The 144,179-nt window shown below is 39.3% G+C and overlaps 2 protein-coding genes across 11 annotated transcripts in view; one reads left to right on the forward strand and one right to left on the reverse strand.

Moving 5' to 3' along the window:
* Positions 1-3,764: 3,764 nt before the first annotated feature.
* LOC124184938 (visual system homeobox 1-like) lies at positions 3,765-79,758 on the reverse strand. Of its 4 annotated transcripts, none has more exons than XM_046575191.1 (7): positions 78,099-79,758; positions 64,219-64,260; positions 40,451-40,541; positions 36,258-36,381; positions 8,399-8,573; positions 7,546-7,737; positions 3,765-6,654 (listed from the first exon to the last, which is right to left on the reverse strand). In XM_046575191.1, exons 1-7 carry the CDS (start codon positions 78,559-78,561, stop codon positions 6,500-6,502), a joined length of 1,242 nt encoding a protein of 413 aa, XP_046431147.1. In that variant the 5' UTR covers positions 78,562-79,758; the 3' UTR covers positions 3,765-6,499. The 4 variants fall into 4 exon arrangements, with proteins under 4 accessions (XP_046431147.1, XP_046431144.1, XP_046431146.1 ...); XM_046575188.1 differs by having other exon boundaries at positions 7,546-7,812; XM_046575190.1 differs by having other exon boundaries at positions 36,258-36,387.
* Positions 79,759-133,930: 54,172 nt separating this feature from the next.
* The window catches only part of LOC124184901 (centrosomal protein of 164 kDa), a 19,981-nt gene continuing 9,732 nt past the window's right edge, over positions 133,931-144,179 (forward strand). For 4 of the 7 annotated variants that reach the window (XM_046575082.1, XM_046575083.1, XM_046575081.1 and 1 more), the window contains exons 1-2: positions 133,932-134,155; positions 141,486-141,731. In XM_046575082.1, the coding sequence (XP_046431038.1) occupies positions 134,077-134,155; positions 141,486-141,731 (325 nt within the window). In that variant the 5' untranslated portion in view covers positions 133,932-134,076. Of the gene's footprint in view, positions 134,156-141,485; positions 141,732-144,179 lie in introns of all 7 variants that reach the window. The other 3 variants (XR_006871274.1, XM_046575080.1, XM_046575085.1) reach the window with 1 other exon arrangement.

The following is a 144,179-nucleotide window of genomic DNA, read 5'->3' on the forward strand; positions in this document are numbered from 1 at the left end:
ACAAGTTCGAAAGATTTTAGATACCACATAATTACAATTGCCATTAAATATTATAAGAATATTAATTAATTAATTAATAATATAATAAATTGTATAAGATTATTCATAGCTACTGAATATGTTCTTGCACGAAAAATGAATTGAAATAATTTATTGTAAACGTGACAAGTTTGTAATATTTCAGATGAAATATAATTACAATTGCTGTTAAATATTATAAGAATATCAATTAATTAATTAATAATATGATAAATTGTATAAGATTATTTATAGCTACTGAATATGTGCTTGCACGAAAAATGAATTGAAATAATTTATTGTCAACGTGACAAGTTTGTAATATTTCAGATGAAATGTAATTACAATTGCCATTAAATATTATAAAAATGTTAAACTCACCGAGCAGAAATCCTCGTCTTCCTCGTCCTTCTCCTCGTCCACGTCCGACTACGTTCAACCACCTCGAACAACCACCGATAACCACCTCAGGTTGTTCCTCGAATAGTATTAAATATTTTCAGCATAAGAACACGTTGAAAATATTGTGTAATGATTTATATAATTTATTAATTAATCAATAGTAGAAAAAATTTCAGTAGCGCATTTATAGCTGCTGAATTTGTGCTTGCGCGAAGAATGAATTGAAATGATATTTTGTAAACATGAACCAGGAACCACGGAGCGCTTATCCTGGAAGTCGAGCTTCACCACGTCGCGGACCCGAAGCGCGGGATCCGGGAGGTTGAGAACCTGGTACTCGAAATTTGCGGAGCGCGACTCTCATCCGTCCGCTCTACTGCGTGGTTGTTTCCCGACTGAGGAATTCGGCTAGCTGATTTGAGATTGGTGACGTCACTTTCTGAACATCCGACATCCAAACTATGGTTTCGACCTTTAATACTATGTATGATGATGTATGATGTACGATGTTTGATGATATTATACGATGTATAATGATTTTGGTTTCCACATTTCGTACAAGAAATACACACTTTATCTCTCCTGCTGATTCCAGACTCAAGCTGCTAAACCTTTCTATGGTCAGCCGTTGACTAAAGATACATTCTTCAGTTGACGGGTCAGCTAATAACCTATATAATGTTACAAATCCCGTTCACATATGCATGTAAGTATAACGTATTATTATTTTATGATGATAAATTTCGTCAAAAAGTACCACAGACAATCAGCTAAGTGCTAATAGATTTGAAACATGACGCACAGCAATTTTAGCTCTAATTGAATTACGTTTCTGTCATGTATTCCTATGTATACTATGCCAACTACTCACCAATTGCAATTTGTTGATCCTGGTCGTTCCGTTTTTTTTCGGATGCAAAATGTTATCTGAAGCATGCATATTGGTTTTATAGTACAAAACATGACGGTCTCAATAATCAAACTTGTAAACTTGAAAATTAGTCCTCAAAGTCAAAAGTCACCAGGTCAAGGACCTGGAGAGCCAGAACTACAGAGCGCTTATCCTGAAGTCGAGTTTCATCAGGTAGCGTACCTGGAACGCAGGAACCATGGAACGCTTGTCCTGGAATTCAAGTTTCACCAGGTAGTGAACACGGAACGTAGGAACCACAGAGCGCTTGTCCTGGAAGTCGAGTTCTACCAGGTAGCGTACCTGGAGCGCAAGAACCGTGGAACGCTTTTCCTGGAATTCAAGTTTCACCAGGTAGCGGACCTGGAGCTCAGGATCCAGGAGGCTGAGAACCCGGTACTCGAAATACGTAGCGGACCCGAAGCGCGGGATCCGGGAGGTTGAGAACCCGGTACTCGAAATTTGCGGAGCGCGACTCTCAACCGTCCGCTCTACTGCGCGGTTGTTACCCGACTGAGGAACTCGGCTAGCCGATTTTAGATTGGTGACGTCACTTTCCGAACATCCAAAAATTCAAACTTTGGTTTCGAACTGTGATACTAGGTATCATGATGTATGATGTATGATGTATGATGTATGATGTATGATGTATGATGTACGATGTATGATGTACGATGTATGATATGACGTATAATAATTTTAGTTTTCACGTTTCAGACAAGAAAGACACAATTTATCTCTCCTGTCGATTTCAGACTCAAGCTGCTAAACCCTTCCATGGTCAGCCGTTGACTAAAGATATATTCTTCAGTTAACGCGTCAGCTAATAATGCTACCGTTCTGTGATAGTTGAATGATAAAAATTTTTGCTGGTACCTTCCAAATGTGTGTTCAAATACACTCGAAGTTTCAAGAACCTTTGTTCTATCTCTTCCTACAAAAAAAAACCGCTGGCAATCATCTTTTCAGGTCTTTAAATCAGGTCACTGCGTTAAATTCTGTCTCATATAGGGAGCATCTATTTCATCTCGATCAAAATTAGCGCATCCGTGAAGTATTACACTTACTCTGAATTTTATTCCATACGAACACATTTCGAAAAAGAATTCCACTTCGCTACCCAACGTAGATACTTGCGACTAGCTCAAACAGTGTTTCGATTCTATGTCTACGAAAATTCAAGACCGGGAGCGCAAATGAAATGTTGTTTGAATAATTATGAATATTAATGTTATTGGATACGTCGAGCGCTTATAATCGTATAGATTCCCATTGCGAAACGAATAATTCTTCTATTCACATATTGTACCTTATTATTGTATATAATCCAGTTTGCCTTCTGGAAAATTATAAAATTTATAGTATGCATCACATATCAATCGTAAATGGATCATATTTATCAATATCGTACATGGACCGCATATACATACCTATATCCTTTTATTTATCATATACTTTTTGGTCTCTGCATCACTATTACATCTGATCTATTATTATTCGTGATCTGTGTATACATTATTTTCTCGGGAACCTATACTTTTATTAAATCACTGTTTTGCTACGAATTTTTGAAGAAATTTGTTCTCATTATCAATTTCTTGTATCGCCGACAAGCCGGTAAGTACACACAGGCTAAGTACTGGCTTTGGCTTACCATTGCGAAGACTGTGTTACTGGGAACGTGAATGTATCTCTCTGATGTTCTGTAATAAGTTCTTAATTCTACCGTTGGAACATAATATCAGGGGGCGCAAGCGCACAACAATTTTCGGTTGTCACACCAAAGGCCATTAGGGCAACTGTCTTTATATACTTCAGTCAACGCTTTAAGTAGCTCAGCTATATCCGAACCACGAGTTCGAGTAGCTTGATATTCTCTTTACCGGAAGTAACTTCGTGACTGGATAGCTGTCCTTATTTTCATCATGATTTTTGTTATCTTCGGACGTCAGGTGCAGTTGATTCTCGAATAATCTAAGTAAGAATTGGTACCCTAACTCTCCTGTCTTCTCTCTGCATTTTAGCTCTTGATCGTGTGATTTCTCCAATCAAATCTCTATTGTCTTATCTATATCGCATTTCTGGTGTCTAATTTGCGAATCTTTTTCTATTTAATATCGCAATTCTCTACTTATCGTAGTATCTGGTCTAGTATCGTAACTTCTCTTACCGTCGCTCATGCTTACAAATTTCTTGCTTACGCTCACGTACTATTTCGTCCTATATCTGATAATTATCTTCATCATACCTTGATTTTTCTTCAATATCTTGTTTGTAATAAGTGAGTTGGTTCACCGCTAAACATCGGTAATATCGGTATCAAAATCGTAGAGTCACTTTAACATCGTTTATTCTCGTAAACATTGTTAACTCGTTTTTCTACATCGAATTCTTTAACTATTGCAACCGATCCCCCACCACTAAAGTCTGGGAATTTTTATAAAATGACCGGGAAAATGCAAGAATTATACGGGAATTTTCAAATCCCGTGCCGTTATACACCCTGTATAATACACATAATACACAGATTTTGTTCAGAAATTTTATTTTTTTTTTACGTACACTAGCTGACTACTTTTGCATGCGTTTGGGAATTAGGGTGAATAGACTTAAAATGATGTTTCACATTTCAATTCGAACCACCTGAAATATTTCACAATAACAGTGGTTTTTATTATTTTCTGGCGAACATATGAGGTTACTTCTTTATTTTTATTTGTTTATTTAATTATTTTCTTCTGCGCATTTATTCTTTAAAATACTGCGTACATTACGTGTACATAGCTTATTATTATATAGAGTCTGTTCGCGTTAAGACGGCCGAATTTCGATCACTTGTGATTATAATCTAACAATATAATAGTATATGTATTAAAATTTTTTTGTCAGTCGATCATTCCGACATGATCCAGTTTTATTTTTTTCTTCGTTATCTTCTTGACAATTATAATCTTATCGCAAAATTTTTTTTACTTGCAAATCTCTTGAAGTTATGCAATAAACTTCATGTGAATCTCTCGTCCCTCAAATTGTTCACACGTTGTATAATAATGAGTGAATTGCTAACAACTGAATGGTTTAATGCGCATGCGCTAAATTATGACAGCAAAAGCAGTTTTTCTGCCAGAGTGACCAACATTCACAAATTCAGATGACAGGTCGTCGCGATGTACGTAACTTCAAAAATATTGATCGCCCTGACCAAACAACTGCTCCTGCTGTTATATTTTAGCGCACGTGCATTAAACAATTTAGGCGTTAGTAATTCACTCTGTATAATACATATTTATTTTTTTTATGTGTATATATAATCGCTTTGAAATATCATTTTGAAATATTACAATAATTTATTTATATAATAGTTATAATATATAAGTACTCCGATTAAATAATTTACACAAATTCGCCCTACTTAACGCATAACGACTGAATATTCATCATTATTAAACTGTATAATATATGTATCATACCTGCTATAACTTATATCAATATATTGCACATTTGACAACAATTACGTCTTAAGACCCTTAAGTACTTAGGTATAGGAATTAGTGTTCGCTTGCGTTGTTTTATTTTTTCAAATCTATTGTTTCGTCTTTTCGTCATTTTATCCCCCCCCCCCATTTGTGTGACCGTGTATGATTATGCGTATGTTTACGTGCACATGTATATGGATTGGATTATGTTCTCTTCTGGAGACACTCGCAGATAAAGAAAACCAACAGAAAAAGAAGTCAAGAGAAGATCACCCAACTTCTTTGAAATTCGTTCGATGTATTTCATCTATTATAGATGCATAATAGCTTTCGTTGCGGTTTGTTAACGGTACAATATAGCGTATGTGAAGGCGAAATATATTCGATATACATTTTTTTTTCTTCTATATATATATACCAAAGCAACTATTATAATATTATAGATAATAATATTTGCAATTCATTTTATTTTTCATTATTTAACGCTTTGTATTATTTGTTTATTTATTCTTAAAACTTTTTTCGTTTTCCTTTCCATTATCTCTGCCGTAACCACCCTTCTTTACCGTATGAGTAAGTACTATCTTTCGTAAGTCTATGTTTGCTTCATTGTATTTGTATTTACGGATGGACAGTGTTCTTTCCGAATAGGGCCCCTCTGGATAAGAGGGCTGCCTCTCCTAATGATTACTCGAACGCTTCCCCCACTAAATATTTCTGTTTACGACTGTTTACGCAATTAGCTTTGTACGAGGACACCCGGCCCCATTCCAAAGTTAAACCGGCGGCCGAATCGAGTCCTGCTCTCGCTATTCGTGGGAAGAAGTAATTACCAAGAATCATATTTCTCTCAGCGCCTTTGAACGGCCCTATTCGAAAGTAATACTGTATGTATAAGCCAGGTATAATAGCTTTACAACCAATAGTTTATTATTCGAGATCCATTATCATTGCGTTATACTCTCTTCGTCGAATCGATATATTTGTTACTTGTCTCTTTATTGGAGATATAAAATACCCGATGTGTTATAGGCCCTCTATCGTAGGCCTCGTAATTATTCAAGCCATTATAATCGCATTACAAGTTTTTCTCATCACAAAATCATTTTAAATCTCGCGCGTGCAACTCCGTTCCATTTAGAACGCACGTTGAAAGATTTCAAACTTTCCAATCGATTACCGCGACTCCCTTGTAGAAGATGTCTCGACCGGCATAGTCTGGAGCTAACGCCTCTGTCGGAAAACATGATAAGCGTTACATGGACGCCACTCGGTAAGGGTAGATTCCGGAAATACCAGTCGGACACTCATTAACCTCAATTATTTTTCACAGTCAAAATAACGGAACGTCGCTGGATGATATCGTTACAGATTTAACCGAGATATCTAATTGTACCCATCTCTTTGCTCCTCGCTCCTTGTTTTTCACAGCACGTCGCAAGAATCGAGGTTAGGCTATCAAGAGGCTCGGCAAAGTCTCGCGCCGAACGTTGCGTCGTGCTCAAATGGCGCTAAAATAGTCATGCGCAAGCGCGATAGCATTCTTGCAGTTTCAGATGCTCCTCTCATTGAACAGCATTGCAGTCCAGGAATTATTTTCACGTTTTTACAGCAATTCGACCACCACGCTGATCGGAAATCTTCACAATATTATTGCGGAGGATTCGAACACACCGTGGGTCAAGTCCTCAGCTCAGGCGTGAAGGGTGCTCGTTTGTGGAGGAGCCGAATACGGTGTCGTTCCAGGCGCTGTTGACGGCTGAAGACTCAGTTGCAGCTGATGCTGTTGCGCCTTGGCCCTCAAACAAGCGATGCTCTCGTTCCTGAGCTGCTCGGTGTCTTGAACGCCTAGAAAATATTCAGGGAAATTAATCTCTTTGTGTACGTGTCGCATCTTCTAGTCTCGACTATAAGGGTTTCGTCAGGGTTTTGGCATTTTTGTTTCATTTTAGAGTATTGTTCCGGTAGAATTTTTTTAACAATCTGGGCGTTGAACAACACACGCTGTGTTAATGTGAGTGAGAAAATATTGGATTTCGGATAATAGTTAAACTCTAATTATAGTAGAACCGAATTTTATCCCATTCGAATATCGTACAACAAGATAAAAAGAATAAAGGAGTCCGATTCTAAATCAATTTTCACAGAACTGAAAAAAGTCGATTACTCGAAATTCAAAAAAATTTCTGCCAAATAATTGCAAACCTTATTACCTATGGATGTTTGTAACTTAGAATGGGTTCAGACTTCTTCTCAATCAATGTACAGTAGTAATTTTTCTGAAAACGGAAAGCTTCGATTATGGGCAAAGTATAAGGTCCTATGCCGAAATTTTTGTATTGCTTTAGTTCAAAGCTCTCGAGTCCATGAAGCGGCGAAAGAAAAGGACGAAACGAAAACGTGAAAGTACTGTGTGGTAACGTAAATAGAGAAAAATATCGTTATAAATTCTTGGATTTTTCAAAATCGGCTAACAATGAAATTTTGGGAATTTAACTACAGTATTAAAAGTTTTATTAGATCCTTTTTTTGCGTAGAATAATTCAGTCAACTCTTCGCTTTCATGCACAACATTTTTAATCGAACAAATTCGCGTGCACTCATCTCTGCCATGAGCCAATATCTTTTCTCTCTGTTGCGAATTTTGGAAACCAAGCATTCTATTTTGAGCTATCGTGTCTACAGTATGATTATGTCCTCTGCATCTACGTAATGAGACGAAGACTTGCGGAGACTCACCTTTGAAGTCACCTCCGGAGGATGAGGAGGGCCCCATGCCATCCTGGCTCTCTTGACCGCTCTCGGAGCTCGTCGGTCCGCCTTGAAGGTGGTTATGATGGGGGCTACTTCCGCTTCCGGCATGATCGTTTCCGCTGTCTTCGCCGCCACCCTTGAGGTGTTCCGCTGCCTCTATGGACTTCCGGTGCATCCCTACAGACCCACAGTCAATCAGATCTTGATTATTTTCGAAATCTTGATTAAAGCTGCTCGACTTAGACGATTGCGCTGATAGAGACGGACAGAAAAATTTTGCGTCGTATGAATCTCGATTTTCGTCTTCCTATCCGTGAGCTCTGTCTGAATATTATACAGCAATCTTATCTTCATTATTACAATGCCTATATGACTTTCGTTTACTAGATTTTTTTTCATTTTATTTTCTTCTTGTGTCGGACGCGGGAGATTTTCATATTTAAATCGCTTAGTACAAAATTTGAAAACTAATTGTTCTCTGAATTGCGGATTAAGATTTATCCAATTTGATAACATCGATCATCGTCCGTTTGATTGTGTATCAAAAGACTGATCTTTCGGAATTTGCGATTGATATTTTCATTAGTTAATTTGAGACACGGTATAATCGCGTTGCATAACTTACGAAAATAACTTTTCGCAGGAGTCGAAGTACTTAAACAGCGTCATAATGAAATTCAAATGCTGTAATATTAAACAAATGGCTATTTGCGACGACTAACTGTAATTTCCTACACTCGGATCAAAGAAAAAATTAAATACCAAGGCTATACAACTTAAAGGAAAAGAAATAAAACAACGAATCGTTAGTGAAAATCGATGTGTTAATTAGGCTTACCGAGTAGCCAAGGTGCGACGGCCTCGTTCTCCTTCGCACTTTTCAATATAGTTTCTGGAAGAGGGAGCGAGTGACGCACCATGGCTCCGTAAAGACCGTATTCCGCCATTATGGTACTCCGGCCCCAGCATTTCTCAGTCTTACGCCACTTGGCCCTTCTGTTTTGGAACCAGACCTGAAACAAGGAATGGAAACAATAATCAAAACCCTATAAATTTTTTATACGCGCATAATAAGCGCGAGTTATTACGTACAAGTGAATCGTCCGAAAAATATCCATTATGGTATCGGAAAGAGGTTCAAAGAACCACCGAGTAATCATCAAGTGCAAAGTTTCCACATATATTCGCTTGCGATAAATTTCTTTTTCAAGGAAGGATAAGACAGCGCGATGGGTGAAATTCTCTAGAAAATAGGTAACGTTTCGATGAGGAATTAAAAAATATCGACCACCACGGGATTTCGCCTTCTTCTGGTCTGGCATTCGAATTTTTCAAATTCTCTTCTCCTTTTCCCCAATTAAATCGACTTCGTGAATCGTTGAATCGGCAAGCGCAAGCTTCTCGTACCTTTAACGCACATTCTAACGATATCGGTATACACACGATGAGCACGTATAGATGCACGCGGGTGGGTCATTTCAATCTCACTGTATCCCAATTACGCAGACACACGCTTCGGGCGGCTGCTACTGAGCGTGGCTTTATTACGCTCGAATGGCCTTGTTAGACACACGATCCATCATTATCTCGCTCCTCTATACTCGATACGCGTAATTTGCGGATAAATTTTCGTTACTGTAGTCTTATTTATTTTTCTTCTCCTGCTATTGGCTCGGAATACAGATAAAAAGTGGAGAAAAGTAATCAGAATATACATTTTTACGCATTCATTAATCAGCTATTTATAGTGCTCGATTTTATGTCTCCTTTTTTCTCCCATCACATATTCTTGAGTATTAGTCATCATTGATAAATTGTGTTTCTTTTTTCTGTCATCCCTATATAACAATGAATTTTCCCCTTTGACACATGTTCCGTTTTATTATCAGTATGATGAATTTAAACAGGAAAAAATATTGCTGTCAAATTGTTTGCTTGTTGTTGACTGTTAGTGACAGACCTCACAGCCGGGTACTACAAGTATCCAAACTTCCTTTTTTATTAGCTATAGGTCTCACAGTCACCCTTCTCCATAGACTCAAAACAATAATAGTGGGTTCGGGGTCGATTTAACGATTAATAATATGGCCACCAGATATGAAACTGTACTTCAGGGTTTATCGGACAAGCTTTACATTCATTTAATCAGTAATTATTCAACGCTCGTGTCAACTTGGGTAACTTTCTAACTGTTATTCGTTCAACACGGGTCTCGTCGCGAGCAGAACCGGAGTAGGCCCCAGGATGACGTGTGCAGGTACCATCTCACCCGAAATCGTCGGTCAGTACCTGTACTATTTTAGTCGGGGGCTGCAAGCCGCGCCGGTTTCTCGACACAGAAACCACCCCAGGATAGCTCAGCTACCCCGGCAAGGCCTGCCCATGCGGCTACACCAATTTTGTGTGATTTGTTATTTATTTTCAAGTCTTCTTGATCCGCGGACTGCAATAACCACGCTGGTTCTCCAATGTGTCAACCACCCCTGGTCAAAACCTCAACCATGAGGTCCCGGAAAGGCCAGCGCGAGAATCACCAACCGGCTTCACCCAGTTCTGCTCTCGCATCTAATTACTCGATCACAAGTACATCAGAAACGCGATCCAACGTCATTTAATGATCAAATCGATCATTATGAGCCTCGATTCGCCGAGTTGATAGCCCCACCTTCACACGGTTCACTGACTCACTCTCGCACACGTAACGAGCTACTGTCAACAAGACGCACGTGTTATCTCTTCCGAGTTTCGACTGATACTGATCTGGTTTTGGATTCTTCTCCGTATTCTCCTCTCGCTTGCTCTCGCGGGGATTTTCAGAACTTTGGACCGTGTTGTCTTGTTGACCACTCGCTGTAGTTTGCGTGAGATGAGCGTACTTGGATTCATTCGCACACACATCGTAGTATTATGATACATTCTGTCCCTTTACTAACCTCTAGCTGATCTATAGCGGTCTTTCACCCCCCTAGCCTTACCACACCTCTCTGTTATTACATATGGTTTCGAGTAATGCTCGTCCAAACTGTAGTGCTATTGAGTACACTTCTTAATTTTTTACACATTCTCAGGTTGAGATCACGTTAAACATCGGATTATAACTTAATAATCACATGGGGCAATATTGGTCTGTGGTAATGAGCGATTACGATATTATAGGTCATAAAGCACCAATTACAGCTGTTATTTTCTGTTTATGTATTGGTGTACGTCGCCAACAATTGACATCTTCTATCTATCATGATAGTACAGTAGAATAATAGTTTTGCGAAGAATCAGTTTAAACTGATCACATATTATATTAAGACGAGTGGAGTTCAGTGTTTTTAATTCCATGCAATAGTAACAAGTGAGAAGTTATGAAGATTTTAGATGCGTGAATATTTTGTCAAATTTCATGAAAAGCTAAAAAAATACTTTCAGACAATCTAAGGCGACGAACCTTAAACTGCACATTTAGTACATTTGGCTGCCAACTTTGGCGGCACCAGCATCAGCTTCATGTCAGTTCCAACATATTATTTCCGACTGGCTATCTTGTATTGTTCAGCCATATATGCGATTCATATTAAATCCGCTTTTTCAAATATCTATTTAGGTGTGTACCTATATTCGAAAAACGTGTTCAATAAAATCGATTGCAAAATTTCTACCAAAAAGACAAACAAATAATACTGCATTGTCGTCCAGTTCTGAGCTATGCTTAAAGTGTCAAGTCTCTAGCTCATCGAGAAGTTTGTTTAAAATCGATTGTAACATCTGTACCGAATAGACAAACAAACGAGCAGACACACAAAAAAAAAACGAGCTAATGAAAACGTGGTATTAACAAGCGATAAAAGCTTAACTTTATCGATCGTTCGTGTCGTGCCCTCGTTATCGTAACAACTGAAACTTGTCCATTTCAATTCCTTTGATCAAATAATTTTTCGACACTGTACGATCATCTTCGCGTACTAAATGTGTACTACAGTTCCAGCTGTGAATAACACTTGTTACTTTTTTATATATCATTCTGAGTCACATCCCTGATCCGTGAGGCTGGATAATTGATGATGCTGCAGCGACGGAAAAGTTATAGTGCTAATAAGTGCAGGACCACCCGTCGGGCAGACGCGTGTCAAAATCTAGTTTCGGTTCTAACGAAGTAGGCGTGCGAGATATTTCTTTCTGCACGCATGAATTGTGTTTCTTGTTTTTTTTTTTATTTTTATTTTTTTTTTATTTTTTAGCCTTTTACAAGCGACGCGTCTCTTCTTTTCCTAAATTTCGATCATTCGATCTTCTTCTGTCTTTAATACATTTTCTACAAGCGCAACCCTGCGTTGAATAACAAGTTCGTTCTGCCTGGAATCGTCGGGAACGATGATAAACGCAGTGTCCAAAACGATCCGACTGCGGGCCATCGCTATTACTTTTCCCTGCCCGAAATACGAATTGGAAATTAGATTTCAAGAGGCGCGTATAAATTATACCTTATACTCTCGAGTTTCGTTTGTCTTCTCTAACGTTGGGTTGGTACTTTCCCCCGATTATCCCCAACGAGCCTTTGAACGTACTTTATGAAATCAGGATCGATAAGCCCTCCAGTCGATACAAGGACTTTCGAGAGGAAAACGGGCTTCTTGATTAATCAAATATCTCCGGGAATTATACACCCCTGCCAGAGGTTTATAGACTCCAGTTTTCAGGTTCAGACCTCATCCAACGTATGGTGTTTACCCTCACGAATCGGGAATATTGTTTTCGCGTATAAGATAATGTTGTGACGAAATTGCATTTTTTTAAAATCTTTCCAGCGTAGATAGCATGGAATAATTCAAGGGACTGGGATCATGTCCCCAAACGGAGCGAGAAGATTTAATTAGAAAAAATAAGCATCCGTACTTATAGTCGTAGCTAACGTCACGTTTCATACTTTTATATTAACTACTTATGATTTATTGCGCAAACGTTGCAAAAACAAAATTTCAAAATTTATCTCAAGCTTTTCGGAAGCCTTAGGATGAGACCATTGATGGAGAAAATCAGCACGAAAATAACCGTCAAGCATCGATCTTGCATTTTAAGAAATTTTGTCATCCAAATTACACAACATCTTTCAGAGTAATAAGAATCCGTAACATTAAAGCAGAGAGTACGAGGAATTATCGTAAAGCTTGATTCCATTCGTTGTTTTTTATTTTTTTTTTTTTATACAACACTTTCACTAAAAATGACTATACAATATAGTAAAATTCACCTGCCCGAATTTAAATATCATCCTGTGAATTAGAGAAATAATTCAGTTTTTCTCTAAATAATTTTCTTGCCTATTCATTCGTTATTTTTATTATCCGTATTAAATTTAATCGACAGAATGCAAATAAGGTTGATATCAAACATCAGTTATTTGTACAAAAAAAAAAATTAAACTCAGGCTTCTATCTTCAGCCAGCAATAGTTAAAAAAAACTCTAGTACGAATGACCGTAACCGAAAAGAATGGCATACCAGACTTTCTGGTCACAGGAACAAAGCTCATTTTCATTTTATACCCAGAACCGTATTTTCGGTTCTGTTCAGAAATGAAAACAGTTAATAAGATAATAACTGTATCTACTAACCATAAATGTAATGCAGATTTTTTTTCGTGCCAAATAGCGATGCTGCTATAGATATTTTCGAAACGAGGTATCTGTATAACTTTGTATACTGAGAAAAATTTCATTTCTAATAGTAACTAGAAGAATTCAGTAAAACATGTATCGTTGAAAAAACTGTTCAGATATTTTTGGAATTAGGAAAAACGAGGTACACGTAACCATTTTGAGCTATCGTCGATCGTTTTTTGGTAATTGTAACGCAAAATCAGTTTGTTCGGTTTACTGTATTTTTATAGTTAAATAAGGCTTTAACGTCAATTCATTGTTGCACAAGAATTAAATTTTCTCAACAGTTGCAAGAAAATATAGCAACAGTGATCGTAATGAGAAAGAATAGCAACGGATACCAGACTTTCCGGTAACGGCTAGAAAACTAATTTTCATTTTTTACCTAGAACTATATTCATCGATTGTGGTAAAAAATGAAAATAGTTAAGGACCGAGCGGTAACCGTTGCTAAAAATTCCTCTCAGTGTACCTACTTATAAGGTAACTAATTTTTTCTCGCTATATATCTCTCAGCCTCGTTTTTTCCGAGTCGAAAATTATCACGGTAGCAAGTCGTAGGTTTTTGCAAAATTTGCGTCGAGGAAGAGTTTGCGACTCGGAGACGGTCGACTTCCTGCTAACATTTCACCCTTACGCCAGAGGCTGAATTCGCGTAAGCGGCGCAGCGTTGCGGAGAACACGCAGTTATGGGCGGGTACCAATTTGTGCCAACAATACCGAAGTCACCGGCAGAATTGAAACGTAATTTGAATGAATGGAAATGGCGCCTGTTCCCGTGTCAATTTAGCTCCACACCCTGAAATTATCATCCTACCCGTTAAATCCCCTCGTAGAAACTTCTCTCTCATGCCCTCGCTCCAACTTTTCCAGATTCAAACTTTCACTTTCGCCATGTTTGCGAATTGGAACAACCACTCGAGGCATTGTTTGCCACGTCACACGTCACTGTTTGTATCTATTCAAGTATCCAAATGTGCCAAAAATCACATGAGAATTTGAATTGTCGCAGGAAACTCGAGCCTTGTAAACATTGTTAGAAACTCAATTTGCGTAAAATTAATTTTTTTTTTTTTTCATGCTTCAAGATTGTATGAATTTGAGTCATAGACGAATTTATCTGTGATTTCTGTGCTTTGAGACATTTAAAATGCTGAGAAATTTTCCTAGATTTGGAAATTAATACGCAAACCCTTCAAGTTGCCTTTGTTTGATGAAAATAAGGCAGCAAAGTATTACTTACATTTAAATTTATAGCGAGACAAGATTTTTTCATTGAAATAAAATCTAAATATCAGTTTATTATTACCTACTGAAAATCTTCCTAGAGGATAAGGTTCTTAGCTTACAGGTATGTGATTAATTTTTTCCGTTTAAATAACACGTAAAAAACATACACTGAGAGAAAAGAGTTAAATCGAACTAAACAACCGATGTTTTTTACTTCCAGTTTAATTGGTTCGAACAATTTCTCACTCAGAACGACCACTTTTTAGTCGGAACAAAAACATTAATGCATTGATTTGAATGCTATATGCTTTCGGGTTTAAGGTATTTCAAACAAGTATAATACATATTTATTACATCGGATTAAATTTCGGAACGAAAACTTCGCTTAAATCAACAAAATTTAGTTAATTCGTGAAAGAATAGTACTTTAACCGCTAAACACATCGGCTCAAAAGCACCGAGAGATTCGAAATAATAATCCCGCGCTTTCTGAAATATTAACGTTATTGTCAGATAGTATATATGGCTCAGTGTGATGTTTGCCCGACATAATCAATGATAACTATGATCAAAGAAATGTGTAATATGTTGAAACAAGAATTTGTTTCACATGACAGGTTTTGATATTCATTTAAGAAAATTATTTTGTTCATCAGATTACCTAGCGAGTTCGAATAAAAAAAATTCCACTGAAGTAAATGAAGATGTGTGTGAGTGGAACCAAGAAAGAGTTCTTGATTTCCTATAATATGTACCACATTTAATTCAAGTTACTGACGGATAAAAATATCAAACCAGAAGAGCAACTCGGTGAGTTATGCCGCTCAATCTCTATTTAATTCGTTTAAATTATTATTTATTGGTCCTAAATACGGATTTCCTTTTTATTGAAAACTACATAAATGGTCACTTTGAAAAAACGTGCTCTCTGGACTATACAAACGCATGGATTATTTGAACCAATTAATATTTATTAAATCCAATAACTTCTTTTCTCAGTGTACTCATCTCAGTGTCGTTGAAAATTTTTTCCAAAATAATCACGAATGTGATTTTGTATGTATATAATCGTGTAAACAGTGAATTATTCTCGTAAGCCATATCGGTCTTTTATACGTTTGAGCAACGAGAAACCAGATAGAAGCAAAATCAGGACTTCTCGTACCTTTTGTTCAAAATGGCGTGCTATAGAGGATCTTCCAAGGTCCACGAAGACAAATGTGTTATTATTCACATTGAAATAACAGTCAAATCATAGTACATGATTAGATCTAGAAAATTCTCCGTAGAAACTGAAACGAGTGTGCTAGTTAGATGAAAAGAGTCGCACTGCAACAAAGACTTGGACTAAACATCCCAATCATAATGAGAATTTTCATCACAGTTATAAACCCAACGCTCAGACCTTGTACCAGTGAAAAAAAAGTACCTGAAACAGTCTACTAGGTGTGTATCGTAACGTTCATCGAAATGAGAAGGAGATGGATGAAGGATACCGATACTCAAATTCGAATAAACTGAGTTCATTACCGGGTAGGTACTTTTCTTGCCGCTAATTATCCTGATAAACGGGTTATTAAGTTCAAAGGTTTCTTCACTGCGCTAAGTGTATGCGTGGAATGCCGGATAATTAATACTTGAAATCCCTTTCGAATATCAGGGAGTTTCGTTGGTATACGTATAATAACCAGAAGCAGTGTCGCGTGACATCTTCGGTGTATCTGTTACCCTGACAAGCAAAGGGAAAAAGGTAAAGAAGTACAATCGTTTATTTGCACGGGATGAAGGTGGAAGGTAAGAAAATCCGAGGCGACACCGGGACGCTGCTGCACGGGAGCAGCTCGAATGGCTGGCTTATTTGTCGCGATGTGCTTTCACGGCTGTGTGTGCATAGCTTGCATACACGTATATCTGCCGGATCGCTGTATACATCTATAATAAGTCTGGCATGCGCAGTAGCCTGTTGGCGTATCATTGATCAGTGCGGCGACAGACTATTGGGCGAGAACAACAGAACGAGGCTGGCCGGGCATAAAGAGATGAAGGAACGATCCTGCACATCCGAATCCCCCTATACGTGCAGGTATCGTGAGTTTTTCTAACAGCGAAAGGATCCGTGCGCCTGATACAGGCAACCGGAGTTACACCTGCTGTTCAGGTTGAGCACTGCGTCCCGCCAAAGCAGTCGCTAATGTCAAGATGTTGTTTGTCGAAGTAACCTGAATTTTGGGAAATGTGGAAAATTATGAAAAATTGAAACCGGACAATCACCGAAGGCAATAATGAGGCAACTGAGAGCAGGATTGTCGTCAAATTTGATTTGACGGTTGGGATGCCTATGGCGGAACGCGGTGCTCAACTTGAGCTTTAGGTGTAACTCCGGTTGCATGCATCAGGCGCACAGATCGTTTTGCCGTTAGAAAAACTCACGGGATAATGCACATTTTAATAGAAGCGATACGTTGATAGGTACGAGTTGCGTTTGAACGTGTGACAGTTTTTAGTCTACGACGCGTGCGATATTTTGCCAATAGACATGATTATTGCGCAATTACGCAATGTATTGCACAAAATATGAAAATTTATTTGCCGTGAGAGAAAAGCTTTTGTTTCATGGAATCAAAATATAGGTTTTTTTTTTTATGCAAGGTGATTTACGACTGAAAAGAAACAAAGCTGCAGCTTGCAGTTTGCGAAAATCCGATGATGTTTTGATTATAATTATTCCAATCAAATTGTGGAGGTTCATAAATTTATGGGGGGGAGGAAATTTAATCGAAGTTATCGAGCAGAGGCGAACAATGTTTCAATACTTTTTGGCAGCATGCATCAAATTTGAGTCGAAATTTTCTAGAATAAAAGATAAATATAAACCGATGACCAAAGTCATTCAATTTTTGTCATTTATTCAAATAATTACATGTTTGTATTGAAAGAATTTGTAATCTGATTGAATAGATCTTTTCTATTAATTTCAGTACAAACAAATTGTAACACACGTCAAATTGCTTTGTAAAATTGATTGATTGATATTCGTACAAAATTTTGAAAATGGTTACTGAGTATCTGGATGATTTAACCTCGTGCATCTTTAAAAGAAAGCATAAAAATTCAATTTTTTTACATCATAAAACGATATAACATCGAATCATTCTTTGTACATGGGCTCAACCGATTTTGAACGTTCGATTTAATAATCCAGTTAGATTTTCTTCACGTATATCGATGAGTGGTGGAAAATCAATATTTACAGAAGATGTCGATTATAAAAACAGAATTTAACAAAATTTTTTTCCGAGAACGGGAACAAAAATGCACGAAGATCAAAAAACAGAAGGACCCGCAGCATCTAGTTCTCCAAGATCAGAATTTCGCCTTTCCGCATTTCGAGAATACTCCAAATAAAAATTTCACGTTTTCAAAAACCCAATACTGTGACCTCTGCTTTCAACTATTCCACATTTCGATCTCCACCCTTTTTACAGAACCAAACCGAAGTGAGGGCGAATCTATATTCCCACTCGAAGGTCGACGTGCAGTTTCACCGTGATCGGCAAACAGGGCGACCCTTTTCTGGTGCTCATCGCGCGTTGCAGTCAGACCGTATCAGCGTTTCAATCAGTATAATTCGAACCCCTATGTACACCCAGACACGAACCGTTGTGCGTGTGATATGGAATGAATTCGAAAGAAGATTCCCACCGAACGGTACGAGCGCACTAAGCCAATTAATGACTCGTTCGGAAATAATAAGTGTTGGTAACTGCGGCGCGGTGTGCGAACGAGACGCATCAACCCCCGACAACCCCGCAAGCCTTCTCCTCCGCGTTACTTATTCACCGCATAATGCACCCGGACCCCAAACGTCTCACGGGCCCTTCGGGATCTGGTTGTTACCGGTAAATAGCTGGCCCATCCGACCCGCGACGCCCCGCAGAGTCCGCGTGCGGCACGCGTCGCGACGCGTCATTATCGCAAGGGACACTTGCTGGACCGGGGTGGTGGTCAGGTTCTGCCCGATTTGTCTAGCGGAGGTGGAGGTGTGAGAGAGTGCGAATCGGCCACGGAACATTTAGCGAAACATTCGATTTTCTCCGCCCTTCTCCGCTTCCTCTCCGTCCTCAAAAAAAAATCCTTGAGGCGATATCGTAAAGATTTTATCAAAAAAACACATCGATTTTTGATACTTTTTTCACGCAGAAATTATAAGGACAACGTTGGGTTTTTACGCACAGTTTGTACAAGGTTTTGTAAGGTTTCGGTTTCTTTTTGTTTTTTGCTTTTTTTTTTTTTTGAAGAGTAACAATTGACAACGGACTTATTGTTAATGCAAAAGAGATATTCGTCCGGTTGACTTCAAATTTCTACAGTTCCGTGATTGTGATATGTTATATCGATCGACTGGATACTGTATTCAAATTTCAACAATCGAGAAAATGGCAATCCGGTGAAAAATGAGTTAGATTTTCACCGGAAATACGAACTTAATCGTTTGTTATTAACAAATGAAGGGACATTCTTAAATAATCTGGCCATTCGACAAAAAATATTGCGATCAAAGAGCTGTCCAAATTTCAAGTCAATTGGTCAAATAGATTTTCAGAATTGATGCCCACCGTTTTTTCAAATATAGTTTTGAATAAAACGCAAAAGAAGAAAGGGTGTGGAAATTGACGCTTTTCATATTCATATTCAGCTGGTAAATTTTGGAGTCGGGTCAATATTGCTGGTGGTTTCTTATATTTTTACGCACGGAGAAAACAATTATACTACAAGTTATTTTACTATAAATTTTTCCTCTATTATTATATAAACAATTCGTTTGCTCAAAATGTTCTCCATTGAAATCGACGTAACTCAGTGAATTTTTCAAATTTTTGTAAAATCTTGACCTTAAATCAAACTTATCGTTTCAGGCTATAAGAATGTGACAAAAAACGAAAATCGATGCTTCGAAAATTCGTTCTCCATGATAATGCCTTTAGGTGTAAATGATTATTGTAGGGTTTAGGATGAAACTTATCTACTCGAGTTTGAAAAATCTCACACCGTGAAAAATTGCTACTAGAAACTATACATTTTAATAATAATTTTATCAGTGCTCTAAAATTGGGTCCGAATAATCGGATGAAAGATTTTATCACAACAGAATGATTAATCTTGAAATCTCTTCGGTAACAACGTTTAGTTTACAATATTTTAAATTGCCTTCGATTAAAAAACTCCGTTCGAATAATACTTTGAAGATTTTTTTTCCGTCCTAGAAGACACACGGGTTCTTGGTTACTAATTTAAAAGTTTGGTTCGAGTTTCATATTTTTTTATTTTCGTATAAAACTAACGAAGCGCAAATTCAAAAAGTGCAATCGACAGAAATTACTTTACCAAACGCCAATCTGGAAGGATGGAACCCAACGCCAGAAAGAGCAAAGTTGGTCTTGATAAATGTTTCATTTTGATTTTTACATCGAATGAGATTTATTGGCAAAATTCAGAAATATGATTATGAGGACCTTTTACCCTGAATCTCCTCTGATACTTTTGCAAAATGCGAGTGAAAATCGACGTTCCCTGATGAAAAACGTAATGTTTGGATTAATTTAATCATATGATATTCATCCTGAGGTATTATGCTAAAGTGAATGGGGATTTTCATGGTTTACTGTTCGGATCTAATGTATAAATAACCCGATCGTGAGTCGGTGCAAATTCAAAATTATTCTTTTTCTGAAATTTTAATCAACATGCTCACTGTGATCAATTAAATCAAAATGTCGACCGGTAATTATTTTTGTTCATTGGAGAAATTTCGGCATTCACGTAAAGAGATTACGGAAAATCGACTGATCTTTTCAGATTACAAATTGAAAAGAAAAAATTTTCGAATTCGTTAATCGAAATACTTATTTGAGTCGAAAGTATTTTAGTCGAATAAGGTGAATTTTTTTCATCAATCCAAAACAATCGTCATTTATGAGATTTTGCCTTTCATTGATTTCAACTAAGGAATAAAACGCGGAGATCCAACATCAAGTGTTAAGTTGATCATCGTGTACCTACAATTATATAATAATACAATCGATTACACTGCGTTAAATACCGTATTTCCGAATGCCTCAATACATACAGAGAATTGGCACGATCGCGCGATGAGTAAGAAACTTTTCGACCCTCGTCAAAGCAGGTCTTGGAAGTTGAGAAACTTCTTCGAGGACTGATTAAAAAAAGCTCGACGCGGATGTCCCGCAATTCTGATTCCCAGGGATGAAAGCGTCGCATCCCGATTCCAGGCATGGTTTCGTCCTCGTACGCGGGAGCTTTCCCCGAAGGGCGTGGCAGATTTGATCTCGTACTTGGTAAAGCGGCATCGGGTAATTCGTTTAGGTCAAATTTATCTTCTAGCTGTTGGTCGTTAACTTCGGTTAGTTTACCGGGCAAACGGGACAAACAGGGATAGCGGAGAGTTTTATTAGAATTTATAAGCAGTTTCGTTGACAGTATCTCGTAACGCCCAAATTGGTCGATAATCCCCGAACACACAAGTGGATATAAAACGAGACCACACGCGCGTTGTGTTGGCGCGTACAAAGCGTGTATTCGACAATCCGTGAGCCACCCTCCCAACCCTCTATATATGACATACACGCACGTTTACATACACGGATACGTACCTACGTGTGCCCACCCTTATTTATTCGCCATTCTGTCGCACAGGGCCGAGTCCGACCGCCTGCAGCAGGTCGCGGTATATAAGAAATTCGATGTGCATTATTGGTCAATTTTTGGGGTGAAACGCGCCCATCTGGAATTCATCGCTTTGTTTGTCGACTCGGTTCGAGGGTTGTAATGTTTTTTCCACCCCCCTCCTCTCTCTCTCTCTCTCGCTCTTCTTTTTCAATTTTCTCTCTTTTTTTTTTTTATCGACGAAAACTGAACGGAAAATAATTCCCTTTGAATCGGATGAACTGACAAACGTGCTTTTCCCTACATCGTGTGTACGTACTCTACATAGTTATGGATATATGCGAACGGATGTAGATGTTGTTTTATTTTTATTTTTTTTTTTTTTCCTTTCAAGTGCCATTCGTGTTTCAATACGATTTTTTGTCTGGATAATGTCAAACGCGTAATCGGTAAAACGTATTTCTAATCTGTTATACTGACGTTAATTAGGAAAAACGTTCGGATCTTAACATTTGTTATTACTTTGCACACGCGTGTGCGTTTGTTTCACGATTGAACTATGATTGCCCATGTTATGCTTGTAGGTGTTTGTGTTTTCAAAATCTTGACGAAAGGTTACGTATGTTCACGAGAGACTGAAAAAAGTAGTATTTGAGTGATTTTAACGGTGTGTGACGGAATTTAACCGAGATTTGCTGTAAATAATTCTTTACAACACCGATTCCGACGAGAACTCCAATAATTTTGCAGGAAATTTGAAACTTTATGAAAGAATTTACTCGAGCGTAGGTTTCGCGTGTTCTTAACGCTTCGTTCAACTTGTCTGACATATCTCTTCGAAATCCTTCGAGAATCTCTAACCGATGTATCTCGATGTCATTATAGAAATTCGTAGAAACCGCCGATTTCATTATTCATTCTTTACACGGATTTCTTCACCAGGATGCCTTGCAGTTAGTGGAGATGAATGTAATTTTTACACAAACATGACATCCTTACCATACATACGTAGTGGCAAAAATTTGTTTTGAGATATTGGACAGCGAACTTTTGAACGAATACAATAAACCGTTGTTTGACTGTACGAATAGCACAGGTGGTAGTTACTTTCCTAAAGAAATACACGAAGTGAAGTTTTTGATTGTTCAAAAGGTATTTGAAATACGAAATGCAAAAAATATCCGGCGAAGAATTTTCCGCGCCAATTTTTACCGCACTTGTTGTTAGTCGTTCGATTGTTTCTTAAAAAATTTGCTACCAACTCTTCTCAATTCACGTTTTCTCTTCATAATAACGAAGCGCAAAAAATGGATGTTGGATCACTATCATTCATCTCACCGCCTGAAAACAATTAAGTCCTCCGAGCCGAGCCTTTGAGGAATTTATTTTCCCGCGTAACGTGGGCGAAGCCGGTTTCCCTTTTATCAATTTCGCCTCGGTTGTACGTATAAAAGAAGGAACGTATTTTTCGCCGAGTCCTGCGCGAATAACAACACGAGTGGGTAAGTACGCAAGCATCGGGACGCTCCGTAAGCCGCGGGGTCCTGTTAATGTGAATAATTGAACGTATAACAGTGCGTTACGAGTATAAGTCTAGCGGGATAGGAACGATTCTTCCCCTCATAAACGTGCCGCGTAGAAGTCAAAAGCCGTCGGTGGCGCGCCGAGCCCGAACCCTCGGCGTCGAATCATTTAATCATTTCGACAAGTGATATAAAATTCATGAGCCCTGCAGCATCCCCCGATGTATTTGGCCGAGCCGTTGACTCCTCGACGTCAACGGCAGCAACTGCTGTTCCCGATGCACCGACTTAGTCCTGCGAAAGTGGGGCTGTCGAAAGGGAAATTCCGAGGGGGGAAAACCGACTGCGGCTGAATCACTCGTCCTGGATATATTTTAATTCGATTTTAATTTGATCCTCGGTTTAACTGGCCCCCGTTCCGCTCTGACATTTTACGACGCGCTCTTCGGCTGCGCGACTCGTGTTATGCACTGAGGAATTTTTGGTTCGAGTCACGTACCGACCGAAAAAGCATTTCATTTTTACCTTAACTTGTGAGGATTAAATCATTCCTCTCAACGGTTGTTCACTGAGAAAATTTTCATTTGTTACGGTAGCTAGAAAAATTCGGTACGACAGGTATCGTTGGAAAAAACTGTTTGAATGTTGTCGGAATAACGAAAAACGAGGTACGCGTTACCGTTTCGCGCTATCGTTGATCCTTTCTTTGGTAATTGCAACGCAAAATCAGTTTCTGAGGTTTACTCTACTTTTTTGGTTAAACAAGGCTTTGACGTCAATTTATTCTTGCACGAGCATTAAATTTTCGCAACAGTTGCAAGAAAATATAGTACCAGTGAAAGAATAGTAACGGATACGAGACTTTCCGGTAACGGCTAGAAAACTAATTTTCATTTTGTACCTGGAACTATATTTTTCGATTGTGGTAAAAAATGAAAATAGTCAAGGACTGAGCGGTAACCGGAACTAAAAATTTCTCTCAGTGTTTGGACATTTTTTCAACATTGCGTAACGCCTGATTTTAGTGGAATTAGATCTTGGCACGAATTAATTTCACAACATGCCTGTAGATGCATTACAAAGAGAGATATAAAAAATAATTAGGTTACGTAAGAGAGGTTAATCACTCCTGAAATCTTGTGTACACCTTTCCGTGAATCTTGTCAAGTCTTTTGAAATCTTTGAAATACTCCGAAATATTTTGCGTATTCTGAAATTTTTTGAAATCATTGAAATCCCTGAAATTGTTTGTAATTTTTTAAATTTTCTGAAATCTCCTGAAGTCATTAGGAATCTCTCTAAATTAATTGCCATCCTTTGAGATCCTTACAAATCTCCCGAAATTATCTGAAATCATTTGCAATCTCTTCAAATCTCTTCAAGTCTTTGGAATCTTTGATATTCTTGAAATCTTCGTAATAGTTGAAATTTTTTGAAACATTTGTAATCTTCAAATCAGGTGTACATTAAATTCGCGAGTGAATAAACCCTCGTTTACGTATTTTATTTTTTCGATTAGACTAGAATTAGAAAAACAAAATAACCTGCAACAAAATCAGTAAAATGCAATCGGTTGTAAAATCCACAGGCGTATGTTTTCACGAAAGACAAGGAAACGCGTGTTTTCCACTTTCAACCCATCAGAAATTTGATACTTTTCTCACACCTATGCCAAGTACCTTTTTGTACTGAGAAAATCTTACTTAAAATATGTAAAATAATTTCTCTTGTAAAAAATATTTTCCCTCTAAAGTGAAAATGATGCGGTGATTCGTTTTTAAAACAAAAAAATTCAGCATATTAATAATAATCAGTACACTATTGCATGTGCATAAATTTTCGCAAATCGATCTACCTACAGGTTTTCGTCTACTCGAATTGACTTATTTGAAAGCGGATTTGAAGGGAAAAACATAATTAATACAGTACGAGTTGGCTGGTTGAGTTCCACAAACTGCTCAAGCGTAAGTCTGAAGATGCAGATTCTGTATAATCCGTCCAACAACGCAGTGGACAGGAAGTAGTCCGTTGATGGGCCTGCACTGCTATATTCCGAGGACAAAATCGATAAATTCCCAGTGACTAAGACCTGTCTATTACCCTGCAGAACTATTATTCCGAACCACGAACTAATAAAGTGCGCACGTGAATGGATTCGGGTTACAAAAGTTATTGAAATGCGTAACAATGCGCGCAGTTTTCTCCACCGCAATGAATTTTTTCCGCACATCCTAATGGCTTGGACTCGAAAATTTATCGAGAAATATTCCGGTTAAATTACGATTACGAATGTAACCAGATTTAAAAAAAAAAAAACGAGTCTATCAATCCGTTAGAGAATCGTATACGGAACGGTGTATACCTAAGAAAAATGAATATTTTTTTGATAGAAAACAACGAAAATTAAATTTGTAGACGTGGAGAAATTTGATGGTTGTAAAATGTTTTTTATTTAAAATTTGAACGAGACGAGGTGCGTTTTTTTGTTCTAGAAGTAATCTCGAAATAACGTGACGGAAATTTATACTTTTGTTGTATATTGTGCTCGTGTCGAGCAATTAATCGGGCGAAATCCTTTTTTCCTTGATAAAAAGAGGATGCAACATCCCTGTTGAAACAAAGGTACGTATACATACCTACTTCCACTTGGCATAATGAGTGCGAGGGTCGAGGGTCGAGGGCTGGAGCGTTATTCCGAAGATTCGTTTCTTGAGAAATCAAAAAGCAGCGACTCATCGTATTTAACAAAGCCAATGCAGCGTTTGCCGGATCGTTATACCGCGGCGGGTAGAAAATTTCTATAATCTGTTGACGGTGGTCAAATGTGAAAATATTTATTTTACAGCTCTCCAAGGCTGCGGCTAATTTGTAAGCTACGACAGTTTACACAGCGTTAGCCCGAGATTTGTGTACGAATACACAACGCAGCTACACGTGTTTTCCCGACGACCCTTTTGAGCCCAAAATTAGACGGACCAAGAGGAAAGAAGTTAAAAAAAAAATCCAACATTGCAGAGGGGAAAAAGAGGGTAAAATGAAATCTCGAGATGCACTTGGGAGCTGGTCAAATCCTTTACTCAAACTCTGTTATTCTTTCATCGCGACCCACGCACTCGAGACCTGAAAGACTCAGCATTAACATAATCGAGTTTACCATTTTCTTTGGTATGCAGATGCTGTGTATAACTGGTACCCGCATACCTTCGAGCCTCGAGTGCCTACGTTATTAATTAATTTCAACCTCAAGCACCGAAATAATTTGCTTCGCCGTATTATACACGTAACTTATAGCTGCTGTGCGGAACACGATGATATTCCTGGATTGAAAAGGAAAAAGGAATACTACATCAATTCAAGTTTTCACGATGTAAAACAGATTCAGAGGCTTCTGTTTGGTCCATAAATTACGCGAGGATCTCACAAATTCTCGCGCCGTGTCTAGGAAAGTAATTCCGAATCGTAGTCATAGTTCTTGCTATTTTTTTACGACGATCCGGCTACGTAGTTTTTGAATTTTATAGCTAGTCCTTTTTAACCGCTAACAACGAATGGACTGCTAATTCAAAATCGGATGTTACATGAGAAATAAAATAGTTGTAACTACTGACAATTTTTCTCCATGTTCTGTAAATGATTTGAGTATTCTGGTGATTCTAGTTACTTTTAATGCACATATTTGGCAAAATAATTATCCGGAAATTTACGCACTTCTAGTTTATTCCCAGCTAACGAAATTACAAAGTCCGTCTTGGATTCTAAGCGGTTAAAATACAGTCGATTCGGCGAAAAATTTCTCTCATTGTGCCGGTAGGTTTATACGAAACTCACTTTATATACGCGTAACCTCGTTTAAAAACGACTTACCAAACGTACAAGCACTGCATTACCATAAATCTTTCTTACCCGGTGAGTTTCGGCGGTGAAAATATTTCCGATGATAAAATCTCCCGCCGAGATATTTTCCGGTGTATTATACGAACACACATCCGACGTGGGTTATCAGATAAACGCACCGCGGACTGTAGAATTCGCACGAATACAGCGACAGTCTTAAACGGTTGTTTAAAGGCCAGTTGAGATTGTAAATTACCATAAATTTCCCGTGAAAATGGTAATATTACGGTATAATTTTCGTCGACTTTATTCCCGACTCTGCGGGAATGCCTACCAAACATAAACAGACTCCTCGAGCTGAATTCGCGGGTCATTTGAGCCGTTCCAAACCATTACCCGCCGCCTCCGCCGCCGCCGATCCGCGTCATCTTGGCCGCGAGAAGAACGCGGCTGGCGTCTCCTGGCGACGGGACTCGCCAACTCCTTAAGGAGATGATACGACCGTCTGGAATAATGGAGACTTCCGTCGGAAATGGTTAAGATCAGAGTTACGATCCGCTTTTGGGTTTAACGCATCCCACCGACTCGAGAAACGCGAAAAATGTTGCAATATTTATGCGCGGTTTAAAGCACGCCTGATAATAGCGCGGAATTTGGGATTTTTCAAAAAGACAGGAGAATGACGAATTTTAGGTTTGAAAAATAGTACCGATCTAAAGCTTATGGACGAATCTTTCATCGATGCGGCGGAAGCCACCTTACACGAAAAAATCAGGAAAACTTGAAATGTGAAACCCGCACTTTTATGCCGTTCCAAATGTTGCAGTTTCGGTGAAATACTTAGCGTACTGTGTATAATGCGTGATTCAATTTTTCGAATGAAAAATATTAATGCAAGTGAAATGCGACCGAGACTTTGAAGTACATGAGATATAACCTTTAGCGATTCACTCAATTTTTTCTTTTGGCAGTTTAATTTTAAAAAAACACAAGAGCTAAGTATTAGTGGCAACGGTGAGAAAATTGAAAATCGTCCACTCGAATACAGAATTGCTCGGTCGGTGGTAACTTTGTGAAAAAACAAACGTTTCTTGTATATTTTTTTAATACCAAGGTTCTGCAGACTTAATGCAGCACCTACAGTGACAGACGACGAAAAAATTGTAAACAATTGATTAATACGAATAGAAAAAAAAAACTTTTAGTAAAACTACAGGACAAAATTTACGCCAAGTTATACAGCTGTAGCAATTTACGCACGAATTGCATAATTAAATTCACTTGAGACTGTTTTTAGCAATATCGCGACCTAATTTGACAACATTTTTTCTCGCGCCTAAAAAACAATTAAATCGCATCAGTATAGCTTTGGTGTTGCTGTACAAGCATGGACTTCTATTTATAATAATACCAACGATACGTAAATTTCTACATCAATCAGAATTTCTCTTCGTATGCCCAAGTACCTTTTTCTACACAATGAAGCCTGTTGTCAAGAATAGAGAACTTTTGGCACAGAGAACCCTTTGTGAGAAACTTGTAGAACCGTACGGAGAGCCGTGCTGATGACTTGTAATTTGTAAAACGCCACCACTGCTACCTACGTCACGTCAATTTCTTTCTGACCTCAAGTGCCATCTCACGTTCCCCCGTAACCCGTCTATCGAAATTTTCAACATTTCCGCCAGTAATTAAGTTGTAAGCTAATTTTTTCGAACTTATCATCGCGGTTAAAACTTTCACCTATACGAATGCAAGCTTGAACTTTTACAACGATTTTCAACGCAGCCGTTATGCCTACATGTACGTAGCCAAAAGTTACCGAAACATTGATTAGGTTACATTTAACTTGAAACTGATCAGTGGGGCCCGTATAAATATGTATCAAAAATTACAAAGTTGTATACTTGAAAAACTAAAATATAGAAAAGAATACGGGAAATAGAAACTGCATTTTCCGACTCCAAACATCATACTTTATGTAAAACCAAACAAGAAATGAAAATGATTTAAATAAGAATTATGTACTTACATATTAATTTGGTCCCTGTTGATCAGATACAAAGAAGAATCGGTACGTAGTGTTTTTTGTTTGCAAACGTACAAAAATTGTTTCGTTCAACATCCTTATGTTCACAAATACAATAATCATAGCGGGAAAATTTGAGAACTTATCCTTCTAAGCTATTCGATTCTTTTTGTTCGTATTCTAGAAAAAAAATAAAAAAAAAAAAATCACGGTAATACCTAAATTTTTGGAAAATTATTTATCGTTTGCATACTTCATCCACTAATTGTGGCACTAAAATATTTCTACTGTTTTTTCAGCTAGCGATCTTCGTACTTTGGAAAAAGCGAAATGGAAATGAAACGTCATCCGTTGGCACAAGCTGCTGACCCCAATCGATGGACATGTAATACATCACGCATATACATGTATTGCAGTACACGTGCGCGTGTGTGTGCGAGTGTAATAATTCATTAACCCCAGATTAATCGAAACCGCGGCCGCGCACGTGAATGCCCTATAATTTTTCCACCCCAGAAGAAATTGGAATGAAATTACTTGTACTTTGTTCGGAAATCTGCGATCAAGCGCAGCCCCCTCTTGGTCTGACACTATCTCCGTCGGCGTTCCATTGACGTGGTGAACGTCGGGAGCATTTATCATTATTGTTCATTATTTGTCAATATCGTTATTACTGTCGGCTAGAGCCGCTTATTTTGATACGCGTTCACGCGCCGCTAACTTTTACCCATCGTCAAAGTGTATGTAAATATATATAATTTCCTCGTTTAATTCTCATACGCCCAAATTTTTATCCGGAGACCTGAAACGCGATAATACAAGTTTCACTCTAAGATCGCAGGGCTGGAAATCTGCCGAGGACATTTCGATTAAGCGCTTGGCAGGGGGCCGAATCTCTTTTATCCGCACTTTGACACCCCGGGGAAAAAAACTTAACTCGGCAGCTTCGGATCGTTTCTGGATCTGCGAAAGCTTTTTCTTCAATTGTTCTTTGGACAGAATATTTGACCCATTCGCAGAACGATTTCGTTTATTTTTAGCCAAAATTAAAGCAAGATAGTTTCCGTTTTTGTTTTTTATTGAGACAATTTTGCTCAGTGAAGAAGTTAGCAAGCTGGAGAATTTATACGAGCAATGTACGTACTGATGTCAAAAGTACGAATTTCACCGGGCAAACGAGTTAGAAAAAAAGAGATTAAAGAGTTAACAGCGAATATCGTTATGTAAATCTAATAAAACAGCTTTCTTTCCGTTACATGCAATGTAATGAATTTTGTTAATGGTGTCGCAGATTTTTTTCCGGCACTCTTGGAAAGACGTTTTGTATGATACTTATTAGAGTTTTTATAAACTTGTTTCCCGTCTACTTAGAAGATTCTGATCCGTACTGACGGGTATATTGAGGAATTTTTTATTTATGACTATCGTCGGAAAAAATTTTTATTTTTGAACAAATCAGCTATTCTCGTTTGTTCGTTTGCTTTCATTACGGTTTCAGTAAAACCTCGGTTTTTACCAGGATCGCAAGTATTTTGATTCTGAAATGATACACTGAAAGTTTTCATACACATAAATAACAATTAAAATTTAACCAATAGTCCAAGTTTTTACACATTTTGCGACATGACTTTACAGGCTGCACTCGTTACATTTTCCAAACATTGATATGCTCCATCGAAATTCCAAATTACAGGAACGACGGAACGCGACTGCAGCTTTGTTGAGATGAAATTGGATGATCAGATCAAGTAGCATGATAGGCTTGAGAATCGGAGAAGCGAATGACCGAAACCTCAAAATCAAGCACACCATTGCAATCGGGCATAGCGTACAAGGTATAAAGTACACTGAGAAAAATTTCATTTGTTACAGTAACTAGAAAAATTCGGTAAAACAAGTATCGTTAAAAAAAACAAAAACGGTTTAAATATTGTTAGAATCACGCAAAACGAGGTACATGCAACCATTTCGCGCTATCGTTGATCCTTTTCTCGTAATTGCAACGCAAAATCAGATTCTTCGGTTTACTCTACTTTTTTGGTTAAACAAGGCCTTGACGTCAATTTATTGTTGCATAAGCATTAAATCTTCGCAACAGTTGCGAGAAAATATAGTAACAGCGACCGTAATGAGAAAGAATAGTAACGAATAGGTACTAGACTTACCGGTAACAGCTAGAAAACTAATTTTTATTTTCTACCTAGAACTATATATTCTTCGATTGTGGTAAAAGCTGAAAATAATTAAGGACCGAGCGGCAACCGTAAGTAAAAATTTAATAGACCACTGTGCAATGTTTAGCAAGTACACGTGATACTTGAATACCATACAACGTGTAATATAGAAAATCAGGCCGATTCGAGTGAAACGCGTGTTATAAAACTTTGAAAGCGTAGAGACGCCACGCACAAGTGTAGGTATGCAACATAATTCGTCCGGTTGAAGCGGGTGTGATTATAACGTCAGTTTGAAAAGGACCCCATCAAATTTCTAGAGGTTCTCAGGTGTATCAGCCTGACAGTCTTGGCCGTTAACCTGTTCGGAACCGTCCGAGGGTGGCAGCCGTAATTTGTCCGTCCGATGACTGGCCGGGACTCGAGCTGGACACAGTACGTCTTCCTTTCAGACAATAGGAACCGCTCTTCGAACAATGGATTCGAATCCATCCACCATTCGTCCGCGCTTATACACGCGCAACACACAAGCCGCCTCGGAGAGAATTATCGCCGTGCCATCACGGCGTATTTACGAAGCCCGGTGAAAGTTTTCGCGGGTCGAGAAACGGTGGATACAGTGTCGAAAGGAGGGATTTTTTCTTCCGGTAGAAAAGGCTCGGATGTCGCGTGGAAACTGGGCCGAGGATGAAAAGCCCGGTGCTTCCATATCGGGGTTTTGGATTCTTCGATAAAACGGGACCTGAATGAAGAGCAGGGACGTTGCGACACGGCCCGACAATGCAACGGCGTGCGGGAAGTCCGATCAGGGACCGGATGAGGAAGTGTGAAGTGAGCTGGAATGGTTTTCAGAAAATCGACCATATCGAAGCGTCTTTCACACAAATTGGTGTAGTATCTCTCTTAGTTTCCCGGGCCGTTTGCCCATGCAAAAATAACCGACTTGTTTCAGCGCTGGTTCGTTTGAATACAGTATTCAACCGTTCCAATGTTCATGTTGGATTTATAGTTGAAAAAAGTAAACAAAGAATATAAAAAAATTTACATTTGAGGCCAACGGATTGTGTTTTAAAGCCCGCTTTGGTATCTTCAAAGTTGACGGAGTTGGCGACTGCAGTTTCTAAACCGAAAATGGGATCGGAAGGAAAAGCTTATCTGCACATCTTCGGGTTATAAACAGTATCCTGTGTAAATTTCACGAGAATCGGTTTGCTGGTTTGGCTGTAATACCTTGTTTACGTGAAATCGGGAGAATCGCGTACATCCGCTGTTGAAAATGTTCAAAAACGACTTCTCAGGTACCGAAAGATGCTCTTTTTGCGGCGGTCTCTATGGTGAGTAAAATAAGCCCAAAAACACATAAGAATCAAATCAAAATCCCCATGGTACAATCATTTCGAACATTCTGACTGTGAATCATTTTCGCAAAATTGTTGATATCTTGTCTTGTGTGTTTCGAATTTGCTCACATTTATATTTCTATATCACACCAGGAATATCTTTCAACTTTATTTTCCTTTTTCTAACCTTGGATTCGTATGGTGAAACCCGTAAGCCTGGAGTTCTTGCGGAAGCTCCTGAACTCTGGTAAAACTATGACACGGAGAATTGGGACGTCACTGGGGAAAGTTGTAGGTGTAATACAGCTTGATGCCACATATATTACGTCCATGCACGTAGGCGAGTGATATCGGGCTCAAGTCTCGAGGGAACTGTTAAATTGCCGTTGAAGAACGGTTTCCGGTTTGAGGCGAACCGTATAAAAATACGAAGGATGACTATAGCATATATTGTATGTAGAAGTATTACATGTTATATACTTGGTATGTATTCGGGGTGTCTGCATGCACACGTGGCTATTACCAAATTACGCAGTCTAACAGCAGCCTGCCTTGTTAACCAAGGCGTTACGTGTTATTACTTCATTAAATTATTAGGCAGTTACATACGCGCACATGTGCGTATACGTGTACGTCCGTATACGGTGTTGAATTATAAATTTAATTCTATATCCCCGCACGTTTGTTGACACGGTCATAATCGCACTTTGTACATAGTAGATTCCTCTACTACTCCGCGCGAAAATATGAAATGCCTGCTTGTTATTATTAGGTCAACCATATCCATCCAAAGTCCGTTTTACAGTCAAGACTCAAAAGCGGAAATTCGGCAATTAGACTCGAAGGTATCTTTGATCAGTCTTAAAGCGCCTCGTTATATATCAGCGAAATACGATTAGTTGGTATCTGCAAACGGAGTTGAAAGCAGTCTGTAATAATCGTACAAAAATCGTTGTTTATCTCCGATTTGGAAAAGTTACGTTACAAATTTTCCCCAACGATTCCGGCGAGACGAATGGATGCATACGTGTTGCTATTGGGATGATCAATTCGTATCGAGTAAACGGGTACAAAACGTATATTGTACATCGATCCGTAATACCAAATAATCAGGTATATGCAAGCGGAATAGCGAGAGAGAATCCGGTTATTCAACCCTTATTATTTTCCACCCCGAAACCAATCGTACAGGACTGCCTCCGCGCTTAGCCCGCAACCATATTCAAAAGGAAGTCCTGATCGCTGGCTCGCACACAGTGCGCGGATATTCCTGGCGCCTGGTCGTTGAAGCCGAAGGATGGCGAGGAGGGAGCCAGCGGTAAGAGGAAGGGTGGCGGCGAGGTGAGGCGAGGCGAGGGGGGAGGGAGAGAGAGAGATTAAAAGGGGAGTGGAAGGAGGATAAGGCAGCGGAGAGACCGCGAGCGGGACGAAAATATCCCGTTAACGATTACCAACCCCTCTCTACGGTCCTGCAGGCTCGTTATTGTGTCCCGCGCGTAACTTAGAAACAAAAGACGACGAGGCAGAGTTCTGATTGGCCCGCGGCTCCCGTTCCGGCCCTCTGATTGGCCCGGGCGACCGCACCCACCCTGCAATGGCCGCTTTGTTGGTACTGCTGCTTTCTCTTGCATGCGCTGCTGCTCTACGTCTACGTGTGCACTGGTCCTACGTGTGTTACCACACCTCACACAAGTTCGTTCCATTCGGTAGGTATACGCAACTCGTATAATCTCTACCTACACGGCTAGTGTCCAAGAAGCAGTGTTGGAACCTGGTGCACCATCGTGCAATGGCACAAGAATTTCTATCCTACATGTAGGGACATGCACGATGATATCCGACCTAAGCTTTACTACACGAGTGTAGTAAACTTGTATCAAGGAAAATAACCGGTATATGTTATACTTGCGGACTTCAAGAGTGTGGAATGAAATACAATTGCACATTTTGTATCAATGCGCGAGGTTATTGAAATTGAAAACGCAAAAATTGCAAGGCTTCCATGATATTGTTTTGTCAGATATCACGGTGTTCCAAACTCTTCAATCTGCAATGGCACGGAGCTGCAATCCCGGAGACTAATCCCCAACTGTGTCGGAACTTTGCGATCGATACTCGCGGTGATGACGGATACAGATCATTGACATTCTCGAGGAATGCTGCAGGTTGTCTCCTTCGACAACCTTGATTTCACTCTTCCTCTCAGGAGTCAAACTCGAATCCATGAGTAGCACCAAGAAACTGCGTCTTTACTGTCAAATAGAATTCGAAAGCCACGCTCGAATGCGGAACTGGTGCCGAATTTTTCCCACCGGCAAGATACAACCACCCCGAAACTCCCGAAAGGGTTGGTCCCACCTTTAAGGTCATCCGGCCGGCCGTGGCGAAGGGTTTCAGCCGAACCACGAGGGTCGAGGTCCTCGAGGGCTGCTCTCTGCAGATGATGGACGGGATGGGACTGGCTGGTTTCAGGATCCGGTGGTGCGGTGTCGGCATATACGGGCAATTCCGCCGCGAAGAAAAGGGCCGCTTGTTCGCGTTCCGCCATGCAGAAATCGCCGCGAAACGCGTATTTTCCACGGGGAAGTCGGTGTGTGTGTGTATGGGTATGTATAAAAGGTGCAAGGACGGTTTTGTTTTTCACGTCCGCGGGTGTGCGATGTAAAGTATTGTTTTCCGTTTTCACCGCAGCCACGCTCTTCAGCAATGCTCTGGAACGCTGTATATTAATGCGCACAAATATAAACGCCGCGAGCTTACGTTCGTCTTTTCCTTGCCGCACAGTGCAGCCTGCAATCCGCGTTGTTATAAAACTTCTCCGGCAGTCGGTATGTGTGCCGCGATGCCATTTACGCATCCCTTAATTCCCTCTCACTGAACAAATGCGAGAGAATTTTCTTCGCGGTGTTAACGAAAAATACAGGCTGTTATGCGTATTGTCAAGAATATTATTCTTTTTTTTTCAAAATCAACCTGCTCGCGTTCTATGTTCGATGAAATTTGCCTTTTCTCTTTTGGAATTCTTATTTAACTTTGATTCTGTTTTTTAGTTCTTGGTAGAAAATAGTATATTGTGCAACAGGGTGGCAAACCAGGTTTTCTCGAGCCGAACGTAAGTTTGCGATACGAGTCTTAGAGGTGAAGACGAATATTGCGAATACGCGATGCGAAAAGGACGCTGCTTCCTTGTTGCACACATTGTTTTTTCGTGTAGCACGGAATTGAGGTTAGGCTCGCGTAATGTCAGATTTGCTTGCGACTGCGCATGCGCGGAGTACGGAAAAGACCATTTTCATTAACTCTCAAGACTTGAACGTGATCTTTATCGTACCTACTCCACGCACGCGCAGTCGTGACTCACTCCCACCATGGCTACAACAGTTACTTTACGTACGAAACACAAGCACGAAAGACACGTAAAACATGCTTGCGTTACATAAAAATTAGTACGATACTTGACGGACTGAGTCAGGCATGGTGGAAGATCGTTCGTCTTCTTTTTTCATCCAATAAAATATGGCTTGCCTCTAGAACGACGGTTTTCAGTACTCGAGTAAAATATGGCTTTCATTTGATCCCATTAAAAAATACTTCAGGTGAAGCAGTTTAGCAAATATGAATATCTTTCATCTTATCGTACGATAAATTGTCGTATTGTTTGTATAGCCGAGCGATTTCAATGACTTTTGATATGTTCCTCGAATGAAAATACCCAGCGAAGTTAAGATCAATTATCATCATGGAGTATAAAGAAACGTAGAAACGAAAAGTGGAACGTGACCTCAACCAAGAATCGTGATTCAAATATACCTGTAAATACAAAAATCCGGTTGACCATTCGATCATTATATAACAAAAATGAGTAATCATCGATGATCGTGAAACAGGACAGAAATATTGACTTGGATCACAATTCTGGCAACGGTTCTGCAAGTTCGAAAATATTCTCATCGCTATTGTAATAATTGTTAACAGACAGTTTATAAATAATTATTCAACACTTGACTGCAGAATTTTTTCACACAAATATAATGGTAAGGGTAATCGATCATCGTTGTACCTCTGACAGAAAATTATTATTCAAATTCGGAAACCTTCTTCTTATTTCGGAGATTGCATTCAGTCGCATTTTTCTGTCGCGCAAAATAGCAACGCGCGCTGGCGATTCCGCTGCGGTAAACTATCACAGTTGTGTCCCGATTTCATATACGTAGGTGCAAAGATGTACTCGCTCACCTGTATTCGGTCCTCGGGAAGATCCGTTCGAAGGCTGAGCATCTCGCGGGCGTAAACGTCCGGATAGTGCGCCTCCTTGAAAGCCGTCTCGAGCTCCTCCAGCTGCTGCGACGTGAAGATCGTCCTGGAGCAACAACCGTATGAACCTAGTTATATGCCATTACAACTTGTCACCCTAATTAGTTTTTAGCGGAGAATTAGTTCCAGACGCGTTGCGATCGGATAAATAGAAGATCGAGATTCGCCTGTTGCGAAAATCTGCGCTATTCAAGGACCACGACTCTGAAAGTCTTCGGGAAATTTGGTACTGAATTTAATTTGCGCAACTTCGTTGATGGTTATCAAATTTCAAAGATACGTCAAGTTAGCGATCGGTTTTGTGATACTTTTCTTCGTACGAAATCGAACATTCTTTTCAATCGAATATCTCTTCGCATCATTGTTCGATTATCCGAAAATTGTGTTTTATTGGATGTACAGTGTTCTGCTGGAGTAAGAATTTTGTAACCAGTAATAATGGGTACTGAAGTGAAAAGTTACAACTCGATACGAGATAACAATTTTCATATTGATTCAATATTCGCAGGTTTGTGTTTACTCGGTAACATTTGTTCACCTAATCGCTTTGGGCTTGCAAATAAATTTCAATCACGTTGTCAATTTGAATTCGTTTTATACCGGCGTATAAAATATTGGAAAGTACCTAAAAAAAAGGTACGTCAATCGTATCGAGAGTGATCTACGCTAATAATACTGCTGGCCAAATACACTCTGTTTAATTAAGTCGGTTAAAAATTCATTGGTTCGAATAAATTTGTCGGATTACGTACACTGTATATTCACGGACTGCTGGTTTCATCGCATTTTTTTTTTAACCGTAAATGCCGCCTTCTTAAAAAAAAAACAAAAAAAAAAAAAAACATAGTCAACCTAGCGGAATTGCTCAAAGTTAGCGGTTGAAAGTGATTACCAAAAAATTATTTACTCTAGAGCTTATACTATGTGTATTATAAAAAGGGCATTTCAGGAGGTATCGATCAAGATCAGAAATTGTAATTTTAGATTGGTCTCAGAATTTTTTCTAAGAAAGTACTAGTCAAAAAAAAAAAAATACATTTCTAATTTTTTTTAAACAACCTTCGGCTGTATTACGGCTCAATTCGTCATTTCCAAAGCGCCTATATTCTAGAATTCGACAAAATTACGAAACATTTAGTAAAATATAATAAAAATTTTGAGCCCATGTTACAAATGCATGGAGTTTTTATTCCGGGTAAAGAAGTATTGCTAATCCCCTTCTCCACGTGGTGAGCCGTTGTTATTTTTCAACTTCAACGTCAGCTGTAATCGATATTTTGCGAAATTTTTCTACAAAAAACATCTAGTGCGATTAAAGAAATCTTTTACTCTACCGCGTTACTTGAAATCCCGATTAGTAGAAAAATGCAATTCAAAGATAGGTACGCGATGAAAGCGTGAAATCGGAGGATCGAGCAACTATTTTTGATTATTTAAAAAAATGGCGTTTCATTCCCGAAAGAGGAAGTTAAAAAAAAAGGTAAGTAAATTCTTTCATCTTCTTTCTCCTCGGCCTCTCGATCCGTAATTTTTAACCCTGGATCCCGGCTCGGATTCATGCTGCTGTACTAATCGCCCCTGCATCGTGGTAACCCGATCACTCGGTAAAAAAATGGCGGGTGGCTTCGCTCGTGACGTATAAGCGGTCGGAACGCCCGTAGGGCGACGCTTAACAACTTGGCATGGGACGCAGGCGCGTTCGCCTCGCGCGAATCGCAAATTGCACATACGTAACGATTATATACAATCGATGAATGGGGCTTAATTGCGAATGGATATGCGGTTTACACCGGTGTAACGGCACACGTGTAATTACGTACTCGACCAATACGAGCACAGCCGTCAATCGAGGGACAAAAATGTTTCATACACTTCGGGGGACGGTTTCTCTTGGCTGTCTTCGAGTTTTCACCCTTTTCGAAAACCTCCACGATGATCCAGGAAACAAAAATCAATCGCTGAGTAACGACGACGAGTTCAAAATATAAACTAACCGGATGAGCATAGAAGCCCAAAATTTTTGTAGCAAGCATATTTCTATAGAAAAATATATCGTCGCTGTTCGGTTCAATATTTGTGCAAATAGCGGGGCAAATTGTCGTATCAGAAAAATTTCGAAGCGGTAAGTGATGGCGAAAAAGAGAGAAAATATAATAATTTGACCAATCATGTAAAACGATTTGGAATGAATTATATATATATATATGAAGTAACAGTGAATTATAATAAATTGTGAACGAAAGCTGGTATTGCATGGAATTCTCGGAAAAATCGTATTAGAAGATTCTCAGAATTATGAATCATTATTTCGTAACTGGAGGTGAAGAGATATACGGATCAAAAAAAAAAAAAAAATAGTCTCCGTAATTTGTATCGTCATTGAATAGTTAATTTTTTTCCAATACTTGACTCGAATCGATTCAGCCGTTAAATTTGTTCGTAATATACGTAACCGGAAGCGTATTGAGTAAAAGTGGTAAAAGCTTCGTGACACGTGTCTACCAATTATTTGACGTATCACTAAAATGAGGTCCACTTCGCTGTAATCGATATGTACATATATGATCATATCACAATAGGACCGGAAATCAAAAAATATTCGATGGTGTGTTTGATCCCCCGTTTTTCACCGATTTCGGTTCCGCGGCTGCACTCCAGGGATAACAACTACAATCTCAAATAATTCTCTGCTAATTTCTTGCAATCATTCCCGCCGAACCGATAATCGTGTTACCGTAGCAGCGATCCAATTTGTCAGCAAGACGTCCAATTAGGGATAATTTCTGACAGATGGATATAGACGAACTTATCATCGGCCCCTGTACAACGGTGACTGTGCTCCAGAGATGAGGCAGACAGGCGTGAACTAGGAGGGCGGAAGGCAGCGACTCCTTCAACAAATTCTTTAGAATTCAAAGTCATCCTTCTGCCTACCGAAAATCCCGCGATCAGCTCGTTAGAGGATTGCAGCCCGGTCAGGCCTTTTAACTTCCAGGTTATACACAGCGAGGCTACGCCTAGCTAACCTGTCTATCATGTCTATAAAGGCGTACGCGCGTCAAAAATTTTAACCCTTTTTTTTTGCGTGATTTATTCTATGCTTCGAGTTCGATTCGACAACGCGTGATTGCTATGCGACGCTGAATTTGGAGTAATATTTAAGGCGCATTGATTTGTTCAAAATAAGTTTCTGTTGGATATACACTGAGAAAAATTTTCGTTTGTTATAGTAATTAGAAGAATTCAGTAAAACAGGTACCTTTAAAGAAACTGTTTGAATATTGTTGGAATTACGAAAAACGAGTGACAAAGCTAGTTCTTAATTTACTACGCATAAATATCACCAACAAGTTGATAAAAATTAATTTCGGAAAATGTGTTATCGGTTTAGTGAAATGATAAATTCGTATAAAGAATTGATGAAAATAATTATACGTATGCAGGCAATCTACGTTTCTGAGGTGAGATTTTGAATATGAATTTAAAAAAAACTTGTTCAACATTGAAAACGAGGAGGGAACTGTAAAAAAATCATGACGAAAAGATTAAAATTCGGCAATGTCTGATCGCTGACTGCATCTGAATAATTACACTAAATTTCATCGACACTGGATACGTCGTCAGTGTCTGCGCGAAATGAGGTACAATTTTATTACATGCATAAGCAATTTGTTCGTTATGTCCAGACTAGTTCATTTGGGCTGTGAAAATGTGGCTGTAGTTGTAAAAAATATTGCCAATAATTTCGCATCCGTAGCATAAAGTGATGTCAGTAATTGTGGCAATAAAAAGAAAGGAAAACGAAGTGTAAATAGGAGATAATATTCCATTACATTTGATTAATTTGATTATTCCAATAACAGTCACTGCGTTTCAAATTCTCTCAGCTGATAAGACGATAATATAATAAATTCAGCGATTGGAAGACCCTTAAAAAAAAGTAAATACTTTACCCGACTGAAACTTGATACTCGGGCAACCATCAGCTGCCTTATGGGTAATTATACAGTTGAAAATTTTGTTTCTGGGATTTGAAGGAAAAAAAAAAATCGAACAAACAAGCTAAAGATAAGTTAATAAAATGGTGAATCAGCTTGATCAGAGCAGAGACTCACCTATGGCGACGTTTCTTCTTCTTTTTTTTGCTGAAACCTGAGAGACCGTCGACCGTGAAGTCTTTCCCAGTTTCGATACTGTGTCCGATACCTGAAACGATTCACATAGTTGGCACAGATTTATAAAAAGAATAGATAAACTCTGCGAGAACCAAGCAAAGTGAGGCAAAAGAAATTTTGCAAATTACAAGACCAGGCAATTTCGAGTTAAAAAAAACTTTCTACGAGCATGAACTTGATTCTATGTGTACACAATAAAACAGCGCGCACTCGCTGCTAATTGACTTTAATCACGTTACGCTTCTACAAAAGTTAGACGACATTTTTTTTTCACCGTTGCCACATATAATTGGATTAATTAACAAGCCAGGGATTCCGATTCGATATAAATTGGCTCGATTCGTGCAAAGGCGTAAATATCAGATGCCACTGATATATTTTTCCGATTCTCAGTACACTCGCGATTCCTTAATCATTTTTGGGTACTAAATAAAAATCAGTTTTGGAGTCACAACCCAAAAATCCAAAATATTCTACTATTGTTTTTGAGTCTCATGACTCGTGCTATATTTTTTTGTTACCATTACGATAATTTCGCGTTGGTTCGTAAATGAATTGATGTCAAGTCCTCGTTTAATTGAAGAAACGAAGTGCAATAAATAAACAGAACCAATGTCTCAATGACCAGGAAATTTAGTACTACCACATTGTCTTGTAATTCCAACGACGTTGAAACCATTGTTGTAACTTTTACCCAGCTTAATAAAATTTCATACCAGCTATAGAAACGAATTTTTTCTCAGTGCTGTAGTTTGAGTAGCAATATATACAACTTAACATACGTATACAATTCAATTGAATCAGCGTTACACGGTATCTAATCGCGAATGTGACTCCGAGCCCTTCGTACATTGGTGTAATGCTTAATTAAGCCGAAAGCTCATTAGGCGTATCATTTTATCGTTTGCTTCGCTTTGTTCGCGTAATTATATCCATCGATGAACCCGAATGCGAACCAAGTCCTCGTGTATTTGTACATATTCTACACAGATATACGTCTCTCGTTCCAACCCAAGTATCGGATTACTCGATGTAGGTACCTATAATGGATACACACACGAACCTAACCTGCTGTTCGCATGACCCATCTATCACGTGCACTCACTCGCAGTTCGAAAATGCTGTACAAGGTATTCGCCGCATTTGCGCACATCGATATATATATCCGGAGAAGTAAACTACGACCCTTAAAGTTCACCGGAAATTCGCACACATATATAAGCGTTACTTGTGTATAGTACAGTGTGAAGTATATACCAGGTCTCAGGAATCAACCGTCGCGTCGTTAGGAAAATGAGAGGTTCGGTCTTTCGTCGAAACCTTACAGCTGTCGATGGATGTTTTTAGGTGCACAAAGAGGCGAAAGAAAGGGATAAAAAAGAAGAAAGCAGAATACCGATCGAGTTTCAATCAAGGAAATATTACCCTCAACTTCTTATACACGTAATGTAATTGTGTCGGAACGATGGATTAAATCGTAGCAAACAATCTGTTCGTTTTTTTTTCTGCAAATATTGTAGAAAATATCTTAATTGAATTTTAATGTTTATTTTAATTGCGAATGCATATAGAAACGGATTGATATTCGGATCTAACCGAAGAAACATTGTAAAATCTCGAGTTGACATTTACCTGATTTTTCCATACCGTGAGAAAAGAAGCAATGAATAAATTGACCCATATTTTCCTTGACGAAAGCTTTTGAGTAATTTCGAAACTGCGTACGGGAGAATAATTTGTGGTAACGAGTAAGACTGTCAGTGCCTAGATTCCTGGATCGGATTAATTTCAACGTCTGCAAAGTTTTCACATCAGCTAAGCTACCTCGTAGTTATATACCTGTACATATATATTTACATACCTGTAAAAGCGTGAGATAAAAGCTGTTATTACCGCTATCGGAAAGGTATGCGTAACGCAGGCTTATAAGCTCGGTTGAATAACGAAGCGAGGTGCCCGAGGGGCGAGTAAGGGCAAGGAGGAAAGGCAGGGGGGGGGGAGGAAGATATCCGATTTACATCGATGTATACACGCGTGTATACTGTAACCCAAAATAGGGATGTATATAGGTAGATATATTCGAGGGGTGTACGTTGTCCCCGAAAATAATTATCAATTATAAATTAATTTGAAATTAATGAGGGAAAAGCTTTGGTGCAACTTTGTACAATGAAACTCCCCCAAGCTTTACACAGCGGAGGGTTTGAGGCCGGCAGGCAGCCCTCCCTGGCGGTCGTAAAGCGCAACGTCGAGCCGAGCGGCGCGTGGTGGTAGCTAACTAACTATTAATTAACAGCTTAATTCTAATTATATCCCCCAACTAATTGGACTACGAAACATTGCTGACGTCACTGTGCAGGTAGGTCTACATATGTACATATATATATATATATATATGTGCGTGTGTGTGTGTATATATATATATATATATATATATATATACACGGAGGTAGTCAGCCAGATACGCGATGAAAAGCGCAAGAGAAGACAGCTTGAGAGGGACGGGAAGCGGAGGGAAAAGGGTTTTTCTATTTTTTCTATTTTCCGGCAACAAAGCGCCGGCCCATCTCCTACGCCTCGGACCGCTGTCTTGGCCATTGCAAGGATGGAACGCCGGCCATATGGCTTGAAATAACAAGCCGAGTGAATATTGCTTTTAAAATGAAACAGGCCGGGTCGGCTCTTGTTAGGTTAGGTTACCTCCGTCCGGCCCGCAAGCTCAGCCCCGTTCCGTTAGGCGCTTTTCAACGCTCCGCGGAGCTTCACCTTTCGGAATGACTCCTTAAGTGCGATTTGTCTCGCTTCTTGCCACATTCGTAGTTCCCCGAGGTGAGCCAGTTGTTTCGCATTATCCGAATCCTCACGTATGCTCCGTTTATATTATTAGCCACGGACTATTTCTTCGGAGTTCACGCGGGACGCCGACTCTTTTATCGTTCAACGCTGGGTCGGAAAATGCCAGTTCATATTTTTCTTTTACAGATAATTGTATCCTCGAATCAATGCGAAACTTATTGTACCTGTTGGGTAAATTTGTTCAATACGCTGATTCGGCATTGTGAGTATACGTGTCACCTGCGCTCTGTTTGCCGTGTAGTAACGAGTTCGGAAAGGTGGATTTTGGAAAGACTTAGACACCTCATTGACCACGTCAGTCCACGAATATTTCTCTTGATTATACTCCCTAATAAACTATAAAATAGTGCATATAATTATAATAACGCGTGAATGTTGTTATTATCACAAACGGTCGAGATAATTATTTCACTTATTGTGCTACTTAATTTTTTACACATAATACGGTATTATATAGAGATTGTTATTCTTTTTGTACAATGTCCGAATATATGACTTCATTGCGACAGTCGCAAGAAAGTTTTCTTACGAATGACTGCCTACTGATAAAACAATTGCCACACAGACAAGAACTCATAGAATATTTGAAACACTTTTTTTCATATTGCTTTTTTAATGACAATTTTTAGTAAAGGTAGACGAGCGAAGGACTTCACAGCGGTTGTGACAAAACAATCCTTCTAGTCTTGGATACTATCGTATATTCCCATTTCCCGCAACACCTGCTGTTGCCATAGTGTTTATTGCGCGATGACATCTGGCGACACTTTGTTGCACCAGTTATTATACCGCACTGAACTACACCTGGGATGTACCTGCCCACGATTTGTACAAATCGGTCGACCCTCGGGAGGTAATTTCAAAATGGAGTTGGAATAAAAAATTGGTATAGCGTACGTCGGAAGTTGGGACGAAAAGAACTGTGGCGTATAACGAGAGAAGAGCGTGCATGAATCGAAGGAGAATAAGGATGGGGTCGGGAAAATCTGGTCCTCCGATTGGTGGAAAATGGGATGATATCGCGACTGCGGTAAGCATCTCTGGTAAGAAGCCGAGCCCAATGACCCGAGGGCAATACCACGGAATTACGTCCCTCGGTTCTTTGTAAGAGAGAGTCCGAGATCCGTCTTGGGGGGTATTAAAATTCAATTATATCTTGCGAAGCTTTGATCTGAAGTATCCGTCGAAGAACGGAGAGAACTCCTTGACGGTTCCCGTTCGATCGTCGACCGGGACTTCGACTTGGACTTAGAGTCGCAGGGTCGATAACGGGGCGTAAATATCGACACGCCGCCAAAGCTCTCCCTTTGCTCTCCTCTCTCCGTCATCGAGCAGAACTCTGTCCAGCAGTCAATTAATCAAATCCCGTTAGCGATTAGAACCACTTAGCACCCCGGCGCATGTCTAATCCGCAAGCGCTGCAGCAACCGGCTGGGCTGCTGATCCTCGTTGACGAAGAAATTCCCTCGGGATCTACCGAGTTGCGAATTGCCCGCAGTTCCAGGACGACGCGAGTCCCTTATTTTCCCGGACAGTGAGGGCGAGTACCGAAGCACTTGGCCATATGGTGCAACAGTGTTCGCTCATTGATTCGGTGATCGTGATTCATGATCCCTTTCGTCGCGCGACTTTGAATTCTAGGTTTTTAGGAAACCGATCACCGTGTAACCGAATAATTGTAATTTCACATTGGATACGTACCGTGAATTTGAATCAACGCACGGAGGTTGAAATTCAATTTATTTGAAAGAAAATAAGAAGTATAGAAAAAGAATGCCAATACATATATGCAATTAACGTACGGGGCAACAAGGCATGCTTTAAATAAATTTTGCGGTACTTGGGGTGTGTGGAATAATTTGTAAGTGTAAGCTGTTACGGCAATTGAAAATGAACCGGTATTAGATTTATAGTTTATACTCAGTTTCATAACTTCGCATATAGTTTGGCTAAAAATTTGGCAATCGATGATCAAAGTACATGTATTATACTGTTATAACTTACTGTTGAGAAAAAAAAATGATTCCTCTCTGTATAAACATACGTAAAATCGACAATGTAAGTGAGCTGACGCAAGTAGATACAGGTCGGAACCGTGATTCTGGAGTGGTTTTAAAGGATCTTGAACAGATTCGGTTATAAGCTAATTGGGAAAAAGAAAAGACCAAGAGAAGAAAACGAAGAAGAATAATAAGAAGCGGAAGCTGCAGTCGGATCGGGGAATCAATAATTCATGTCTAATTATTTCAACAGAATTCAATTCAACACTCCCTCCTGCCAGTCTCAAGAGGTGAAAATGCGTCTCTGTACAGATTCGTTGTACGGTTGTAAACACGAAAACACCAGCCGATCATTCCTCGTCGATATTTATTCGAGTAGACGTGATACAAGGATTTGGAAAAATTCGATGTTAATTATTAAAGTCTCCCGGTACGTAAGTACGGCAATATCGATAGCTCGTATAAATTACGAATGCCTTCCAAGGTTTCGATAAATTTTAAATAATTTGTGAGGATGAATTTCTGTAAGGTCTGAAGTCTGGGAATAAAAGAACGAACGAACACGATGTCCGGTATCTTCTGTAATTATTCGGTGATTAGTTACTATTAAAACTAATCGAATGCAATCTCGGTTCGAATTTTTTTTTTTTACACAGCGATTTCGATTTTCACATTGCCGATATACGCATTCTTCAAGTTGCGATGACATTCGACGTTCTGAAATCACGGTTTCGAGACGGTAGCCTTGATTCAAAATTACATGTCAATTTAGCGCAAATCGCACCTCAACGAGTGAGACTAAACGCTAACCGATGACGATCCAACAAAGTTCGTCATCCGGTTTCACGGTGAATAATCCGGCGCGTCTTCTGCCCATTTTCGTCTTCGCCATTTATAAAGTGACAGCGAAGTTTAGCGGAATATTAATTACACCGCGCTTAATTTACTGCACTACTGTAACGCTTCGCCCGTGAGACGTTTCACAGTGGTTTTAAAACCTTAACAGCCACTAAAGTAAAGCCACCTCGGGTTCCTCGTTCCTCGTGTCTCGCTCTTGAGCACGGAAAACAAGCCGTGTTAGGCGAAGGGGTGTTGAGGGCCGCCATTGGCTATCCAGGGCTCCTTTATCGTCAGTTGCCAAGCAACGAGCACCACCACATCGCAACCGCCCGTCGCCCCGTCTACGGGGTGTACCGAGCTGCCTTAAAACTACCCTTGTTTCCACGCGAGGGTGTTGTTGCTGCAGGCACCCGCCAAGAGCCACCAGAGCTAGGCGATGTATTAACCTGCGGGAATAAAGTAGTCACTTCCGGAGCTAGGCAACGAGCCTAGGAGAACGTAAATATTTCAACATTTTACACCGTGAAACGTGGTTACTTGCAAGAAATTCTGGTAAAATGCGTGTCGCTTCGATCACTGCTGGAAACGCTCTTGCCGACGGAGTAATATTTTAAATAGATAGTCACAGTAGTTAGACGTGGAGATACTACCGTGACCCGTGTCTTGTATGTTGCATGTTTTACCTGTAGTCTATATTTTTTTTTTTCGACGCGTTGGCGCCGTCCCTTGAACGTGAAGCCACGCTGAGCTTTTTTTCTAATAATTGAAAGATTACTGTGCCGGAATACCGTATCATCTTCCTCGCTAGATACACAATTGACAGCATCTCATGTACTAACAGAAGTCACGCTTTTTTCTCTGAAAATGGTCTATATGAATAAATATGCAGAGTTATTTTTATTTTTTAATTAAACGAATACGTGAGAATTTCTTTTCCGTTTCCAACCTCGCAAATAATTACGGTTGGACCAGCGTTAGAATTTAAAGAAAACTCGGTAGCTTTAACTATTCATTGCGACTGTAATTCTCAATGCTAGATTTTCTCGCCATTGCAACGTACAATCGGTTCGGCTAGTTTATCACATGTTTTGTACGAGTGATGATAATCGAAGGAAATAGTAACGGGTATTTGATTTTCTGGTTACAGCTACAAAAATCTATTCTTATTTTTTACTCAGAACTGTAATTTTCAGTTACGGTCTGAAATGAAAATAGTCAAGGATCGTACAGTAACCACAACCGGTCGAACCCTCTCAACTTTCGCCCTACGTGTCAGTCTAGGAAACTCAAGGAATGAATACACTGGTGTAAATTTCACCTTGCATCCGATATTCTGTTGTGTCTGGGTGAAACTGCCGAATTATTGCAACCTAAAGAAATCGGATGAAAATCGTTATTCGTGGTTATTACACCGTCCTCAACTATTGTCGTTCACCGACAATCGACTTGTTGAGGAAAGCGTTTTTCCACCTCGTTAACTTTTCATAACGCATATTTTGAAAGCTGATTGAACATTGGTGAGACTCTACTTCAATGACTGACACTGAGACGATGAAGAATATACAACACCGAGTAAGCATCAACCTACTAATCATATCCCCCTGCATACGGGCAACATAATCACAGCAATTTTCAACCCTCGATAAAATGTCAGCTCGAAAATGTAGAAGGAAACTTTTAAACAACGAGAATTTTTTTTCCAAACTAGTGCCGCAGCTAACGTTTCTTTGAGGAACATGGATCAGTTACAGAACGAGACCTGTTTCCGATTGGAAACGTCGAGGCGTGAATTTTTCTAACTTCCGGCAATGATTAACTCGTTTCACGAGAGTTGTGAAAATGTCCGTGGGTGGAGTTGCTATGGAATCGGAAGATCAGAGGAAATCGGACGGGCCTTCGCTCAGGCAAAATGGATCTCAATCGAATGTCTTTGTTTGATCATCGCTCTCCAGTGGGTACGAAAATGTAAGAATTGAAATACGCGCCAAGAAACAGCGAGTCCTTGGTAGATTCTGCTCAGGCTCCCCCTCGTCGTTTTGCTAATGTCTCACTTCTTCTTACCCCGCCTTGTTTCTTGCTCGACAGTTACACAGATACACTTCTTCACTTTTGCCAATAGTCCGTATTCTAGATATTTTTTCAAATCTTTGTCGAATTAAATACAATCTTCATTGCACGGTATAAACTTAACAAGCTTGGCTCGTTCAATTTCGTTCGCTAATGATTACCAGATCCTTCAATATTCAGTCCGAGACGAGAGAATTATAGGCGCCGATAGAAGAATACGAAGTCCTATTGAATATTAAATTATTTTTATCGACTTGACTGTAAAGTTCCGTTTGCATATAAATATATTTTCAGCCGATTCTCACTCGGCTTAAGGCCGAGGCATGCTACTGTATACTTGAATTCCAAAGTTTCGATATTTGTTTATTCATTTCTCGAATTAAACTTAGTGATCAATCAAACGCGACTTTTTTTCCTTCGACATTATTTACGTTCGCATCGTTCCTCGACACTTGGAGTAACTTCATGGCTCAGGAGAAGAGAAAAAAAGTGAAATGTGATGCGATGAACTTGCAATCGGTAAACCTCAAAGGTCCGACATCCTCCCGAATGTTCAAATCATTCACAACACACTGAAAATAAAATAATGTAACTACGACAAAGGCGGTGTTATTTTTTAATTACGGATAATCGTCTCTCGAGTCAATTAAAAATTACACTAGCTCTGTATTAATCGTCTTTTCAAAACACTCGTCCGCACAAAGTATCGCCAACTAAAAATTCATTTTCGCAGTCTTTGATCAGCAGATTAATCATCGCTTCGCGATCGGGCGTACGAAACACACATGGCTAGTGTATATTCGGCTTGAAATCCACCCCCCTCCCCCCCCCTGCAAACATAGACGCGCAAAGTGGGTGGCAGGCGCCATTTATGTCCAGTATGTAGGACACGAGCATGCGGGGAGAAGCGAGGCGAGGACTCGCGACGCGTCTCGTCGGGGGTTGGAAGACTATTCGTGGCTCTCCCATGAGACGAGGGCCAGAGAGTCCCGGTGTGCGAAGCACTCCCACGGGACGTCTTGGCACCACTTGTCCACATTAAACGGGTACTAATCCAGAAATTTAATTTGGAAATCTTTTCACCGAACACGATGCTTCGTCCCCCGCCTCCTTCCGCGGCTCGAGATGTTTTAAACTTCGAGATTGAGTCTTTTTAGAGGGTAATTGAAAATTTTCTATGCTCAATTCAAACCGTGTTCCTACCATCCGCGGCTGAATGCCGCCAGCTTGCTGAATCCCGATTACGCCCATAATGGCTGGAGATACTTCGATACTTCGAACCTTCGGTTATATATATAATGTTGGTCAGGATCGTAATGGATTTCGGAACCCGGGTTGGTTTCAACTCGTTGCCGTGGGTCAGTGGTTTCGGACAATCGAAATAGTTACCGATTTTCGCAACTTTTTAACTTCTTCGAAGTTAATCACTTACACTGAGAATAATTTCATTTGTGCGGTAACTAAGAAAAGTTGGTAAAACAGGTATCATTGAAAACACTCTTTAAATATTGTTGAAACTACGAAAAACAACGCAACGCACAAAATAAAAAAAAAAAAAAGGTACGCGTAACAATTTTGCGTTAATGTCGATCCTTTTTTGGTAATTGCAATGCAAAATCAGTTTCTGAGGTTTATTCTACTTTTTTAGTTAAACAAGGCTTTAACGTCAATTTATTCTTGCACAAGTATTAAATTTTCGCAACAGTTACAAGAAAATACAGCAACATTGATCGTAATGAGGAAGAATACTAAGAGATACTAGACTGTCCGGTAAAAGCTAGAAAACTAATTTTCATTTTGTACCTAGAACTATATTTTTCGATTGCGGTAAAAAATGAAAATAGTTAAGGACTGAGCGGTAACCGAAACTAAAAATTTTTCTCAGTGTATGTACCGTAAATGTACCTACAAGTTAATGTAACCTGTGACATTGCGGCCTATGCAGAAATGGATTTGAAACTATAATCATAGAATTTTACTGCCTTTATCGTAAAATTTCGACACACATAAAAATGTAAATGCTGCATAAAAATACTCTTTCGTAACTTTGAAATGTGAATCGCAGTAACACAGATCGCGTAGTTTTCATTCTCGATACTCGGCCAGTAAGCCGGTAAGATTTTTGAGACACGTGACACTGTGACGTGAAAAACTTTCTTTGGTGCCGTAAAATTGCGCAATGATACGTCATTTTTGAACAGTTTAATTCTGTATTCCCAAAAAAATTGGTCAGCGCTATAAGGGCTTGGAATCGGTGAAGGGGAAGGGTCTCATGGGTCAGCGATGCAAGTACTCCGTGACAATAATTTGCGCAACCCTTGAGCATGACACACGTGTTATTTACCGATTCGATACGCAGCTATACTGCAGTCCCTTTTTCGTCGCCCCGCATTCTGCTGACGTGAATTCGATATTACTACACCGAAAGACGCATGTGCGTTTGCCGCATACCGAGAAGTGAACCTGTTTTACCCTGCAGGAATCAACTTCCGACACTGACAAATATTTTCACTGATAGTAGACGAAAAAAAAAAAAAAAAAATGTTCGAACAATCCGAATAACATTTTATTCACAATTATGACAGCATTACTGGGACTCCTTCGTTCGAAATCATTTCGGAACGTTTAATTGAATTCCAATCTTGAAATTTTTCTGGATTTTAGGTCCTGGTTAGAAAATTTCGTCATCTTTTTTGTCAGAAAAATGGATCGAACATTGACTTATGTTCGCCCGACTATGTTTTTTTCTTTTTTATGCTTGCGTTCGGATCATGAAGACGAGATTCGTGTCGTAACGTTCGACGAACGCGTAGTACGTACAATTTGGGCGAAACGAGGGAGGGAATAAGTCGATACAAAACGGGGTGAAATCGTGACGGTGTAAAGCGTGGCGGACTCGACAAGCCGAGTTGAATTCACGGTAGGAAGTCAGCTTAGCAGTATTGCCACTCCATGGTATTAGCGCGAATTGCCTATAGACGTAGCCCCGGCTTGTCCCGAGGGATGTTTCGCTAGATTAGGGACCCCAAACCGTTTCCCTCCAGCGTGTAACACCGCCCAACATCGTGTAAAACACTTGTAGCAGACCAGCAGGTTAGGGGCTAAACTGCTAATGTTTCGCTCATGTTTTTGGGGTGAAATTAATTTACTTAATCCACTCGTCTGTTCCCGCGTTGCAGCTCCGATGCTTAAACTTCGACATCGATTGGGCATTTTTGCCAATCTGCTCGATTGGACGAACGACTGGCTCGTTAAAAAATTCGCGACAATTTTCTTCTCACTTTTCTAGCGTCTCTCCAAAAAGTTGATTCGCAACTGTCGTTATGACTTTGGTGAAAGTATGCGAGTGTCGGTGATCACGTGTGAGTGAGAGGAAAAATCATCGTAAGCTGGAAAGAAAAAAGTGGAAATAAAAGCTTTAGAACAGAAGAGGGAAAGATAGAGAGAAAGAAAGAACGAGGATAAAAAAAAATAAAAAAAAAAAAAAAAAAAAAAATGGATATCACCGGCGAAACCTGTATAGTAGAAAAATCATGGCAAGATTTTTTTGTCCGAGATTTCACACCTTCTTAATAAAAAGGTGTTTCTCAATACAGCGCGTCTCAACTGGTTCTCTTCTACTCCTGCTCCTGGAAGCCATATTGAAATCCGACGCCAGAAGAATGGTGTGAATATTATGATGGCCACGCATTCAAATGTCACGAACGTACAATGAAGGAAGTGTTGATTGCCTGAAAACAAGTTTTTACGTACTTTTTTTTAAATTTATTTTTGTTTTCTCAAACTCGGTCCGAGTCGGACTTTGTTTCCCGATGTCCTTGCCCCGTTATTCAGGTGCAATAGAATTTCAATGTCCAAGGAAGCGTCTAGCCTTAGGTACCTACAACAATTTTTTTTTTTTTTGTTTCGCCCCTTTTTTCGTTTCTACCATTTCACGTGCTCTGTTAGCTATCCGGATACTCACACTTATCGTATTGCAGAGCTTTCCAGGTCGACTTTAAGTCAGATTCGTCAGTTCGATATTAATTGACGAATTTCAAGATTTAATATCAATTTTATACAGTCAAATTTGACCTCAAGATGGTGATGAATCGATGAACTAAACTCCACGCACGTCGCTAATTTTACAACCAATAGGAAAAATTTACAGAATTAATAAACGAAAATCAATGCAATACTCGTAAGGCTGAAGTTTTAGGCATTTCCAGATTCCGGACTGTCTTATTGCAAATTTTCAGTCCAGAAGTAAATCATAATTTTTGGATTCTGCATAACTGTCCATGAAATATCAATTTCGTGTACCTATACATAATTCAGGAATATAACCTAATTGGTACGAACAATTAGCCAACTATTATTTTGCTTCCGGAACAATTTTTTCACTTCCACCAGCGTTTGATGAATTTGAAAAATTTCCTTAAATAAGGACTCGCTTGTGTTAGGTTAACAGATTCAGAAAATCGACCGTTATAAGACTCGAGCACGTGCGTTAAAGTAGTTTGCGATTTTTTTAAGAACGGGATAAATACATACATATGATAGCTAGAAGAAAAAATTTTCGCAATACGGTAAGAATTCGTGAATATCTTGCTACGTTCGTAAAAAATTTTGATCAATCGGCACAAGCTTTGAGCCACCGTAATAAGAACATTGTGCAAGAATCAGATTTTCCGATACAAGTGTTTCCCCAAGATAAATCATGGCAAATTTTGTGGTTGTTACACAGCCCTTAACTATTTTCATTTTTATCATAACCGGAAATAAGTTATGTAAATAAAATCAGAAAATCTATTACTTGCTACTGTTCTTTTTAATAATTCTCACTCGTACACTGTTGTCTTGTAACTATTGCGACGATAATAACTCGATGTCAAGTCTGTGTTCGATTGAAAAACTGTATTTCTTTTTATTAGATAACATGTTTATACAACGCGAACACGTTTCACGCGTTTTTCCATGCGTGCTTTCCGTGCCCAAAGTGAGTACCAGTAGTTTCTATGACGGTCTGGTGAGTCTGCGAATACGCACGCGCGGAGTACAAGGATTTAAAAGTGGTATTTTCAGCACTCCGCGCACGCGCAGTCGCGAACAAATTTGACATGACGCGACCCTAACCTCAATTTCGTGTTTCGTGAAAAAACAGGCAGCCTACTCTTGCTGTATAAACAATCGTGTGCAACAAGAAAGCATCGTCTTCGGCTCACCTACGACTCAAATTGCAAACTTACGCTCGGCCTGAGAAGACCGAGCTTGCCTTCTTGTTACACAATATAGCATCGATCTGTACAACAACCAGAAAATATGTGACCAAATTCATTCGTAATTCCAACAATAATACCGCAACTGTTATTGCAACGATATTCGTTCGACCAGACTTATTGTTTTTTTTTTTTTTTTTGTCAACTGTAACAAACGAGATTTCCCAGGGTGCAAATATCACGGCAATGAGCCTCCCGCAGGACGGCGCAATGTGGATATTCGTAGAGGTCCTTCCGATCGAGCGGCTGCTGGTCTACGCGCGCCTCATGCCTTCGGAGAGAAGTTAATAGGGCCAGAGTATAGCGCTATAGCCCATGGGCGTGTTAGGGCCAAGGCCATTAAGCTTAATGACATAATGAAGTAAATGGCTGTGCATGCCATGCCAGTCCTCTACGGCAGCCAACGCCACCGACTATAGCTTATAACCGACGCACCCCGCACAATATTCAGCATACCAGAAATTCCTCGCTATCTACTCGCCTCCGCTGCCCACCTAAAGGGTTGGAAACACGCACACACGCGGCACGTGGAACGCATCGTGCACGCCACGCACACGTCGGATTCATATCAGGACTCCGTGTCCGACGATGCTTGCTTTCCTATGCCTGTTCGATCCGTGAAACAGTTTTTTTTTTTCTTCTTTCTAATTTTTTTATTTTCGCCAATCGGAGAATTGCGGATTCTTCACTTGCTCAGCTCCGGAATAGAGATTTGCCGTGGCGTGAGAGGCTTTTTTTTTTATTGGGGTGCCCGATGGTTGTGAGAACTTTACTGAGAAAAATTTTACTTGTTACAGTAACTAGAAAAATTCTGTAAAACAGGTATCGTTAAAAAAAACTGTTTGGACATTGTTGGAATTAGGAAAAACGAGGTATACGTTACTATTTTGCGTTATCGTCGATCCTTTTTTGGTAACTGCAACGCAAAATCAGTTTCTGAGGTTGACTCTACTTTTTTAGTTAAATAAGGTTTTAAATTTACAAGTTACAAGAAAATATAGTAACGGTGATCGTAATGAGAAAGAATAGTAACGGATACTAGACTTTCCGGTAACGTCTAGAAAACTAATTTTCATTTTCTATCTAGAACTATATTTTTTGGTTGTGGTAAAAAATGAAAATGGTTAAGGACTGAGCGGTAACCGGAACTAAAAATTTCCTTCAATGATGAAGTCTCGGTATTACGGTATTTGAACCGCAAGAGCGATTAAGGTCGCAAAAGCATCGTAGAAAGAAAATGAAAGATGTCATAAATCGGTGATCCAACGTTATACGAATCAAATGCTGTACGCGAAGACTTTTTGAAAATTGCGGCGATTATCAAGTTTTCAATACTCAAAATGCCCGCTGTTTCATACCCAAAATTTCTATTGAATCGTAAAATTTGTGCTTGAATTTTTTCCGCAATTTGGTCAAGTGGTTAGCCAATAATTGAAGGTACGAAATATTTTAATCATCTCGCGTATAATACTTTGAAACGTGAAGCCTATGCTGTAAAAACGTTTTATCCAAGTCGAAGAAACATTTTCACCCGCTCCTTCAAAACTGTGTCATACCGGCGAAAGAATAGCGAATAAAATGGCATAAAACAAAAATCATTCTTGCTTGAAAGTTTTAAAGTGGGAAAAGAAATGTTAATTTAATACCTGACACACGATATTTCAAGAACATTTTCACCACAGAGATAACCAAACGATTTCAGACACGTACGAGTCTATAATATCATCGAAGTGATTGTGAAAAGAGGTGGAAGACATGAATGAAAAAAAAAGAGAGAAACACCAATTTCAACTCGATATAAATGTGTCGTGTCTGAATTAATCCCTGACTAGTTAGCGGAGTTAAAACAAACGTTTTTGCACGCATGGCTGGGAATATTTCACGGTGAAGAACGCGTCGTTAAATTTATCAGCATCTCGCTTGTAATCCTTAATTGTTTCACAGTTTCCATAGAATTCGAACCGTCTTTCGACGACGTGTAACTTCCTCCGCTTCTTGAGGTTTTTGCCGTACGGCAGGAGCGCCGGAGCCACGAAGCAGTCGGTCGCGTTGTCAGGAAGAAGTTTCGGCTATGATCTATACTTAGGCCGGCATGTGCGAAGGTAACTCTAGCTGGCGCCAGCGGCAACTGCATGCTCTAGTAGGTAACGAAGTACCACCGCTGGTATATACACATATACAGAAATATTAAGTTACTTAGCAAACACCCTTCGTGTCAACACCTTCCTGAATGGGACCACGTGTTTTTCCGTTTAAGGAGGAAAGAGGAAGCGGGGCAGGGAGAAGCGGAAGGAAAAAGAAAATAGTCAGGAACCTCAGGATCTTCTTCCGACATCTCTATTCCGAACTTGTGAGATGAGAGAAATTAACTTCGATGGAGAATAAATATCTTTGTTTGTCTCGTTGCGCGAGTTCAGGGCAAAGGCACTAGAGGTGTAATTTTTCTTCGCACACCTCGAAACTGACTGATCATCGTTTGTTCAGGTCCGTTATTGATGGATTCAACTGCAGTTGTTTTAGTTTTTAAAAGACCTAGAAGCAAAATGTGCTAAACTTCTTCGCAGGTGGATAATATCTTTTTCTGTTTGATTCAAAAAGTTTTTCTATTCATCCGAATTTCAAAATACTTGTTTTCTCGTTTATTTGACAAAAACTGCTCTAGAATCCAATGGAAATTGAAATAATCAACATTTTTGTCAACACAATTATGATTAATAGCGATTACGATTTCGATATTGCCCATAAAAACTGTTCAAATTCATTCAGTTTATTATTAAATTTTCTTCCTGCTAGCAAAATTTTAGTCCATTATGTGAATTAACAAAGTCTCCCACTTTTAACAACATGGTTCGAATTTTAGATTAATTACCTGCATACATTTCGTACGTCTGTGATGTTTTTTTTTTTTTTGTTTTTTTTATGTTGCTGCAGCAAACAGTATTCACTTGTTGCATCTGTTACGAATTTATCAATTTTCTCCCAGTCAGTATACGTATCACTATTTTCATTTTTCTCATGTGCACTTTAGTATTAAAATTTTTGAACAGAATCCATAGCAGTGCATTAATCAACTACGTGTTCGGATGATAATTGTATCTGTGATGATTAGGATGAACTATTGGGAATAATTGAGGTGCATTTTATCGCACTGTATTAGCATTCATGGATAATGTTTGTACACATCCACCGTTAAATACAAAGGGTGTGAACGGCCGAAAGCCAATTAACAAAAGTAAGAATAAAAAATAAAAAGTAAAAACAAAAAATAACCCAACGGAGGACCGCGGTGATGTTTGCTATTTTGAATAAATTAGATTAAATCTCCATAAGATATCCATAACGAAGCGCGATAACGTGACGGGGTGAAAAAACGTTTCATGAAACACCCGCGAACTTCCGTATCAGGCATTTAGCCATTTGTTTGTCGCGTTTTATCCGACGTCTCTTTGTTTCGATCCTTCTCTTTGTGAACTATGTTCTCCGCGCGTTCTCTCGTCGTCTGTTCTCCGCATCTACAGATTCCTGAAGCACTAAGCAACCGTAGCATGCGAAAAATTGCGTGTTTAGACCTCCTGACGTTTCACCGCGGTGCATTATCCGAGTGCCTGAAAGTTATCGAGCTGAAAATCGGTGCGAGCAACCTTTCGCAGCAGAAGAAGGAGAGTGACAGTTGCAACCATGGAAGCAGTACTCGGAGAGCACGGTGTACTTTGAGTAATACAGTATCAGCGGCGGCTGTATAACAGTGATTAAAAACGTGGAAGGAGCGGAGAATGATTCCCTCCCCCCCTCCGTATTTTCCGCCTCTTCTTTTTTCATCACCTTTTTGCTTTATTTAACGTTTCGAGATGCCCTCTTCCGCTGAATAGAAGGCGCGGAAAGTCCCTTTGAAAAGGTGTGAATCTCCGCAGCAGCCCTCAAAAGGTGACAATGCCCACAATGCGCCACAATGCGACCGAACCTACAGTATAGGATAAACGTCGCGAATCCATCCATGCCGACGACGAAGCGACCCAAGTGCCGACCCTTTCCTCTCCTCTCCTCTCCTCTCCACGGATTCACGTCACTCATTTACACAGTGCCGCGTACCTCCGCACGGAGGCGGATCGACGTGCATGTTGCGACAAAATATCATTTTAAACATCCTCGACTACAAAGCGGGGAAATTTCGTTGCCGTTTCAACAACGCGGCCACGCCCACGATGTCAAAATATTTCCAAAAGGGTTATACCCACCCCTGCAGACACTGAAAGGGTACAAAATTTCACCATAATAGATATCGAATGCGCCTACGTGTACGCGCACCTCGATGCACATATGTACATGGAATACATATGTGCTATATGTACGCGCTTTGCATTGTTCGATTGTACTCGACCCGATATTATGGCGTACGAGCTTTTGAGGGCCATTGTTGTGACCAGCTGAGTCAAAATGGCCGACACTGTGACGTCACCGACAGCATGGGACTACATGGTATGTACAACAACCACTACTCACACATTCACGTGTCCGATGGTACGACCGAATCTGGATGATCGCATCGTCACTCGATAAAATATGTTGAACCGAAAGCTCGTCTTCCATACTTCGGACTGACTTGATGATCGGATACTACAATTCGTTCGCAAGCTAGCATTTTCTGATCTTCAATTTCAAAATTGACCACACGAGTTGTTTGTTTTGCGTTAGTTCCTGGACGACGATTTTTACCAATATTAGCACCACCGTTTCTTCAGAGTGTCAGTAGCAACTAACGATTCATTCGAAAAGAAAACAACACCTTCGATTCCTTCAATTTCTATGTCAACGAGTAAACAATTTCGAGTAATTCATGCCAACATAATCTTCTCTTTCGTACGTTATATACACAATTTCGACACAGAAGACAAACGTGTTTCCGTTGTTCGTAAGTTCGCCGCAGTCTTGCGCTGTAACATCAGCAGCAGCAGTTCAACGGGTCATTGTTTCACCAGTATGCACTGTTCAACGTCGCGTGTGCAGCTTCGTCTCTGTCCGCCTAATTGAGATGTCAGTCACGATTCCTAGATTAGGGAGTGAAAATTGCGTTTAAGCTACCACCTTGTCACAACTTCACGCGTTTCAATCCGTTATACAATATAACGTTAGACCGTCAACGCGCGAATGTTTTCCACGGCTGGTACTAAATCGTTAATGTCCCAACACAGCGGTGGGTGAGATATTATAATGTGTCGTACATGAAAGTTACACGCTTTTATCCGTTACGGGCATCAAATATCCGGACAAAAGTTGGTCCTGATAAAATTGGATTAAAGTTAAAAAGAAGTTAATAACACTCGACTGAACTCGTTACATTTCATTAATGGTTTTCAGTCGGTCCGAGGCTTGGAAAGTTGTACTCTAATCCAAGCTCAGTTATAACGCATAACAGAGACAATCACGATGTGGCATCTTTATTGCAATTTCATCGGAATACGAATATTTATAGCTCCTCGAACGCCAATGTCACGAAGTGACTGAAAACAAAATTTTCAAACGAGGATATCGGGATTGCATCGATGTTCGGGCTAGGCAATAACGTGACGAGGATAAAGTAAGAAACCAGCTGATCGCTTCGAGCGTACCTTGCAAATACCGGGACACAACCGGATGGCAGAATTCTGGCTCACACTTTGTTGCATCGATTGAACGTAAAGTGAACGACGAGAGGGAAAAAACTGCTTCAACAATGAAAGAGGGGTTTCTTGTCTCGGGGTTTCGTGATTTCTACCGCTAGATGGCGACTGCCGATAAGGTGAAGCCCGGAGCCGAGGACTGATTCGCGTTCTCTCGTCACGCGTGTTTCTCGCGAAATGCCAGCGTCAAGGTTTTACTTTTCGGTTTTCCGCGGTTTCGAGTCGCAGGCGCCCGACTTTAGCCACCCCTGAACCGTGACAGCGTAAGTTCCGGCTGAAGCAGACGGCACTAAAGCGATCGTCGTGTTGGTTGGTTCGTGTGGCTCTCAAACCGCTGCTCCAGGCACTCACTGTTACTAATTAAGGGTGGCTTCAGTACGCGTGTTAATTCCTCATTAATATCTTTGTCACCTCCTCCGGTAACTACCTACCCCCACTCCTCGCGCCCTGCGCCGCCGGTTCTCTTTACCGTTTCTTCACTCTCTTTTTCTTGCATATATATATATATATATATATATATATATATATATATATATATATATATATATATATATATATATATATATATATACATATATATATATGTATATCGTAATGTGTCCCTTTGCCACCCCTCGCCGAGCACTTGATACGTCGGTAGGTGCGGAAAAAAGGAGAATCGAAGTCGAAATTACGCCCGGTTTTAATCGTAAAAAACCAGGCTCGGTACAACCACACTGAGAGAAATTTCTAGTTCAAGTTACCGCTCGGTCCTCAACTATTTTCATTTTTTACCACAATCGAAAAATATAGATCTAGGTAGAGAATGAAAATTAGTTTTCTAGCTGTTACCGGAAAGTCTAGTATCCGTTACTTTTGTTTCTCATTACGAGCACTGTTGCTATATTTTCTTGCGACTGTTGCGAAAATTCAATGCTTGTGCAAGAATAAATTGACGTCAAGGCCTTGTTTAGCTAAAAAAGTAGAGTAAACCGAAGAAACTGATTTTGCATTGCAATTACCTCGTTTTTCGTAATTCTAACAATATTCAAACAGTTTTTTTAACGATACCTGTTTTACTGAATTTTTCTAGTTACTGTAACAAATGAAATTTTTCTCAGTGCTCACAAATTTCTAGTTGTGATTACTGTACGGTATTTAACTATTTTTACGTTTGACCATAACCGTAAAATGTATAGTTCAGGTTTCAAAGTGAAAATTAGTTTCGTAGCTGCAGCCAAAAATCTAATGATGTATTAATTATTTTTTTTTTTTTTATCATACTAAGTAGAATTAGTTTTTTGCGATTCTAACAGTATTCAAACCGTTATTTAAACGATATTTATTTTACTAGAATTTCATGGTAACGATAACAAATCTACTTTTCTCAATGTGCAAATCTTTGCCCAAATTTCCAACATCCGGTTTCACTTCTTACTAGATTGGAAATATGTAAATCAGCTTCAACGACTTTTAACCATAACGGAAAGTTTACTGTAATATTCACCTTAAATCTCCGATATTGGATAACTGAAATCAGCAAATCTCCAATTTGAAAGTAATAAAACTATCGATAATTGTGACAAAAATTTTAACCCATCCTACACCGCAACACGCGCATAAAACCAGATACATTCTTATTTATGATTTTGTAATTGACGGTTGTGACGGTTGTCAAAGAATTTCCTGTTCTTCTTCACATCTACTTTGTACAAGAAACAAATATTTGAGTTGAAAAAGTGACAAGGGGAAATCGAGCGCTTTTTCGTCGAACATAAAACAAAGAATGTTGAATTGAAATTTCCAGTGTGCCTCTCCGCTAAAATGTTTCCGTCCATTTGGCTTTGAGCTCTAATTCCCGGTTCTTCCTCCGCAGGACGGCACTAAAAATCCGTAACGCGACGACTAACGGACTTACCACACATGTAAAATTAGATTTTTTTAAATCTACGCGGGAAGTAATTCGGCAAGTCGTAATCGCAACTCGTTCATCCGAAAATATTGCATTTCATTTGATTAATTGTTTCTAAACGCTATTACGAAATATTTTCTACATTGTTTGTCAAGTTTGTGAACTTGACGCGACTTCAATCATTCGATGTTTCAAATTCAATGAGTTTTTGGCGCTCGCAGAACACCAATTATCAAACAACAACCGAGTACTGTTTGTCTCTCAGGATTTCCGAATATAAGGTGTAATTTTACCACACGATCGACACGCATAATCCAGGGGCAGTACTTTTTTTTCACGAGAGAAAATTGGATCGTTAACGAGCCGGCTGCCGGAACCTCAAAGACCGGCACAGCTCGCAAAATACGCTTTGCAATCGGCGGCTTGTTCTTACCGCTTAGGGAGGGAATATTTCACGGCGGGTTGAATCGCGGAGTCTGAAGTTGTTAAGACAACCAATTCTCTCGGAAACATCTTGTTAGGAATACTTTGGCCTACAGAGGCGGGCGGGGCTGGAAACACGCTGCATGGATGGGTAAATCGTCTCCGAGAAAACTCTCCATCCACTTTGTCCTTGAAATTGATGCCGATGACGCGTTTTATCGCACATCAATCCTCGCCTTCGTCTCCCGTTTCCACACAAAGAAGAACCCCGATATAATTACCGGTTAACGCGAACGAACCACGCGTCGTCCGTAACACCGAGAAGCGAGAAATATTCGCAGTTTCTTTTGCTACAAAGCTTCTGAGACAGGTGATTTTTTTTTGAGCTGGTCAGTTGATAAGTAAAAATTCTATACATGTGAATCCGAATCGTTATGATTTATAGATGATTCTAAACTCACGATCGAGCAATAAACGAATTATGACGATTGGTAGGAATAAATTGAACTACATTGTATCAGAATTAGACAATCAATGTAGATATTTCTATTGAAATAAGAAAAAATCATCGATATAACGAATGTAGTCGTTGTGAATTTTGTGACAATTCTCAAAGTGCGCACAAGTCTTTGAATTTATGCCGTCCAAATGATTCCCACATTAGATCGACCATGGCGTAAGAACGTGTCGCAGCTGAAACAGCCTCAATTTTCTTCCAGCATCGATTTCTCCGCTGATCAATTCGACGGCGTGAAGTCGTTGAGTTAAAACGCGTGAGACAGAAAAGGGATGATGGACAATTCACCGCTGCCGCTCCCTACTTTTTTTTCTCTCTCGCCTTGAGTGTATAAACGGTTTAAAATTGAACCAGTGGCTGGTGAAACGAGCTTCCGTGGATCCCCTTCGTACCCTGCCCAGACCTTCGTCTAGTCGTCGAGTCTATTCATCAGCTGCGCGGGGATAATTAGGAGCACGCTTAACCTGATTTGAAATATTCAGAGCACTGGGAAGAATTTCATTTCCTATAATTACTAGAACGACCTCGTGAAATCTGTATCGTCGCAACAATGGTTCAAATATCATTGACGCGACAAGAAAACGCGCCGTCGTACAAGCGACTATCGTTGTGAATCCTACATTTTCTGGTTATCGAAACGTTTCGTGCTGTCGTTGGGAACGAGGCGCACCTTGGCAATTTTCGACCTGGTATATTGTCGGGATTTGAATAGCGTCAAGGTGGCTCGAACCGATCATCGTTTAATAGGCAGTTTCCGAGGGTTTCTCAACGAAAAATAGTCTCCGGTTTCCCTAAGAATCTCCAGTTACCGATATTAGCGTTTCAATGAACTGGGCGTAAGTACGCCTCGGAAATGTTTTGACAAGAAATTTAATATTCTTCTTCTGCTCCTGGCAGAGGTCATCGGAAATCCTCGGCTCGCCCAGGTAAGTTCAGCAAATTCAATTCCCGCGTTTATTGTCTGCCATATTTTTCTCCCAGGGATACTAGTTTCAGGAATATCCAGACTGGCCAACGCACACGACAGGCTGTCGAATCTTCGGCACGCCAAAAATAACACTATTAACAAATGGAAATTGACGTTTTCTCGACGGCATTTGGATTAGCTTCGTATTTTCACGTGAAGTTCACAGACAAAAGCAACTAAAATCTCTCCAACGATTAATACGTATAATTGCAACACGAGCTGGCTGCAATGGCTTGGTCAAAAAAATCTGTATTGATCCGCATCCGTGTGCCAATCTGCAACCCTCTAACGTGCATCGCCAGACACGCTGCACCGACAGTCACTCGTGTACCAAAAAGCGGCGATTATAATAGTAATAATTCCGAACCTGTCAGCCGATATTTGAAACAACGTTACTTGCGGGGCGGCGGGAAAAGAAGTTAATGGTTTGGAAACGCCGAAGTCATTGCCTCCCTACTTCGCGTATGAATATCAAATGAGCACGCGGGACCATCTATGACGTCATTATCGTCTATCCACCCTCGCGCTCCGTCTGCTGCGTAAATAGAATTCCTACATATGCGTATAACTTTCGCGTTGAGAAATCAGAAAATCATCCGGAGAGTAAACCGTGATTTTTCTCATCACTCCTCGATCGTGCGCTTATTTCTCACGTCGTGTAGGACTTGAGATGGGGAAGTCAATTAGCTTGGCTGAAGGTGCCGGGTCTTTTCAATTACTTTTTTTTTTTTCTTTTTGTTATTACCTCTTTCTCTTTCGTTTACCCGGTGTTCTCTGTTCCGACCAGACGGCGAGAGCCAGGAATGAGAAAACGCCCAACTTGGGGTTTTTTGACAAAGCATTTTCACAGACTGTAGGGCTAATTAATCTGATAAAACATTGTTGAAAATCACAAACCGCAAACGCGGATGAAAGCAAGGTGACGAATAATTCGAATTTATGGTTGAAACGGGTGGCGTGAATTTACGTCAAATGAACAATTCGGAACCTCGCTCAGCACGTTTAGTGCAAAGTCTAGACCATTTTATACGTGCCTGGTATACCAAAGGGATTTTGGTAGTTCAAACATTGATCCTGAATTATTTTGGAGAACGACCGTCGTCACGCGAGTCAATTTTGAAATTGGATTAAATGGCAAAAGGGGTGAGATAATTCATATCTCTCGCGTATAATTGAAAGGGAAAGGAAAGGAAAATTAGTATCTACTTAGCAGAGTGGTAAAATTAGCTCACCTGAACTCGTGTTGGAAAAGGTGTTCTTCAGTTGGGAGAATCCTGAAAAATGAAAACAGAGTCGTAAACCGTGTAACAGCGATCACACTGTAAATCAAATAACTCAACACTGGCAAACCAGCACGCCTGGGCGTGAAATCTAATCACATATTACGTTAGTTTAAAGAGAAAAAAAACTAAGATTTCTGTGAGCAGAGGACGCGAGAACGACGTCACAAGTTTTGTTTCACGTTCGTCTCGATAAACGACGCATAGACAAATGCCTACTTGCAGTATATCTCATTTTCCCTCCGTGGACCCCATGAAAAACTCTTTCCCTTCGTTGAGGAAAAATTGAATATAACTATACTTGTCACTGGCACATCCTGCGCTCATCGCAATATTAAATTCGTTCGTTTAATCGACTACAAGTTGGAAAAAATGAAAACGATCGCTCGCGAGAAAGAAGATTTCATACTTTGTATCGATCTACGAAACTCAGTTTTATTTCTTACCCAGAATTATAAATTTTTCGGTAACGATAAAGAATAATACTGTATCGAATAGTCGAGGAGTTTTGTAGTACAAATTAGAAAAAAAATAAATAAATAAACGGGGATTTCTCTCGGTGCTTGCACTCAACGATTTTCCTTTTCCCCGGATTAATTTATAGAAAACAATGTGGAAGCCATGGTCTCGTGGAAGCAAAGAACGCGCTCGCTCACTCGCCGCGTTTCCGTGCAGCCCCATTTTAAGATACGGGCTCGTTAAAGTCGTTTGGGGTGGCTTCCCTCCCTCTTCCTCTCTCCGCCGCTTTTTCTCCCTCTCACTCCCTCAACCCCGCGGCTCTATCGCTCTATCTTTCCACCGGTTTTCCCCCTCGCAGCCAAACTTTCTCAGAAGGCAAGGAATCTTTTTCAACCCCTGTTTTTCTCTGGCTTTTCCCTCCCCACGGGTCTTGGAACGCTACGACTTTATTAGAAAATGGCCGAGCTAAAACGTCTTAATACTCAGGCACTGGTTTCACCATTCAATTTAAAGAAAGACTGGATAAAAGGGCTCCCTGAAACTTGTGCTATATACGGGGACGAGGCAGTTCGTATTATTCGCTGGAGAAATACTACAAGAGCACAATATACTTTCTACCGATAGGGTAGGATATCCTTTTAGCTTGGAAAAATAATCACCGATAACACGCGGATCAATATCTGTATAAATATCTTTGGAAGTCAAATCGGAACGCGGTCGTAAAAGGTTTTCGCAAATTGGGATTGGCGTTGCGTAGAAACAAAAGTTGCAAGTTTCCGAAACCGCTTTAAAAAATTCTGAATCTCTCATCTTGAACCAAATTGGACATTATCGAAGAATATTTTCACTTAGCCATTGCGTGAAATTTATACGCAATGAAGCATGTATAAAGTTGGTCATTTTTCTCGGTACATTCGGGTGAAAATTTTCTCCGAGAATGACAAAGAACGAAGAGAAAGTATAGAGATAATTCCTGAATACGATCGGCAAGGAAGTGCGAAACCGAATGGCGCAGGAAAATACCGGATCTGATTTCCGGTGAGTGTGGGGATTTTCATCGGCGAGCATAACGCGTCTTACCTAAACTTGGATTGTTCACTTGGGAATACCGGTAATTTTTTGCCTCCGTTATAGGGATAGAAAGAAACGAAGAAAGAAATATCTCCCCGGTACCTACGAGGCTGAGAAATATAAACCGCAATTATAACCGCGTGCGACGGCGTTGTGAGAGGAGGGGATTTCAGATTTTTTGGAAAAACGCAGACAATAAAGGCGTGCCCACTGCACGTTTCACCATTGAGTGAAATACCACTTCCTAGTTCTCCGGTTACTCTAGTGCCGGGGAGTATTTTGACAAGATCTTATTGTCGAGGGGGGCTAAGCCCTATTGAACCCATTATGACCCTATTAGTATTATACCGGGATTTGCGGTTATTCCTTGAAAGGTCCTTTCTGGAGGAAAGGAGGCGTGCTGCCCGGCCACGGGCCCTCTTACCTTTTCACGCGACGTGCGCCCCTAACCTACCCACCTACCTACATACATATAATATACATTATACACAGGTGTCTACCTTACCCACGTGTCGGGCGCTCCTTAAGCAGCATTCTAACGTTGGAGACTGGAGTAAAGGAGTGGACACAGCGTGCTTCAGAAATGTACACGAAATCCCGGCCTAAAACGGCGGCGCTGCGATCGAAAAGATCGTAGTCATACATATATAATAATATATATATATATGTATATATATATATTTTGATCAGACACACTGTCACTACTTATTTCCTAACCTCAATGTGGCTAAATTCGTGCAGTGTTTACGTATACATGTGTAAAACTTTTTGTTATTAATGTGCAGTGTTAATTGATTTATTATGTTTATTAAAATCGGTGTATCAAATTTCGTTGAATAAAAATAAGCTGAAACATTGGTGAATGAAATTACCTTGCTCGGAGAAGAAAACGTCGAATCGTACGATGAAAACTCGAAATTGAATTGTTCATAGAGATCGTGACACAAATCACAACTGTTCTTACACGAAAACCACGGCACAAGATACTTTACACAAGCACTGTTAAAACAAAAATAATCTCTTTAACCTCCAATATACTATCATTTTGGTGCGTCACTTTTCATTCTACCGCGCAAGCGCGGATCGGTCACTAATTTTATTACTATATTTACGATCTTTTCGACCCATGCGATGCTAGTGGCAGAGCGGAGAACTAATTGAAGGACGGGTTTTTGAAGACGCCGTTACTTCTTATTCTCCTGTGCTGTGTCCACTGTTTTACTCTAGTCTCCATGATTCTAACATCGACTGGATCTAGTCGAGGAAGTTGATCGACTCTGCGTTTATTACGCGAGAAGTGTTTTTAAACGATTCTATCATTTCCTCGCGATCGCAACGTTGGAAATTATTTTTCAAATTACCTAATACCGACGTTTCTTTCAACACATGCAAATCTCCGCACGTCAAGGAATCTCGTGAAAAGCTTATTCTGCCGTAAACGTGGATACAAAATTCTGCTAAACGGTATTGGGAAACTTTTTTCTGCTGTTACAAAAAAAAAAGAAGTGCTTTCTGCCGTTCGCACGAGCGAACGACCGTCATCGATACCGATAATCAAGAATCGCGTGATACGCACGCTGGAAATTTGTCGATCAAAACTAAATTCGAGGCGGCGTTGAACGGTCATAAATTGTCTGCTACTTATAGACGGAAGCAATTAACGGGGAGTAGCAATTGAGCGCGTGAGTAATCGAGATTCGCAAATGCTGCTGCTGCAGATGCGTGTGCACGCGTGTGCGGAAAGCGGTGACGGGGCGGCTTTGGGTGGATGTTCGAGGTGTGAATTGCATGCACGTATGGAACGCCAAGGACTCTCAGCTAGGGACAATTGAGGTGTTGGACTGGAAATTGTTCTGCTGATTTCGCCGACTTACTCTCAGCTCTTCGTTCACGTTCAGCCTCGCAGACACGTATAGCCTCCTTTGTTCATCCAAACCGAAAATACATACCCTCTTCACGATTATTCATCCAACGGAGATAGGAATGAGCGCGTGAATTACGAGCTCGGCTGTAACTCCTCCTCCTACTTATTTATTTATTTTTTTTTTTCTTTTTTGTCGTTGCTTCGATTTATTCTTTGCACTTTTTATTCGTCGGTTATCAACGAGCAACGAATTCATTCATTCCACTTTGATACTTGTGAGTAATACACAGCCGGGATAACAAGGCGGAAGAGAAAATTTTTCTGTTAATCATGAAGGGTCAGGTGAATTATTGTAGTTTTCTGTTTTTATAACCATTATGTTTCCTTGAAAAAATTTACTTCGATGTATTCGAGATAGATGGTTCAAAATTTGATCACATGCGTCTGCACTCGGCTGCCTCAAGCACTCAATTTTTGTGGATCTCGTTTGACGGAAGAAAGATACTTTCTTCGAGTTTACAAGACATTTATTTTTTAACGTAAGGTGCAATCTAACTGCTAATCTTTCCCGTTATAACTCTAGTGTTTAGTGAATTGTACTAGATTTTTCATAAATTAGAATTGTATAGATCTTACAGACTGTAACTCGGAAGCAAAGTGACTAATCGAGCATTCTAGATGAGGCTGAAGTTATTAACTTCAACAAGAGAAACAAGAGTTTCCTTACTTATCTTTTCAACGGTTTACCGAATCTCAGATCCTCGGGTTGTGTAACAACGATTTTTACTGAAAATTCACAACCTTACGATGCTCAACTTCATCGTTCCACGGAGACTTTGAACATCCACACGCGATTGAGGAATAAAGTCTGAGAACATACAGCTGTTCATCCGTTACGTAATTCATCCCCGAATGGTGCGACGCGGATTAGTTGCTAACAATTTTCCCCGCTTTATCCGAGAGTCGAACATTTTGACTGCACTGGCTTTCGGAAGTGCGGCTCGGGAAGAAGGGCATCGAAGTCTGAGCTAATCGCGAGGCGCACTCGGGCATCCGGGTAATAACCCCGGTACCACCCCTGCAACTCTCCGTCCCATTAAATTGCATTCGTGTCAAACACCCGTTTACTCGCTTGCGTACAAGCGCTCAGTCTCTACGCACCCTAGCGCATCAAGTAGCGACGTGATGCTGACTCGGGTGCGCAAAGGAAGCCTCATCGCTCTGCCGGTGCAGAAGGGAACGAGCCAACGCGTACGAGTATCGCGAAATGCGGTTTGACTCGTTTGTTGCGGCGAAGTGCGTTATTTTTTTTTTTCAACATTCGATTCCTTGAATCAGACGCAAGGTAATCAAGGTTTTGGTTGGTTTGAACAAAAGCTAAATGGTTAAAAAAAAAAGAGAAGACATTCCTGTCGTGAAAATGTTTTTTTAGATTAGACTGCCAGGATTTGTCCTCTGGTTCGGATGCAGATTTATTCATTCATTAGGGTCAAATGAAGATGAGTAAACAAGATGTTATTATTGTGAATTAAATAAGGGTCGCAAGGTAAACTGTAAAGTGATGAGATTCTTTTTTTTTTTTTGTATTGAGATATGTTATTGAACTTGAATCAGCTTCCATTTGATTGCGAGTGATACTTTGCACTGTGAAATTTTTTCTAGAATTCAATTCCCGCAGAATGTTTTTATTTTTGAAATTCGTTGTAGCTTTGAAGAAAGTCAAGTCGGTCTGTGATATGAGGAATTAACTTTTCATCAAATTCGAGGTCTCGAGAATCTCAAAGATTTCACCAAATTGTAGGCGAACTTGTAGTAAATTTTATAATACTTTAATTTATTGCAGAAGCTGTCAACTGATTTCAGACTATCTTACGTCACTTTTCATCTTTTATCGTTTACTTGATAATTTCGATGACTATTCGGAATCCAAAAAAGTCACAAGATTCCAAAATATAGGACGATATCAGGTTTGGATGATTTTAAATAATTTCACACGATTTCCGACTTCTATTGGTTACGAATATTTAATATTCGACTCCAACCATTCAAAACATGGACAGATGAATAATGAATTGATAAGTATTTGTGGACCAATCGCTCAATCAAAATGTAAATTTCATCTGACTTGCGACAAAATTCTCTCACAGTTAATTTTTAATAAAAAGATACGTTGCAGGATTTCAAAAATGTTGCCAGGTATGGATCACTATTCCAGTTCGACTGTATAAATAAATGATTAAACAATTGAAATATCTTCAAAGTTGAATATCGTTCTAAGAATCATCTAGTCGCTTGTATTACTTATAACAAAACTGCGATGTCCTTCTACTTCTATCCCTTTTCCACGGTGCACCCTCTAAATCGTCAAAACTTTCATCGACCACAGACTCGGTTGCTTTGAACCGAACAAGATCAAAATATCAGCAGAATTGAGACACGAGCTAACCTAATTTTGGGACAGATACCGGATGGCCGTTAAGCTAAAAATAATCGACGCATCGATCAATATCAGTCCAAAAAATAATCGAACACGACTCGATTGAATCTGTAAAAATGAATATAATCGCTCGATTAATCGAATTTGAAAAATAATTGATCGTCTTTGGTAATTCTTAGCAGGTACAGTGAAATCTTCTCCGAAAAACGACCAAATTGACGGTATGAAATTGGGGCAAGATTCTTCCCTACGTCGAATCGATTCCATCGAAAGCTTTACTAATAATAGGCGCTGCTTAATAGAATGGGCAATAAACTTTTGGACCGCACTGTACGGGGGCTACGTAATGGACATAGTTTGCCGGTAATGTCCAAGACTAATCTCCGCGTTATTTCATTAACGCGGCTCTCGAGGGTTGCGGGGGTCGGATGAGCGCCGGGACGAGGGGATGAGGATGGCCTCGGGGCGTGTATTGGGACTTTGTCAAAGGGTGAAAATTTATCACAACTATACCGAAAGAAGAAGGACAAGTATAATTATCGTCCGCGCTCAAACCTTCCGACCGATTATACGTTAAGCCGATTTTCTCGATTGGGGGACACGATATAGGTACACGTTTTCCTGCGAGTTATGCGGTCAACGAACGAGGCGGTTCATTTACTGGCGGAATGTTTTTTTCCCCTGCCATCTCTCCAACTCTCTTCATCTTTTGATGATTAAACGATAAAGTTTTTCAGAATTTATATTTCAACGTCATATTCGACAAATGTAACATGAATTTTTTGCTCTGTTAAATAATTTATAAACGAAGATCGTTATTACCGAGAGAAATGTTTAGCTACGATTACCGTACAGTTCTTGATTGTTTCACTTTTTACTGTAATCGAAAAACAGAGTTCTGGATACAACGTGATAGTGAATTCTTTGGGTTTACCGTGAGAAAATTTAAAATGCGTTTGTATTATTTTTCATTATGGTCAGTGGTTACATTTGTTTCGTTACTATTGCGATAATTTAATGCTGGTGCAACGATGAAGTGATACTACGCCTTATTTATTTGACAAAATATAATAAACTAAACATCTTTGTAGTATTGACAACTATCATCGTACTAAATAGTAGAGCCGTGCCTACAATTTTACCAACTTAACCGGCAAACGGTTAACCTGTTCAATTATCCAATGACTTGACCGGTTATTTAAAAAATAGTTGAGAGTCCACTATTTTATGAATTTTATGTAATCCAATCAATATTCGGACCTATTTTTTTCAGTGTGCAACACTTCACTTTTGACTACCTGATATTCTATCAACTCCCAGATGAAAATTCTCGCGAAGAATGAACGAATGAATATTTTACTATTTGGACAAAGGAACAATCGGGAACGATTGTTTCGTGCGAAAATTTTTACGACGACTATAGATATTCCCATGGAATTGATTTTGCGAGGGACTCGACTGTCCGTACCAAAGAGTGTAAGGGTGCCCATATAAGTTTGCGGCATTGTCACGCTGGGGTAGATTGATTCGTCAGAACAGATTAAACGATTAGGTATAGGCTCAGAGGGTCAAGTGATTGACACGGCCTCGTAAATGTAATACGAGAAAATAATAATCTGAACCCGGAAGAAATGAAAGAGAAACGAGGAAAACTTTACCGAGGAAGTGATGAACCGAGTCCGAATGATCTTGTTTCGTTCCGCTATTTCTTCACCTTCCGTATGCGACGAAATATTAAATCGAAGAGAGGAAAAAAGGGGGAAAGGCAGAAAAATTAAAGCAAAGAAAAATTTCTTCTCTCAATCAGTGACTCTCGCGTTTATAATTGAAGATCGCTGCACTGTTCAGTTGACAATTCGTTAGTGGATAAGTCTAGACCAGATCGTGAAGCTTGGAGTAGAAATTTCACCTTTCATAGCCTGTATTTATGTACGTACACACACACACACACACATATATATATATATATGTATGTATATATATATTTATGTATATAAGGTGTACACGTATAGCGTGGCCCAATTATTCAAAGTTGTTAAGGCGAGTTAGGACGCTTAAAGGACTAAATTAAGACATTCCAAGCGACAAATCTCCCAAGAATCTCAATTAACTCTCGCGGATCCAGGCGTTTAATTAACTGTTTAATTTCGTTTAATTTGCATTCACAATTATATGAACTGCCCCCGGCAGCAGCGCAGCTCGAAAGGTGGAAAGGAAGAAGTTGGTCACGCAAGCGTTTCTTAAATATTGTCGGAAACACGGTAAAATTTGGTACACGTAAGGATTTAGTGTGATTGTAGTTGTCGATGCAACATTTTCTGGATATTTCAATGTTAAATCCGCAGTTTTTTTTTTTTTTTTTTTTTTTTTTACTACTTTTACAATATATTTTTTCAATCGAATAAGACCTTGGCGTAAATTTATTGCCGACCAACGTCAAAATTATCGCATTTTCTTGCGAGAAAATACAGTACGTGTAATCGTAATCAAAAAAGAATAATGCGACACGTAATTAGATTTTTGGGTTTCTTAGCTAAAAAAACTCCGTTTCATTTTGTACTTACAGTTGGAACTTGTACATTTTCCGGTTATGGTGAAATATGAAAATAGTTAAAGACTGTACGGTGAAAATCATGGCTAGAAATTTTACTCTGTGCAAGTTTCTATAAATGGCTAAACTCAACTAGGTGTCGATAATGTAAGTCAGAAGTAATTTTATTTTATATCTCGTATTTATTCACGTCAATTCTAGTTGGTTTTTTAATGTGGTCCTGAAAATCACCCGTCAGCTGTTCAGCATTTGGTAGCTAGTTGAATTCGTAGCGCCAGAACAGTGACCATCACATTTTAGTTTCGTTTCGGATTACATGTAAGTCAAGCACACATTGACTATGCAAATTCTTACGCCAGCCTTTTACAGTATCGAATGATCGAAGTGACACTTAATTTTATCAATCTAAGTTGATGTTTTTCTCTTTCCACGAAGCATGAAATTTTCAAAACAGCTTGCAAGACGTGTCATTATTACAAGATCATAACGCACAAAATTGTCGAACGAGTATTACTATAAAAACTGTCACAATCGGGGCACTTTCAATTATACCTCGTTCAAGTGTCGGTCTTCGCTGTAATGCAATTTTTCATTACGAAACCAAGTAAGTTCGAAAGAAAAAATCCATCCCATTGACTCTAAATGCGTGCATGATTATTATTTTTTGGCAAAAAAAAAAAAAAAACATAATTATCACCGACTGAAAATGACGTTGGATTCTCGAATCGAATGACATTGCGTTAATCGTTCGTACTACCTTTCATCACGAGGCAAGTGGTTCTCCCGCACGGCACAATAAAATCCATCGAGAAACACACTCTCGGCCTGCACCTAATGCAGACCCGTACCGCGATCGGCCTACAATTCCTATACACATAATACAAGCACTTCCCCGTTAGCGGGAGAAGGAACAAAGCTCGGGAGCGAATTAATAATTCGCTAATTTGTTCAAGATTTTTTACTCGAGTGGCTGGTGGCTTTGTCGTGAATCCGTCAGAATGGGGAGGTGAAAAGCGGCTTTCAAGTACTAATCAGTATCGACCTGCCACCGCGAGTCACGCGTGTGCGTGTGTCGCTGGTTTCTGCGTCGGTGGGACATTCCGCCAAAGGTTAAAAGAAAGCACAACTCGTCGCGGGGGCGTCTCGCGGCTCACCCGAGCTTTTCCGCAAGCTCGATTCGTCCCTCGATTATTTCCTCGGCTCTCCCTTTTGGAACACCCTGTACCACCAGGTGGAGGGTTCGTGAACGGGTCCAGGCTCGGAGGAGAGAAGCCCAAAGGCTTACGGAGAGTTCGGAGGAGGTCGGCATTGTTTCCGAACCTTCGAGCGTTCTCCAGGCGATCGCACGCTGGCTTCGGTCTCGGGGTTCGTTTGAAGTTGGCAATCAACTAGATTGCCTATCACCGCCGTTCCAACGCCCGCTAGAACCGCTTTGCCGCCAGAAAACGGTTATGAAAAACTCCTCCCGGCACAATCCGAGCGGCCATTCTCTTCGCCCCGCGTCGCTTGTTTTTTTTTTCCCACTTTCCTCGCCCCCAGCTTTCGCAATTTTCATTTTTCCTCTCCCTCTCCCCTCGTCGCCGCCTTTCTACTCGTCGATTCCTCTTGTCGCGTCCACCCGATTCCTTGATTATTATCATCGCGTAGATGGTCTCGAACCGGGATTCCAAACCAGGGATACGATTTTCACCGAGCGCCGGTTCGACGGTCCGGCGTTTGATTCCGAGACGGATTACCCGAGTCGCGGAGTTTATTCAATCAGGAAAACGAGATCCGAAATTTATCGGGTTTCCGTATTCATGAGCATGGCGGAAAGTTCATTACCCGTTCGGATGTAGCTTATTGATGAGCCAGCTCTGAACTCTGGTCGCGAATCGATTTCAGATGGTACGCTTTGTGTTTGAATTTAACCCTCGACTATCTTTGTCGGCTTCCTTTTATTTTTATGTGAATTCGACTTTGTCGCATGTATCTCCTAATATCGAATTTCACGTACGTCGAACGCAAAAAAGGCTCAACGGTCCCGTTATATACACAATTCTAAACAAAAATACTCCAACGCATTTTCATTTGACGCAGAAATATGAAAGCGGCATGAATAATACGAATTTACTATCACGATTAACGCTATTTCGAGTGTTCGGTAGAATAACTTTAGGCAAAGTGACGAATGTTTCTATTGCCAAAAAGGCACCTTAGCTAGTGATTTAGGTACTTTTTCGAAAAAAAGAATTCTTTGCAACTACAATCCTGTTTGGTAAGTATTGTTATTATTCTTATTCTTATTGTTATGTTATTAAAACACATTCGTAGCGTTTATTTGAAGAAAAAGAGAATAAGCTCGTCTATGCAGAGAACATTTATCATATATTATTATTTTTTAGAGAGTGACTTCTTCAAATTTTTCATTTTCCTGTTCATGACTTTGACCGAGATTTAAATCTGGAAGTTGAAAATTTTCATTTCAAATACGTGCAGACACGCTATAGCTTACTCTTCGAAAATTCATTTGACAATGTGTTTACGGAAACTGAATTGTATAAAACAATTTGAGTCTTTTTGCTATTTCTCTCTTTTTCTTCCCTGTACGATAAATTTCATTTACTTTATATTTTCCCCGCGTAATTACAGCGTGAAAATAAAAATAGATGAGGAGATCCGGACAGGGAGAGAATGAGAGAGAAAAAAGTGAAACGAGAAATATATGTGCGTAAATTACAGAGCTGAGATACGAGATTGGCACACTCGTCTGTAAAATCACCTGCAGAGCTGATGAATAATTTCATTCGCAATGTGAATCGATATTACTCGATACGCCTAATAAATATAATGAGACACAACACGATCACTCGTTACGTATCCGAACGCGGATCGTACCTTCGTCTTTAAGTCTGCTTAGATTTAAGAAGGAATAAAACAAAAAGTAAAAATAAAAAAAAAAAAAAAAAGAAAAAAAAACCGAGAAGAGGGAAAAAAAAAGGAAGGAATATAAAATGCGTCAAATGAACGCGCGTACGCTGCAAGCAAGGCGAGGTGCTAGAGCGACGTTTCAATGGAAGGGCAGATCTTTTGTTCTCCTTGGAGGAAACCTGACACCCGAAAATCGTTCTCAAAATTCACTCCCGAGCGAGCGAGACTCGCGGACGAGAGAAAATCTTGGCTTAATTACGCTGATGAAAAAAATATTCCACCCATATATACGCGTGTACATATGTATATAATATACGTATATACGTAGAAACGGGGCCCCGGGGCCGGGATTAAGTAACTGTCCAATTACCATTTCACACCTTATGACGAAATTACTAGAGGCAATACGAGTGGGGAGCAGCGGCTTGTGGATTCCGCAAGTGGAACGCGGTGAATTGGTTCGAAACATTTTCTCCTCATCCTCTGCCGGAACATTGTTGGTAGAGATGAATTTTTTCCCACTTATTTATTAACTTGTTATTTTTCTTCGACCGTTACGGATCGCGAACGAGTTTTGTCGGAAGAGACCTTATCGGCTAGAGAATTACGGATAGGAATTAGTCGAGCTTTCGAAACGATCGGTGATCTTGTCGCATTGTTCGACCGGGTGAATAACTGGACGGGGGTAACGTTTGAACGGATATTTTCTCGCTATCGATCGTTGGGAAAACGCGAAACGAGATGCTTCAACGGTCTGAACGAGGGGAATGGTTGAGAACAACGTTTCTGTCAACAGCCATTTTTACGTATTGTCGTAGGTTCATTGTGCCCTGGTGAGACGTTGCAGGTCTACCTCCGACACTCAACTCATTATACCACTAATTATTTACAACGCTCTGAATCATTTCGGGATTAAAGGGATAAAAAACGAAATAAAAAAAAAAGAAAAAAACAAAAAAACAAAAAAAAAAAAAACAACAGAAACAACTACAACATACGTATGCCAAATTCCCACAGGACGTGGTCGACGCAACGTTTATTAACCCCCTTGAGTCGTGCTCGGCATGACCATTTTAAAAATCAATGACGAGGCGACGGTGAAACGGTTCCTTCTCCCATCCCCAGTTTCGCGAACGTCTGATCCGGACTAAAATTGTTCTTGTGATATCGTTATTTAATAATGTCGGAGGGCCGTGTGATCAGTGGAGGTCGAGAGAGAGAGAGAGAGAGAGAGAGAGAGAAAAGGAGAGAGAGAGAGAGGGAGCAGCTGCTCCTTCGACGATGTTCCCATGCGACAAAAGTCCATTGAGTCTTCTCGCCACAATGGATACTTGTAGGTGCAGGGTGTAACAAAAGTGTATCGAATTTCTGTAATTCAAGCCTAAGTGGCGTCAAGTTAAGTGATAGCCAACCAGTGCGGTGGCTAAGTGCCTGCTTCACACTTCGTCGATCCTAGATAACAGATAGCCATTAATTTACCTCGGGAGTGTCTCCATTCCGATTCTCTCGCATGCACCGTTCGAAGAGAAACGGGAAGAGAGAAAGAGAGAGAGAGAGAGAGAGAGAGAGAGGGAAACCTCAGTTTCCATAGGTAACAAAGTATTTCGCCTATCACGCGATTCAATCGATTGTACGTTAAGGAGACTCTGTACGCGAATGACGGTTGTGCGAAGTCGTGTGATGTGCGGAACGTTCCGATTTCGCTAGGTATGTACCTGTTCAATTGCCTCGAGCTCTTTCGAAAGAGAGAATATTTGAGAGCCTGGTGAGATCGTCTCACGTCTCGTTATCTGTTGCCAAACACTCGGCGTGGATTTGACTATCGTGTTGTTGACATGAACGAGGCACGATTCGAGGCGTTGAAACCATGCCGTTGCGTACTGTTTACAATTAGTCTTTGCGTATTCGACACGCGGTAAGTCTCGGTTGACGCGTGTTTCTGGTTACGGGAAAAAGATGAAAAATTAATTTTCCACCTTCTGCAGAGCATTCGATTAATCCCCGTAACTTGACAAAGTGAAATACAGCGAATTTCAAGTGATTTCTAGCTTATAGGATTATTTTTATCTATTTCCGGTGTAACGAGTTATTTTCGTTGCTTTCCAGTGTTATCCCTGACTCTCAGTGATTGCCCAGCAGTCCAAGCGACTTTCAGTGACTTTCAGACGGTATGGAATGACAGAAAATCGTCCAGGAGACACGAGAGCTGAGAGGGACCGTTCTAAGCAAGTAAGAATCGCTTTTTTGCCACTTTTTCACGATTTAAACGATAAATCGACAGCGTCGCGAAAATCGAAATCATTCGGCACGTGCCGCAAGACTCGCAACGATATCCGCAAAATTTACAACGCCTGGCGTGTCGTTTCCTCAGCATTATCACGTGACTTTCAATGCCTCTCGGTTATCTGGCTTGATTCCTCGTCGTTCGAAAGCACGACACGGTAATTCGGGCAAATCCGACTTCCAACCGTCAAACGCGTTCCCCCCTCGATAAAATTACATATAAATCCACGGTGCGTTTCGACTCTCTGTAAACTTACCGTGAGGGGGTGTGTGTTGATTGGGACTGTGCTGATGGTGATTGGTACCAACAGCGGTCCCCGGAAGTACGTGCTGCGCGTGCGCCGCCGGATGCAGGTTCCCACTGGGCGACGACGGAAGTTGTCCGGGTTGGTGGACCTGGTGATGCGCGACGTGATGCGCCGGGTGCGGATGCGGCGGGGGAAGAAACGCGGCCGCGACAGCGGCCTGGGCGTTCAGGTAAGCCATCCTCGAGGCGGTCAGGTTCCCAAGGTTCCCCAGGTTCCCCAGGTTCCCCAGATGGCTCGTCAGGGACGGCATGTAGTCCCATAGCTTATGGTGCGGAGCCGATGGGGCGTAAGAAACGGCCGAGACTCCGGCCGGCGGCGAGCCGTGCGGCGATCCCCGATCGGATCCGTTGGCGTTTCCGGTACCGTTCAGGCCCAGAAGCTCCTGGATCGCGAAGGGCGATCGCTGCGGCATCTTCAAGTCCTTTGGTTGAATCGTGGTGAATCAAATTACCATCACACGTTTTGCAGTCAACGATTTCCTCCCCCCAGGATATTCGGCTCGTTCTCGAAGCTCTTCCGCCACGGATCGCCGATCGGATTTCTCGGACTCCCCAAAGATATCGACTTCCCGATCCCGTTGTCGGCTGCTCTTCGTCGATTACTCGGTATTCCCACGGCCGTCGGACCTCTTCGGTTCTCTCTCGCTCTTCGATCGTTCGAAGCCCAAGCGGCGATTTCCTATCGCGCTGAGTGTGGATGGTGGACTCTCTTTTATCGCCAGAGGCGATTCCGCATGTCGTTGGCGGACCGTTGGACCGTTTCGGGTCCTACGTGTCTTCGTACACATCCATACCACAGTTTCCGATGATTCCGGCCGGGACGCGGGCGGCTTGATCGCACGATACACCGGACGACGACTGCGGACGTAATTTTTCTTCCTCGATTATTGTTTTCTCTTGTCTTTTGTCAACTGAAAAAACCTTGCCGTTTACCTCCACCAGGCGCGAGGTAGCGAGGAAAATATTTTTACAATTTCAAGTGACGAGTGACAAACAACGGAGAAACTTAGCTCCCGCGGTTTTAATGCCAAGCGACGGTAGGCGACACGATCGGTGAATATCGAATAGAAGAGTTGGGATCAATCGTAGCCGAGGGTGGCTGTTTTCTTTTCTTTTTTATTTTATTTTTATATTTACTGTTTTACTCTTCGATTAGATTACGACTTTTACAATCTATGACGTATATTTTTCTGCGGGGTTTATTTTTCCTCTATTATCGTTGCGTTTTAAATATCGTTGTATTCAGGTACAATGAGTATTCGATACATTCGCTCGAGTCTGTATTAGTTTCGATTATTTGACCAATCGTACCAACGATTGTCCCTTCGTTGTAAATCGACAATCGATCACCGCGCCTCCAAGTTCCGAGCTTTACGAAATAGACTTAAGTACAAAGGCAACTTTTTACGTTACTTTACCCAGCTCCGTTTGCTGTCTAACAATTACGAATTCTCCTCTCTTTGCGGTCACAAAAACGATTTTCCATTCCTCCCGTCGTCTGTATTCAGTGTTCGACTCTCCGCAACGACAACCACGCTCTTCACCGTTCACGAACGACTTCGGATTGCTCCAATTACCAAAAAGAAAATTCCTGGTCAGGTTCCCGATTTGGTTGATTAAAAGACCAAAGATGAAAAAAAAAAAAAAAAAAACTAAAACAACAACAACAACAACAACAACAACAAGAAACAAAATTTATTCCAATTCGTTCGTAGTCCTCAAATTGTTTCTGGCTCGTCAAAACCACACCATATTCGTAAGTTCATGTCACTAAAGAAAAAAAAAATTCACGACTTCCGGACTTCCTCGTTACCGTTTATTGCGTTATTCAACAACGCCGTTTCCTTGAAATTACTCGCGTCTTATTCGCCCAAGTTGTTTGTCCAACTGTCGCAATTACCGCAAAACGATATCGCTAAAATTCCGACAATGTCAAGTCGTTCGTTTTTTTCAATGCCGATTATCGCCGTCGGCGGAAACTGCGATAAAACAACACTTTTTGCGATTTGTTTAAAAACCGTTACTCGGTGCGAGTATCGCGTCAACCCCGGGAAGGGTTGCGACGGAGGTTTTCTACCCTGACCGAATTGGCGTCGCGGCGGTGAGCAACTGAGCTCCAGACGGGGGTGCCGGTTGCACGAACAAACCCCGCCGCTCTTCTCTCACTCCACGCTCTTTCCGGGGATATTCGCTCCGCACATTCGGAGATACAGGCATCGCGGACCCGCCGCCGCCCCCCTCCCCCCCCACCCCACCCCCCCGGCATTTCACGCACAACAGTGGCCGTCTCGCATCCCGGATTGGTCCGTTTTTTGAGCCTGGCATCCGGGCAGACATAGCCCTAGTTAAACCGGAAGGAGGGATTTTAGCGGGGACACGCCTTGCCAAGAACGCCTCTTCGGCTGCGTTCACACCGCGGAAAATCTCGAGCAGCCTGTTTTGAAAAATCCTATAATTTTTCCTTCACCATCATTTCTCGCACCTTTCACGTTGCGATTTTTCACCCGCTTATTCGTCGTCGGATTGAGGATATACTTTTTTTTTTTTTTCGTTTTTTTTTTTTTTTATATCTTTGCTTCCAAGGAAAATTACAGTCGTACGGAATCTTGTTCTTTGACGATATTTTTGGTATTCGAGGTCTCTTTTTTTTCTTTTCTTTTCACGAGCGATATCGGGGTTTGAAAAAAATTATTCCGAAATTTTCTTCCTTTCGCATCGTTCCGAAATAAACTTACCGCTTCTCGGTCCGATCGGACGGTGTGAGTCGAGCTTTTGGCGAGAGGTTTTATCAACGCCGTGGGAGTGGCCTCGGCGACGGCCAATCAGAGGGCGGCACTTCTGGCGGTGATTGGCCGTAGCGTAAATCGATTTATAACTCGCCCGGCGGATCAACCCCCGCGAATATCACCCTTGCAGCGGGTTGACTTAAGGCTCATCTTCCGAAAATTACGCCTTCCATAGCGCCAATTCGTGCTGGTGGGGCAAGATTATCGTTTTTAGTCTCTCCACCGCGGAAAGATGCGGGAGATATCTCGCGCTGGTTGGTTTTCTTTTGTCTATTTGTTTAAACAACGGCTACGACTATTGAGACTCGACGATCGTTTCGTCAAATTATGCACACGCTGGCTCCAGTATTCTGACATAATTAGGAATTAAACAATCGTCGAGGTATGAAAGAATTGAAGAAATTAAAAATATGGAAGCAATGAGAATACGAACGAATAGATTTGCAAATTTCGTTAGTAATATTTGAAGGCAGATTTCTCTAAGATTTTTATCGTTACAATAACGGTTCGAATTACAAGTAAATATTTAGTACACCTGATTAAAGTCGTCATCTACCGTATTTCCGGATCATTGCAGCATTTGATCAATTGGAATATCAATAATAAACCAAAGTTGCGTCGATTGGAACCGTTTGTTAATTCGAAAAATTTACCGACGTTTGATTTAGATTCTATTTTTCAGTTTTCTGATTCTGTACTACATATTTGCGACAATTTCGTACCGGATTATTGAAATCACTGCGACTGATGATCGTCGCTGAGGAGGCAAGAAATGCGTGTATTACATAGAACAGCGAGAAATAACTGTTCGTCGTTCCGTTTATAATTTTATACGTAAAGTAACACGTGGTAATTGGTGTAACGGAACCATATAAGACGGAAACATGCCGTCTGGAAATTTTTTTTTTTTTTTGACGAATAACCGTAATTTGAGGCTGCGGTGTTGAGAAATTAGCAGAAATTCTTTTATGCACGTATAAACCGTGAGTAAAACCAACGACCAATTAAGCTGTATACGTGTATGCATACCTATGTTCAGGTTTGAATATGATATTCGTTTAACCGTTTCTTCCGTATTCGGTAGAGAAATTTTTAGTTCCGCTTACCGCTCAGTCCTTGACTATTTTCATTTCTTATCAAAATGGAAAAATATAGTTCTAGGTAGAAAATGAAAATTAGTTTTCTAGCCGTTACCGGAAAGTCTGGTATCCGTTGCTATTCTTCCTCATTACGATCACTGTTATTATATTTTCTTGTAACTGTTGCGAAAATTTAATCCTTGTGCAACGATAAATTGACGTTAAAGCCTTGTTTAACTAAAAAAGTAGAGTAAACCTCACAAACTGATTTTGCGTTGCGATAACCGAAAAAGCATCGACGATAGCGCAAAATGGTTACGCGTATCTCGCTTTTCGTAATCCCAACAATATTCAAACAGTTTTTTTTAACGATACCTGTTTTACTGAATTTTTCTAGTTACTGTAACAAATGAAACTTTTCTCAGTGTACCTGCTCTCCTTATTCTCTGAGTTTATGTCCTTTTTTATTTAGAAAGTGCAGATCCAATTGTTTGAGTGCAGCGTTCGTCGCGAAATTTTCTGGTAATCGAGTTAATTCTATACGTCGAAAGTAACATTGCGAATCCGGTACAGGAATTTTATTCATTTGCAAAGAATTGTTCGTAACAGACTTGAGAAGATTCTTAACCAAGAAAGTGTGCGAGACTTTCGGCGCGTTGCGTCTTGTTAACAACAGAAGATAAGGATATTCTACAAATTGGTGCAGGATGAAAATTTCGAAAAACAAATCTTCTTTATTGGAAACTCGTATATGGCAGAGGATATATCATCACGTTGAGGATTCAGAAGCACAGTGCTGAGTTTGTTGAATGTTCAGAGAGATTGGTTGAAAGGATTCGAAACGAAATTGGATGGCAAAGAGAATCCCGGTGAAAATTAATTCATTTTCTGTTCAAGGTACATGTATACATATATACGTGTATATAGACAGTGATACGTACGTGCGAGCGAATGAGGCTTGTCAATTTTAAAGCGATCGGCAAATCTCTCCCCTCCCCCTCTCGATATTCCTCTTCCGACATATTTCCCGAAAATTAATACATATTGAAGAGAATCAAACCAGGCGTAATTATTGATATATTGATAAGCGGAATACTTTTCGAAGACGATTGGATCGGGTGGGTTGAAAACGGGTTCCGGAGGACGGAGATATTTGCGGGATGAAGACGCTGCCGCTGCTGCGACCCTCTACTAACCGCCTATAAGCATCCACCTATACCCCGGGATTTAGCCGAGGCTTGCAAAATTGTTAATCCGAAGCTTTTCCAATTATCAACCGCGCTCTTTGTAAGCGAAAATACTCAATTCAGATGTTAAACTCAATTACAGCATCGTTGATTAATCCTAAGTATCTTTGGATCTCCCGCCCCGCCCAAAACCCACCACCCTCGGATTTCTCCATCGCTCTCTTTCACCGCTTTCGTACCGAATGTCTTCCCTCCCCCCCCCCCCCCCCCCCTCTCTATCCCTCTTTTTCTCCATATTTCTCTCTATTTCCGAAACTTTCAAAGTATCACCGATTTTACCGAACGAGCAGTCGTCCGAATCCTCTGTATACGAGAACACCACGTTTCCTTGTATATTTCAGTCGTCTTTAAATTATCACTAGAAAGTAAAATTAAGTTCCGGGTGTAAAATAAAAATCATTCGTCTCGTGCAGGTAACCGAGAAACCTAATACGCGTTATTATATTGTTTTTCATTACGGTCGTTCGTTGTTATAATTTCTTGTAATCATTGCCACGATTTGATGTTGGTTCGGTGATAAATTGGCGTTGAGGCCTCGTTCCATCGAAAGAAAAAAAAAAAAAAAAGAAAAATGTAGCAAACAAAAGAAACTTGTATATTGTTGCAATAAGGGGAAAATTTTGCATCGACGCTAAACCGTCAAGTATTTGTACTAGATTTTTTTCGTTATTCCGACAATATTTACACCGTTGTTGTAACGACACCTATTACATTTTACGACAGAATATTCTGGTACCGTTACGATAAGTGATTTTTTTTTTAATTTTTATTTTTTTTTCTTTCCAGTGCACGTTGCCAGATGAGGATATTTTCATAATTACTGTCAAATTTCCTCCAATTTTTCCATCCCGTAGGCGAGTTTGTTTTTCCAGGGGTACGTTGATAAAAATCGGGATGGTCGATCGGGCCCAATGACGTTGCAATTATTTATTTCTCTCTGCGATTAGCGGCTTCCGCCGGATTCGTTGGGGCTGATAGGCGACCGGAAACGTCGAATCACTCAAAAATTTTATTCTCTCTAATTGCAAAGAATAACTTTCAGAATGAGAAAGGACCGACTCGATCAGCTCACGACTATCAGCTGTAAAAGAGTGCAACAGATCGCGTTCGAATATCGATCAACGAGTGCAAATTATACAGTAGGTACAATGCTGATTTTTTAACCGAAAATATGATCGCGGAGAAAGGTGATCATTTTTCATCTGTTTACTTGCCTCGAAAGATTCAACTTTCATTGTACCTGCAAACATATTTTCACAATTGCCGACGTGGATGAAAATTGGCGTTTGTCCGATACTTTTGTTTGTTAAAAGCTGTAAAAAAATTATCTCCAATGATCGAAAATGTAAACGGAAATTTGCTGAATCCGGTACAAGAAAAAAAAAAAAAAAATTACCGATTTGCGCGTCTTTATCGTTATTAAATTATGTTAACCATCGCCGGCTCTCGCCTCTTGTACAAACACATTGCGTAGTTTTCGATGAATTCTGAATCGAGCCGGACCACCCAGAGCCCTTGAAAAAACTTGACAAGATAATTTTTCTCGGCCCTCGAAAAAGTGACTTAGTCATCGGTTCTAACTGGCAGTCTTTCTTTTAATCTCTTCAGAATCCCATACAATACGCGCGTCTGCCGCGAAAGGATTCCGTACATCATTTTCTTCATTTTTATCATTTCTTTTTCACCTTACCTTCACTGGAAAAAATTTCATATAGTTCAAAAAATTGTTCGAACATTGTTGGAATTACGAGAAACGAGGTAAGCGTTACCGTTTTGCGCTATCGTCGATCCTTTTTTCGTAATTGCAACGCAAAATAAGGTAAAAAATGAAAATAGTTAATGACTGAGCGGTAACGGGAACTAAAAATTTCTCTCAGTGTCCGTCTTTACGATATTTCTACGTCAAAATACTTGGTACATGCCATCGCCGTTTTCCCTCTCCAATTTAGACCGCAAAAAAATTGTTTCGCGTCTCTGACGAATCGAATTCCGGTTCTTGTTCTTTTTCACTCGACGTCGGGACCTTCGGGACACACCCCCGCCCCCGAGGGTTCCACCCTTTCGGGACAGATGGAGCCACGCGGTTTTGTCGGTAATTCTAGAAGTGCTGCCGTCGACGCCCCGGATCCGAACTGTTTCTGCAGTCAATACTTGATCCGTCGTCGTCCTGAGATTCGCCTGATCCTGAGGAAACCGAGATGTTGCTTGGAACGGAAGACGGAATACGCAAACGCAAGCGGCTGAACGATTCCGACGAATCGTACCAAGCCGCACGCAACGTACCCGATGAATGATAACAAAGAAAAATTGTTCATTATAGTTGAAAATTACGTCGTCGTTGTCACAGTCGTCGACGCAACGTGAGCGGAGGAATTTCCCCGTTCTTTGAAAGTAAGAATTCGGAAATAACGAACGACGTCACGAGGAAAGTTAAATTTCAACCGCAGACTCGGATTTTCATCGAAGGCGTCATTATCGAAGAACAGTGTGATTTTTCGACGTCGCTCAATAACGCGACATCGAGGGCATTGAAATTTAAGGATCACCCTCCTCGGTAACGCGATCTCAAGAAAGGGATGAGGCGAGGGCGCGCGGAAAGTATACGGCGAAAAGAATAGAGAAGGAGAGGGGCGGAGAATGAGGAAGAAAAAAGTTAACTTGAAATTTATCCAAGATCAACGCAGCGGCCGAGGCCTTAATGGCGTAAGCTATACGACTTCAAAAGAGATTACATTATACTTTACTCTCCAGCCTTCGCCTGTCGTTAAATATTAAACTTTAAACACCTCCAGCATCTTCCACTTCCACCTCCTACGCGACGGATTCTTTATTCTTCGTAACGACCCGGTGCCGGTGATCCTGTAGGAAAACGAGATATCTCGGGGATTATGCCAATCCGGATACATTTGTACGTGTATAGGTATAAAACAACCGATATATACGCAAGGAGGCGAAACCGAACCTTGCTTCGTGCCGTGAAATCTCCTCTTAAATAACGACACGAGTATCGGAGGGTAGTTTCTTGCAAGTCGTTTCGTTACTTTTATTCTGCACATAACAGCAAAGGAGATACAAAAATTATTTTTGGACTCATCTCATCCTCATACTAATCCTGATGGCAATGAATTATGGGAATTCTGAGAATACGAACTCTGTCTTACGATTAAAATTATTGTTAGCTTGTTCGTCGTGTAATCTAGAAAAATTTTACACGAGGATTGCGTGAAAATATAGTATTTCGGTGAAATTGAAACGGGCCGATTCGATTACGATTCAAGATGAAAATCAACGACCTCGTTTTAACGAAGTTCTTCGATCGTGTATTTTACAATTCGTGTTCAATTTTAGAAATTTAAGGTACGAGTATTAGGAAGGAAAAGAAGCGAAATTTTCATTCTGAAAAATCCGAGGTGCAAAATGCAGATTTCAAACCCAAATAGTAAAAGGTTTGAATTATTACTTGAAGTTTTCGATTCGAATGTAGTTACCGTTCAATTTACTCGGCTTATGTCGTGCGCGTATTCGGTACGCATTCAATCAAAATGTAAAGTTCCTCTAACTCATATGGTTGAAAATATCTTGTATAATAATATAATCGATATTACGAGCCATAAATCTATCGACAGATGAGATTAACGATATAAAAAAGGTGGTATACCTGAAATTTAACCTGTTCCAAAAACAGCTGTAATTTTGGAAATACACTAAGAGAAATTTTTAGTTCCGGTTACCGCTCAGTTCTTAACTATTATCATTTTTTCTCGCAACTGTTGAGAAAATTTAATTCTTGCGCAAGAATAAATTGACGTTAAAGCCTTGTTTAACTCAAAAAGTAGAGTAAACCGAACAATCACTAAAAAAGGATCGCTAATAGCGCAAAATGGTTACGTGTAGGTACATCGTTTTCCGAATTCCAACAATATTTAAACAGTTTTTTCAACTTACCTGTTTTACCGAATTTTTCTAGTCACTGTAGCAATTGAAATTTTTCTCAGTGTACCGAATGCTCGAAGTTTTCTTTAATTTTTCCGATTCATCGAACCCCAAACGACAGCGATCTGGAAAATTCTCAAAGCTTACCGCAGACCGTTCGAGTCGAGGATATTCAATCACGAATATATCGGGTAAAGGGCTGGTTGATTCGGACTAATTTGAGCCAGGTGAAGCGATGGAAGGTGGGCGGATATCATCCCCCTCTAATTTCGTTGGGTCTGTCGGAAGCTGCAGCGGAAACGCGATACTGGTATCGTCAATTATTACTTGGCCAAATCGGAAATCGGAAATTACTCGCGTTTCGAGCTCGGCCGACGATCGCAAAGTCTTGGCGCATCGACGCTGCAACGCCGAGCGCATCGTCATCGTCATCGGGATATTTTAAGCGCGTGCGGAATACTCGGCAACGATTGTTTGCCCGGGTGTTCGGGGAGGACGCCGGGCGTCCCGACGCCCCGGGCGATCACGGCGTGTACGCGCTGTCTCCGAATAGAGCCAATTTCAAGAGGCGACGAAGCCCCGACTTTGCGACTGTTGCCGTATCGCGTCCCGCCCTAATTGGACCTGCAGCGACGTACGCCGACGGAAATGATACCGAGTCACGGCCAATGCAAGACGTGCCTCTACCGAAATTTGACGTGACCAATAAATCAAGCCAATTTCAACGGCCCTCGAGGGACTCGGGAGAAGTTAGGCACAATCCCATCTCTGGCTGTGACGCGTTATCCGAGCTTGAGAAAAATTTCATTTGTTACGGTAACTGGGAAAATTCAGTGAGACGGGTACCGTTGAAGAAACTGTTTGAATATTGATGGAGTTACGAAAAACGAGGTACACGTAACCATTTTGCGCTATCGTCGATCCTTTTTTGGTTATTGCAACGCAAAATCAGTTTCTGAGGTTTACTCTACTTTTTTAGTTAAACAAGGCTTTAACGTCAATTTATTCTTGCACGAGCGTTAAATTTTCCCAACAGTTGCAAGAAAATATAGTAACAGTGATCGTAATGAGAAGGAATAAAAACGGATACTAGACTTTCCGGTAACGGCTAGAAAACTAATTTTCATTTTTTTACCTAGAACTATATTTTTCGGTTGTGGTAAAAAATGAAAATAGTTGAAGACTGAGCGGTAACCGGGACTAAAAGTTTCTTTCAATGTGGGGGTGAAAATGTAGAAGAATCAAAAAATACACATGCCGCGACATCGAATTTTTTAAGAGACGAAAATTTTACTTATGGAATTTAAAAGTGTAGAAGGTCGAAGTATGGAGAGGTAAAAAATAGAAACGTCAAAATTCGTCTCGATAATACAGAATCGTATACAGATTTTAGATTTTGCAGTTCAATGTTTTCGCTTTTCAATATTTTGTCTTTTTGTACTTCGATTTTTTACATCTTCAATTTTCTATACATAGACTCTTCACATTTCTATAATTGCACGAATTCCACTTTCGTATTTTTTGAAAATTTGATCTTTTAGTCACTGTATCAATGGGCTATTCTAGTTTTTCAGTCCCGCCCTTTCGAGGCAATAATTCCTTTTATTTATCTACGCGTGCAAGTAAATTCTAGCGCAGAATCAACGGCTGTCGTCGCGATAACTTTTTAACCACGGATGGAACGACGAGAAATTTATTGTGATACGAGTAATTGTTCAGCATGAACGCAGTTGGAAATATTACAATTTTCGCTTGCTCAGTTTACTGCATTCTGTTTAAAATTAAACAAGGCCCAAAAAATGAACCTCAAATCCAGTACCAGACTTCGGGGAATTTCAGGGGATGAAATCTCATCCCAACGATATTGCGCTAAGTAATACGAGAAGTTATGGAAACATTTCAAATCATCCGCAGACCCTGAGCGCGAGTGAATGGACCCTTGATCGTCTTCCAGCTTCTTATAGCTACCAGTTTTCACAAAACAAGATCCGAACTATCCCATTCAACAATTCCACCTATTTTCACGAAAGTGATTTTATTTACCCAACCAATTAATCGAAGTTCACCAGCTCCAAACGTTTCGATCAATAATAATTAGAACACATCTCTTCGTTGTTTCAGCTTTTCGGTGCAACGTAAGCCACCCAAAAACCCCTTAAAGACAACAAATATTCTTCGTACCGTCGGAGGAAGGCAATTTCTGTCGAATAAAAATAATTTTAACGTACCACCGTAAGACGCTTATTTTTTCCTCTTCACCAGTCCAAGTACTCGGTCACTCTACCGTGCGTAAATTTTTCCGGTCGTGATTAAAACGGAAACGGACTTGAGGAGATTCGCTCGAAGAAGAAGTTGTTCAGAGACTAAAGCTTGGGAGGGCTCGGGGGTTGAAGAAGGGCGAAGTACCGTTCGGTTTGAGGTAGCCGGTGGCCTCAGGCTACCGAAGAAGAAGCAACAAGCCACTCGCCCGGGCGAACTGCCTCCACCTACGTGGAGCCTGGCCTTCCGGCATGGCACTTCGACTCTAGTGGCCTCGACACATCGGGCTGAGCATGCTGTAGTGTCATAGAAGAAAGAACGCTAGTTACCTTCCGGGTAGGCGGGTACGTGCAGGGTGTCAAGGTTCCCTCCGAGGCCTCGAGATCTTCGCTAAAAGTACGAGAGTATAACATGCCGAGGAACGGAAACAGTCGCCTCAGGCTCGTTGCACGCACGCGTCGCTTATTTGAGAGAGAAATTTCTGCGCACTGAGGAAAATTTCATTCGTTACGGTGACTAGAAAAATTCAGTAAAACGGGTATCGTTGAAAAAACTATTTGAATATCGTTGGGATTACGAAAAACGAGGTACGCGTAATCAATCCGCTTTAACGTCAATTTATTGTTGCACGAGCGTTAAATTTTCGCAACAGTTGCAAGAAAATATAGTAACGGTGATTGTAATGAGAAAGAATAGTGACGGATACTAGACTTTCTGACAACAGCTACAAAACTAATTTTCATAAAGGCTTGTTCGTTGGTTTATAGTTTGTAAATTAATTCCAAGTTGATTTAGAGTTATTTGTAAGTGTTTGATTAATAGATAATAAGTTCAAGTTTAATAAACAACGCTCTTTTCATGGGATTGTTGTGAAATGGAAGGAGAAGGCATTCGGTAAAAGATATTGGAGAAATTGAAACGTTTTGCGGATAATGAATAAAGTTATTTACGAATTTCGTACCGTTGGTATCATCAAGTGCACTGGAAAAGTTTATTTGAATTCATTGTTCAATTTGAGTCGTCCCACCTCTGTTGTAAAAGTTCATCAGAGAGATTCTGGCAACTTTAGTTTATCTAAAAGGAAAAGTCTTCCAGAGAACTAAAAACCAGAATTTAACCAGCTGAAGATTTCAAAAATTCACAAAATTTAAAAGGAAACATCTTAAACGAATCACCAATTTATCTCAAGATAAATTGATAAGACTAATTCTCGTAACGAACCAAATAAATAAATAACCGTAATAAAATAAAGTGGAAGATATAAATTCGGGAGACAACACTTTCCCATCACAGATTTTTTTTTTTTGCTATATTACTAAACTGTACTTGAATATTTTCATTTTTTACCACAACCGAAAAATATATTTCTGGGCACAAAATAAAAATAGGTTTTGTAACTGCAACCAGGAAATTTAGTTAATGTAACTATTCTTGGTCACTGGTGTTATATTTTTTTTTGTAACTGTTGCGAAAATTTGAATTTTCTACAACAATAAATTATTGTTGGCATGGTGGTCTTATTCAGCTAAGGAAGTACGTAAGCAAGTAGACTTTTAAACGCATTGGCATTGCGTTGAAATTATCAGAAAATATAGTAATGATAATTATTACCGCTGAAATAGTTACTTGTGCCTCGATTTGTTGTGATTCTAACAATATTCGAACAGTTGTTGTAGCAATACCTGTTTTATTAAAATTTTGTTGTAACTATGACAATTGAAATGTTTCTCAGCGTATGCAATGAGTGGAATTTGTGGCTGAATTCTAATACCGTGACCAAAAAATACACTGTTTGGGGTATGAAGTGAAATTGCAGCCTGTGGTTGTAACTAGAAAATCTAGGATGTGTTTTTTAAGGAAATTTGGAAATTAATCAGTATTGTAGACAATAAATATCACGCTGTTTCTTCGTTTTTCGATCAACTGTTTGTGAAAGCTTAATTTTTAGAAAGATTTTAGAAAGCTATATCTTGTACTCACAATCCTAATCACAAATACAATTATGCGTCGATTCTCTTTGCGTTGTGAAGAGAAACTTTGGCGAAAAAACTGTAGACTGTGAAAACAACCGGCTTAAACATAGAAGAAGTAATTATCAAATTATGCAGATTCGAATACGACAATCTGAGATACTAGCAGGAAAATTTCACTCGTAGGATTTGTGATGCTACAACAGGAACAGTTTTGAGAACTCGTCGCTTACAGTTTTCGCATTCCAACTATCTGTATTCAAGAGTGTCGATGAAAATTAACGAATGTCCGAGTAAAAAGTTAATTCAATCGTGAAATACGGAGAAACTTCTCGATCGCACAGAAAGATTTCTGTTTTGCAGTATCGGAGAGACTATTTTACTACATTCAAAGGCCTTTACGGCAAGGCACGGTATAATTATCTTAACGTAACAAAGGTTGTTTGAAATTTGAACAAAAAGAAAAGCAGACCGATGCTCGTTAATACATTTGCATGATTGGAAATAAATTCAAATGCCTGTGTAATTTTTGATTTTGGAATGCAAATAATTGGGAGTGTCTTCCTCCATTCAAACCCAATTAAATTTTCTCATCGAAACACATATAGAACCAAAAATTCAGGAGAACTTGTGAGGCGATGAAAAGAAAAAAAAAATCAGGAACCTGTCGAAGTATAGAAGATTTAAAATCGGTTAGGAAAAAATTTGTAAAGACTTCGTAATAGAATCTAAAATTCGTTTCAATTATTTTATCGAGCCTAGATTCGTTGGCGTGAGAATATATTGACCATCCAAACTTGCAAAACGACGTTTTCCAACTCGGAACCAGTCGAGACAGAGAAGAAAAAAACAAAAAACTGAGAAACTAAAAAAGTAAACAGCCAACACGTGAGGATGACATCACCGGGTGTAAATTTAGTATAAATTAGAATATTGCCGAGGCGAATTCAGGGTGAAAAAAAGGGTCGATGCTGATGCAACACGCGTGACTCGAGTGCACACGGAGGCCAGGATTTCGGAAATGCAGTCGTTGATGTTGGCTGAGGAGAAGCCAGCGGTGAAAAAGTCGGGGGCGGATCGGCCTCCGGAGCATCCGCCGCTGGAGAGTGAGTATTAAATGAATATTAATGTGCTGAGCGTGCTAAACTCGCAAGCCCGAGAACCGCGAGAGAACCCTTCGAGGCTACGACAATCTATGATAATCCTCGTTTAAAATCTGCATGAAACAGCCAAATATCGCGAGGCCTCTGTCGTCTTAAGCCATTATTATCTTTGAAAAGAACAGCCGCTTGTACACGCTGAATTTACCTGGAAAAAATTCACCGCTGATGAAAAACGAAATCTTAGTTCGACGCTGAGAGGAATTTTTAGTTCCGGTTACCGCTCAGTCCTTGACTATTTTCATTTTTTACCAAAATCGATAAATATAGTTCTAGGTGAAAAATGAGAATTAGTTTTCTAGCCGTTACCGGAAACTCTGGTATCCGTTACTATTCTTTCTCATTACGATCGCTGCTGCTATATTTTCTTGTAACCGTTGAGAAAATTTAATGCTTGTGCAACGATAAATTGACGTTAAAGCCTTGTTTGACTAAAAAAGTAGAGTAAACCTCAGAAACTGATTTTGCGTTGCAATTACCAAAAAAGGATCGACGTTAGCGCGAAATGGTTACGCGTACCTCGTTTTTCGCAATTCCAACAATATTCAAACAGTTTTTTTAACGACATCTGTTTTACTGAATTTTCCTAGTTACTGTAACAGATGAGATTTTTCTCAGTGTAGTTGGGTACCTGAATCGGCTGCTGAATGATCAGCGACTACGGCGACTTGTAGATTCAATTTAATTTGAAAACACTTTTAATTACAGAATCATTTGGTGAACATTTTTTTCAGCGACATGTAATTCTTCAAGAATGAAAAGTTTCATCGATTTAAATGTGTACACCTTTGTGCACATTACGAAGCAAATGAAATTTACAAATGGTTCGTGTACAGCCAAAATTTAAACTTAAAAAAAATGAAGAATTATTCACACGTTGAATACCGTGAAAATGTTTGGCATATTAATTTTTAACCAAGTTATACACTGATGGAAAAACTTCCTTGTTTAGAAGTGGATGCATTTACTTTGGTTCAAATAAAGCGCACAGCTAGAATCTAATAAATTTTTTCAGAATCAAGGTATTCGTTGTTGGCTTCAATTTTTTTAATATTATTTGAATAACTAAGGCGTTGTGATTCTCCTAAATATTCGCCAGTTTCAAATTAAAGAAATGACTTGTTGAATGAGGCAAATTAGAAAGAACAAGTAAACATATTTACTTGTAAGTGAGTAAATTATTGTTTCACAATAATTACAGGTGTTCAAGTATCAATGAGCGATCTGCATGAAACTGTAATTTTCAAAAGGCTGCAAAAATCTTTTGAAATGTCGCAAAATTTTTTATCCCTCAATTTTCTCGTTTATATACTCGCATGCATCATCTGGCTATTTTTTTTATTATCCTTCATCGTTCTGTCGTATTTTCAGTTTCAGACGGTCCTAAAAATTTATTTACATTCTCTTGTCAGCAGATAATTTTTCCCAAGACAATCTTTCGAAACTAGATTTTGTAAACGATTCCTCGCAATTTCCTACAGTAAAAACTATCACGAGTTCAATTGAAATGAAAAATTTCGATAGTTAATTTTTTTTAACGCTCTTACTTTTTTTCTGTACTTTAGACTGACTTGCCATTTTTTCAATTCGCAATCTCAGCTGTTATTTGAACTTGGCCACTGAAGGCGTGTTCTTGCGAAGTGACTTGAATTCCTGATACATTATTATTCGGTTGTTGGTAAAGCAAAACTGCGATTGGAGGGTTGAATAACAATTTTTTAGAAATAACGATTTCAGACTTATTTGAATAACCAATTGATACAATTGCTGTTTTAAAATATCTCCGTATTACCGATACATCACAAAAGTAAATCCAATTGTATCGGTGAGAAGCAAGAGACACTCTAACATCAATTTTCGATACGAGCTGTATTCATAAGATTCAGCCGCTTGGAATCTGGCCTGAAATAATATCATGTACAGTAATGAAAAGTCAGCGATTATTGCATAATTACTAAAGATGAAATAACAATCGCGCTAATTTCGCGGATTTAATATTTCCGATTTTCGACTCGATAATTGAAGATTCCGTCGAGAGTAAAAAATGGCTTAAAAAAGGCATCAAATCAGCAAGCGCCTCACTGACAAACAATTTCATCTCTCGTCGATACAAGAGTTATAAAAAAATATTGTACACAGTACATACAGCTATAAAATAAATCCTTATTTTATACACAGAACTACACTGAGAAAAAATTCATTTGTTACCGCAACTAGAAAAAATTCAGTGAAACAGGTATCGTTGAAAAAACAAATTTTCATTTTGTACCTAGAACTAGATATTTCGACTGTGTTAAAAAATGGCAATAGTTAATGACTGAGCGGTAACCGGAACTAAAAATGTCTCTCAGTGTACATTCTCCGTTTATATTGAATTACTACAACTAGAAGATTCTCTCGCCGCGGTGTAAAAGAGATTGGTGGCTGAAATTTGCGGCACATGAAACGAAGGCGCGAGAGAGGTTCGCCAATCGGAAGATGCGTTGTTCGCGAAATACGCGTATACGTGAAAGAAAAATTTTCAGGATAATGGAAATAACACACGCGTGCTCGAGTGAAATTCTTTTCAGCGAGGCGCGATTCTCCATTATTCGCGGCCTGACACGCGAGCCGCCCTCGGATGCGGAGATAAATCTGGAGCCGAGGGCTTCGAGATAAATGTTAAAGATAACGAGGCCCATACTCACTCCAGGTATATACATATTTTATGCATTCGAATGGGCGCCGCGGGGCCGCGAAAGCCCCTCGAGAGGCTACAAACAAAATCATAAAGCTCAAAACCACGCCCTCTATCCCCGACTCTCGACCAATCGGGAATAACTGCATTCAGATCGCAACCCTTGGTGCATTGTCGCCTTTTTTTCACGGGCGGGGTACGCGGCGCGATCCTCTCTCTCTCTCTCTCTCTCTCTCTCTCTCGCCCCTCTCCTCCCCTCCTCCAACTTCCTGCCATCTCCCAATGACCAGAATTCACCTATGCGAATTTTCACCCCGTCCCTAATTCCTTTATGCTCGGGATACTTGGGTGAATTATAATCTGTTCCAGGATTAAAACAGTTCTCAGACAGCGAAACCGAATCCAGAGACGTTGCATTCGTACGCACATTTACGTGCAATTGGCATTTTAACCAGACGTGCATCGGACTCGTCGATCCCTTATCAACGCGTTTACTGTTAGAAAGAATTGTCAATTTGCGAAATCGGGTCTCCGATTTACTAATTCAGTGTAGCGACGCAGGGTAATATCTGTTTGTTCTGAATTTATGATAGAAAATTTTCGTTTTACTGAAATTCATAAGGATAACGCAAAAAATTTATTGTATTCGTAAATCGAATAAACGGTAAATGTATGGTGAATTCACTGTTCCTTATCGATATGAAACTTCCAGTACTGTGTAAAAAGTTTCATGTAAGAAATTCTTAACAGTGAATATATCGTTATTTTTCATTTCAACATGGCGGTAATCTCACACGCTTCATCGTTCACGCACAGGTGAGATGAGTTATTTATCTCGTATACTCCGCACGGAAAATAATGTAACAACTTTTTTCTAACTTCACGTGTGATTTGAAAAATTGTTAAAAAAAACTTCAAACTAACAAAGACGGAATTGACAAAATGAACGGTGAAAGTTTTGTTAATTGGAACGTGTTTGTCATTTCAGAGTCTTACTAGATTCAATATCGTTTGATTACGTTTCTAAATGAATTCTTTCTAACCCAAAGTCATTGAGAATACGGAATTATTAATTTCATTCGCTCTAATTATAGGATACACAATTTCAGAATAAACGGTTTGCCAGTTTGGTTTTCTATCGCGCATCTTTGATTATTAATTCATGTAATCAAAGACGAAACTTTTCTCACCGTCATCCGTTCGTTAGAAAACGAGGATGAATTGTTTGGAAAACATTTGTCACAAAAATTTACCGACGTATCTCATGATTCGTTTCGATCGAACCGAAATAGCGCGCAGCAGAATTTCTCGGTGGATTTTTTTCGCCAATTTTGGTAAAGTCAGTAAAGTAAAACAAAAGAATTTGTTTAATTTGCAACACTGAAAAAAAATTAAAAAATTTCGGTTACTTTGCGGAAAGATTTCAAGAAAACTTGAAATAAGTAATGATCTATTTTTCTTTCGCTCACCACGATACAATTTATACGATTATTCTTCGGCATTTTTACGAAACTTTTCTAGGCTTGTGATCATGACAATTTTTTGCGAATCTTCGCGTGGACGTATTTACTCCAATTTTGTTAATTTGGTTCCAATGAAAAGATTACAAATCGTATAACGTGGTTATTTTTTTACGAGGAGTTTCCGTCGTTATATGATAAAATAAATGGAATCATGTAGCAGAAAAAATTCTTGAAATTCATCATTTGCATTTTATCCTCCAGAATTTTCACCAGTCTTAATTAATCTTGTATAACAGCGGGAACGTCGCACGAGAGGATTTTCCAAGGTATAATAATTGAAGATCGTTAGGAATAATAATTTCGCAAATTAATTCGATTCGCAACTCGCGGAAGTTTGTATACCAGACACTTCCGCGTTTCAACTCGATCAAGCCTCGTCCGCGAATAGATAAGATCAGATAATGAGTAGAACTTGTCATTAATTCTATGAAAATAAACGTTATTGCAATTATCTTCCGAGATCCATTCCGAGTTTTTTGATTACTCCGGTATAATACGATCGCTTACGTCACATCGTGACGTCACGAATAACTTGGCGCAGCATTTGTATTTCCCGAAAAAACGTTTGTCTTTATAGATCACGGTATAGTTTCCAAATTCCAACGAAATCTGTTCTCTCTGAATCATGGATCAGTGTAATTACAAATGGAAACAGAATTCGTGGCTCGGGTTCGCGGATTATTGTTTATTTGTGAAGATGAGTAATTGCGTTTTTCGGTATCCCCGATGGGATTTGATAACCTTTCGTCAAAATCGACGAGTTAGGAGAATTAGATCGTGTTAAAATACATGCAACAGTTATAATATATTGGCAGGCTCGAATTTCTCATTTCGAATAATTCTCTAGTTTCTTTAAATTCATAGAGATTCAGTGCAGAATTGTCGCGAGAGTTTCAAATTTCTGTTATAAAAATGATTTATGGAATGAAAATTGATTAATGATCAAATCGTATAATGCGGTAAATGATAATAATTTTTTTTCTTACGCTTATCCAATAAATACGCTTTATCACGCCTCAATTTGACAACCCAGCAAACTTTGGAGAATTTATAAATTTACACGTAATCCAACAATCAAAATGGAACAACGAATTTTTTGACCTTACGTAAATTAACAAATGTAAAAATATGTCTTATTAACCGTGGTTGGGAAATCGAAGTTAGTCATATGTTAAGTCAATAAAATTAGCCATGCTCTTAGTTGGGACGTAATTCTTTTATGCCAATCAACGTTTTGCACAGGATAAAAAAATACAGCAAATATGCGATCACAAAGAGAATGTCATGCAAATTTCACGCAGCCCAAATTTTTTTACAATTTTGAAAATTACGCCGATTCATCGGTTATTCAGAAGAGAAAAATACACATCTGTCAAGCTTATCGGTATTGTTACAGAAATTTCGGCGCCAACTTGAATTCCGAAAAATCCATCTTCATTTTCAAAGAATAAAAAAGATTCGTTTCATCGGACAGTTTCTCTGTGAGCAAATTATTATTATCACCCGCAATCGGTTAAAAATTACTTAGTGAATGAAATTATAACATGTTTTCATTTCAAGGGCTAATCGTAAAACGTGTTTCGTCGAAACGATGCATAAATATCGGCACTATTCTTGTGAGAAACAAAATAGCAGAAAATTTTCTTCCGATCCAACAGTTAACCCGATGTAACATTTACGTTTATTTCTATGAAAGAAGCCTGATAAAAAATCACGTCGCCGAGTAATGACGCACCGAAAAATGTGTAGTCCAAAACGATCGTGCGAAGAAAAGTGAGAGCCGGAGGATCGGAGTCCGTCAGAGACTTTACCGAGACTCGGGAGATACGGCGGTGAGTGCACCGAGTATTTTTCATCCCTCTCAAGGCTCCCCAAGTATTTCATAAGTTTCAGGAGTACCGGCAGCCCCCCGACTGCACACAGCGTTCAACCCCCTTTCTATCATTCGTTCATTTGATTTCTTCTCGGGGCGGAAATGGCTGGGCAGCCATTCGCGCGAGACTTCCGGTCGGTTGGAGATAGAAATGGAGTCTCTGACTCGAGGCGGAGGGTGCGGGGAAAATTGCCGTTCACCCAAAATTGATAATAAATTCGATAATGGTGCCTGGCCCTCGCAATAATTCCATTGGATAGAGTACCGCAATTTTATTTATTACAGATTTATGCCTACATGTTTGAGTATTGTATATATTTATTGTATTGGTGATGATTGCCAAGTTGAAAATTATATTACATTATGACAAATTTATCACAGATCACTGCGGCGATGGACCTGATTCGATTCGACTATTCGCACACGGCTTGGGATTATCGCTTCTACCCTCCAAAGATTTGCACGCTTAGATTTCGTACTCGCATTTCGTTACGTATTAACTATTTTTTACACTCTGCTGTATTCCCGTCTTTCCGCATACATAAATTTAAACAATATTTTTGAATGTTGCGAAACTTTTTTCATTCCAATAATGTGTCCAGGAAAATATAATCCGGGGAAGTATCAGTGGTTCAGGCCTAATGGGAACAGTTTTTTTTTTTTTGCTTTAGAATCGGTAGAGAAAATAACAACAAAGCAAATCCATTTCAAACGATTCTGATATTTGTGCGGCTGAACAAAGAGAATTTTTTCACTCAAGTAATTATCCCCTCTCAGTAAGTCGGAATAAAGAATCTGAGTAGATAAAAAGCAAAAGTTTTGTCACAGAGGTGAACAGTGATAAAATTCTAGAACAGATATTTAAAAAAAAATTCAAGGAAAGTTCGAATGTTTCGAACTAATAAATGTACCTTTCTTTCAAATAAATTTTCCCCCGATCCATGCGTCGAAAAACGGAGAAACAAAAAGAAGGAAAGGTGTCGAAAATTGCTCTCGGAGTGCGAGGGGTGAATTTTTGGCCCAGCCTCCGGCACCGAATGAATCCTAATGCATAAACAGCCCGCTGACGATATAAATCCCTTTTTATCACGCACACACGCGTGTGTGTAGCACGCGTGTATTCGGCAACAATAATCGGCGAGGGTGCGTTCCGAAGGCGGATGAATTTTGCGGAAGCGTTTATATCGGGCGCCATTTTGTCACCCTTAATTTCTAGATCCAATCAAAGTGACTCACACGGTTCTCTGCAGAGGCTGTTCCTTCGCCCCCTCCGGCAGTTAGACGTAATGCAATTATATTTAGCGCGCTAACGAGCTAAACTCTCAATGGAAAATGGCTGTATGCTTCGTTGACTGCAAACGGCGGAGCCATTATGGTTTTTTAAATTTCCCTACGTCATCGGGAGGCGGAGAAACGCCGAGAGCAAATATCCAGCGTCAAATTCCGGGGAATTTCAGAAGCGAATTGAGAAAATTAACGCACAAGTTTGCGCGAAAAAGATGGAATTCGAACCACGCTAGAAAATTATACATAAATTATAACGTATTAACGTCCTTGAGTCGAAAACGCGTGTTGCAATCTTTTTTTCGCGTACATACTTTTATCGACTCAATTATCAGAAAAATTTCAGATCATATCGCGCACACTTTTCAGTACCTGCAGATTGGCATTCAAATTTATTGCAAAATAACGAGTCCGTCGAAGAGTGAGTTGAAGAATATTTCACACTGTCGAATTCCTTTCACCGTTTAGGAGAAAAAAATTTTGTTCCGAGACCAAATTGAACCGAGGTTATTCTACTTTTACTTAATATTGTAAAAATGTCGTTCTTTCGTCAGCCTTCAAGCCTGTGGATAATTATTTTACTGTTAATAGTATGCGATTTTGGATAAAATATTACAATTAATACGCGGAATTTCGAAATGCTTGACGGTTACAATTCTTCGCTCTTAGAGTTCTTGTTCACAATAATTACCCGAAAATTGATTGCGCGTGTGATTAATTTTCACATAAGAATGTTTGTCGCAATTTCTTCATTTATTCGCAAATAGCAAATTAATCGACAGAGTGCGCAGGATTTATTTATTTATTTATTCTTTGCATTAACTATGGTGATAGAGACGTTTCGTAGATTCAATCGAATCTAATCACATTTCGTACCTAAAACACAAATTATTGTTCCGATTGAATTTTTGACGAATCAAGTGACATTTCTTCGAGTCGAAAAGACGTTTCCTTTGCCGTATTTGGCGAAATCTCTTCGTATCTCGTTATATATCCTTTTACACACGGATTACTTAAAAGCTTCGATAATTCCGCATCTGGTTTTATTACCATGCTAGGTTTTCTTCACAGGGACGAGTAAATTGATTTGCAAAAAAGCCACCGTGAATCGGGGAGATCGGGATGATAGAAGCATTCGTACACAGAAGGCCGAAACGAAATTGATTGCTCAGTTTCGCGGATTGATCCCCGTACATTAAGGAAATTGCCAAAACCACGATCGCCAATTCTTCAGCCGAACCCCGCTGAAATTTCGAGAGCTTTCTCCCGCAAGTCGAAGTCCGGAAATCGTCTCGGGTATTGTCAAGGCCTCGGAATCGGCGGGTCAGATGTCCTTCTCGGACTTTGAAGAGCCCGGTCCTTTCCACCAGAAAGCTTCTCCGGTTATTTTCCTCCTTTATATCTGACGAGGGGCTTTCGCTGAATGCCTGCCAGAGGCAGAGGATGTCCCGCATTGTTGCCGGATAGTGCAGTTCGGGGTAAAATTTTTCTACCCGACACACTTCGATGTCCTTTAGAGAAGCGAGCGACCTCCTTTCTTCGAAGTACCCTTTTTATCCGAGCGAGGAATCGCGCCGGAAGAAAAATCGCCATTTTGAACTCCGAGCCCCGCGAGCTTTCGCCCTTCCGCGCATTGGTTTGTTCCCGCAATTTATTCACCCTCAAATTAATCAGTGCCCGTTATATTTTACACATATTTTCATGGGTGTACGCTGAGAAAAATTTCTTTTTTAGTTAAATAAGGCTTTAAATTTACAAGTTACAAGAAAATATAGTAACGGTGATCGTAATGAGAAAGAATAGTAACGGACACTAGCGTTTCCGGTAACGGCTAGAAAACTAATTTTCATTTTCTACCTAGAACTATATTTTCTCGATTGTGGTAAAAAATGAAAATAGTTGAGGACTGAGCGGTAACAGGAACTAAAAATTTCTCTCAGTGTGGGATAAGTTAACAACCGTCAACTTGTCAGTCGGCATTTCAGGGCTCGATCAATATTTCCCAGATATCGATGGATCGTGATTCACGAATGTACGTTAGGGTGATTTGAAAAGATCGACTTTTTGTCCCTTTTCAACGTCACAAATTCAGTAGTTACAGTAAGGTTGAATAAGTAATTTGAATTACTCTGACAAACATATTGATTGTTTTATAACCAACTTTGAAGAGCTGGTCACGATCTTTGGAAACGTTAGAAAACAGTTCACGTGACAGATTTTTCTCTGTAAGTACGTACTGGATATTTGTGAGAAAATTATTGTGAGACATTTTTTTAAACTGGTACCGTGTACATATTTTTAATAGTTCAGTGAAATTGCTTATGACAAATCTCTGCCATGATCAGTAGAATATTTTTACCTGATAATGAGCTTGCACGTAAAAGCTTTGCTGCTTGTAGATATATGAAAAAAATTCGCGACATGGTTGGAGAAATTATTTGCGTATGTTTTGAATTTTATTATAGATATGTCGTGGGTTGATTTAAAGACCTTTGCGACTCTTCGGCGTTCTTTACCGTTTTTTCATTGATTCGGTTTTCTTTTTTCATTTATGTTTGACGAAATTGGATACATAAAAATTTCAGCTGCCAATGAGTTCTCAAATTTTTACACTTGATCACTAGATATACGATGTTCTAGAAAACAGCGGAAATTCTTACGATGAGTTTAAGTATCCCGATACTATTGGTGACGGAAGCAAGTGTTCGACTATTTTTATTCAAGACTAGATCCAATTAAAAATTGCAATTGAACCTTATAATACTTGTGAGGTGAAAATTTTACTGAATTGAAAGCTGCGCGTGAATTTTCGAATGATAAGAATGATCATATCGTGTTGACACAAGGTCAGACATTTATTCGAAATAAAAGTTTTGCTTAGAAAAATGAAATGACGGTGAAAAAATTCAGTGATTCTCGATAAAACGCGTCTAAAAACATTTGACAAAAAATTTTGAAACGAGAATTATCAGTGCAGTGTAGCAAGCGAAAATTTCTGAGTAACAAAAGAAATTCACTGAAAGAAAATGATTAAATTAAGTATTCTACAGATACCAGAATTGGAGAAAATAGAAAACTGGCATAAAATCTAGTATCGTGAAAAAAAAATTCAGACAGATGGATATAACGAAGTCCATAACAATGTCGATTTTCGTAAAAGTTACAGGCAGTCGCCTAAACAATTTTAACGTGATAAAAAAAATTGCCTAGCAAAGCCGAGTCGATGAATTTTTTGCACAATTACCAAAAAAAAAAACGTTTCCTGGTTCGATTTTCTAATGTTTCTTAGGAACAATTATCCTATAAAAGTGGAAAGTTTCTTCGTAACTGCGTTAGCGCTAAACTTTTGCGCTGCAGAGATCGGTTCGTATTTGCAGATTTCGACATATGGATGCGGCGCGGAAGCGAGTCTGAAACCAACACCCTGCAATGTCCTCCAGTTCTCCATATAACGTACGGTATGTATTACGGCAATGGGGCTCGGAAATGATTAAAAATGTCCCCGTAGCACGCCCACACAAAGGGGAAAAAATTTTCATAATGGATTTATGCGCATATGCTTAGCCACCAGACGCGTTATTATTCCTTAGTTTTGCACCTAGACGTAGGTAGGTATAATAAATGCATCGGAGAATGACCCGTGATTTTTTTCTTTCTTCCTCGCGTCAACAATGATTGCTGCTACGCAATCGCTGCGGCAATTAACGGGCGCCATTACTAAACTCAACACAACAGTTCTCGATGTTTTTTTCTAACGCGGACGATATCAGTATTATACACTGAGAGATATTTTCAGTTCCGGTTACCGCTCAGTTTTTAACTATTTTCATTTTTTACCACCATCGAAAAATACAGTTCTAGATAGACAATGAAAATTAGTTTTATAGCTGTTACCGGAAAGTCTAGTATCCGTTACTATTCTTTCTCATTACGATCACTGTTGCTAGACTTTCTTACAAACGTTGCGAAAATTTAATGCTTGTGCGACAATAAATTTACTGCATTTTTATAGTTACTGTAACAAATGAAATTTTTCTCAGTGTACCATGTAGTGAAACTTTTTTTTCCTTTCTCTCTTTTTACGATGTAAATTTTTATCAGGCCGCAACTTGAAATCGTTATATGTAAGAGTACGCAATATGATACGAAAACCTTGAAAACTTTTGGACCCTTGTCGCCTTACCTTTTATAATGGTGTGTGCTCATCAATTTTTGTCATGTTTGCGAATCGAACCGTGGACTTGGAATTATTACACTTCCTGTCACCGGGAAAAATATAATCCTTGGATGATTTGTTTTGGTGCAGAAAAGTAGGATCTGTCTGAATACAAAATTCATTTTGAGATAGATCTTCAGGAACTGCCAAAAAGTGCTAATTTTTTCGGCATATTCTGTTCTTTGTATCCGAAGGAGCATAAAATAAATTGTTTCAAGATTTGTGCGAGAGAAAATTGACATTTCCGAGTAGATCGTAAAACTCTCAGGTTGGGATGAAAATGGGATCACAATTAAAATGGGCGTAATTAGTATTTCAGGGATAAACAAGACAATTACAAAAATCAGAGTCCCGAGAATATTTTTATCGTTTTAATCATGATTCCATTTTCATTTTACTCTAAAATTACGGCTTGCTTATGCACGTAAATAAAACTGGTGTTTTCACTGTTCGATTGCATATTCAAGACAGAAAAAACGTATTTTATTTCTCAGCCAAAGGCGAATCAGTTCACGCGTTTGTCCCGACGACAGAAAGTGCTAAAAATTCGAAGAAAGAATTTCAAATCGACAACGTATCAAAATTAAGCATCTCGTTTTTTTGTAAACTCGAAAATGGTCCTCGCTGAAACTTATCCAAATTGTGGGCAGTTGAAAAATCTTACCATCCAAGGCTGGCCGAAATTCGATAGAAGATATCGCATACGTCACATATTTTCGTAAGTTCGTCGATGCGATCGCGGATAATCAAAGACACGGCAGAAAGAAGCGAACTAATGGCTTCCGCGATGGTGAAACCGAAGCTGACGAGTCGAGCGGTAGAAAGGCGTGGAAAGGAGGGAGGAAAAATCGCGAGGTACATTTGTGCCGCCATTGTTGTACAAGTTATTTGAGTTTCATACGGTAATACATCGCACGGTTGATCGATACGTCGAGGCGTGGAAACGCGTCCGTATATACGCACGGACACAAAGAGGATACATAAAAGATTCAGGAAGTAGAAATGTCCCAAGAAATAACGAGCGCGGCCATTTTGTTCGACAAGTTTTAATCTCGCGACGTACGCTCGCGAGGGGTGAAGTTTTCTTTACACCGAGAAAAATATCTCGCTGCGCGCATCGGGCCATTAACGGCTTCATTTGCGATTTGTTACACGCGAAGGTCGACCACGTCGTATTACGCGTATGGTTTCGACACAATGTGCCTATGTTCTATTATAACGCCCGGAGCGATCCTGCCCTAAAGGGTTGATGCCCGTAGGTATAACCACCACTCGAAAGAACCCTTCGCAAAAGATTTTTCAACTAATGGTTCTAGCCCCAACCCTGGCTCCGTAGTTACTTCCGATTTTTATTCCGCCTTTTTACGCCTCTCGCGATGTTGTTTCAAACGCGTTTCAACGGACGCACCTGCAGTGAGCAAGTGAGCGAATGAGCGAATCGAATGCGAAGATCACTAGCCTGAAATTAAGAATGATCGAAAGTAATCGATTTTCGATGAAACCGATTACTTTTTCACGATAATTCGAATATGATCGATCGTTTTTCAAACTCGATTAATCGAACGACTCGCGTATTTTTCCTCACATTCGGTTTTCGGTTTTTACTAATATCAATTTGTGTGATTAGAGTGTCAATTATCATCACTGTCTTACTTACTAAGTACACCTATTTGATGTAACAAGTGAAAGCTTGATGAATATTTTCACCTAAAATTGAAAAATATTTTGAATGAAACTATAAATCATCGAGAAACTTTTGCGCTGTTAAGACTACATGGTCAAATTTACGAAATTTTGGTTTCACATGCACCGTTAAAAAAAAAAAAAAAGAAAAATAGAAAATAATCGATTCAGCGATTATTTCTACCGATTCAATCAATTATTTTTTTGGACTCGATTAATCGATGTATCGATTATTTTCAGCTTAGTGGACATCGCTGTGCGTCGATCTACGATTTATGAGCACCGTACTAAAAATATATGCAAAAAGTTTTCAGACGTTACAATCCCAAGGGAACAAATTCACACGTTGACTTTGCTTTTCTTCTATTTTTTAGGAACAGAGTCAAGCTTGAATAATGATTTGCCTCGTGAAAACGTAAGGTGCTCAGCAGACAAAAAACAAATTCACGGACTTGGATGAAATTTGACTGAAAATTTAGATGATTTGAATTAACAAAAATTTTCTGAAAAATCTACGATTCTCGTTTACGATTTTGCTATTTCTTACGCAACTTTTGCCGAATGTGTTTTTGTGCTTTCTCTATCATCGCGGATTAACAATTGAATAAATTATGATTCAAGCTCTGGTCGATATTGTTTTTACTCAAAAATTACAACAGAGTTGAATCACATAACAAAGCATAAAATTTAGCAGTTTCTAGAATAAACAAACAAGTGTAATGTAAAAAAGAATTCAACACCGATCAGCAGCATTTCACAAATTCCAAATATCAAAGTCAGTAAATTCTGATAACAATATTTTGCCAGCAAATAAAAATTCCGTCGAACACCGTGGCGAACTTTAAAAATCTTTCGCATCATAGTCAATATGACAGGGTACCAAGTATATTATACATTTGCATTCAAAACATCGTATCTGAAAAAAAAGTATTAAATTTTGAGAAAGCAGAATTTTTGCCCTCAAAAGTCGCGAATCATGGTTATTCCACTAATTGTAAGCTCGACTTGTAACACACACGCAGTGCCAGAGATGAAATTTTGAAATATTGTCTGCTACCAAGTGCTGAATACGCTAAGAGAAATTTTTAGTTCCCGTTACCGCTCAGTCCTTAACTATTTTCATTTTTTATAACAATCGAAAAATATTGTTCCAGGTACAAAATAGAAAATTAGTTTTCTAGCTGTTACCGGAAAGTCTAGTATCCGTTACTTTTGTTTCTCATTACGAGCACTGTTGCTATATTTTCTTTCAACTGTTGCGAAAATTTAATGCTTGCGCAAGAATAAATTGACGTTAAAGCCTTGTTTAACTAAAAAATTAGAGTAATCCGAACAATCCGATCTTGCGTTACAATTGCCAAAAAAGGATCGACGATAGCGCAAAACGTTTACGCGTACCTCGTTTTTCGTAATCCCAACAATGTTCGAACAGTCTTTTTCAACGATATCCGTTTTACCGAATTTTTCTAGTTGCCGTAAGAGATGGAATTTTTCTGAGCGTGGAATATTAGCCAGAAATCGCTGTGTCTTATCGCGGAATCTAATGTCGTAGCCTTCGAATTGTTGAATTGACAATGAGCATGAAAGAATTAGCCCGTGACCGAGGGAAATAATGAAGTCACACCGCGGGACGGGGTAACGAAGTTAATAGGGTCTTAAATACTCGAAACGACGAGCAAAAAGCTGTGTAGTAAATTGTGAATAAATAATTAAATCCCGTCCCGTCTTCGCCGCAGCGCCGTTGGCTGCGGGGTACGGAAACGGCGATGCAAATACCTCGGGGATGGAAATGCCGGATGGAAATTTGCGTAATTTAATTCGTTAGTTTGTTATTTAGTGTTGCGATTCAGCGGGTTCGCTCATAGTTTTCGTATAAATATAGCCTTAAGAAGCAGCACCCCGATTTGATATTTAAATTCGTATATAATCGCATTTCGCGAAGCGCGCGAACGCAGCGGCCGCCATCTCTGCGACTCTGCCATGTTGATTTTTGCTCGAACGATATACTCCGACCGAGAAATCAACGGGACACGAAAGCCCGATTTTCCCCCCAAAAAACCGGACAATTTTCGTCCCACGAATCGATCCCAGGAATTTCATCGCCCGGGAAAAACGATCCGTGGTCAAAACCGCGGTTCCGTTTCCGGTTTTCGTCCCGGAATCGGACGCTGTTCGCGTGCCCGAACTATAGGCTGAGTTATTACGAATGTCCCCACCTCCGGTTTTGATATCCCCACCCTGGATAACACCCCTGAAGGGCTGGAACACACAAAGCACACATCTACCCCATTACGGTACCGTCGCCTCCAAAAGTTGGACGAAACTCTCGAATCTTTTTTTTTTTCACTCTCTGCCGTTCGATTCGAGGCTAAAAATATATGAAAATTTCGCGCAACGAGCGTTTCGTAGACCATGAATTTCGACATCTTCTTTCGAAGATCTTCCAAGAATTGTCCGGAGTGAAAAGAAACGTTAACGCGTGTGGGTGAAAATTTTTCTACTCTGCACGCGCCTTTCCGCCTCTGACGTTTCGTCTCCTTTTTTCGCCTCTTTATTTCTTCCTTTCATTTTTTATTTCTTCTTTTTCTTTTTTTACTTTCTTTTTTGCATTAATTAAAAGCGCCAGCCTCCGGCCTCTGGGCCGGCGGCCATCTTGGATATGGTAACGCCTCCCTCTTTTGTTTTTTGATTTTGTTTTTTTTTTTTTTTTTTCTTCTTTTCTTTTCTCTCTAAAATCATTTCTGCTTCAGAGCCGGCCTCTCGCCTCACTCCCGTTTACTCTCTCTCTCTCTCTCTCTCTCTCTCCTCTCCCTCTACGCGTAAAATCTCACCTATTACAAACACGCACTTACACACGTATCTTCCTCGCATATTATCCCAGTGAATAACACTAATGCCGAGGCCATTGCCCACCCTAGTTTTCGATATAGTTCCGCGAGGAAGGACGCGTACTCTTTAGTTTTTGCGTTTTCTGCAGAGCGTCAGGTTACCCGCTCGCAGCCGAGCCCGACGTCCGTTTCGTTTTTTTTCTTTTTTTTTTTTTGTTGTAGTTGTTTTTTAATTTTATTTATTTTATTTTATTTTTATTTATTTCTCAATCACATTATTTTCGTTCGTTTGATCGCTATTTTTCAACGCTGCTTCGTTGTTCTTTTTTTTTTTTTTCTTCTATTGCCGCTATTTTTACACTTCCATTCGTTTTGGCAATTATCACCGTTTATCGTTTTTCGACGGTTCAGTCTAGTTTCAGCCAAACTTTTTCATCTCACTCATTCGTCGTTGCAGTTGTGGGGGAACAGCCAATGGCCGTTTTGGTACGTTTTTTATTTGTTCATTTCTTTCTATTGTAATTGTTGTAAATTGAAAATCCGATCACACACGCGCGAATATTTACTCCGACAATTTTTTGTTTATACGGTTGTAGTGTGTTAAACATTTTCATTTTTTTACCGAAACCGGTAAATACGGATCTTGGTACGAAATGAAAATTAGTCGTGTAGCTGCAGTCAGAAAATCTAGTATCTGTTGGAACAATTATTTTTCATTATGGTAACTCGTACGATTTCACGTTGATGCAGGAATAAATTCACACTGAGGACGTACTTCGGTAAAGAAATGCAATAGACTGAGCAAACAGATTTTATTCTGTGATAATCGGAAAATATTTTATCTCTTAAAAAGTAAACAATCATACTAAATAGTCGCTTGTACCAGATTTCGAACCGTCATTGTGACGATACTCATTTTCTGTTCAACATTTTCTAGTAACTGTGACAAAAAAAAATGTATTCCTCAGTGTTCGCATAACCAACGATAAATTCTTTTACCGAACAATATTTATTATTTCATCGTGTAATTTGTTGCTATTCTTTGCAGATGGATGAAATTCCATCGATGCGATATCGAATGCAAAAATGCTGTGTCGATGGTCGAAACTCTCTTTTTCTTATCATTTATAATCACGTATGTCTACAATAATCGGTAGCCAGACTGTCTTGATACAAATCATTGAAATTGAATCCAACGATAAGAATGCAAGAGATGCGACAGTATAATTTAATCGTATAATATTTGCGAACGATTTTTTATTTCACTTGCGTTACAGGATAGCTCGAATTTCAATCCTTGAAATTCGACAGTTTTTCGGAAAGTTATGACGTATCCAATTAATTCCTGCGTTTTTTAGGCATTTCGAAACCCGAGCGGATTGGGAAATTTTCATCTTTCATCTTTCATTTCTGATCTTTATCGTTTTCGAAGGCATCAGACCAGTCATTCGATGTGGTCTTAATTCCATCCTCGTGTACTCGATTCGATTTATTGACGCCTTTTTTTGACCGATTGAATCTGGCAAGGAGAGAAGAAAAAGAGCGATTTTTATTCAAAACCGCAGGCAAAGAGTGACACATCAGATTACTTGGTAATATATACTTCGTAATATGCAGATTTTACACTACAAACCGTGTTCGGAGTATAATTTGCTACATTTATAGTAAAAAGTACAGTTAGCATGGATATTTTTTTACCAGAAACCTTTCTGTCTCACATATTCCTCTTTTCCTGTAACTTTGAGTAAAATCTACTCTTTTTCTTATCTCCGTGGGGATAACAGAGGTATGAAAAATAGAGAGCGAACGACGAATTCAGTGTCAAATGGACCAATTTCACAAAAATCAGCACCGATCGCGACGCGCGTCTTAAACAAAAACTCTTAAAGTCAAAGAGCTCTGAAATTCTGACAACTCCGTACGGTATTTACCACTGCGTGTGTTATTCAATTTTAAATAAGTTTCCAGATAAATCTCATTGAGACGCCCCGCGTCGGGCGGACGTCTGGGTTTGACAATGTTTGGACAAGCGGGGAAAGAAAACTTTTGTAAGGGACGCGTGAATTTGAATGGGAAATGTCCGGCCAGCCTGGCCGCAGGGGCTGCGCTGTACATAATGGAGAATACCCGCAGTATGAATATGAAAATATCGAAAATCGGAGATCGAGTTGTCGGACAAAGGCGGTCATCAGATTCTCACCGCAAGTTTCTCGCTCCCTGGATACACCGATTCACACAACGCGCAAGTCTCACGTTGAAAACGGCGTCGTGTGCCTCGCGTTTTTCATTCTCAGGTACTTTTCCTCCTCTTCAACGCTTCTTCTCCAACGCTGCACCTTTACACGTGTACAAACACGATTACGTTATTCCTAACAAAAATTCTCACTGTAGTAAATTTCGACCCACGGAATTTGCGAGTCACTTTTTCTACTCGGAGAATTCTTTTTCGCCGGCTGTCTATCTATTCATTAATCTATCCATCCAACCACCTATTCGTCCGTACATCTATCTATCCGTCTAACTATATGCGTTCATCCAACCATGTACTTACGTATCTCGTTCTATACTCACAGAGCTCTTCGTCGCCTGTCTATCTATCCATTCATCTATCCATCCAACCACCTATTCGTCCATACATCTATCCGTCTGTCTAACTATGTATTTACGAATTTCGTTCTGTATTCACAGAGTTCTTCTTCACCTATCTATCTATTCATTCATTCATCTCACTATCCAACCACCTATTCGTCCATCCATCCATCCGTCCGTCTAACTACCCGTTCGTCTAACTATGCGCTTGTCTAACTTTTTCCCTGTTTTTGTCTTCGCCGTTTTGACCAAATCGCGAATCAACGGCTCTTGCCGAGCGGTCGCAGCGCGTACGAGAATCGAAAGATTCCCAGGCGACGGGAACCCGTCGCGACAGTCTCGCCAGCCGCCGGATCGTAGGCCTAACCAGCGGCCGGAAGCGAGTCTGTCAAAAGCTTTTCTTCAAAATAAAACCATGGGAGACTAGTCGAAACGGGGTGAAACGAAAATGGTAAATAGAAAAAATCTAGACAGATCCGTCGTGACGCGAGTTACGATTTGTCTGGAAAATTTTTTACAATCAATTCGTGCGCTTCTCGTCCCATTGCATTATAATCACACGCCTACAGATTAATTATTAGAATAACGCACGAATATTCTTGAAAGACAAATCCTTCCTGCATTTGTGAAAACTTCTCTGTTGACCCTTATTTATTTTTTTTATTTTTTTTAGGCAGGATTAAGTGGGTAGCTTCGTACCACATCCTTGAGTGCCTGGATTTTTTTTTTTTGTTTTTTTTTCCCTCCTGTTGACGAGATTTTAATTAGGCGAAGCGCGGTGTTGTCTTACGACGTCGGACACTCGAGCATGCGGGCTCTGACTCTTCTTCGATTAATTTACACGTCAATCTTCGACCCTGCTTTCGTTCTCCGGTGTCAGCGAGTTCATTCCTGGCGCCTTATAGCTAGATCCACCCGCATTTTAGGACAGGATTGAATATGGATGGTTTGTTAGAAACGGATGAAACAGTGGAATAGCTTTCTCGCAACTGACTTAAAAAAAAAAAAAAAAAATTTAATCGATGAATTTTGATCTCAAACAAATTCCTCGCTGTTCAATATTTCCAGTATTAATTATAACGTCGACTTCCGATCGATCCGTGTTTTTCGCAAAACGAACGTGAGATCGTTTCGGAAAGTTGCCAACATAAATCAGTGTTGTCGCGGATCGGAATAAACGAATCAACCATAATTTTCGTGAGTTTTTCGACTCTTTCGCGACGGAAAAGATATCTCTTGAAAATAAAACAAGAATCCGAGTACGTAGGTAAAAGAGGCGGGTTCTGCGCTTTTGGGGGAATACAGAAGATTTTCTTACATAAAAGTGCAAAGTGGCCCTATCCTTCTAACGGTGTCAGTCGTCGAAAACCAATTTTTCAATTTTCCCTTCTCAACGTCGAGCTCGACGTTAAACTCGACGTCGGATGTTAGCTCGGATTTTCATCACCGAGATCTCGGGTGAACGTTAAGCCTCGAAAATTCAATATCAAAATAGTTAGGTAATGTAAATCTGATTTCGTCAAATTTCATTTGGCAAATGAAATTTCTAATCCAGCTACCCGTCGTCGCGCCACCCCGAAACTTGGCTCATATCTGCCTTCGCATATTTTGCAGAACGCAGATATTCACCGTTGCCGTTAAAAATTTATCCACAGCTTTATTTCTCCTCTGAATGAAATTTTCACCTCGAGAGTCGGGCATTTATCTACCGGTTTCTGTCCCATCGTTGGCCTGGGATTTACTTTACACACTTTGGACTGGCAAAAACGTGGCATCTGCACCTTTCACCGCCTCTCCGCAGAGATGCGAATAATGTCATAACGCTGGTCCCGGACTCTTGAGGCTAATTAGGGCTGAATCGCGTTTTGAAATTCGAGGCCGAGTTTCGAACAAATCATGTTTCAGAGTTCTAGCGAGGGTCAGAAAGAGCTCTTTGTACGCATCCATCTTTTCACGTCACTCGTCCTGCACGACGCATCGCGTCGTTCTTCACGCCGAACCCTGGCATTCAAGTGTTTACTCGATATTTGGAAATTTGAACGTTCTTCTCCGTGCGATCGCCTTTTTTGCGCCACAACAAACCGCGGAAGAAAACCAGAGAAGGATAAAAAAAAAAAAAATACGGAAAACTGTCAACCGTGTGTTACATAACTCATTGTTGCGGAGTCGCGTTATTATTTATGTATACAATAATTCATAAAGGAGGGGAAAAAAGATAATTCATATTGAAAAGAAACACGTCCGTAACGTGAATTTCACGACAAAAAACCCGAGACATTATATCGAAACAAACCGAAATGCGACGACGCGCAGTTTATACTCGACGTTGGAATCGCTGTCAGCAGGCACTTTGTTCGGTTTATATAGTCATTCAGAACGGTCAAGACAATACTTGGTCGGTTTTGTCGTCGCACCTCTTTTCGCCAGTTCGTTTTCCATCAGACTTACGGAACAAAATGTATCTCGGTGTTATCAAAAGTTTGCCAGCGAGTGCAGATGTGCACAAGCCACGAGTCTAAAGAACACGGCTCAACAACGAGCCGCAAATAAAGAATGACGCGCAAAGTGCAACGTGTTATGTGGCTCTTCTTCTTCCCGCGTCTATTCAGCGACTATTCTACGTCACCTCGATCATTACCTTATTGTATTCCATTTTGCTTCGCGACGAAGAATGATTGAGAAAATTCGAGAACAGGTCTTCTGAAGTTTACCGTCATTGGGAATTATTGCGGACTGTTTTGACAATTGCTGACAAAAGGGAAAAGGGACAGCGTGAAAACATGGCTGCGGGTAAAAAAATTGAATGACACATTATCGAATTTTCAAAGTAAAGTTTGAAAATATGGAAATGCAAGTTATGTAAAACCTGAAATGTAGAAAGGTCAAAGTGCAGAAATCCAATGTATAGAACCGTTAGAATCTATGGCTTTCTAATTTGGCTTCTATAAATATTTAATTTCACACACCCTTCTCACACTTTGACTTTCTATACATTAAAATTTTACAACGAATCAGACATCCTGCTTATCGAAAATTCGATACTTTCGCGATCCTTCTGCTGCACGTCAATTCCACTAATTGCCACCAGCCTCAAAAATGTTTTCACCCGATCCACACGATGAGCAAATAACGAGAACTCGTGTATAATGCGAAGATTTGAATCGTTGTTCCCTCTGCTTATCAGTTTCCCCCGATTCGATGGTTTTCTTTCTCCCTACCCCGTCTTCGTTTTACTTTACTTTATTTATTTTACTTTTTATTTCCCGATTTCTTCCCTCCTACCCTTACGTTTTGTTTGCGTTATACAGGGACGGTTTTCGCGGCACATGGTCTAGCTATCACAATAAAATATCCCCCTTGGCGTATAATGTCTGTATGCGTGTGCGCGTGTGCGTCGAGGAGCGAGACCAGCGGCAGCAAGCAGCAGCAGCATCGGGATAAGCAGCAGTTGCGGTAGTGGAACGGTAGTATAAGTCACCTCGTTCGATTCTCAGTGTCTGGAAATAATTAAAGACGAGGCCGGGTGTTGCCAAGGCAACCGCCAATCAGAGGGCGAAGAAAAAATTTTTCCTTTTATTTCGCGCCTTTTTCTCGCCTCGCCTCTCCTCGCCTCTCCTCGCCGCGATTCCCTCACCCTCCCTCGTCCTCCCTCACCCTGCACGGTTGCCCCAAGGGAGATAATGTATGCAGCGGCACGTCGGGACACACTGACGGATCTCACACGTGTGTGCGACGGCGTGACGCGAGGGGGCGAGGAAGGAACGAACCAGCCCCAAGATATCGGGGAAAAGCTCCGCAAGCTGCTCCAGCGGAGCCAAACCTCGGTACACATCCCCCCTCATAATATACCTTGATTTTTCTTCATCCACCTTATCGCTCTTCGATCGTTTCGCCCCCTTCGAGTGGCTCTCGAGCATCGAAAACTCACTCGCACTCCGCACCGTTTCCGAACGCGACTCGCGGAGACACTGGAGTGAATGATTTTTTTCCAAACACGTATTTCGCCGCGACAAGATCCAGCGTTTCGATCCTCACCTGCGTTGCGTAGATCAAATTTTGGACTGATACTACGTCGAGGATATTTGCTGGGATTCATGCGATCGAGCTGTGTGATCGGGATTAAAGATCGAAATGCGCCGACTAGACTTCGCGTAGAATGGCGAAAGGAAGCAGGGCTAGTTGCAAGAGGGTTGAATGGGATAGAATGTGAAATTTTCGGGTTATTGCGGTATTGAGAAGCCTGGAAACCAACGATTTCACTGGTAGAAAAAAAGCCGGCAGAGTGGAGTAACGAAGATTTGGTCCTTATTTTGGTTTATTGTATGTACGGTCTCGTATTATCTTACAGTTTTCCGGGTAGATGTGCGGGGCTGTTTTTGAGGAAGACACTGCCCTTTGATGTCTTTTGATTCCACGTCGCTGACGTCGTTGCGTCTTTTTTTCAATTAACGTATACACGTAGAATGAAAAGATCGGAAAGAGACGCAACGTGCGGGCGAAGATGAAATGGTGAGAAGGAAAAGCAGCCATGAAAAGCCGGACGAGAGAGACGCCTCGAGTTGTAAAAGCGAGAAAAGACTCGCTGGAAAACTGAAAATGAGAGGCTGATGCAGTTTATGGTTATTGAGAGTGTTTTTGCGCCATCAGCCGACAACCAATCAAAAATTTGCACCGATATAAGACTTCGAATGCACATTTGGTTCTACCGGATTTCGGACCGTGAGACTGACAAGAAGAAGTCACGTGACAACAGAAGCCGGTTTCGATAAAATAAATTGTCACAAACTCTTCGGCCAAAATAAAGAGACCCGTGTTTCGGTGTTTCACTGACTGGATATTTGTCAGGGGAAAAAATATATTTGACATATTCTGCAAAAAGTTATATTTTTCTAATAACCTTCGCTAAGCGTGCCTCTCATTTTTTTAAACCGTCTCCTATCTTCCAGACATTTCACGCTCAACGTATTCAAAGTAATAAGACTGTATAAAACTACAATACTCGATCCTTAGGCTATAAAATTGTCGGTGGGAATGGAAAATGCCGACATCAACATTGGGCAAGGTTATCCGTAGAGAGATAATTTTGCACTCTTATTTTCAACAATATCGCTATGAAATAAAAATGTCGATGCCTTTGCATCGCGTAGATGTATTCCTACTTCTACGGTAACGTTTCCTTAAATAACTGGGTCTCGTTGAATGTGAAATATTTGGCGTACATCGGGTGGTTTGAAAATATACCCAGCATGTTTTAAAACGACGTTGAGCGAAGTATAACGATTTTCGGAAGATATCAAAAACATGTTTTCAATATTTTATCGTTTTCGCCTGCAAATGCGCATGCATAGAAACGAGTCGGAACGCGATTCGACTCATTGCGGCCCAAAACGTGGTGTAAAAACATTTTTCATACGAGTGGCAATTAACGGAAATTGAAATGCATCAAATGATTTTACGGCAGGCAAGCATGGAAGTTTCAGGCTTTCCTTGTAATTCTGCGTACGGCGCAGGTTATTATTTATAGCTGTGCACATTCACTGCCGATGAAAATAAAATATTAGTTTCATCGTGCACTTTGGGCGAATGGTTTGAATGGTTTTTATTTTGGTTCCGTTTGACAGGGTCAGTCTTTGTCTCGGACATAAACAGAAAGCCCTACCCGTCCTAATTAACCCATTCACGAACCACCGGCCGCGGATCTAATGTCGGCTGCTTCTACCTCTCTACGTACAAGCCAGGAAAATCTTATACCTACGACACCTTCGCAAGGGTTTCTTCGGTGTTATTGTTATAACGTCTCATTCCTCGCCCTGCACTCGGTTTCCTCATCGTTGCGATACCGAACTCGTTTCGTACTCTTATCACGATTACACAACGAACGTTGTTTCATAATTGCGGAGAAGCTGATCGGTCCGCGAAACTCGCAGCGGAAAAGAAACGATACGCCATTGGATGGAAACAAAAAAATCTTGCACTGTTTTCACACAGTTCTAGAATTTGGTTTACGGAAAGGATCGCGAGCACGGATTCGCCCTCGCGTAGCGCTTCGCGAGTGGAAAAAATGATCCGAACTAAGAGTAGAAAATGGGACGACGGTGGGCGAAAAACAGACGAGGAAAGGTATAACCGGATGGCAAAAAATGGGAGGAAAAGTGAAAAACGTCGAAGCTTTACGGGAGTTCCGCTCTTCTTCGACTGCTAACGAGACTCGGATCGTGGTCAAAATATATCCCGGTACTGGGGCAGGTTTGGGACCGGTGGATCAGAATGGCGACGAGGCAGGTTCGGGTGGATGAAGAGAAGCGTTTTTAAGCTAGACGTTCGAGGTGATGGTGTTGACGAAGGCCGAGGAGCGGGGGCGGTAATACGAGATGGAGCCTAAACAGCACGTGGGAAGAAACCGAGGGGTAAATAAACGCATAGAAATCAAAAATGGGGTACGTATAAAAGGGGTACGCAGGCGGTTCTCGAATGGCAGCTCGTCTCAAAACATGTCACCTCCAATATCTCTCTCCTCAGGAATCGATCTGACCGAAACTTGCCGTTTCCTTTTTCTCCTTAGTCTGCGTGTTTTTTTCCACCTCCCTGTTTGTTTACACGGCTTGGATTTCGGGGGGATAAGGTCAACCCGTTTCCGGCCCGCAAATTTCGGGATGTTCAACGTTTTGTTCCACCACCCTTGCCGTCGTACGTGGTGAAACGGTCTTCGCTGCTCGACGATGTTCCTCGGAATATCTCCTTTCCATTCACCCCGCTCTTCAATACCGCCACGAATACCTCCTCCGATAGATCCAAGTTTCCCCTAACTGATCCGCCCACGTTGCCCCGCGTATAAATATAAGGTTACTCGTGTAAATCGCGGAGAGATTTGCTGGAATACAGGCACAGGTAATGAGGATTAATTAGAGGTGATCGGTTTTTGCTCCACCTGTCTCATCTCACAGGGTTGGCTTACCGTGGCGAAAGCTTTTGAAAACTTATCTCGTCATTGATGACGTCTGTTCGTTATTATTCTCACCTTTTCGTTGTGAGAACTATTTCTTATTAATAATTCGCCTTTCGATGAAACTTTCAATTCTGACGAGGAAGCGCTATTTTATATTTTTCGGTAAAAATCTACTTTCTGAAATTCCTGATTTGTTTGTTAATTCACAATTTAAAACGCCCTGACTTGTCACCGAATATTTGATCTTGAACGTCATTCGTCCTTGGATGAGCTTCTCGTAGATTTGGAAATCGTCAACGTCTATGATAATTTACACGAAGCACATATTTTTTCAGGCACCGAAGTAACCGAGTCCAGATTTTCGAAATACTCTCGTCAGATTGCATTGAAATTTACATGTCAATAAACGCACCGAATATGTGATTCAATTATATTCTATCGGGGGAAAAAAACGCTTCCGATGAAACGATTACAACGATTTTTTTCAAAAGGCGCTGCAAAACGACAAAGTTTGATAATATTAAAATTTCAACCGAGTAAAGCAAATTGCATGCACACGGCTTAACGCAGCGTTACGTATATAATACATCGAGCCTTCGCAATTTCAGTTGAAAAGTTGAGTCTGCTCTTTTAATATACGACTGACTCGTTTCGGCCGCTTCATAACTCAACGACAAAGCATCGCGCTCTCCACTTTGAGAAAAAGCTTTTAAATATTATTATCGGATATTTTTTTATTTTTTTTTTTTTTTTCATCTCCAAATACACAAGCAAAGAGAAGAGGTGAAACGCGTACAGCAGAAGAGAAAATATATCTTCAAGTGATTTTAACAAACGTTTCGATTGGTACGGGGTGAAAAAAAAAAAAAAAAATAAAAATAAAAAAATCCTGCAGTAAATTGGTTAAAAACAAATTCGTAAGCAAAAATTAATTCAGGAAGATAAATATTTGTACCCACTGAAAATCGGTGGTAATATTCACCTGTCAATCCTTGTAATATATTACATTCACTGCTCGGTGTAAGTTTAACGAAGCGCGAAACGAAAAAGAAATCCAAACGATTGGTAACGCGATGAGAATATAACATGCTGCAGTCCCTGTGTCGATATTTTTTTACCGATTAATTACGAATTCGATAATTAATGTTCGTCCCGTGGGCTTTCAATGGGTTTGCCCAGTACCCTCATAATGCGCGGATAGCAGAAAGCCGCTCACAGCCCCTCACTTTCTGCTTTTAAACAGTAAATACATTTCAGTTCCGGTAGGTAATGTGTAATATTTTTTAATTGGATGCGTTTGTCTCGCTCGCTCGCCCGGCGTTGATTCGGGACAAATGGGAGCTCGAGTTTTCGCCTCCTTCTCTCACTCGCTAGAAAGCATTGAGGCATTTCCCAACAGAACTTGCAATTATTTTACTCCTACCTTGTAGATTGTTGCCCCTGCGAATTTTCACTCTCTGACGTATAATCTCTTTATACGGGCACGAGTTTCTTTGGCCTACCCTACGGGCTCGCCTTCCTCACCATTGCCACGCAGAATCAGACTCGACACAACTCAACCCGACTCGCATTTCAGCTCGTCGACAAGGAACTAGGCACTGCGCTGCAAACTTTCCTATCATTATCGTCTCCTATGTTTTTTCAAACTCTGTTACATGCCGATTTTACCCTCTTTCGCTCTCCGTTTTCGTTCAGAATACTCCGGAAATTCAGAGCGATTACGATTTGGCCTAGTGAAAATAAGGGATCGATCTAATTTCACCCGATACCTTTTGCTTGATTTGTTGCTGATTCAGCGCTTCGATTCATTCGTTTTGTACAGATATCACTTTGCCAAAATGTTTCGTTCGAGGGAGCTGTTCTGATGGAATTCAAAAAGTTTTCCGCAATTTTATTTGGAGATAGTCGAACTAAAGGAATTCACAAAAATTTGAGAGGTCACAAGCTGCGAGGATTTACATTTTAGTCCACGAAGGCTTAGTTTTTTGAAAAAATGATTTTTCACAAATTCATTAATACAGACGCTTTTTTTCAATAGCGAGTTTAACAACGCTGTCTTCTAATCGAAATCAATATTAGTGCATTCTCCAGGAATTGCATATTTACCAACGCCGACCTGACAAAAAATTTATCTCAGCGCGATTAGTTATTGTGAAATGAAATCAGTATCGAATTTCTCAGATTGCCAACTGTGATTTGAAATGAAATTTCGATATCTAAAGATGACCAGTTTATAATTTTACTCTTCCTTTTCTTTCATTTTCAGGAAAAATCTTTGCAGCTTATGAACAAATGAATTCTATAAGTCCTCAATGTTTGATTATCTCGCAATGAAATAAACAAAATTTTTCAGACTCCCGGCTAATCGACTTCCTTGACAATCAAGACAAGCACGAGGGGAATTATGCAGCTTTGACCACGAATTTTCATCTAGCTTTAAAATCAGTAGCTAGAAAAATTTTCACTTGCGTTCATCATACAGTCCTTAGCTATTTTCATTTCGTATGAAAAGCGAAAAATGTAGTTCTGGGTATAATATAGAAATCATTCTTGTAGCTGTAACCAGAATATCTAGTATGCGTTTCTATTTTCAACGATTACGGTCAATCTTCCGTATTTTCTTGTCACTATTGCAACGATTTGACGTCGATGAGAAAATAAATTGACGTCAAGGCAGAATAAATCCACTGAAATAAAGAAACAGATTAGACTCTGCGATAACCAGAAAATGTGTAATATTGACGAAAATAAAAATACCGGATAGATGCTCGCGCCAAATTTTCTCGTAATTCGAATAATATTAAAAGCGTCCTTGTGACGATATTCAGTTTACTCTGAAATCTTTTGTTAAGTGTAAAAAACGAAACTCATCTCACCGCACGACGGTGTAAGGGTATAATAACGTCAAAGAGATACGGAGGGAGCGAGGAAAGTCCGCAAGGATACAAACCGAAAAATCACACCCTGATCCACGTGGCAAATACTCGAGAGTGAAACAACCCTTACATCAGCGGGTAACCCGACGTCACTCACCGAGCAGGCTATAACAGGGGATTTAGATAAAAATCAGAATCCTCGTCGTCGGCGGGTTGTGGGAACAAAAACATCTGTCAGAAGCTGTTGGGAGCTGTTAACTCGACGATAGGAATCTCGATGCTCGCCCTGCAAACGGACAAAACAAATTACATCATATTTCGAAATACGTCGGTGACGCCGGTCTCGCAGATCTTCGGATATGTCCTGGGCGATTTCGTTGCGTGGGATTCTCGAAAAGAGAAAGGAGGAAATGAAAACGAGAGATCGATCTTGATCGTGAAGCGGAACCTCTCACGTGCAACGAGCCTTTTCAACGACTGTTTCGTTGTCGTTTCAAATATGAATTACGATTCGATGCAACGATCGAAGTGCTGAACCGAACATTTCTTTCGGGAAATAACGTTTCGTGATATTTTAACGAACCTCATTGCTGGATGAAGTATTTACGTTTGGTGTTAAATTTAATTTTAAACAAATTAATAAAGTTATGTGATTAATTTTCGTGTCGCAGCGAATACTATTTGTTTTGCTAAACATACGCGTTCCATTCCAGTTCAATTTTATTTGCTTTCGAATTAACCTCAGCTTTCAGTCATTTTTTTGCGAAATCGAGATCTTTGTACGAAGAACTTGAACTTGAAAAACTCATCGAGGTGTTCGACAAATTTCCACGCTATCGATAAATAACTACTGTAACTGTAAAATTATCGCTAATTTTACGCATCAGTTTCGTACATTTTTAGTTTGATAATTTGCACTGAATAAAAATTTGGACACTTTTTACGAAAGATATATTTTACGTATACAAAATTATACATTGCAGTGTTCACATTCATAAAACCTTCAATTTTTCAATAATTACTCTTTTGTTCATCAGCTCATTCACACAAATATGTGCAATTATCAGACTTCATTTACCGGACGCTGTTGTAGAATGAAAATATTTTCAACTTGCGCTTGTCTGTCCCAAGATTTTCAACATATGCCTACTCGACAGGGTTTCTTTCACACTTCCTCGTCTTTCTTCGTTATCACAGTAATCTTGAAACGATTGTAATGGCATTGTGAACGAAAGCTACACTGAGAAAAATTTCATTTGTTACAGTAACTAGAAAAATTCAGTAAAACAGGTATCGTTAAAAAAACTGTTTGAACATTGTTGGCATTACGAAAAACGAGGTAAACCTAACCATTTTGCGCTATCGTCGATCCTTTTTTGGTTATTGCAACGCAAAATCGGTTTGTTCGCTTTACTCTACTTTTTTTAGTTAAACAAAGCTTTGACATGAATTTATTGTTGCACAAGCATTAAATTTTCTCAACATTTACAAGAAAATATAGTAACGGTGATCGTAATGAGAAAGAATAGCAACGGATACCAGACTTTCCGGTAACAGCTAGAAAACTAATTTTCGTTTTCTACCTAGAACTGTATTTTCTCGATTGTGGTAAAAAATGAAAATAGTCAAGGACTGAGCGTTAACCGGAACCAAAAATTTCTCTTAGCGTAAGTACAAATGAGAAAGAATAAAAGATAGTGTCGCAGTTTGAATTGGCGTAGGAAAAATGTGCCTCTTTAGCCGCAGCTCTCTTTGGGGCGAGGATAAGTTCGTTTGGTGAACTCTGAAATTTCCAACGTACTAGAAGGCGTTGAATGTTGAGCACGAAAAGAAATTCGTTGGGCGTCGTCCGGGATGTCTTGCCGTCGCAATGGCGCGAAGCTCTTTCTTTTTCAAGCCCTTGCAGCAATGTTTTAGGCCTTGTCCGCTCGGCCCTCGAGCTTTCCTCAGCTTTCTAGAGCTTTCCGGTATTTCCCTATTTTTCCTCTTCATTCTGCCTCCATTTTTCTTGTTCATTTTTAATTTTTTCCTTTTTTTTTTCACTCTCAGTCTTCTCGTGCTTCCGTGTACAAAACATCGGTTAAAATTCTTTTTTCGTTTCTCAATAACGACCCACGGCGAAAAATGAATTCTCCTTGGGGTGCTGCAGCCAGCGGGGAACATATTGTTAGCGAGCCTTTATTAAAAATGGCGGATGCACAAGAATTCTTTCAACATCACTCGCATTTCGTTTATGTCATTCGACGTAACCTTAGGTTTTTCCTAAAACGTGCGTATTCGATCTAGTTAGATTATATAAACAGAAAATAAAGATCTTCACCTGCATAAATGACAAAATATTTCATTCTGTCGTATCGTCTGAGCGCTAAAAGACGTCTATAATCCACCTACCGTAAAATTCCTGCCGTTGCAACAAATCCTTTCATATTCCCATCCACGTTGCTGCGATTCTACCTCGTTATTTAAGTATGTTTTTCTGTTTATCTCGTGTCACGTAGCAAGAGTAGATTACCCACGATATTTCATCCGCATTCGACAATGACAGAATTACTCGGATCGTGATATTTATAAGTACGAATCAGGCTCGAAACTGAAATTGGTCGGCTGGAAGTTTCAGGATGTTCGATAGAGATACCAAATCTGCTATTATTTGAATATTTGCAACGTTCTAATTACATGTTTCTGTCCGGATGAACACCGTTAAGTACAAATGTCTGCCTTGATACGCAAACACGCATAGCCGCAGTTTTGAAGCTAGTCGATTTTGCCGAATGACAAGGGATACGAAACGTCCCGAAAGGTTTTGCATACACGCCTCGGAAATGGTGCTCGCTATTCGGAGAACAATCAGTACGACGTCACTTCAATTACCGAGACACACGCTTCGCGGATGTAAATGAGCTTTGGCCTCGTTCTGGAAACGAATAAAAGTAACTGTCTCTCAACAGCACGCCGTTGAAAAAGAAAAACAACAACAGAATAAAATAAGCGAGTAAAAATGAAAATGAAATAGAATGGGATGATAAAAAAAAAAAAAACGCAGTAAAAGTCGCGTATTCAAATTGCTCGGAAATTTCTAGCGCGCTTGCTCCCCGTCACTTGTTTTACAGACCCGTTTCCTCTTCCGACGATCGTTCCGATTCAATTATCCGGCATTCGCGCGATCGCGGCCGTAAAGCTGTAAATTTCAAAAGCACGCGTCGATGAGAACTCGCTGATATTAGCTCGTTCAGACCCAGTGTCAAGTGGCTAGAAGTTACTTGAAGCCCTCAAGTTACTCCGGAGTTACATTGAAGTAATTCGCGAACTCGCGAACGTCGCTCGAAGTCACGCAAGGGTATCAAGTTGGACATCTCTATAACGTTGGTTGGTTCGGCGTTGCAGACGTCTTATTAGTGTGAAAGTCTGTATGAATTCACTTGGATTGAGAGAAAAGGTCAAATCCAGCTTCGGTACGGAGGTGATGTAATGTATACGGAGAGAAAAATCTGAGAAAAATTACCCCGCTGTTACTATAATCGTGATCTCAAATTGAGATTTTTTCGAAGTCTGTGAGATGAATACTCATGGAACATCGGTTTCGGTTTCTATGATTCGAAAATGAATATTGCTAGAAGAGTACGTGTTGTAACTAGGTATATTATTAAGATATTTTCTTGATATTCATTTTATGCAAAACATCGGTTTCTATATTCTCAGTACTTTATTGGAATTAATGTACATTTCTTTTGATAGGACGAGATATTTTTCAATGAGAACACGAACGATGATTCCTTTATGAATCCGACTGCATTCGTTAAATTCACCGAATTCAAATATACTTATCCCTTTTTTTAGTGTTCTCCAAGTCTCCCAATGAAATTGACGATATAATTACTTTTGTAACGACAGCTTTGAACCCGTGGGTATGTGATTATTTGAAAAAGAAATGAAATATTGCCGGCAGAAGCCGTTACATCGACCAATGCTTGAAAGAATGGGCAGTCAAAAACGTTCACGTGTTTTGTGTTCTGACTTCTTTCAAAGTGACAAAAAATTTCATTTCAATAATCTTTCCATTGTGATCGAAGTCTCGTAAATTTTTGTCGACACCGATTCCGTTACAGAATTTTCAATCATTTCAAATCGAATTTTTATTGATAAATGCGTGAGGCACGTCAATTTATTTGCCAAAGCCAAAGACCCATTCAGAATTTCGCAAAAGACCTTCAAATCTTCTAGACGTAAATCACAAACATTCCCAGCCCCCGATAAAAAAAAAGTACAGCTTCTCTTTACAGCTCTATATGCATAAAGATTTTATAGGAGTAAAATTATTATCGCACTGAAACAAGTTCGAAACAGGCCATAGTATGTATAAACTGCTAACAAGCCACACGTTAACATAAAATGTCATCAATTTTGAATCAAAGTTATTACGAGCACTCAAACAGTTCCCCACTTGCCTCATAATCGTAGTCAAGTATGGTATATTTTAATTGAATTGCCTGGCATAATGATTGAAGGTGTACAAAATCGGACACTGTAGATTACACCGGGAGAAATTTACAGCTTTGTAATTTTACTACCGAGAAATATATTATTTTGGCTACAAAATGCGAATGAGTCTGGTGTTCCTTTTGATTGTGGCTACATCGTAATATATTCATGTCAAATCCTTATTTATCTGAAAAAATGTAGGAAGCAAGGGTAACAGATTTAACCCTTATACTGCGAACCGGAGTCAAAATGATTTCACGACATCTTCACCGTAAATTCCATATAAAAAACATTGAAAATAATCCGATTTGATCCAAGATAAATAATGAAATATCGTACGATTTGTTAATTCATTATTTTTCCAAAAATTCAACATTACTTTCTGAAATGAATACCTTTTTTTTTCATCGCGCAGTATCTCCATATTTTTTTTTCTCACATATCCGTGTCTCGAGAGTTACTCAGTCAATTTTCAGCTCAAACTATTGAAAATTCAGTGAGCTATGATTTTTTGAGTAAAATGGTCCACTTTCCACTATTTTTCTTGTTTTACGAATCTTTTTTCACATTAGATATTTCATTTTCACATCATAGTTAATGAGCACCCCAGAATTTTTTCAAGCTGTTTGAATCAACATCTCCGTATCTACGCAATGATTTTTGACGTGTTGTTTCTAACACCCTCGGTGTGACCACCAGTGTTATACAAAAAGTGTGTGCAGCGAAAGGGTAAATGCTACAATAATAAAAAGAATGTACCATCGAAAAATATAATTACCTACATACACCGAATAGTTTACTTGCACCACATTTTCTTGTAATTCGATAAATAAGTAAACCCTTATTTACACAACGATACTAATTTTTATAAACTAAAACAAAATAATTTTCTTTCATCGTCAGTGTTTTCGTTACGCCTGGCGCACATTATTCATTCCGTAACAAGTGTAAACGAAGTGAATTCTTACAGGTAAGATAAGCCGCCTATGGCAAAGCGCGTAACGAAGCTTTGACTTTGTTTCGACGAATGAAATTCGACGAGACAAGTGAAACGAAGAGCGTGCATTTTTCAGGCGTACCTAAAGCACCGCACCCGAGTGAATTCGGCTCTTTTTGATACGGTGAAAGCCCATTATTCGTACGTTGCGCGCATGCCGCGTCCGGGATCCAAACGGGCGCCATTTTGATCGTAACAAATGTCGGTGGCCCAGTTTTTTTTTTTCTTTTTTGTTTTTTTTTTGTTGCTGTTTCTTTCTTTCCTTATATTCTTCGTCCGTTTCGAACAGGGAGAGAGTTCGGGGGTTCGAGTTCGGGTTCTAGATGGGTAAACGCGCCCGTAATATTTAGGGTTCTGGACCCTAACGCCGCCCTTATTCTTCCCTCTCGCTCGTCACTGGACCGGCAATGCCACGCACGTGACATTTATTCAACAAAGTAACCCCCAATAACCTCGTTACAATGTTAGCTGCGGACAGCAGGCTCTGCCAGCCGGGAAATGAGGGACGAGGGACGAGGGATGAGGGATGCTGATGCCTGTCCGTGCGAATTCGATGCCCCAACGACCAATGGAACACTGGCTCACGTCCGGGCTCGAACGATTTTTGCCAATCCTCATTCGTACGCGGCTTTTTTACCACGCTGACGAGAGAATTAGAATGGGAAAAGAGGGGAGGAATAATTTTAAAGTAATTAGAGGCGCTTGTAAAAGTCAAAGAAAGACGTGGAACTTTGGAGAAATGAGTCAAAGTCACGAAGAAGGGTGGGAAAAAAAAAGCGTCGTTCGCTGAAACTTGCAATTTTTTCGATTACGGACATGCAGTTTTAACTATAATCAATGTATCCGGTAAGTTTGTAGACATTAGGTGTAAATTCACGCGTGCTTAAAATTGGTTTCCTGTGAAGAAAGCTCCTTCGCGCACACTTTTTGTCTTGAAAATTTTAAATCATTTCACAGCAATCCTGTTGGCGTAGAAGACAAAAGTTCGCATCTATTCGCAGTACGACGATCAATCGTCAATCTATGAAAAAAAGTTTTATGCAAATAGATAACGCGTTAAATTTTAATACAGAAATCACTTCTGGTTGGATTTTTTTATCTCGTGAAACATGGTCTTTGTTGAAAATTTGTTCGAATATTGTTAATTGAAAATCAATGATATACGTACAATTTGATGGCCGATCGTCGGTTTTCAAATTAAACGCAAACTTTTGTTCTCTGCACTACCAAGATAGCTGTGAAATTATACGAAAAGTGTAACGAATGGAGTTGTTTGAAGATCGCCGATTTGATAGGTAGGCGTAAGCCTTGAAACGTGTTGTTACAAGTTTTTTGTTTCACAATCAGAATAATTCGTTACCATTATTTTTGTATTCAACTAATGAAAACACTTGTGATGTAACAAAGGCTTGAAAGATGCAATTTTAGAATCACAGGCTGACTGACGAAGCCGCATTCCTTAAAAAGTACAAGAATTGATAAGTTCTGATCATTAAGAAAATTGATGAGATGAAATTATCGGGCCGATTTTTAAGATCGAAATCGTATCGCTCGTCCAATTTTAACACATTCCTCATTCCATTGATAAACTATTAGAATTTTGCAGCTGTTTGAAACGGATTTTTTACGCAAACAACGGTTTTCTCAGTACAGCGAAATTTTATCGTTTTCAAGGTTACGCATTCTGATGTACCGTTTTTTTTTTTTTTTTCCTTAATTATTGCACAGATGAAGAAAAAAATTGATGTTAGCATACAGATTTAAGTGAAATTTACTTGCAAACAATTCAACGACATATGTTTGATCGGAATTAGATCAACTTAACGGTAAGAAGATGGTAAAATGTATTATAAATAATACAGTATTATTCGTAGTTCTGAACTTTTATTGCGATAATTCCTTACAGACATTTTTTCGACGCAAGGACATCGTCAGTACCTGTGCGTTTTAATAATTACAGTTACATTGAGAAAAACAATTATATAGATCTGCAACGACTTCTTTGTGGGTGGTGAAAAACATTTTTACTTAAAAACCGACCAAATTCTGCTCAAGTCAACAAAATCCTTTTTTTGCGGTAGCTAATACATAGTTACCCAAATAAAATATTTCACAATCAGGCTTTCTTCCCAATATTTCATAACACAAGATCAATCGTCCGAAATCTGAGAAGATCATCGTTTTCGAATGATCCATTATGGCTCTCAAGTTATTTTTTATTAATCACAGAAGGCTGATCCAAAGTTATTTCGTGGCGGTAAATTTAAGATTTAAACCGACGTAAACTTGTCACGAACTCTAAGTGTTTTCTTCTCGAAACAATTTCTCACGAGATGTATCTCACATTTTTTCTTACAGTAGAATTGCAATACAGGTGTTTTATTGTCGAAATTTGTGAAAAATGTGAAATGTGTTACGTGTAAATGCAGTTTAAATTGTGTCAAAATACGGAAAAAAACGTGCAGTTGTCGGTCATTTGAATTTGATTAATCCTGAGCAAACTATAGAAATGACAAAAAATAATTGAATTTATTGTTAATGTTGAATATCTGTAAATTCAAAAAAATCTCTCTATACTTTTTGTAATCATTTCAGTATCAACGAAATTCACCCAGTGGCTTATACACTGAGCAGTGAACAAAGCTTGGAAGAATAACAGAATTACTAACGTGGTGCCGAATCCAACTGTACAAATCTGCCAGAAACTAAGAAAAGATTTGAATTCAGATGAATTAATGCGGTTATATGATACGAAATAGGTGATTCACATTTTGCATAAACACTAGCTCAAAGTTGAAGCTTCGTCAGCGTTAAATTCATGTCTAATTTTAATCCTGCACCGCATCATGCGAGTACGTATATTTTACATGGTAGGTGTAATAATACGAAATTGATACGAATGAATTGCGCATATTGCACAAGATCGTATGAAAATCTGTACAAGATTAAGTGAAATTTTTTTGCAACTCTTTTTCCTCTCGAAATTATCGTGGTCGTGCCTAAGACTGCAGTACATAATTTGAAATTTGGTCGGACTTGTAATCTTAAGTAATATTCCGGTGTGAAAGATTTCAAGAAAAAAAAAAAAAAAAACACACCAAAGTATTACTCCAGTGAAATTTTAGATTCTCGGAATATGTCCCGTTTCAATTTTGAACAGAGTTTCCGTAGTGGATTTATAGCAAAAAAAAAAAAAAAAAAAATGGAATGCAAACATATTCATGGTACGGAATAAAGCGGAAAGAAAAATGCTTCACGCCTCTGACGAATTAAAAGCTCTCGCATTGACAATGAATGCGCGTTGCATCTTAATTGCCAACTCACAAGAGTGCTGTAATTTAACCCTCTGGATCGAATATTAGCGATTTATTTTAGCCAATTCAAAGGAATATTCGCTAATTCTTTAGATCTCATTTTGTATTAAATTTTACCATGTAATCTAAAGTAAACATATCGAATTCGTTTCTGTACCGTGGTATGCAATAAGGTACTCTGACGATTTCATTTCACTATTTATAAACTAAAACATGTGAATTTCAACCATTCTTATAAACAAAACTATTTTTTTCTGAACCCCAGAAAACGGTTGCCCTCAGAGGGTTAATAGTCATAAGTCATACTGCTGATAATAGTTTTGAATTTGCATCATGTTCAGATGTAGCTGTATTATAATTGTGTTTATAAGCCCACGAGTATGTATGTATAATAAACGGATATCGAGTATATTATTAGTATCGGTTAAGCAATTTTGTACCCAAACAATTCTTGCATTTGGGAGAAAAGTATTAGTTATGAGATATTCGAGTAAAATTGAGGCAAAGTTTTCTCGCATATTTGCTATTAAAAAAAATCTTACGATAGAAGCCTAAAGTTTTCGAATAACTCAAAACGAGCAATACATTCGATAATTCGATTAACAAAGAATAATGTTGAATCGACTAAATGATTTTCACTTGAAACGAATTTATTACCAAGATCTGTTTCTCTCTCGCGTTGCAATTAGCAATTCCTCAATATTTTTAAAGACATGTCATACGTTTAACCAAGATCAGATGATCCAGTACTAGATTTGGCATGGAGTGGGCTCCAGTTCTTTTTTTTTTTTTTTTCATGTGTCTTAACGAAATATCCGCATGAAAGATTAATTTTACACCGATCTCTAAAAATTGGGTACAGAACACCGTACAATGAACATAAATTCTCAATAATTGACTCCAGTTGCTCAATTTATCCAAACTCTTATCTGGATCCACTAAGATTCAGATGAAACTATAGATCTACTTTAGCAAATTTATTTGAAGAGTATTAACAGTTGGCAAATTGGCTGCTGAGTGGCTAGTGGAATGATTCGTGTTTTTGTATCCACTCGAATATTTTTTATCGCTCCATGAACATTGCTTCAATTTTAAACTCATAACAAAAATCTATCTTATACGAAAAATTCCTGGTTTGTGGAACTAAGTGTTTCGCAAATGCGAACCGTGCATGCAATTGTTGATTCAAGTAAATTCACTAGATATGAGTGAACAATATATTTGAACCAAAGGAACGTTATCCTGGAACTTCATTTTCGAAGAAAATTAAGTGCAGCATAACCAGGCAATTCAAGTAACTGCAGGCACTGCTTTTTCTCATGCATGTAATTTTTTTCAGTGTACTAGTCTTGTCATTCCAGCCCCGCATTTACTATAATTGTAAATGAAAATTTGTGATTCAAAAAATCCCCGGGTAATTTCATTATAAGGTGCACACGTTTGCTGCTCAATTTATTCATCAATTTGAGAAATATGAGAAAGTTTATCCGTAATCGAGTCAAGTGCCCAAAATTCTAAAACCTGACGCGGCAATGAGTCAGAATTAGACATTCAAAAAATTTAAGTCAGTTCCAACAGGGCTAAAAATCACACGAGTGGAGAAACGTTTCAAGAGTAAGAAAAACAAAAACATTAGATATTTTTTTTCTCTTCATATCCCACAGACCGAAACAATGCAATAAAAATGTACGTTATTCCGAAAAGTTAACCCAGCTTTTTGGTATTTTGGATCATACTTGAAAAAGTGAGTGCAATTTCCGATAAGCTTTACCATTGAAAAACAATTCTAAAGTAAGGAAGATTTGTAAGCTTGTACAATTTTAAGAGCAATACACGCTTAGTAGAAAAATCTTTAATTAAGCTTGCTTGAAACAAACGAATCTGATTTGAATTTTTGCAAACGTGTTTTGTGATTTGGCATTACAGAAGCAGTCTTCAATTTGTTTTCATAATTCGTACTATCTATTTTATTACCAGTTAGGAATTTGAAATTTGTGACCAATGTGGTTACAGATATTAAAAATGATTCGTCGAAGAAACGTCGCAACCGTTTATTTAATTAATAAAAGGATATTCTACCATGACCAACTTCGACGAATCATTTTTAATTTATTATATTACCGTTCAACAAAGATCAGACATCGGAGTAATAATTTGTTTCGAAAATCGGGAATGGGAGTGATCGAATTTATATCCAAGCTCTTGTCGCGGTAAGATTCGACTTCGTTATTCACAAGATGGAGTGTAAAATGAAAGTACGCTGTATCTCGACGCTGATTTGTTATACCGCATTATTGTGTCACGACGTAGCGTATTTCGGTCGAATACTTGATTTTCTTACTGTTCAACGGTCTCGTCACGACCGACTCGAATAAGTTGAACGCGGATAGGTTCGTAAAAATAATGAGATCCGTGCAGCTGCTGGGGTTAACGATATACCAAAATTATTGTACATAAGTACGTAGAAAATAAATAATGCACCTCATTAATAATACACAGGATAGTCAGCGGCAAACCTCTCGAGTGCGTATATACTTATTATATTCTGATAGCGCAACACAAAATGGCGGCGTGCCAGTACTTTTTCGCCATAAAATAAAGCTCGGTCGTCCCGCCTGCATATTATACGCGCCTCCGTAAGCTCTACCCATTAAATAAACCACCTGACGGATAAATTTTCGATTTTAATAATCCGACGCACTCTTATATCCGACAGATTAATCATTTCCAGCAATTTGCAGCGGCCACGCATCAACGGAATATCATTATCATTTCTTCCTCGATTGCAGCCCCCGGAATTTGTTTTATCGAAGAAAAATCGTACATCATCACATGCTTCGTGCGTGATATCGTTCGGTTTTGTTGTTGTTGTTTTATCATTTTTTTTCTCTCTCTTTTAGAACAAAGTGTTTCAGAAATTCGATCAGTTAAAATTATCGGGTCCGTAGGTCGAAGCTGATTCATTTTGGCATGTGTGTAGTGGATATAAAAATGAAACCGACTTTTTGAAAAAATAAATTCGTTAATTTTTACCTCTCGTACGATTCTAACAGGCTTTTTATTCACAGAATTTGTTTACTGAGGAGGAAATCATGCGATTTGGAAGACGGGTCCTCGACGTTGGCAATTACCGACACACAACGTGACGTCTTACGCTAACAATAAGATGTTTTTATGCTTCCATCTGTTGGCTGAAAGGTGAAACTTAAAGCGTGTCCTTACAGCCAAGTGATGATGAGCATGATTCCATTATAGATCAGCCAGGAGGAGATAACTGTCATTGGAAAAAAGATTAATCATTTCACGTTCTCCAGTTCATTATTTTATTATATATACCGTGGTATTTTATTTCTGCTTTATTCACGACAGAAAATGAGATCTTTCAGTTATCGTTAGACGAGTAACGTTATCGTCGATCAGTAGGGCTGGTTAGGCAGATTCGGTAAATAGATGTAAGGTTGAACATTTGGGGTAATAATGACGAAGAGGTCTAAAATTCTTTCGAATTTCTTTGTCCCACAATCTTTGTTTAAATGACATACTCCTGTAAAACACTTTCAAAGATTGTACATTCGGACTTTTGAAATTTGTCTAACCACAAGACATTCAATTTTCTATTACTTGTAGAGAAAATGTCGAGGAACAAATTTGCGTTACACCGAGGAAAATTTTTAAATACGGTTACCATACATTCTTTATTACCTTCATTATTTACCATAACAAAAAAATACAGATCTGGGTACAAAATGAAAATATTATAATAGTAATGGTGGCAACTTGACCGACGTTGCCGAATGACAGCTGGCACGCTTGCCAACAGTCGGTAAAATCGTTTCCGTCTCAGCGTGCGTGAATGCGGAACATACCGACGGCCGGATGTCTGTTACCCGGCGAGCAGCGAGACGTGACGTTGCTGGTAGCCGAAAGCACCTGCCTCTGATCGGCCGTCGGAGACCACAAAGAGCATTTTCGTTCAAGATTTCGTCACGCTTGTCGTTCCGATAATAGTTCTCGATCTCGCCGCGCGGCACCACGGTCAGCACGACAAGCTCCTCGTCCAAATTCAAGTTGAATTCAGCATTGGAGGCCGCAAGGTGCAGACCGAGCGCCAGGAGGAAAATATGTCGATTCTACGCGAGTGTCTGGTGAATTTGTCATACTCTAAGTCGCACGCCGAGTCGAAAATTGTGATGTAAACCCGCGACGAATATGAGTGTCTCTCAGGAGATTGCTGCCACTGTCGTGTGCAGGGAAGTCTTCGATGAATCTTCCCATCCGTCTCATGAAGGTACGTTTACTTTTCACCCTTTATACCCGCAATTTGAATCAGAAATTTCGCCGGTCGATACAGAAGTCGTAATTAATCATGGAGTAGTTTTAAATCTACCTTTTTTCAATCGCGCGCAATTCAAAAGCTCTTTTCAGATTGCATTTGTAACAAGCTAAAGTTCGGCAAAAGACTCAACGGCTAAGCATAAATTTGTCTTGCTTATCTAATCTGCGTTTGATTATTATCGATCAGGTTCTTGTCACTCGCTTATAAAATTTATCGCGTAAACTTAACGGTTATACCGCGATGATGAACATCTGTCAAAAAAGATACAAACCTTCTGACAAATCTCTACCGAAATAGTATCGATAAGTTGGTGTTGAATCGGAATCGAATCTGAATACGACGATCATTTTCAAAATTCGCAATTCCTCAATAAGTCATATGCAACTTCTCCGTAACAAAGTTATACTCCAAAACTATAGAAGCAAACGGCGTTTATTACGTTGAGAAGAATCTAACCGGATATTAATTGCAGACTGACAGCAATCAGTAACAAAAAAAAAAAAAACCTATCAACATATATAAGATAAGAGTTTAATATATACACATGATACCTTTTTTTCAAGAAGTTGTATTTTCCGATACATTAGGTAAAAGAAAGCAATGGCACCGATTGTTTTTGAAAATATAAAAATCCGAACGGACTTTGAATTCCGGCTTCTATTGTGTCCGTGTAATCCATGTACGTTATTGTTTATTTACTCCAAGGTAGCCTGAACACGGCGTATAGTTCACTCGGCGAGGAAAATCAATAGGGGCCGCACTGCGGGGAAACTTCTGTCGTCAACCGGCGACGTTACCGAGTCCATATCTGCGTCGTATGGGCTCAAATTTTCGGTTAAAAAATTTCCCCATGATCCACAAGGAGCGAGGATTTTTCCTACGGAATTTTCCACCGTTATTGTGATTGCGAAAGAATATTTACGGCCTGTGTATCAAGACGGCAATTGATTAACTCTTGTCCAGTAGTGACAGCTGGTGGCTGTCGGCCTCGTCGCCCCCTCGGGTCCTGCACGCATGCATCACCTGTCAAAACAGTCTTGATGGAATTTTTAATCACACTTTTGAAACGCTTTGAATTGCCGTTTTTTCAAGGGGTCATTTTGTTCGTCCGTTTTCGCGATCCTCGCAGGCGCACAGCGCTCACAGGCTTTTGACGCTCGTCAAGTACTAGGATGAAAAAATATGCCGAGGCTAGTAACGTTACCGTGACGATTCATGTTTGAGGGAAAACTGGCAAGTATTTTGCGACTTTAGTATTGTCTGAAATTGAAAAAATAGAACAAAATATGACACGCTCGTATTTGGATAGTCAAGTTTCTTTAAGGGAGGGGTAAGGTTTCAGCGTAAAAAAAAAACACTTTTTTTGTGAATTTTTTTTAAAAGTATGGATTGAGCAAATTAAGTCAAACCTTTTGTACATTATTAGGTATACTTTTAACAATATTCTGTAATTTTTCCATGCGGAAATATTGAAAAACAAGCCGGTGACGGAGCTTGCTCCAGAACGTCTCAGAAAAAAACAATTTGCGGTGTTCACTATATCTCGTTCGGAAATGATCTGAAATCAAAAACCATTAAAATTTAGTAAAAATATCATCAAATCCTCCCCCCAACGTTCTATGATTATTTTTTTTTTTCATTTACAAATTTTTGGTGGCCATCTAAAGTGTAAACTGCTATTTTCCACGAAAAATTCTGCTATTTTGTGGGTGGGAAACCCCCTTATTGTAAAAAAAAATTTGTAACTAAACCCTGGGGGGAGGTATTTTATATGTAGAAAATGTGTACCAAGTTTGAAATGAATCGGTCAAGTAGTTTTTAAATGGCAGTGAACACGGACTTTCAAAAAGTAGTTTTGAGAAAAAATCACAAGCGTACAACGACAAACTGACGCTCGTCTCTCGTTTTAATGTACAGTGTATAGTATACATAAATATAAAATATGTCTTTATGGCTTTACTCACCTGTCTTTCATTACTAAATAAAATATTCTCGAAACAGGATAAATGAACCAGAACGATAGAAGTCAATAAGCTGCATACCTGCTATCAGAGCTGTAATGTTAAAGGGCAGGAGACTAACTAGACAATAATTTCAAGAGTTTTGCTCGGATCGACTCAAAATTTTGGGAATATATTCTTGAAATGTTCAACAATAAGATAAGAAAAAAAAAACGATTTTTCGAAAGTGCAAATCCTTACCCCCCCCCCCCTTTAATGGCATTGGAAACTTGAAAATAGTGCATTTTTTTCCAACGTTTCGTTACAATGTTCTGATGATAACCAGCCGGGTTTGGTTGAACGAAGAGTTGGAGCACGGAAAAAGTTATTTAAAATAATTCTCAGAAGTGTCATTGGCGCGCCAATTATGGTGAACAAGAATGAAACCACATCTCTATATATATACTATGTAATACAAATGAACTTCAGCAGATTCGAATGACGGAAGGTCATATATCAAGGTCGTGAGGAAACTTTTCATGAATACAGAAGGTTCAAAATGATTAACCTCTGCTATTCTTTACTTAATTTAAATGTTTTTGGGCTTATTTTGTTCATTGTTACGTAATCACATTCAGAGATTAACTGGATGAAATTTAAAAAAATACTTATTGGCTCATCGTGACCGGAACAAGAAAGTCAGAAATCAATCATTCCGAACAACCGAATTATGAAACCTGTTCTCATATTGTCGACGTCTTAGCTTGTACACTATTCGAATTTGCTCAAAATCATTTCTATTGTGTAGCAGAGTTGCTGTTTAATTCGTGTTCACTTTCATTGGCGCAAGCAGCACTGCTGGTGATGTTTCAAACGGTTTTTTCTCTTTTCCTAACTTTTCATTCAAACCAGCTGATTCAAACTTCGTCCTCAACGTATTCGTTCTTGAATCGCGCCATTGGACATACATGCAATAAATCAGTGCAAAGAATACTTATAATATCTGCATTCGCTCATTACTGAACCCTGATTGTTCACCGTATCTTGTCGGTTTCTCAATCAATATAATCTCGTTCTAATTCGCGGCTGACGATGAGAACTAACCGTATCGAGTAATTTGTGACCAATCGGAAGACTTGCGAGGGTAACAGCTGTACAAGCCAAAGCTTCGGTATAATGCAGAATTATTCACGTATCAACACACAAGCTTATGATTTTTCATGCAAATAAACTATGTTACGCGAATGAATGACTGATTGTTTACTGGACGCTAACTTGGACGTCGTTTCAGATTACACTTTTACTTTTTGAGGGATAAATAAATGATCGTTTTTCAGTAAAATTACTGATTGCTCAGATTTGTTGTTTATCTACTTACAATTATTAGGCTCTGTTAATCTTCAGACGGAAACATTCATTGTTTGAACAGAGAACATTCCGATTGGAAGTATAAAATATTCATTGTTTATTGACTCAACTCGTGCAATACCACTTCTCTCAACAAGATTGAAGTTGATAACGTTAACGTAACAATAAATTTTAGGAAAAATTGCTGTTTTGTAATTTTATGGATTGTCCAAAATTCAGTAAACCGTAATAAATCTGTGCACTCGTATTTTACAAACTCAACTAGTTCAATTTCGTACTAAATTTTCTAAGTAGTGTGATTTTTTGCCCATGCTATGTAACGTTAACGTTACAAATTTCATTCTCCTTTGTCTCGCAGTTTCTTTTATCGTCCAAAGGAAGGCTGATTTCGTAAAAGTGATACGCTATATTTTTTCCTTGTATATTTTCTAAAACTTCTACAAAATCAGTAGGAATTCTTCGGGATATGCAGGAAAAAAGTTTTGAACCAATTTAGGCGATAATACTAAGAAAAATTCATCAGTTGCGCTAGAGTATTTATTGAGAGAACAAATTACATATTTTCGCTGACAGCATTAATATTACCGTTAAAAAAAAGCCAGCTTTCAAGTCATCTTGCAGTATGAATAACAACAGCTTCTGAATTCGGCAGTATGAACACATAAATCATCAATTAATTATCTACACAGTGGTTCCATCCTCTTCCTGAATGCATTACTCATCGTACCAAAACTTTGCGATAAACAATTACATACTCGTTAAATTAATAAATATCAAATATGTTAGACTGTATCCAAAAATCAATTATTTTTTTTTTTTTTTTTTTTTCAAAAAATATTATAAAATTAAAAATGGATATACAATTTTTTTGTTAATTTATATATACATGAAACATTTAAAGCTACTTTTCATAATTATACAAACTTATCTCAACTCGTAATCATTATTTCGCCGACTGCTGGTTAACTTGTTAATTAACTGGAAAGAATCTAATCAAGCAAAGTCGTTCTGCAGTAATTAATTTTACGATAGCCGTATTTGAACTTGTAAAAACTGTTTTTCATTTCTCTCTCTCCATTATATGTAGAATTGAAATTCAATCGACGTGTATGGTAAAAGCGTTTATTTTCTTTTTAACCAACAATATCACCCTTAATTACCATAACGTTACCGCATATTTGAGGAATGTCGGAAGACTATAATTGGATCACGGAGTGCGCACAGGCATTGGCGTACCTAAAGTATTATCAGCATAATTTCTCGAACTGTGTTATTTTCCATTAGCACGATTACCCGACATCGTAGCTCGTTCTTTGCCAGCCACGTTGACTGAAGTCAGTCAACGCCTACCGTAACGATCCTCTTGACCGTTGACCTCCACGGGCGTAAGGTACACGGTGTCTAATTTTTGCCGTAATTAATCCGTAATTTAATTAATATTACGCTTTATACTTTGGAGAAATTCGTTCACTGCGTCCGGATTAACCCATTCGCTTTTTTGTATTTTCGTTTCTTACGAGTTTCTTCAGATATACTGCAACATTAAATAATTGTTAAATAGGTGTATGTAATAAGGGTAAGATATTCTCACATATCTATTGCCGCTATTTATTTTGTAGAATTATTCTTACGTTGCGAATAACGCAAGTTAAAAAAAAAACTCAATTTCTTGACCATGTCCAAAACATCTGAAAATCGTCGAAAAAGTGTTGCTTTACTCAAATAAAGGAATTTTCAGTCAATGTTTTCATTTTCAAGGGAACGGGTTAACTCAACCTGATTATAATAAATAAGCCGGTCCATAAATTTTTGGCCTGATTTTTAGCGGACAATAATTTTGATCTGGATTCTATTTGGATACGATGTGATTTATACTAAGATATAAACGTCCTCGTATTCTTATGCCTCGGGTCTTAACGCATTTACGAAAAAAACGTTGATCAATATTATCACTTTTCTCCATTTAATCTTTGCCTTTGATTTTTCAGCACTTTCAGTGACCAAAAAAAATACAAATCGATATATTTTCTGTCTAAAAAAGTTTGATTTGTCCAAATATGAACCCTATTTTAAGGCAGATTCTCAAGAATCGCAAAAAAAACACACTTTTTCTTGACACTTTGATTACTGTATACAAAATAGAGACAGTAAATCTATTTTAATAATTTTTTTATGTTAATAAATGGACATTTTAGAAAGTATCCAAAAATTGTTAGAGCGGGATAAGGATCGGATAATAATTAAATCGGTTTAAATATTCTATAAATCCTGAATTTTCGGAATATATTCTATGTATTCCTGGAGAATTCTTGTAGAGATTTAATTACGATCCGGTTTTCATCCCACTCTAAAAATTTCAGAATATACTCTTAATTTCTACTTTTTCAGACAAGAAGATGAAAACAATTTGTGTTCTCGGCATTCGTATACACTAAACCTACAACGCTGAAATCGGGTTTTCGACGGTTCCTAATGATCTACTTCGGGAAAAGTCAGGGAAAAACAGATTTCATAATCGGAGAAAATAGACTTCCTAGACAAAAAACACGTCAGGTCATGTTTTTTCCGATGCCAAAAAATGTTGAAGCATATCGAAATTTTAGCCGTGTCGAAATTTTCACCCAAAGAAGTTTAGTATCTCTTAGTTGTTCCAAATACCATAACTTCAATTCAACAATTTCGATATAGTTAGATTGTAAAAATGATTTAGTCAAGCGAATTCCTTGATTCTACAAAAACAGTTCTCGACGCGATTGAGTGAAGTATTGATTTGAGTGAATCTTTTGTGTTTCCGAAATTGAGTCAACTAAATATCATTTCATTTGAAGTTAATGCGTTGATACTCCAAGTCGCATGTTCGTTGAAAAAAAGAATTAGGCACTTCTAATAAAATAATTACATGAATCTAGCCAATAAAAAATTGACACTGATCGAATGCCATAATTCGTTGATCTAACCGAAGCTTGTTTGACGTAAATGATTGAATCAGTTGTACTAATTTGTTTGCGAGGTAAAAGAAACACCACATGCTTTGAAACAAGTAGAGAATATATTCATCGTAAACATGAGTATACTGGTACTGTAAACGGCCACTAGGCGTTGAACTCTCTTGCTACTGAAGTAGCTTCAGAGATAGTTATAAAACCGGGTAGTTTGCTAGGATTACAGATACGGATAATGTGAGATGAATATGTTATCAGACGAGTTGCAAACGAAGAAAGCATGATATTAAGTTTCGAGTGATCAAAATTGACATTGACTACAAATAAACAAAAACTATTAACACATATTCAATTTGTACTTTTGCATTTACCCATTAAATATCGAGTATATGTCGAAAGATTTGGAGTCATCAGAATCTCTTTATTGACGTGATTCGAAGAATACGTTATGTAAGCTTGAATAACTCGAATGTTAAGTCAATGCCAAAGATTTAAAGACCAGCCACTGAAATCTCGACTCAAAAAAAAAAACTTAATTGGAAGAAGCTCATTTTTTTCTGATACAGCAGCTTCATATTATTATAACAAAACGATTAAGGTGCGTTCAATCAAATTTTTAGCCATTTCAATCACACATTTTCGTGATACGAAATTCACATTATCGCAATTAACTCGCGCCCGTGTTATCTTTAATAAATCGATAGTCAGCATGATCACTCTAATGCTGGATTCAATTCTATGTCAAGTTGTCACAAGTATTTCGTCGGACAACATTATTTTGTTGGATTAAGTAAGTATGGCGTTCGTCGCATTTGACTACAGCATGTAGTTGAATGAAACGAACATGACTTGACTCAAATAATCGTTTCCCTCCGCGTACAAGCGACACCTCCAACGTACTTTCAGCGAGGTATCCAGCTTCGTTTCGATGTCAGCAGTCCAATTTATCGTCGATTACAGGTGTAACTCCTCTTTCGAGAATGAGCTGTTGAATCAAATCGAGATTTTTAAGTCGGACATTCCCTGTTGCAGAGGTTGTCGACTATGCGACACGGCTGGGAATCGACCCGGAGGCTGAGCCGCACCTCTTGGGCCTTGCCAAGGACGGCCTCATGGCTGCTCTGCCCAAGGGATGGTCCCCTTGCTTCCACGAGGCGACTGGAGCCTGGTACTACTACCAGGCTTCTACGGGCACCACCACCTGGGAACATCCTCTTGACTCTGTCTACAAAGAGCTGGTAGAGAACGCGAGGAAAGGAAACCGGCAACCGAGCATTGGTGAGTCTTGCTGTGGTCAAAATTAGACTAGTGTAGCATATAATTGATTGAATTGTGATTACAGAAACAAAATGAATCACAATGCGTATTTGTGTGTGTGTTTTTTTTTTTTTCTCTTTACAATTAGGATGGAATAAAATATACAAATTACAACTGTAGGTGATTTGTATTATTCAGAAAAAACAAAATATATTATGTTTGTGATTGCGACTAATTATGTTTAATAATTGTAATCGGATCGAATGAAGAATTTAATGACGTTTGAACATTAAAATTGATATCTGTTCAAATGTTTTTAGTATATTTATTCGATCTGATCATAATTATCCGGTGTAATCAATTACTGCATTTGAAATCAAAATTTATTGCGGATGTGTGAAACGTGATGTAATCACAAAACACAAATGTGATTCGTATTTCAGTTTATACCTAACTACAAACTACAAATGCGACTTGTGTTCGATGTTTTTCCGATTCTAAAATGGAAATGGATTTGTTATACTGCTGAATTTTAGTATTTCCGGCATTTTCACGATTGCTTAATATTTTGTTAACCGAAAACTTTTTTCATATTTTGGATTATTTTGTCTTCGAACACCTTACTATTCTGTAACATCTTATAAATGTGTTGCTGAATTCTTTCAGGTGTTTCGAAATAGTTTCAATTTTCAATACAAAATAAGTTATTACTGCAAAACGACTGGTTTAATAAAATCTCGTTTTCTTTTTGGAATAATGTAGGCATGAGTAAGTTTATTTCATGACAATTTTGGTATGTTTATTTTTTCTATTTTAGAGTAAGCCTGAATCAATATGATATACGGTAATTTGTTCTGAGCTTTGATAATTCCCGCCATTGATATTTGTTCACCTCTTTCTATTTCTTTCCTATTTACTGAGGATTCATCTCGTATGTCTGTTTTTTTTTTATGATGTACAGTTGGATTCGTACTTAGAAGTAGTATGGGGCATGTGTTTTTTTTTTTTTTTTTTTATCCTGCTTTTAAATAAGCATTGATCCCTGTTGAGTGATAATGATAAAATGTTGAATATAATGATTGAAGTTATCATTCGTAAGCCAATAACAGATATTTAGTTATTTGACTCATATATTTCGAGTTCTCATCGCCTATCGTGATATTTAATAAGAATGTCAGTTTTTGTCTAAAATAACCTCTTCCAATTTCAACCAATGTTCACGTTTTCATATTTCTAGAATTTCAAAAACAGGTTTTTACAGAAATATCGGTTTGCCCCTCGCCTGTATGTCTGTTTGTCTGTCGTTTTCTTGGACAAAACTTCCGTGATGATCTCGCTAATGCCGCGTTGAAATAATTCTGCAACTTATGTCGAAACATCTGCTTTACGCGATGATTATTGTATGAATTTGAGTGTCAAAGCCTTGAGCAAACATCGTGAGCCAAACACATTTACATTCTTCATACATCGGCAGCAAACCTGGTACATCGACAAATAAATTCACTCAAACCTGGTTTCACGGTCACCACATTTTTCACGCAAGCAGGCTTGTTCAAGTTCTGTTTTGTTCTATTCTATTCTAACTTTATCACTATATTAGGTTACATACAGAGCGGCCCAGGGTCGAGGCACAAGTTCCCTCCCGTTGACCCTTGATCCTGACAATGAGTTATCGATTTTCCCACCCGCAAGCACCTGGAAATATATGAGGTCTGTTGAACGTTGGCATGCTTTTCCGCCTTGCGCTCTGCGGATAGAACAGCTTCGTTTGTAAACCAGGCTCTCGTCGTCAATAGATTGCCCCGATACTTTTCAAGTTTTTGCTCAGAATTCTCCCGATGCTTTATCGGCTCGTCACTCATTTACGGTATTGGCCAGATTCTAATTTGGCAATTAAAAATTACTAATTATTTTTATATGTCATTTGATTATATTTATTAAGGTGAAATAAGATACAAGTTACGTTTGTATTTTGTAATCGGGATGTAATGAACACACAAATTATATTTGTATTGACATATTTCTGAGGGCCCACGCAGTGGACATCACCTCCATGATATAACGATGTGACGAGGTTCCCGATTTTTTTTTTTTAGAATAAGATGAACTTCGTGAGGGCTCAAAGTTCTTTGAAAATTTCTTTATTGATTTCAAAATTTCGATTTATTGTAATAAATGAGATATTGAAAAATCCAAGTAAAATATTGTTTGAAATAGTTTTCCAAATACGCGAAATAATTAGTAACCCTTCATATAAAAAAATTATAGGAATTGATGGGTTGTCAGTAAAAAAAAAAAAAAAACTCGATTAGCTGCGTTTTCGACATAATTTAACGATGAAAACTATTGTTTTTACATTTTTACTATAAAAATTGAGAATGAAAATATCGGGATGTGGGCGTGATCACTAAATTTTCAAAATTATTTGACCTAGTATCGCTTGAACGTAAAGATATTTGTCCTTAATGG

This window comes from Neodiprion fabricii, chromosome 6 (genome assembly GCF_021155785.1).
Source record: "Neodiprion fabricii isolate iyNeoFabr1 chromosome 6, iyNeoFabr1.1, whole genome shotgun sequence".
NCBI lineage: Eukaryota > Metazoa > Arthropoda > Insecta > Hymenoptera > Diprionidae > Neodiprion > Neodiprion fabricii.

What these genes read in the sequence shown, in the direction of transcription:
- LOC124184938 (XM_046575187.1), bottom strand. Translation starts at nt 78,561, where the DNA reads ATGCCGCAGCGATCGCCCTTCGCGATCCAGGAGCTTCTGGGCCTGAAC. An exon ending in AAGAAGAAACGTCGCCATAG is followed by an intron (nt 36,388 to 40,450) that starts GTGAGTCTCTGC and finishes ATACGGTTGTTG; the next exon opens with CTCCAGGACGATCTTCACGT. An exon ending in CGTCGCACCTTGGCTACTCG is followed by an intron (nt 7,813 to 8,398) that starts GTAAGCCTAATT and finishes CGTCTCTATCAG; the next exon opens with CGCAATCGTCTAAGTCGAGC.